Source organism: Carassius gibelio, chromosome A5 (genome assembly GCF_023724105.1).
Source record: "Carassius gibelio isolate Cgi1373 ecotype wild population from Czech Republic chromosome A5, carGib1.2-hapl.c, whole genome shotgun sequence".
NCBI lineage: Eukaryota > Metazoa > Chordata > Actinopteri > Cypriniformes > Cyprinidae > Carassius > Carassius gibelio.
In genome coordinates, this window is record NC_068375.1 from 33322586 (window position 1) to 33441993 (window position 119408).

Consider the following 119408-nt stretch of genomic DNA (forward strand, 5'->3'; position numbering starts at 1 on the left):
TATATGTTTTAAATGTAATTTTGATTTCTGGAAAAGATAAATTTTCAGCCGTTACTAATCATTTTAAAAGCAAGTCCACATGGAAATGCATTTAGCTGTATAGAGAAAGAAAAAAGATCAAAAGCTCTGGATTCATGTGGATGTGGCCTTATATATTTATTTGTTGCACAATAAACATTTCTTGTTATTATCACAGTTGGAAATGGTTGTGCTGCTTATTATTTTTGTGGAAACAGAAATGCATTTTTTTTTCAGGACTGATTATCAGAAAGTGTAAAAGAGCAGTATATATATATATATATATATATATATATATATATATATATATATATATATATATATATATATATATATATATATATACATACAGTACAGACCAAAAGTTTGGACACACCTTCTCATTCAAAGTGTTTTCTTTATTTTCATGACTACGAAAATTGTAGAGTCACACTGAAGGCATCAAGGGCTATTTGACCAAGAAGGAGAGTGATGGGGTGCTGCGCCAGATGACCTGGCCTCCACAGTCACCGGAGAAAAGACCATTTCAGGTGACTACCTCTTGAAGCTCATCAAGAGAATGCCAAGAGTGTACAAAGCAGCAATCAAAGCAAAAGGTGGCTACATTGAAGAACCTAGAATATGACATATTTTCAGTTGTTTCACACTTTTTTGTTATGTATATAATTCCATATATAATTCCACATGTGTTAATTCATAGTTTTGATGCCTTCAGTATGAATCTACAATTTTCATAGTCATGAAAATAAAGAAAACTCTTTGAATGAGAATGTGTCCAAACTTTTGGTCTGTACTGTATATATATATATATATATATATATATATATATATATACACACACATATGTGTGTGTGTCAATATATATATGCCATTTAAAAGTCTATGCGGTCACTTTTAATCTATTTAATGCATGATTTCTGAAAAGAAAAATTCTAACTAAATTTGGTGTGTGTGTGTGTGTGTGTGTGTGTATATAGAGAGAGAGAGAGAGAGAGAGAGAGAGGGGGGGGGGGGGGGTGGAGAATTCAGATATTTTAATGGCTTGGTTATTGATCCATGTATTCTCTATTTAGATTTGAGAACCCTCTACTATGATGCTTGTTATAGATGTTTGTTTTGAGTCATGAAATACTGCTACAGCAACTGATCTTTTGATCACCAGTATGTGAAATTGATTATGAAGCCTTAGTAGCTTATCACCATAGATGTTCCTGCACTGAAATATAAAATTAGAATTTTCTCTCTACCCTCTCAAACAAGTTCCTGTTTCGTCCCACTCGACTGCCCTATCAGTCGCCATGACATAATAGATCAGAGATGTTCTGTGGGGTGGTGCAACCCAGGATATGAATAACTGTGAAATGGCCTTTGACTGTGAATTGCTTTGCATCAAGTTCTGCCTCATATGAAATATATGGTGGGACAGGTAGTATTTTGTACTTGTACCGGGGCTAGTTGTCACACAGGGCAGTGGTTACAGGGTATAGCTCATTAACTTAAGCAAGCCAAGAGTCAAATTATACCAATCCTAATATAATCATTTCAGATCAGGCTAACATCTTTTTTTATTTCATGAAATTAATTAGGTCTGTATTAAATTGATCAAATATATAGTAAACATCTATAATTAATTGTAAATTATTGATTTAAAATAATTTTCTATTTTATGTATACATTTTTATAAATGTAATTTATTCCTGTGATGCAAAGCTGAATTTCCAGCAGCCTTTACTCCAGTCTTCAGTGTCACATGATCCTTCAGAAATCATTCTAATATGCTGATTAGATTTATAGGCTTTGCAAAAAAAAATAATACCCTGACAAATATTTACTGTAGTATATAGTGTGACAACTAGCCTCAGTCTCGCATTTAATCTTAGCAAACAGGTCTGTGACATAACAGTAAAAGTACACAATGTGAGATCAGTTCTCAGTTTGAAATAGTGGTACTATTTGTCACAACTCATCATATGCTCTGAATTATCAGATCAGAGTCAGACCTCACCTGGTCTACTCTGACAGGACAGGATTGATGACAAGGAGTTAATCTAGCTATAAGAGACGCTGTGCACCTCTCTGTGTGAAGAATCTATGGGATGAGATAGATTCAGACAGTTAATACTCACACTGCCAAGTCACGGAGGGAGATTCACAATGACAGCTGCAGATAACAAGCTTTACCTAATCAGCTGGGGAAAAAAGTGATAGAGAAAGAGCGAGAAGAGTCTAGAAATTTTGTAGTCTAGCAATGTGTGTAGTTTTGTGAACACAACTTCTCTGTCCAACAGTAATCAGTGCTGATTATAATTATTAAAATGTAGAATATGAACATATGTTTGTGAATATCTAGTTTGTCTCATACCAAACACTTTAAAAGATTTAAAGCAACAAAACTTTTTCAGTTTTATCCAGCACTCATAATATTAACCCAGTGCCTTTTAGACCTTTTTTGCAGTGTTGCAGTCTGATTAGAGTTTGTGATCAGTAAACAGTGAAACTGTGGTCTTACAGGACCTATATCAAACCTTAAACAAGGGGAAAATCTTGTCGCAGAAAGAAACCTCAAGCTAAGTTCAGCCTGAAATTGGTGTGGTGTCTTCTGCTTGGCCTTGGAAACCAGTAAGTAATTAACCTTAAACTCATTAACAGTTAATTAACCAGAATGAGCACTGAGTCGGCACAGCTGGCGGTGGGCGTTGAGAGCTAATTGCTTTATTAAAGGAGGATGAGGTTCCTGTAACTTGACCCATTGCGCATGGCATCAGCAAGGCCAAGGTCATAGGTTTGTTTCATCAGGAATGCACTATATCAAATGTATGTAATACTTAGGATGTATTAAGTGCATAACTGATGGAAAATAGGAAGAATGGTGGTAGATGGTACATTCACACTGTTAGTTTGGGACTGAACGTCTTGAAATTTCCTGTTTGTACAGCAGATTAACTGTTAGATTGATTCCAAGGGCCTGACAAAGGAAAGCGGGCCCAACATGATTTCAACCGAGGGGTCCTGAAAATTTACTGGTGTGAATTTGGTTATAGAATGCAGATGCCAGTCACATAAATGACACAATTAACGTGAACATAACCATATAATCTGGTCGAAAAGCTCAATTTACATACAAACTGACCACCGGATACAACTTTCAGATTTTGGAGCTCAAATCTCATGGAATCCTACACACAGGATAGTGGGATATCATCAGGCAGCGAAGAATGCTTTCAGACACATCCTTTAAATCAGCTGTGTGTTTGATTAAGATTGGGGCTGAACTTTGCAAGACAGTAGTTCTCCAGAAACAGGACCATGATGTAGACCAGGGATCCTCAAATATGGACCTCGAGATTCACTTTCCTGCAGAGTTTAGCGCTAACCCTAATCAAACACACCTGAGCATGCTAATCAGTGTCAATCAATGTCTTGGGGATCATTCGAAAATTGCAGACAGGTGACTTTGATCAGGGTTGGAGCTAAACTCTGCAGTGCATTGGACCTCCAGGGCAAGATTTGAGGAAGGAGGATGTAGACCATGTCTAAAACCTTGGCTTAGAAACAGAGCGAAGTAGGTAAACTGCTCAGGTCAGCATGGTAGCAAATGAGTGCAACACCTGATTAGTGACTTTGTGAATTACCTATTGAGCTAAGTGCTCATTATGGAAAGCAGAAATTAAGATATCCTCAAAAAGAGACTGGCAAGAGCCTCATATATTAGGATCATTTTAAATGTACAAAGCACAATTAATTTATTTGTCTGTAGCTTTTAAACGGTTAATTTTTATGAAATTTCATATTTGAAAGTCAATCGCGATACAAAAGATGCCTGGTTGAGGAGAATGGATGAAGCATTACCTTATTAGTTTTCAAAGAACACTGTTCATTGCTTAGAAATATGCAGATCTTCATGCAAATTGCACGTAAAAACATCAAAGAATGTGTTACAGACTTGTGCTTTAAAGTGCACATTCATCACAAGCAGGGGTATTTTTGGGCAGTATACTGCAAATACTTTGTCTGCCATTTGCATATAATGTTGCTATTTATATTCCAAAATATTCTTTGAATTCACTGTGCTGTTTTTTTTTTTTTTTTGCATTCAGAAATGTAAATATTATACTAATGTGTTAGAAACTAGCGTCCACCATGCAGCAGTCATAGTTCTTACATAAAGTTGTGCAAGTTAAATGCCATAAGCTTTTAAAAAGCTTTAAAAGCAATGTAGGATTAATGCATCCCTGATGTTTTTTAAACATCCTAGAGAATAAATAGATGATCTGTGCAGGAACATTCTTGAAAACAGCTTTTTGCAGTATATATATATTTTTTCAGCTTGTGTCTTTTGAGAAAACTGCAGAGCAATGGTCTGTGGCCTCCTGATGAGAAAATGGAACAATTAGGAGAGGCCATGTTCCAAAAACATTAATCAAGTCTATTGAAATTAACTTTCAGTTGACTTTTCTTCGTGAAAGGAGCTGAAAAATTGTGAGATCCTGTATTGTAGCATTCAGATGAATTTCAGAAGAGGCTTTGTCAGTAACCACACTTTATTTTGCATTAGTGCATTAGATATTTCAGAGAGGTAATGCAAAATTTTTCTTTTTTTTTAATGATAAGAATTATTGTGATGAGTTGTGGAATTCTTGATAACCCATTAAGTCTCCATTAAGAGTAATGGAAAGTCAGATGTAAGTTGTCCCCCAGCTGTTTATTCATCTAAAAGATCATCGCACCAATCACAGTGCTTTATGCCGATTATTTATTTCTTTATACTTTTATCCCCCTACATATAGCACAACATTAAGGTTCTACTAATTTTTTCATTAGAGAAATATATATATATATATATATATATGAATATTTTGCAGTTACTTTAAGATTATCATATAAGATTATTATAAGATTTATTATTGTATTTTTAATGACTTACTAATTCATTAGATTTTAATTCAACCATAATGTTATATTCAATTACACAATTCACAGTGCTTCATGGTATTTTAGTTTATCCCCTCATAAAAGACTTTAAAAAATACAGTGATTTTCATAGATTCTTTGTTTCAAGTTTGTAATGGTAATATTCATTTTCAGAGCTGGTTGATTTGAACTCTTTGTTGAAGGTTTATTATTATTATTTTTTTTTTATGAATAACTTCTGAAGACTGCTGAAAAAGCGGGCAGTTGCCCTCAATTAGCAACCTGCAGATCTTCTCCCAGTTCATCTCCATTCTTCTTTTCTCCATGTGATCTCAACAACCTCTACGTTTTCTCCAACTTTTGTCTTTTTAAACCACAACCACACTCTGTCATTTTACTTAATTCTTTTCTCGAGAAATGCAATGCATCTACAGTATCTTTAATTACAATTACATATGAAGACGGGGTGGGGGAGGATAAGGCAGAGGAAGTGACAGAGGAGCTAAAGACTACTTTGATCTTTCTTGTCTTCTACATTGCCTCGTGTTGAAAAAAAAAAAAAAGATTAATGGTTGCTCAAAGTGGTGCTTCTGTATACTATATACACACACACACAAAAAATGCCATGTTACTCGAACTGGGTCCATGATAGTACTTCTCTGTAGTAATTTTGATGTTGATTATACAGAACTATTGTGGAAAGATGTGATATGTGGGAATTGCTATGCAATGTTCTGATTGTGTGATAATTAAAATGTTGTTTCTAGGTGTTGCCTGGCATATGAATTATTTTAATTATTATTATTATTAATAATTGTTTTGATGTTGTGATTTTGGGTATAATATTTGTCTTATGCAGTGTTATGATTTTCTGGTGCTGGGATGTCAAAGCTGTATCTGCTTTGATTTGTGTGTGATGTTTGAATGCAATGATATCATGTTGTGATTGTGGGATGCTGTAATGCTCGGGTTAGTGATTTTGTGTGCTGTGGTAAGTGTGGTGATTAAATGTCTGATTGTGTGATTTCAGAATGCCGTGTTTGCGTTTTTATCATTGTGTGATTGCTGCATTTATGTGATGCAGTTATAACAAGTAGCCACTGTGCAATGTTGTGATTCTGCTAAACATTCAGATTATAGAATGTTGTGTGTCTGTGTGATATTGCAGCTGTGTAATGTGATTTTTTTAAAGTAAAAAGTTATATATGGCAGTAATGGTACTATTTGTGTGATGTTGAAATATTGCTTGCGTGCAGTATGATATCACTGTGATATCCATGTTATGGAATGTTGTGATTGTCTGATTTTGGAATGTGTGTTTTTTTTTTTTCTTGTTGGAATGTCAGTTGTAAGATGCTATGATTGTGTGATGTTATAATGATGTGAATGAGCAATTTTGCACTGGGATAATAATATGTCGTTGTGACTGTGTGATGCTGGAATACTGGGGGTTTTCTGAGATGTTCTGTTTGTGATGTTATTATGCTGTGTTTGTATGATGTGATGGAAGCTATATGCAATGCATTGTTTGTGAATGATGTCATTACGTGATGTCATTACATAATGTCATACGATGATATAATTGTGTAGTTGTGGGATGTATTGTGGGATGCTGTGATTGTCTGAATAATTGTAAGATGTAATGTAAGAATGATGTGAATGAACAATACTGCAATGTGATGTTATGATGCCAGAAAGCGGGGTGGGTGAGGGGGTTGTGAATGTGTGATGTTGGTGTGTGATTATCTTGAAATTGTGTGGTGTAAGCATTTCTGTATTGCTGTGATTGTGTTATGTGGTATTTGTGTGATGATGACAGTTGATCGGATAGGTGTGGTTGCTGGCTTGTTGCACTGTTTTTCTTTAATATCCTGCCTTTCAGTCTCACTGTTTGCTTTCTAGCTCCCAACTGTTCTCTCGGCTGAGGGTGTGTGGAGGGATTTGTGTTAGTGTGTGCATGTGTGTGCGCATAACTGTCTGCTAAAGGAATGATGAAGGGGATTTGACCATATGTGCATGTTTGATTGTATGGGTGTTAGGTGTCTGTTCTGCTATCTGTAGTGATATGATGTGTATGTAAAACATCATAAACATCAAGACAATAACAGCTGGTCTGTAGATGCCCACAGATGGACAGAGAGCATGCACATCCCCCCCAAACACACACATACACTCCCTTTTTCCCAAACACATACACACACATACATATTGGCCTGTTTCCCTGGTGACTAGCAGGCAGGTGCAGCTTCTGCCAGTTTTTAACTTTTGCAGTGAAATTGGAGCACAATTCCTTGTGTTTTTTTTTTTGCCAAATTCATAGCCAGACGCTGCTCGTCCTTCTCAGTTAGTGAGATCTTAAGCCTCTAATTAAGAAATAACCATACTAATCACCCTCATAATCTTCATTATCTCCCAGTCTCTAATTAAAGGACTTGTGCCCAATGTATGACCTGCATGTGTATCCAAAAGTTGTAAGTGAAATATATATATACCTTAAGTAGATCACATATTTAGCTTGACATGAACTAAACTATGATATGTATATATTTATTAGGGCTGGGCAAGTTAACGCATTATTATCACGTTGACGTTTTAACTGACTATTAAAACGCAGACAATTATTTTATCGTGTTGAAACCATTTTTTTATTATTATGAAAGTCCGTTGCTCACTGGTTCTGAATACACATACAGACAAATCATGGCTCACAGAAGGGGATGCTTCCAAACAAATTATTTAGACTAAGCATCAACATTCACAAACCACTGTCCACTGTTATTTTTTAACATAAAGAAAGCAACGTGCTGGTAATCATGACTTTATAACTTTCCGATAGCACCTGAAGGCAGTAGAGAAGCACTCTTGCTCAATTCAGTGGAGTGAATCATTTTGTTAATTTTGTGAGAGAATGAGAGAATCTTGCCATTACACAACAGGAGATAATATAGACAGCAATACACTTATGTCAAAAGCATAATTAGATTTTTTGGTCAAGGATTCAGATCTATAATGCAATGCAACAGCTCGCATGTACTGTATATCTGAAGTCACTAATGTTAATTATTCCATTCTAGCCAACAGACTCCAGCAAAAAGGGACAGTTGCTTGAGCATAATTTGCATAGAGTTAAGCTCTGCCCTATGCTCCACAGTTGAGTCAGGCCTTCAAATTGTAAATATTTTAAAATTGAGATTTAATGGAGCTGTCTTGAGAGGAAGATGAGTGTGAAGGTGTGATCATTTGTCAATCTGGTAATGCCCTAAATCAGTATGCTACTACCAGATTATCTGATTAAGTCCATAAACAAAATCTTGTTTTTAGTGCAGTATGTAATGCTTGCATGTTTAATAAGCACAGTAATGTAAGCTGGCAGGGGTTGGGGTTGAATTGGTAGCTGCAGGCTAGCTAGAAGTGATAATGTACAACTCTGGCAGACTTCTAGACACTCCGGTGAATTAGTGTCATTATATATTAGACAAAAAAGTTCAAAATACAGGGGATTTCTTAGGCTGCTAATAGAGAGTAATATGGGTAGACTTGCATTGTGGTGAATCCATCCATCCATCCATCCATCCATCCATTTTATTTTAAATATCCAAGAAATTATAATAATATTATTCCAGTAAATGTTCAAAAATCCATAACCACTGTGAAGGAATAAGCTTTTCTTAATCAAAACCTTGTGTTTTTAAATTGCAAATTGAATACAGCATGTTTCTTTTAGTCACATAATTTCACTACAGTTCATTTGAAAGGTATCCTCTGACAGAGAAGTAGAAACAAACCAATAAATAAATGAATAACTTGGCTTGCTGATTAAGCACCTGAGTAACTGATAAGTAGCAGTTACTCAATTTCCTTATTAATGATGTGCTTTTCAATTGGTAACAGCTGTGAATCGGAGAGGCCTTTGGTCTGAATTACAGAGAAGCTGCTGGGTAAAGACACATTACTTCAGCTCTCCCTTAAGTACTCTTACTCCTTCTCACTCACTCACTCACTCTCACTCTCTTCTTTTCAGATCTGTTGAGATTGGTGTCTAACAACTAGTTGCACAGGGAAAGACTGGCTACCCCTTGAGCTAATACTGCTAAAAGCCCTGAAAGGCAAGTGACATTGGCTCTTAGCTTCTGTAAGAAATAAAAGCACAAAAAAGCATGTCAGTGAGGATCAGCTTGGTTCAGGTATATTTCATTTTTTATCTCGGTGGTGTTGAAGTTCAGCAAAATTCTGTTACAAAATCCAATTTACCATTACACAAGTATTTTAATCCTCAACTCTTTACATTAGGCTCTGCGTCCAATCAACAAACAGAGGGCAGGTGGGGGCTGTGACTTAGCTGCTAAGCGCAGAATTTAAGATTGTAGTTTAGGTTAGGGAAATCAAAAACGACAGCGGATATGGAGACACGGGATGCTATTTGCTCTGTTGTGGAGAATATTCCCGGCATTTGCTTAAATGAGGTAAAAATAAATATATTTGGCTTTCTGTTCATGATAAAGACAAAATTCGACTGAAAAGCTACATTTGTCCCATGGACTACTTAAAGCTACGCTACTTAATTGAATATTTAATTGTTAAACAAAATGATGGAAATTTAATAATGAATAAAAAGTAAAAAATAAAAATGTCAGCCTACTATGCATGGGAGAAGCTTGAAGCCACAACTACTAAATCTCAACCAAAAAAAAAAAAAAGAGTTTGCAAGCAAAAATGGAAAGTAACAGTGCCTGTAATATAACATGAATCAAGATAGTTTGCATAGCATCACGTTTGGTGTTCATGGACTAAATTCGAAAAACAAAGTTTATGTTGTTAACTATATGCCAATTTCTAAACCAGTTACTACTTTTGTCTATTTTGCTTATAAATAATCTTCCAAAGTTACAGTTAATAAAACAACATATATGCTATACTGACCCACTCATAAGACGTTTAAAAAAAATATATATATATCCATCTTTTGTTAATGACATTTGCACTTATAAGGTGCTCATCTTTAACCAGTAGCACAGCGGTGCACCTCAAGCCATCAGATTTATCTGCACATAGTAATGGAGCCAAAACCCATCTCACATAATTACCAAAATCTCTGCAAGTAACTTTTAATTTTATGCTCACACTAACTGCTAAAGAGACAAAAGTTACATAGTGTAGCTTTAATAAAGATTTGGGGTGTAAATTTTGGGTGAAACCACAGGAGTGTGGTAAGCACCAGTTTATATACCCTTGCACTGCATTGTGATTGACAGGATTAGATGAACAAATTCCTCCCTTTCATGTCAAACTACAGGTACTGGACTGTGATAGCTTCAAAGCAGGTGAAATGGAAATAAAAATGAAACAATGCGGGGAAAACAGGTGAATCTACAGGGTTTTTTTAAAGCATCTTGGGAACCATTGTTTCAAGGCCAAGTCTCTCTAACAGCATGAGCATGCATTAGGATGCTATTGTGTGAATTCTCCAGTGTTTTCCCTAGCTTTATTCTTTAAATCATTTATTATTTTATTTTGAAGTAACCGAGGCTACATGGGTTGCTTTGAGAGGATTAAACTACAACACCTTTAGGCAGGGTTAGTTCATTGCGCAATTTGTTTGAGCATTCGCAGCTTCCGTTTCATATGTTACTGGCTGAACAAATATGAGTTTAAGAAAAACAGGGTGCAATGTTTTCCTCAACAGTATCTTATTAATGATTTTTAGGATTTATATGGTGGGATACCTCTTAACTGCTCTTGATCTATGACTTGTTTAATTAGTCTAGCAATACAAATATTGCCTATGGGCACTATATGTATTGAACAGCAATGTGAAGTGTGAAAAAACTTACAAGACAGTAATACATGTTTCTGTCTGTTCCCACCCTAGCTGGTCTATAAATAAAAGAGGGTACGTTTCTCTGCATGCATTGAATACAATTATCCAGGATGAATTCTAATATAATACATCTGTGGAAATGAAAATGAATTAGGTCGCCCACTTTACGCAGCCTAATCAGGTAAATGCATTCTCCCTCACACACAATGTTTAGAATCAAATATTAGCATAATGTGTCCTGCAATGTTATATTAATATCATTGAGATACTATAGTTTTTCATAAATATTTTGATTCAGTTTTATTTTAATAGTTTACAATTATATTTTTTATTTTAGTTAAAGTATTATTAATTTTGTTATGTGGTTTTAGTAGTTTTAGTTTTTATTGCTTTTATAGAATTTTCTGTTTTAGTTTAAGTTATTCAGTTACATTACAATGAAAATGTTTGGGTTGGAAACTAGCTGACAGAGTTTTTTTATATTTTATTTTATTTCAATTAGTAGACTTTGGTCACATAACAGAGTACAGACTTCATAATCATGGGAAGAAGGAGGCGAGAACAGGCAGACATTTAAATCAAAGTGTGACGAGTGGGGCAGGGCCGAGAGCCGTGGGAATGGAGCGAGGCCGGTGGAGTGACTTGGAAATAAGCAACACCTGCGCCACTCACCGGTCTCGAGTCCCACGGAGGAGATCGAAAGGATACAAAAGAGGAGCTATGAAAGTGAAGGATGAGAGAGGACCAGGCCTGGGCTTTATTTTGTGTCTTGTGTTTATTTTGTAATTAAACTTCGCAATCACGGGAAAAAGAGGCGGGAACCGGCGAACATTCAAATGAAAAGTTTAATTGTGTAAACTGCATAACAATATATGGTCCCAGTTTACAGTATGTGTCTCTAATACCTGTGTACTTACATAGTAACTACATGTTTGCGAAGTATGTATCCACAGTGACACTTAATATAAAATGGGACCAATATATTGTATTCTGTATGTGCTTTCATTTAATACTGTACATTATTGCAAATGTAATAAGACATCTATTTGTCTGTGAATACAGGTGTGCAGTATGTCTGCATGCTATAGCTGACATTGCCATTCTCTTCTCCTGTCTCTTTTCCCCTGTTTGTCTCTGTTCAGCTGCAATTTACTGGATTAATTCTTTAGATTGAATCATTGGTCAGGCAGTTCCCATGGCAAGCATTCAAGTTAGCATGGTGCTAGAATTGCCCGTTGCCATCTACACGTGTCCAGTATGCTCATCTGTGAATGAAATTGCTCACTGTTTTCCAAAGGTAAAAATTCTTTCATTATTTACTCAAAACACAAATGTAGAAATTTTGAATAATGTGTTTTACATGCAGTGCTGTTTTTTTTTTTTTTACATGAATGGGGATTGAAGATGTCTGCTGTTTTTCTGGAGGGCAGTAGTTTAATTATTAATCCACACGATAGGAAATTTTGCTTCAGGGTTTTTCCCTTCTCATACTTTTTAACAGGTTCAGGTTTGTCATGCTAATTCACTGTTGATCAACAGAAAGCTACTTGGTTGGTATGATTCATATACTTTTAAAATATTGACTATAGACAATGGACTTTTTTCTGTCAGTGAAATTTCACTATTGTGATTATACAATAAAAGTATCGTAAAGGTGATCTGACTTAGGCCCTGCATTCTAGGTCTTCTGTGGTCATATATAAGCTTTGTATTTTTTTTTTTTTTTTTTTTTTTTTAAGATGAAGTCTAGTTGCTTTGAAAGAGATGAGTTTTCAGATGTGGCTAGAAAATTGTCTGGTATTCAGCATTCTGGAACCCAGAAAGGGAGTGGAAGATCATTCCACCAGTCAGGAATGGTGAACGAGAATGTTCTGGAAAGCGATTTTGTGCTTCTCTGTGACGGTACCACGAAGCATAGCTCACTAGCAGATCTCAGACTTCTGGAGAGGATGTAGATTCGTAATAGTGAGTGGAAGTAGGCGGGTGCTGAGCCTGTGGCTGTTCTATATACAAGCATCATTGTCAATGCTTGCATAGTAAAAAAAAAACAACACAAAAACGAAAAAAAAAAAACCAAATCTGCTTAAATAACATCGAGCTGGCAAAAAAGAACTCAAGATGGAGGAGGAAGACAAGTAACTTGGCTTGAAGAATAATGAACTTTAGAAAGGTTTAAAGGTCTATTTTTATCTAAAGTGCTAATTTCACAAGAATAAGTCATTTCAATTCAGAATAATAGCTCATGTATTTGCCTTATTTACACTTGAGGGTAATTTAAAAACATTATTCTCCTACAAACTCTCTGAGTTGTAATTCAATTGACCAATCCCCGCGAAAACATTAGAATGTAGTAAAGCAGCTATCCTCATCATCGATCATATTCCAGTCTTTCATCCCCTCACACAGTCTTTTTGAATATTTATGAGTTTGCAGACGTCACCAGAGCGCTGAGCAGTGCGTGAAAAAGCGGGATGTGAGTGAGGGAGGGAGGGAGCATGCGGGGAGCGCGAGAGAAGAACGCTGCCATGCAAAGCGTCGCTTGACAGCGTCTTTTTTTACTTCCACCTGCGTTCGTCGTATAAGGATTGTGGATTTCATCCCCCCGGCCACTGAAATCGCGTTTTACTTCGATGCTCAAACGCGATGCATCTTTGCTTTAACGTAGTTGCGTGAATGATGCTGCACACGGAGGATCATTGTCTGAAACGCACTGACATTTAAAATGAGCAATTTGAACCGTGCACATCTCATGCGTTTCGACTCCTGAATGCACAGCGTGATTAAACTCGTGCTTTTAATCGGAGCGTAATCTCCGTAGGCTCCTCTGACACATTTCTAAACGTTTGTTATGGGGGTCAAGACAACAACCCGAGGCGGTGGGATTTGATTGCGACTCATATTACGTGTTTTTACTTATATATCATTATCATATATACTTTCATGATCATAATTCGCGCTCTTTGATCAGCTGTTAAAATTGTGAAACTGCTTAACGCGGGTTGTTGTGTATGGTGCTGAATGGACAGCTCCCACCACAGCGGATCATATGGATCAATATTAGGGGTCTGACAGTGTCGCTCTCGGGCTTTAATGGCTGTGGCACGCAAGATCAAAACTCTGCTGACGGTCAACATTCTGGTGTTCGTCGGGATCATCCTGTTCTCCGTCTACTGCAGGATCCAGGACCGATCCGAAGAGCTCGTGCAGATCGGGAGGTTGTCTGATCAGAGACTGCGAGGCAGGAATGCCAAAGTTACGAACTCCATGGACAGACAGTCCATTCTCAAAAGGCTCGAGCGACTAGAAGATGTGGTCTATAACCAGTTAAATGGTATGTGGGCTTTAAGCATCTTTGACTTTCATTAATAAGTAATTTATAGGCATTATATAATGCATGATAGATCAGTCTTTACAGGACATTTACTGTAGATATGATTTAATCTAGATTTACACTTTGGATTTTAATGGAATTGTCGTCCTAATAACTTTAAAGTGCTATCAAATAAATTAGAGAAATTACAGTATAATATCAAGGATGCAGTGCCTGATCTTTACAGAAAAACATTTTGTCCTGTGTCTCTAAGCAGAGGGTTTTCAGAGGTGTTGTTCTAGAAGTTTTGTTACATTATGAAAACAAAGTATGCATTTTTAAGAGTCTGTTATGTCTTTCCATATGTGTATTAATTATTTGAGATCAGTTGAATTAATATAAAATAAACATGCAATCTTACATGCTTGTCTAAATCTGGGACAAAAAAAAAACTGACCTCTCCTTATGAACGTACATAAGTAAGCAGAGGAGGATATTATTATTATTTTTATCAGGATGGTTACTTATTTTTTAAAAGCAAAATATAATGCAAGAAACAGCAGTGAATTAAATATTACAATGATTTTACGTCCTGCCATTAAACAAATTATCTTTCCCCACTGTGTTCACATAATTTTGGCTAACTTGATTATGCTTTTGGCCATCAATGCGAGATTTAGAAGATTTGTTTAGTTTATTTTTGTATTTTTAAATCCATTTTTCATAATCCCATAGATTTTACACCAAAATCATTGTAGAAAATAATCAGCAGCTTCTATCTGGGCCTGTAAAAAGGAATTGTCCTACTGCGATCTTACTTCTCATGCACTCGTCCTTGCCTTAGCCACACTTGTGCTCTCTCTTAGTTATTTTCTTCGAAAATTAGTGCCCATTACCTTAATCAGTATGTTCCTAGACTATAGAGACTATTTTCTCCTGGAGAACATGTGAAGGTCATAGTTCATGTGATGTGCTATCTTTCCTTTAAACGTCTGTTAAAGACCTCTCACTCCCTGTTTGCTTTTCTTAGTGCATCTATTTGATCTTATTGTTATTCTGTAAGACCAGCACCATTTGTGTATGAAGGGTAGTCACTCTGTCAGTTTGAATTATCCTTCTTGCATTTGGAAGAATGCCAAGAGGCACTGCTTCACAAAAAAGCCCTCTAATGTGCCCTACTGATTGAGAGGGCTTTCGTTCTGCACAAGTGCCACCACATATTTCCCCCGGAGGCTTTTCCACTCTGTAGAATTCATCAGTCTGTCACAAATCTTCCTGATGTTGGGGCCGTTATACATTTCATTTCGACACATTTTTATCTGATGCACATAAAACTTGTGCAATAGGCACTCGTCGATTGTATGTGATATTGAGATTGAAATTGTTTTTCCCTTCAGGTTTTCACATTTCTGTTGCCGTATTTGCTTCCAGTGGTGATTTGACATAATTGTTTGTTTTTCAGTTGTTTATCGTCCTGACAATGACCCAGAGGATTATTCAGGGTCCAATTGCATTTCTAGGACACAGCGAGTTTTACAAGAAAGCAGTATTTGTTTGGTTGTAGGCACACTCATCCCTTGAAACATCTTAACAAATATGCTGTAAATGTTGGTATTACCATTAGCTGAATGAGTAATTTTCCAGAGAAAATATAAAACATTATCACAGACAACGTTCCTGGTTTGAGATGGAAAGATGTGTCATCATTTCTCACCCCTTCATATAACATAGCATGATCAAGCACCTGGGGCACCAGTGGTGTGCTTGGCAAAATTGCAATTTACCTTGTTAAACATACACTGTGTTGCATGCAGAATATGGTGTGACCTGACCGAATGGGTTGCATTTAGACATGAATGGATTATTTTTACCACAGTTTTTTTTTTCTTTTTCTTTTTTTTTGAAAAAAAAAAATAAACAAACAAACAAAAAATCAATTCCACCTTAGTTTTAATGGGCATAATGTTGTATAAAAGCTATTAAGAATTTTTTTGAATTTTTATTATTATTTTTTATGTAATTGTTTTTCTCTTTGTTGAGTCTCTCATTTACTGTGGATTTATAGACAAGTTCGTGGCCAGTTGTATATGTGATGAGCTTGTGTAGTTGAAAATGTTCTGAAAATGTACTCCCTCTCAGACCATCCAAGATATAGATAGATGTTCCTTTATTGGAACATTCATTCAGAAATCTTCATTTAAGAAATGTAGCATTATGTCAGTTCTGCAGCAATGGATCCTCTTTAGTAAACAGGTGCTATCAGAATGATCATTCAAATAGGAGAAATTTCTTCACTGGAGAAAGCTATAGAAGACTTCTATTTTAGCCAGAAGCAACAATTTGAATCTAATGTCTTGATGAATTTGTTCATTATAAACACACAGCTTTCCACTTAAGATGATAGACTGTTGTGTGGATTACGTATCGATTATCATTATGTTTTTATCAGCTGTTTGGACTCTCATTCTGATGGCACCCATTAATTGCTGAGGATCCACTGCTGAGCACAAATGATGTAATGCTAAATTTCTCCTAATCTGTTTCAATGTAGAATCAAACTCATCTACATCTTGGATGGCCTGAGGGTGAGTATATTTTCAGCAAATTTTAATTTTTGGGTGAAGTTGTATTGTGACCCTTTGTCATTGTATACTGTAAAGTGCTTGCTGATTCTTCTGTAGGATAGCATCACCCTAATAAATCTGACTTTGTGGAATAGCTGTGAAGCTAAAGTGTGTGAGCGAAGTGGAAATGTCACTGTAAAACCTGAATAATTGGGCTCTTAAATAATACATGGAAATCAGTTGCATTGAGCCTGGAGAGTGAAATTAATTTACATTGTACAAAGCTATACAGTACAATAAACTATGACTGCATAGATTAAGGTAATCAGTGCAGAAAGTGAAATGCCATTTACTATTTGGACAAAATGAAAAAGTGCATTTAACAGCAAAAACTGCAAAGAACAGTTCAGGGATAGGTAGTGTGTGAATTCTGACACAGTTGTTTAGAAATGCTGGATTATTGTGAAAAGACCTTTTGTCTGACTGCTATTACAAATGCAGAGCTATGACAATGTGCAATTAGCCCCCTGATTAGGCAGCAGATCTACCGTGAGCATTACCGCTAAAGTGTGCTTAATTTCTACAGCTGTAGTTTGGTTTATCTCCGCAAACAAAGATGTGGAAGACTAAACCGATATCTACCTGGGAAGTGATATGAACAGAGAAGACTACATTACCAAACAGTTTGGGCTTTTAGAATTTTTATTTTTAAAATGTTTTTAAAAGAAGTCTCTTCTGCTCACCAAGGCTGCATTTATTTGATTAAAAATAAAGCAAAAACAGCAATAATGTGAAATATTATTAACATTAAAACAATTAACACAGTTTTGTGTTTTCTTTTGATGGCAAATTTAGAATTTTCAACAGCCATTACTCCAGTCATTAGTGATATATTATCATTCTGACTTCTTAAAAAAATTAATAAATTAAATAAAAATCATTCTAATATGCTGATTTGGTGCCCAAGAAACATTTATTATTATTATTAATGTAAAAACAAAAATGATTGCATTACATCTATATGCCTCATAGCAAACACATTTGGCACTTATGTGGCTTCTATGTTTAGTGTTCAAAAGGTAAATTTGGGAAGTATATATTTGGCTTACCGCACTATGCAGGAACCCCCTGTAGGGTTGAGGTTGTGAAGATGCCCCATATGCCATATATCTATAAAGAGTACAATGTTGTTCTGATACAGTGTGCTAGCACTACAGATAATGCAATTTTCTCTGTAATTTAGAGTCAGACTGAAATTCAATGGAAGAAATGAAAATAACAATAATTGCTCCCAGTGTATAACATAATTGTTTCTATATTGAAATATTTTTGTTAAATATTTTTCATAATTCATATAACCTGATTTAAATGTTTTACATGTTCCAACTCAGATATTTTGATTGTCTTTTCTTACTTTTTGCATTATAATCAGGCTAGTACATACAGTATTACAATACCATTGATGCTTTATGGCCCAGCACATTTTAGTGTCTAATGCATTAACAGTGGACTCCAAGGGGATTGTCCATTCCTGCCATTTATTCCCCCTTAACCACATTTTCCTCATAAATATTTATGCTGCACTAGCATCAATTTTGACATGCGTTTATATATTCATTCAGCCCCTAAATCACATCAAAAAGGAGTATCTCTTATCCTGAAATCCATAGATGGTCATAGAGATATTTATCTTTTCTTTTCAAACCTGTTACATAATTTAAAGCAATTCAGAGTAAAGTGCAGTGAGCCTGAATGTTGTCAGAGCACTTTAGTAGAAAGTAGAGATAAACTTGACTCGTAGTATCACAAATAGATCATGAACGGATGGCTAAAAGACCTCCACAAACAGAGAGCGGATTAAACCACATGGGTCAAGCCAGTGGCTGAAAGGGTCATGACCTGTATCGGTTGTTGTTGTTGTTTATATTACATAGTTGTGTGATCACAAACAACATGACTAGTAAAAGGTGTGTTTATTGCATTTTGTTCCGACGGGTCCAGAAATTGTATTATAATTAATTTGCATACGTTCTTTTCATAATATTTATTTTATATTATATTATATTTTACAGTGCAGCGATTAGTTATTATAATATAACATTACATAACATAAAAACATTATTGTGATATATTGTTTTATTTGTTTATACACTGTAAAACATGCTGGGTTCATTTTTACCCAAAAATTTAATTTATTATTATTATTTTTTTAACCAATGTGCTGGGTTGTTTTTCTGTTACTCAGGGTCATTATAATTCAATGTTGGGTAGTTTGTGCCAAACCTGTTTAAACTGGTTTTATTTGTTAACAGTCATTTCGTGTGGTTGTTTTGAGAAAAAAAAAAAGACTGATGGGAAACTTCCTGAAAGAAATTAAGGTTTGAAGGGAGTGAACACAGTAGTACATGAGCTTAATGGAACAAACAGAGTCTCAGGAGACATAGGAGGGTGGACAGAGCCAGTGGGATGGCAGGCTCAGTCGTGTCCTCTTGCGTTGGCTCTTCTGTCACGGCACGCTCTGGTTCTCTGCCTGCAGTGGGCTCAGGCAATTGCTCTGTGCAGTGGGGTGATAGCTGGCTGGGCTCTGGGTCTGGATTAGGTGTGAGACAATAAATCGATGTGCTGATTTAACACAATATCCATATATATATAATTACTTTTAGTAATAGCATCAGCTAATTTGAATTGCAGATATTTTTGAAGCAATTATACATTTTGATAGTGTTTTATTAAACTGTAAACCCAAGAGGACACTATCAGGTTTGTGATTATGTGCAATTCTGTAACATGATGCTTCTAGTTTGTTGCTTTTTTTGTGACCTGCATTTAGTAAATTGATGTATTTTCAGTGCCGCTGCTACCCATTTTGGTGCCCTAAGCATAATTCCTTTATGATGCCCCCCACCCCGACCCCGAGAAAGAAAAAAAAAAAACGTTTGTTTTTGCCAGTTTAACTTTTTATTACCAAACATAACTCAATACCAATAACACACAATAGCAGCATCACAGTATAAAACTTAAGAACACTAAAAAGAGAAAGAAAATCTTCACAGCTTTGCTGACTTTGTAAACAGTCAACAGAATAGCAAAATACAATAAAAAATCAAAATAATCCAAATATTATTTTTTTTTTTTTTGCAAATTCAATGTCACTTTGAATTAAATTAAATAATCATCAATAAGTACTAGGGCTGTCACTTTTGTGAAAAAATCATTTTCGATTTTTAAGACATAAGTGTTCATTGAATCGATTGTAAAATCGATTTTCCATGTCTAACAAAAAGACGTTTCCTTTTTCAACGTCAATAAACGGACGAATGTAAAGAGAGAGCTGGAAACACTCAAGTCAGCAATATTTCTTATTTATTAATTTTCGGGGTCCAGAGAAGAGCATTTTTTATTCACTATATGTCCAGCTGTTGAGAAGACGCGCTCCGACCGCACTGATGTCCAAGGGACACTCAGGTACAACTGTGCAAGGTGGGGGTATTACTGCCAATTTTCCACCACAAAAGCCGGTCTCTATCAGCTTGGAATGGTCCTTTTCATAACTCATAATATCTTGTAACTAGATGCGCGAATGAGGAGAATTCGCGTCTACCATGCCGCGAGACCTACAGACGCGTGGAAACACGTCTTTACATTGTAAGTTATAATAACATAGTTTGCTGATGCTAACATTAACGTCAGCAAGTACGAGGCGCATTACGATTAGCAGCAGCACGCACATCACATGCAGCATATTTCCTGTACTTTCTAGACTAGACCGGACTAGACTAGAGCAATTATTAAATATCTTTCTTGTTCCCTCTTTTTTGTTACATATACATGGCTAAAATGTGCCTAATATTTCTATAGGCGAATGAAATAATACCGGCATTTAATGCCGGCTATTTAATGCCCCCTCAGCACTTGGTGCCCTACGCACAGTGCGTGGTGCGCGTGTTGGGAGCGGCGGCGCTGTGTATTTATGTAACTTTTTATGTAGAGCGGAAAATACCGAACAGTGCTAATGGTTTAGAAGCAACTGGCGATTAGTTTCAGTACTTCACGTTTATCGTATTACCAAAGATTTGTAAACTAGAAGCTTCCAAATCACCAGTCTTTATCAAGCTCTTTTCATTTGGAGGTTAAAATAATGGCAAGAGAGCTGTAGATTTATTTTTTTAAACTTACAAAAACAGAATAATTTGGTTTTTGTAACCTAATTTCTTCAGCTCACTGAAATTACTGCTGTCTCTTTACAGCATTCAGAGCATATTATTATCTGAGCACACATGCAAGCACATGAACATTTACGTAAACAGAGATTAAGGAGCTGAACTCTGAGATGAACAACAGGAACAGCAAAATCTCCATTGCAAAATGTATTAGCAGTCACTAAAATAATCTGAAATTAGTCAGCTAGTTCGTTTGGAGTTTGAAAAAACCTAAATCTACTCTCATAAACTCTAAAAATAAAATTTCCAGAAGGGGGTTTTCATAGTGATGCCATACAAGATTTTTTTTTTTGGGGGGGGGGGGGGGCAGATCTTAAAATAAACATTTTTGAACAACATTTAAATAAAGAACCTTTTTCTACTAACTAAATAACTTTTTGTTATGTTAAAGGTTGTCCATGGAACCATTATTTCCAATAAAGAACCTTTATTTTTAAGAGTGCATGGATGTTATAGGTTCTTCATGGAACCATCTATGCCAACAAGGAACCTTTATTTTTTAAGATTGTATAGGCCATTCCTGCCTAAACCAACTTAAGAGTTTTTCTTTTCTTTTTTTCTTAATTAGTTTAAAATGGTTTAGCTGGTCTCCCATGCTGGGTAAAGTGGTGTTCAGATGGTCTGGATCGGGAGTGTCCAAACCAGTCCCTAATATGCCACTGTGCTGCAGAGTTTAAGCTCCATTCACGCCATGTCATAATTGCAATAATTTTGAGATGACAGCACATGATACTCGGAGCTGTCCAAGTCCTCAGATTCTTAATTATGCATTTCTATGGCAACACCATCAATGCCAAAGTGTTCACGTGCCCATAGACTTTGTAATTACAACTTGTAAACTGTGAATGTTCTGAGAGAGATGACTTGGACCACATGACTGCTGTGCTATTTGACCAGCACAGATTCATTTAGGTGCTACTTGAGTGTTAATGGTGTCATAGAAACACATAATTCCAAGGCTGAGGACTTGGACAGGTCTTACTAGATTGTCATGTGTTGTTATCACAAAAGTATGGTAATTACAACATGGCATGAATGCAGCTTTAGCTCCAACCTGAATTAAACACACCTGAACCAGAGTTTAGCTCTAACCAATTCGAACAGACTTGCCAGGACATTCATAGTTGTGGTCTCATTTTGAATACTGCACCCTCTGGACTTCACATTTGTAGGCCGTGTATGTCATAGAGGATGTCTCGTTTCAGAAAGGTAATCATTATAAGATATACTGTTTCCTTTTTCTTTTGAGGCATACATAACTGTTTTTTTTCTTACTTTGGAGTGTAATGTTACTTTTCTGAAATAAAGCTGCCTCAATGAATTATGCAGCCAATAAGTGTGACCTCCAAAGGACACAGCCTTTGAAATGAGACACAATAACCACAAACATCCAGGCAAGTGTATTCAAGCTGGTTGGAGCTAAACTCTGCAGGACATTAGCCTATCAGGAGCATGATTGGACATCCTTGGTATAGAAACCCTGGCCAAGTTTGTATTCAGCTGGCCAAAACCCTCTAAACCAGCTTAGAATGTTTTGTTTTTTGTTTTGTTTTGTTTTTACATCAGACATTGTTGGCAAAAAGGTGTTTTTCTGTTTGTTTGTTTTTTTTGATAACTTTTCGAGCTGAATGTTATATTCATGGAAATGATATTGTTTTTCCTCAACATTTTGTGTATTAGCAGAACGTTGGATTAAGTCAGTGTGATATGCAGTTTCTGTCTGCCATAGACAGCTGGCTCTCAGGGATTAGTGTCAAAATGCCAGGCCACTATGTAATAGAATTCTTTCAAAACAGCCAAAAGAGGTAGCCTTCGAGACAATGGCAATAACAATGGCAGTGAAAGAGACCCAATACCTCAGACGTTTACAGAGAGGCAATAGCATTTCAGATCCAGCTTGCGAGAAAACCTCAGGATTCAAGAACTCAGCCTCCAAGACAAGTCAGCACTCTGGGAGGTCATGAATGCCAGGAAGAGAGGTGTAGCCCTGGGATGCTTTATGTAGATCAGCTGGGACAGAGCCATTTGTGGTGCAAGCCTGGTTTATAGGGTTGAGAGTGGTATTAGGGTTTAATGCTGCACCAACTGGTGTTTTTGGAAGCGACTTGTTTGGATTCCAAGACACAATTTCTATGTTCGGTTGCCAAGCACGGTTACCTCCCAGAGCAAAACCATTGGAGCAGACCTTCTCAAAAACAATTCTGTAATGAATTCATATTAAATCTAATGATGTCTGTGAAAGGATATGGTTAGTGATCAAAGAAGCTCTTTGCCTGCTGGAATGGGTATCAACTGTGTGGTGTTAAGAAACATGGACATTCAAAGTTATGAGCACGGTAAAATAAAGCAGTAAGCTTTAATAATAATTAAAAAAACAATTTTAGTTCTTCAACTTAAACTGGTTTCAGTTAGTTGCCAGTTTTATTTGTCATATAACATAATTTTCTTGATAATAGCGACAATCATTTTTTAAAAATGGTTTTGACTCTTCTACTACACTGAATAATTCATACTTTGTGTATGTGTGTGTTTGTATATTTCATGCATTATTTTAGGTAGCTTAAAACTGTATTATTTTATTATACATGTATTCTCTAAGAATACATTTATTGCCTCTGACTTTTACAATACCACAAAAAAGCTAAATAATAAGACAAAGATGCTTAAAGAAAAATATGAATGCCTAATAATGATAATGATTGGTAAAAAAAAAAAAAAAAAAAATCTGCAAAGTACAGTAGTTCAAGTGCCCCTAGATGCATGCAAATTAAAAAAAAAACATTCAAAAACATACTTTTCTTAGTTTTTTTTTTTTACCTATTGCGACTCCCAAATGATTCGCTGAACGATTCATTCTTCCAAACCCCTCCTTTGCATGATGCTAAACTGATGCTAAACTGCTCCTATTGGTCTCATTTGAATTTCATCATGCCTGTTATGCCAGATAAAGCAGTGTTTGTGAGTGCAGTGCTGCTTTGTGTACAGCATTACCAGGTAAACCGCTATTTTACCTCCAAAAGCGGCACCTAGTGGAAAAGAATGAATCTTCATTTATACCAACATGAAAAGACAAGACAAGAACAAGTTGGTGGGCAATGTGTTAATGTTTCATGTTGACAATATAAAAAAAAAACCTTGGGATTCGTTTCAGTGTTTCAGAGTCGACTCATTCTTTTGTGATACAATAACTTTATACATGGTGCACTTTCAGATGTAAAACTTTTCAGGATGTTTTCATTCACTTAGAGCTGTGTTACACACTGCATGAAAGGTAATTTTCAAAAATCCATAATAGGGGCACTTTAACAGTAGATAACAATAGGCTGGTTGCCAAGCTACTTAGCAAAGTTAATATAGAATGTGAAGTCATTTACATACTTTTTTATCTTTGGTATTGTAAAGCAGCTTTAAATATGGGACTTACGAACTATTATTAAAAATTTTTTTTAATACAGGTTGATATTCTGAAGTGCAGCTGCACAGTACATAGAAAAAGAAAGTTAAATATAATCACCTAGAATATATTTCTACATAACCATTTTAGAAGCATGGGATAAACGCTTCTGTAATTCAAGGCTTTAAAATGAACATCCTCGGATCAAACACTTATTTTTGAAAAATGAACGAATTTTTTATGTAGCTGTTAATAATTCAGTGAAACATATTTTTGCTCTTTTAAATGTCAAAATCAAACGGCATCTTTAACAGGTCTGTTACACTTGTTTTATCCCTTAAAGAAGTCTTACTCCACACTGACAACCCTTTAAACACAGTTCATTTGCTTTCCAACTTTCCCACCGGGAGGTCTGTATGAAAGAGGTGACAAAAGGTGAATGTGATATCTTGGTGTCCAACATCCAATTATCACACTTCCACAATAATAAGCCCGTACTTATGGGATATCCTGACCTTTGTCATGTTAACCACGTCAAACCTCTTTTTCCCCACATTGCTTTGCAGGTCTAGCCAAGCCCATGGGTCTGGTAGAGGGTCCTGGAGGTCTAGGACAGGGCGGTGCAGCTGCCACGCTGGGGGAAGACAGTCGAGAGAGTGAAGGGAGATATGAGGAGTACGGCTACAATGCCCAACTGAGCGACCGCATCTCCTTGGACAGGAACATTCCAGACTACAGGCCGAAAAAGTGAGCATTCTACAGTGACTTTAAACACAGAACATGCCCTTGGCTATGATGGACAGACATGTTCACTTGTGCTTTCGGGTCAATTTTTTAAGATATAAGTCATAAAATTAAGGTTATGTAGTATAAATAACAAAGTGCATCCTATATGAGATACTGTAAATCTGATGAGTTAAATCCCTTTGATTAAAAACCCACTATCACAGTGCTTCATTGTACTGAACTGGTGATTTTTCATGTGCACAGCTCAAAACAGAAATGCAGAACATTAATAACTATGACTTGGACGGTCATAAACACAATATTATAATGAGAGCAATAGAAGGAGTGACACATTCTGACTATATAGCTTAGTTCAATTCACTTGTGCTTGATTTTGTGCAATATAACCAGGGCCTAAATTTCACTGCGGACATTGTGCAAAATTCTACACATTCCTGCAGATTTCTCAATTATAAAGGAGAAAATTCCCGCAAACAATTATGCACTATAGCATGTAGATTGAGTTTAAACAGATTATCTGAGCAGAACTTTCATTTTAAAACTTTCTGTGAGATGGAATTTCACAAACAGTGTGAGTGATTGGGATTGAGTCATACCGCTTGGTTCAAAACTGTGATATAAACCAAACTGTGGCATTGGTGTATTGTTACACCCCTAATTAAAATAGACGCTGAGCCCAGGGGTGTTTAAGTGGGTGGGCCTTCATAAAACTGGGTGGGCAAAGTGTATGAAAACTGCATGTCAGACTGCCAACAGAAAATACAGCACAAAGGGTTAATATACAATACTTCTAAAGCATTTATAAACATTCATTTTAATTACAACATTTACTAATACATCACAACACTGTACCTATGCTAATATGATGCTTAAAACATGCTTGACTCAGAAGTTTCTGATCTTTAAGTCCATCACCCGCAGGTGGTCTGGCTTAATTTGTAAGTAAGACGGTTCGGATTCAGTACTAAGACATAGTTTCAGTTGGGATATATATACTTTTTAAAGAATTGATCTAATTGATATTTGTTTTGCTATTTTCAAAAACAACTTCCCAAAGGTGTGTATTTTACTATTCTGTCTTTACATTGTAAACATAACATTGTGGGTGGGACCAACAGAAAGATCAATCATAATTTTAACAAGCGTATGGTATGGCACCTTTAGCAAGAGTGAAAATGAAGAAACTGTAATTGCCATGAAAACTTGTGTTTAATATTTTTTTTAATAAATATATAAAGGTATAGTGAAATAAGATGTTAATTAGTATTATTATTCTTTAATAAATTACATCCATTTGGAAAATTAACAACTTCTCAATGGGTGGGCCACAGGGTGGGCCCATGTCAACTAGGCCCAACTTCCCACTGGCTGAGCCGCAGTGTGCAGAGGCATTTGTTCTAGTCTGTCACAAACTCCTATATTTAAAAAAAAAATAAAAATAAACAAACCTTTACGTTTTAAGTTCTGATTTTAAGTTCTGACTGATGCATATGGTTTTTGCCAGTCTTATATTTTCCAATATTATATTATATTATATTATATTATATTATATTATATTATATTATATTATATTATATTATATTATATTATATTATATTATATATACTTTTTTTATTTCAAGTAAACAAATTTGGACAATGGACCCCATTGAAAATTATATTATATTATATTATATTATACTATATTATATATATTTTTTTGTTTTTATATTTTATATTTTTTATTTCAAGTAACATTTTCTAGACTACTGACCCCATTGAACATTTTTTTTAAATGTTCTTCAGAAGATATCTGGAACCCACCGAAAATAATAATAATAATAATAATAATAATAATAATAATAATAATTAAAATTGTTATTCATGTAAACATTTTGAACAAAATAAGGGTAAGTAAATCATTTCAGAATTTTCATTTTCAGGTGACCAATCACTTTAATTATTTACAGAGATGTTCACAAGAACCTTTACTCCGTTTTGTGATACTGTATGTTCTGGTGTTCTGGAGGGAAAGGAAAAATTGGAGTGGTATGCAACAAAATGCACCTTTATTTGCTGCTTTGAATTGTCCTGCCATATATGCCAAGGCTCTTTAAAACCAACTACTCTGCAGGGTTGATTTTCAGACAACGTTATACAAAGAAAAGGGGTTTATAAATAGCTCAGTGGCTATATCACTTCCCACATTTTAGCATTGCAACGCCCTTCAGGGGAGAATCACATTAATAGAGTCAATAGCTAGCAGTGAGAAAGCATTGTGTTAGACAAAGGAAATATTACTGTGTGGAATAGTATCCCTGCCCACTAGGATAGTGTTAATGGTAGGAATGTTAATAATGCAGCAACAGTCCAGGCGTATTTTATACGGGGGAAAAACGACCTTAGAAACAGCACTGGAAAATTAATGGTCATTCATAAGATGTTATATATTTAGAACACGACCCGAAGCACAGATCCAGTGATTGAGACGAGATATCCGTATCCAGCTTTTCTATTACTTAGCTTGGTTTGTTGTGGTTAGTGGAGGTGAACTGTAAAAACTAAAGCTAAAATGAGAAAATGTGCACAGTTCGCCGGTTTTCTCTTCTTCTTTTTCTCCACACTGATGGGTCTGTGTCTCGTTGTAGGTGATGGAGGTTGCCTTGCAAATTGCTGTTCGGAAGCTTCTTGTTTTGAAGTTGTTGAGATTCAAGCTGTGTAAATCACGATTCAATGTGTGCTTTCATCTTGGCAATAATGCTTCCTGCTTGCATCCCTGATAAACACAATCATTCATGCTTCTGTACACAAACATGTGTTACCTTAAGATATCTCTGGGTGACTTGCACAATCAAAGGCATCACAAATCTGACCCTCACACTGCATGACAGGAAGGTCCTGTTATATGTCTCTTGACGTTCTAGTTATGAGAATGGAAACATAATTTTAATGATTTATTTAACATTTTGGCAGAACAGAGTAGATTTGTGATAAATAATACATAGAGAGGCTTATTGTTTGGTAAGAAACATAAAATATGTAAATGAATATGTCTGCTTGCAGTCCTCACTTGTATAATTTTGCATTCAACACAGTGAAATGTGTTTGTATCATTCCTTTGTGCAGTGCTACAATACATACAGTATTTTATTATTATTTAACGTATTTCTTTGATAGCAAAACTTAGTTTTAAGATGTCATTACTCCAGTCTTCAGTGTCATGTGATCCTTCAGAAATAAATCAAATATTCTGAATTGGTACTTATGAAACATTTCTTACTTTTAGCAATGTTGAAGTTTAAAATAACTGTTTTCTTTTTTTTTGTTTTTAAATAATTTATTTATGTACTGTTGTAAACCTGAACTTTTAGCAGTGCTGCTAAACATTTTTGTGAAAACCTTAATCTTTTTTTTTTCTGGATTTGTTGATGAATAGAAAGTTCACTGCATTTTTTAAATTGAAATATTTTGTAACATTATAAATGGCTTTATTGTCACTTGTGATCATTTTAATGCTTCCTTGCTGATAGTATTAATTTATAAAAATAAAAATAAAATAAAAACATAAATACAAATTTACTGGGCCCAAAAAGATTAGAGAAAGGGACATTTATTTTTCATCAGTGCCTGAACAAGAAATCATTCTAGTTGAGGCAGTAAAGTCTAAAATCAAGTTATAAATTGCTTACAAAATAAGCATTTATTCTTGTAAATATATTGTTATTCTACTGTACCATAACCATTGGCTGCCACACTATGCTCTTTAGGAAGCGTGAGTACACTAAACAGGCTTTAATCCATGGACCACAGGGAATATCAATACAGGCGACAGCAGGAAAATACATCAACTTCACGAGTAGACCCGACAAACAAGAACTGAATAGACTAGTCCTTTTAAAGGCAGGATAATTGGGGAAGAACGAGATATACCTGAGATCAAATTAACACAATCAATTGGAGATAAAACTGGGTCACAGGAAGCAAAACACACATAGACAGGTCCATAATCTTACATTGGTATTAGTTATTTTGAATTGTTAATATTATATATAAATGATCTGCACTAGATACAAATGTTTTTTGTATGTTTGTTTCTGAAAGTGAACATTTATTCTCATTAAATGTGTGACCAGATCCTTCCTTAAAATCATAAAAAAATAAATAAATAAAAAAACATTGTTCTTAAATTCCTGCCACTAATCTTTCAGCAACTGTTCAGCAGCTATAGTGTGCAGACATAATTTCTTGAGGTTTATGGGTGGGTTATTGGGTGTTTGTATAGGTCGTCTTTGTGTCATTTGTGCCCAGAGCCTAGTGGTCTTTTGATCCGGTCCTGTAGGACAAAATCAGTTATATTCAGCCAACAGCAGTGAGCCTCAGAGTGGTTTGTGTTTCTGACACTGATGCCCTGCAAACAGCTGTTGATGTGTTGGCTAATTGAGGAGTCATTCTCCAGAGGTCTTTGATGTCCAGAAATGGCAGTGCACTGATGGCCGTTTCTCTTTAATGCATGTTTAATTGCAGATCTCCAGGATAGCTTGTTCTTCAGTATCTTTGGTCGAAGGTCTAATTTGTATGCTTTGTAAAAAATAAAAATCCTTTTTTTATGCAGCCAAAAGACAAGTAGTCTCTTAAAAAGGTCAGGCTGACCTTAGCTCAAAGTACTTGACGCAAATTAATTTACCACCAACAGAAGAAAACAAATCGATATAACTACATCAAGGAACCCTTTTATTATTGACTCAGAAAAGGATGAAGGAGGAAACTGTATGTAAGGAGACTGAACATTCACAAATTAATTAAATGAACTGTGTGTACATTCCGTGTTAGGGCAATAAGAAAGTGTTTATTTTATAAAACGTAACATATAAAAGAGTGGATGGATTGTTCTTTTTCTGAGCCTTTATCAAGGGGGGATGAGATCAAAAGGGTTTTGAGATCTATCAACACTCTTTCTTATACCGATGAGATGTTTTCAATGAAAACATGGTGCAGTGACAAGGCAAGTTATGATTTTTTTAGTGGAGGTATATGATCACAATCAGCAAGTTGATTCTAGTCTGGAATCAGAGCGCAGAGGAAGTGTTAAAGGTTAATGTGAAGTCTTATAGAGAGAAATGGTTCAGAGAGAGGCAGAGAGAAAAGAGTGAGAGAGAGATAGGAATACATCTTCATTTAGGTGTCTGTTTCTGTCATGCTTTGTTCCTGGTCAAATTATGATAACTGGACAGCCAGCTTTGGCTCTATTTCACACAGATGAGTCCATCTCTCATCCTGTTACAGCCTGTAGCCGCCTGCCCCTGTCCAGCCATACAAATTCAGACTTGAGCAATGGCCTAGATCGCATGTATAACTAGAGCAGCGAATGTGTAAAATTACCAATGGTCATTTAGCTAAATTAATAACTGACACAGTATAACACACTATAAGTGCAGGCCACATTGTGTGGGAAAAGCATCTCATTTGAAATGCACATAAAGACTCTTTTGTCAATTGTAAATTATATATATATATATATATATATATATATATATATATATATATATATATATATATATATATATATATATATATATATATTGCATTAATTATTAAATTAATTCTCTTTTAATTAGAGCATTATTAATGTAAGAGAATTAAGTACCTCTTAAGTATCTCTCACTCTTTTCTCTCTGCCTCTCTCTGAACCATTTCTGACTAGAATCAACTTGCTGATTGTGATCATATACCTCCACTAAAAAAATCATAACTTGCCTTGTCACTGCACCATGTTTTCAATAAAAAATATCTCATCAGTAGAAGAAGGAGTGTTGATAGATCTCAACACCCTTTTGATCTCATTCCCCCTTAATACATGATGTACGGTTTATGCAAAAAATCCTTACATTTCATTAATTTCTAATTATATATGCAGCTGTATATTATATACACTACTGAATAATTAGAAGTCTCTAATGCTCTAGACTGGATGTATTAAATCAAAAACACGGTAAAATAAGTTTGAATGAATGAATTTGAATGAAATTATCTCTATGTATGTTAAATATTATTCAAACAAGTCAACGATTAAAACAATGATAAAACATTGTTGTGACGTTGCATTGTTGTTTTGGCTGTTACATCTGATATCTGTGGTGCTTTTCACTCCTGTGATAAAATGTAGAAGGATTTCCATGGATTTATTTTATGTATTCATGCACATTTTGTGGAAAAATACTGCTGGTGACATCAGTTTTCTACTCAAAATGCTTTGCAAAATTGAGGAAGGAAAGAAATAAGGGATTGGAAAAACGGCAACCTGCTGTGAAGCAGAAAAAATGCTTTAATGGCCTGATCAATCAAACCTTCCTTATGCTGCTATGGCTGCAGAACTACATGGTATTAGAGGACTGTTATAAATAGCTTTGAATGACATTTGCACAGCTGTCACTGTTGAAACTATCATAATATTTTGTTTTTATGCACTAAATGTTAGCCATAGCTGAATGCCTGCTTTAGCACAGTCTAGCTGATATAAGCAATATTCCATCAGTAGGCTTGCTTTCATTTCTTACTTTTATCATGGCTTATTGCCAACAATTTAGTCAAATAATTAACCAATTGGACATATTTTGACTTTTCTTGAGCCTCTAGTTTGGATAAAAGCAAAACTGCTAAATTAATAAATGTAAGTTAAAGGTGAAGTATAATCATCAATTCTTATATCATTGTTATTTTAATATAATTATATGAATTGTTGAATTATATGAATTGAGATACTATAGTGGTCGACTGATATTGTTTTTTTGACAGCCGATGCCGATATCTTGGAAAGCAGGGTAGCCAATATAAAGCTGATATATTTGCATTTATTTTAATTCATATTTATTAATTTTGAAATCGTTTGAAAATGCATTAAAAAATAAATTTGTAAAATAAACATGATTATACTTTAGATGACAAAGTATTTTCCACAAATAAATACATATTTAATAAATATAATTAAAAAGGAAGTAAACTGTAACCAACAGAGCCATATTGAGTATTTGCAAGTGACATGTCTTGGGTATTCTATAGTCTTTGACGGACAAAGCGACCGTTGAAAATCATTAGAAATTTGTGTCGGCATGTCATAAATAGAATGGATTTGTCATATCGCGTCGCGCTGCATCCAGTGTAAACAGCATCATTGATTGTAATGAGTTCTATATGATTTTAGCGCCGCACCGCACCGCTCATGTCCAGTGTAGACACGATAGTTGGCAAATGCCAAATATTGGCCGATATATCGGTCGACCATTGATAATTGAGATAATATTATAGTTTGAATTAATTTTTACCTTTTTTTATATTTAAGTTTTAATTTAAGTTTAAGAGGTTTTGTTGTATATTTTTGTTGCTTTTATATTTGTTTTGGGGATTTTTTAGATATTACCTAACTATAGAGGACAGTTTAAAGCTTTAAGCAATGTAAGCATAATAGACATCTTGCTAATATCTCTATTTTAGACTCTGCCATTGAATTAGACAACCTCCAGTCTCTCGCATACCTCCTCTCCAAATTTCTATCCTTCGAAGACAATGCAGCAAACCCCAGTGCGTAGTATGACTAACAGGCAGAGGCGTGACTCCAGGTTTTCTGATTGGCTATAACACAACACAGTCAGATCCATTTTTTTTTTTTTTTTGCTTTTTACAGATTTTAATTTAGTGGTATCTGTCAAATAGTGATTTTATGCTTTTTATTCAATAAATAAATAAATAAATAAAAATGATTTAGCATATTCAGCATTCAGTATAAACAAATAGTATTTGAGTTAGCTTGATAGTATGATTGTGTTAGACTATGCACAATTACCTGCTCTCCTCGAATCTTACAAGAAACTAATTACTGAAGGTTATAATGAAGGAAATGCCTATGCATAAATTGCCACACTCATTATTATAGTGAGCCATTAGTCATCTTTGATCTGTAATTGGTGTTTTTCACTATGAATGAAAAAAAAGGTCTTCATTATTGGGTAAGACTGAATGCTATCAGTGTACTGAATGCTTATATCATTCAGTATATATCATTCAGTATACATAGATAGATGGATAGATTGATAGATTAGTATTTTTGTTTTTGTTTTTTTGTGTGTGTGTGTGAGCGTAGCACATTCTTTATATGAAGACACTTCTACATTTAAAATCAGCAAATCTTTTAGGAATTTAACTGTAATTTGCTCCTACTAAAGATTTTTAGTTTTTACATAAATCATTGCTTTTGTACTCAAAATGGGATTAGTCTGTGATTCTATTTTTGGATATTGATTGAAGAAACTATGCAGGGTTTAAAATCAATGAAAACCTGGGGGATTATCACGCAAGCAAGATTGCTGTTTTCCCCGAATATAAGCACCTTTAATGAAATATCAATCATGCACATATCTTTTTTTTCTTAGTTGTACATAATTTGATAACTTATTTTTTCAGTATACCTTTCTGTGAGTAAACTACTTTGGTGTTCCTCAGTTATGTGATTGCCCAGAGAATCTGAATCTGCTAAATACCAAACCAAGTCTCTGTAATCGTATTTGATTAAATATAACCTATGCCTGAGCCCTGTAATCCACAACCATATTTAAAGAGCTGAAAGTAAGTCCATACAGGCAGCAGCCTCATGCTGTTTTCCCAGAGCTCAGGACAGCTGGAAGGAGGAATTTCACAGTGAGATGTTGATCAAGAACTTATGGTTGCCATAGTAACCAGTCAGCATTTACAATGTGCAATAAAGGCTAAGTCTGTGTGCCTCAATTTTTCCCACAAAAAGGTTAAATGTGGGATTGAATTTAAGCTTTTTAGTGGCTTGTCAGGGTGTCAACAACTAAAATGCAGAAAGTGTTAGCAACACAGTAAATGTGCTTATATTTAGTAGTGGCAAGACAACTTCAAGTTTTCAAGACAAGTGTTCCTGTAGCTCAACTGGTAGAGCATTGTGTTAGCAAGCATGCAAGTGCAAGGTTGGGGGTTTGATTCCCCGGGAACACATGATAGGTAAAAATTGATAGCTTGAATGCACTGTAAGTCGCTTTGGATAAAAGCGTCTGCTAAATGCATAAAAAAAAAAAAATAATCTTTAAGTTCAAGATGTCAGGTTGTATTTCAGTTCTTCAGCGTCTCTGTACCTTGTACTAATATGAGAACTCCTCTAGGGCACCTAAATGTAATGAAGTGCTTTATGTTTCTTATATAATTTGCACCAGCATTTTCATCTTATCCAAAGCAAAATCTTCTATATTCCAGCTATAAATAGATATTCGTGCAACACACGCCATTTAGAGTAATCCAGGTTGGTACTTCAACAAAATATGACTACAGTTTCTCAGTAAGACTACAAAGGCCCTTACAAATAGACATTCACAAGGACTATTGGTTTTATAACAATAACACGATATAATAAAAAAAAAAAAAACATTATTAAAAAAAATGCAGTGTCCACAACTATAAAGATAACACAAAGAAACAAAATTGTTGAAATCACTTTAATTTATTTTTCTGATAAATGATAAAAGCATTGACAGCTGATCAGAATCCATCCTGCTTTATAGAGCTGTAGAATTAGTGCATCATGTGCCTTTATTAAACAGAATGTCTCTGTTATCTTTTTTGTTGGTGTGAATGGGCCATATCATGCAATTCTAATGGTTACAACTGGAACTGTAATGACAAATTAGAAAACATTATATATACATTTATCTTTAATCATTTAGCAGACACTTTTATCCAAAGACACTTACAAAAGAGGATAATAGAAGCAATCGAAACTAACAAAAGAGCAACAAAATGTAAGTACAAATGGCAAGTCTTGGTAAGCCTGAAGCAGTACACGTAGCAAGCTACACACACACACACACACACACACAGTAGATAGAATAGCAAAAAATAGAAAACTAGTGTTTTTTTATATATATATAAAGAAGAAGATAAACAGATCAAACAGAATTAAAATAGAATACAAACCAGATTCCAAAACAGCTGGGACACTGTAGAAATTGTAAGTAAAAATAGAATGCAATCATGTGGAATTTTCAAATTGCAATATTTTATTCAGAATACAACATAGATGACATATCAAATGTTTAAACTGAGAAAATGTATAAATGTATAATATCGATTTTAAATTTCATGGCATCAATACATCTCAAAGTTGGGACAAGGCCATGTTTACCACTGTGTGGCATCCCCCCTTCTTTTTTTTATTTCTGCAAACGTCTTGCGAATGAGGAGACAAGTTGCTCAAGTTTAGAAATAGGAATGTTGTCCCATTCTTGTCTAATACAGTATCATTCCTGTATGTGATGCAGTGCCGTCTAAGGGCTCGAAGATCACAGGCATCCAGTATGGTGTTCCGGCCTTGAGCCTTAAGCACAGAGATTGTTCCAGATTCTCTAAATCTTTGGATGATATTATGCACTGTAGATTATGATAACTTCAAACTCTTAGCAATTTTCTCTGAGAAGCTCCTTTTTGATATTGCTCTAGTATTTTTCACCACAGCATTGGAGGAATTGGTGATCCTCTGCCCATCTTGACTTCTGAGAGACACTGCCACTCTGAGAAGCTCTTTTTATACCCAATCATGTTGCCAATGGACCTAATATGTTGCAAATTGGTCCTCCAGCTGTTCCTTATATGTACATTGAACTTTTCCAGCCTCTTATTGCTACCTGTCCCAACTTTTTTGGAATGTGTAGCTCTCATGAAATCCAAAATGAGGCAATATCTGGCATGACATTTCAAAATGTCTCACTTTCAACATTTGATATGTTATCTATATTCTATTGTGAATAAAATATAAGTTTCTGAGATTTGTCAATTATTCCATTCCTTTTTTACTCACAATGTGTACAGTGTAAGGAGACCAACTCCAGTCAGACAGAATGTGGGACAAGTAGCATGGTAAAGAGGGACAATGTGGGACAGACGTAATAACTTTAAACTTAAGATTTATTGTCTATCTAATTTACCACTAAATATTTTTAAACCCACCAACTAAAAGATTAAGACACTACCTGACCCAAAATATCAACCAAAGTTTCTACAGCTTTTTTGATGACTGGTGCTAACTTGTTACTGCAGTCGGTAGATCGATATGAATGTGTGTGATGTACGGCATAAATGCTCGTCACTTCTGCTACCGAAACTTTGTCAGCCTGTGGGTCATTTGGTTTATTGAAAAACAATTGCACTAATTTGCAAGTTACTTGATTTTGTGCTTTTTTTCTGTGGTACTCACATGCACCATGTCACTTCACGTCGTATTCTCCACCATGTCCCACAGAAAAACTGCTTTTGCATAAAATGCAAAAAGCTCTCTCTGCTTTGCCATCTACAGGTCTTAACCAAGAGTATGTTGCGGTCCATTCGCTATTTAAAGTGCATCTTCTCTTTTTCGTGGCCACACTGGCCATGGCTGCTTAACCTGACCAAACAGCACGCGCTCTCCAATTTGAGATTGTTGACAATGTTGAGGAGGCGTTCGTGCGCCAGTCAACAGTTGATGTACGACTCAGCCTATCAACTAACGCTTTTATTGCTCTCTTCTGAACTATTAGACATAAGTTAACAGTACGCCTATGGATGTATCCATGTATTTATTAAGCAGGGTCGAATTAAAAAGCGAGACAGATGCTCAGTTTGCATGAGGCGGGACAAAGGGTAAAATTGCTGTACAGTACAACGTAAAGCAGGACAGGTGGTCACTGTATTACAGTGTCCCAACTTTTTTGGAATCGGGATTGTAGAAAGTGTTAGAGTTAGAGGGTCAAATAAAGATGGAACAGATGTGGTTTTAGCAATGTGGTCTGATAAATTCAGCTTATCATCGATCATGAGGTGTCTAGCTGTTTTTGAAGGAAGTTAGGATTGATGAGCCTAACTGAATTGTGACATTTTGATAAAATGATGGGTTTGTTGAAACCCCACAAGCAGTTCTGTCTAAGCCAGGTTGAGTTGAAGGTGATGTAGAGAGAGAAGAGAAGTGGTTCAAGAACTGAGCCCTGAGGCACCCCAGTAGCTAGATGTTACTACTGTTACAAGTATTCATGTTCAAGTCCTGCTCACAGTGGAGAAAGATGCACACTTTATATGTGATATTTTTCATTTTCTTTTAAAGCTAGCATGAATTGGCATTTGCAGTGCTTTAATTGTTAATTCTTTCCCTGCAATTGTCAGATTTCTCTAGCTTTCCTTTTCACTGTTATATGGTAGTGGGCACTATTACACATCTTCTGAAAGAGTACAGAATCCCTGAATATAAGCACTCTGAAGAAACAGAAACAAGTGATCGGATATGTAAGCAAATGCTTATGTAAACATGGTCATCAAACATTAAACAGCATATACTGTATTTTTCGGACTATAAGTCGCATCAGTCCAAAAACACGTCATGACGAGGAACAAAAACATATACAAGTCACACTGGACTATAAGTAGAATTTATTTAGGACCAAGAACCAAGAGAAAACATTACCATCTACACCCGGGAGAGGGCGCTCTATGTTTTCAGGGGTAGACTACAGGAGCACTGAGCAGCATAGAGTGCCCACTCGTGGCTGTAGACGGTAATGTTTTCTCTTGATTCATTTCTCTTGGTTCATGTCAAATAAATTTAGATAAATAAGTCGCACCTGACAATAAGTCTCAGGACCAGCCAAACTATGAAAAGAAGTGTGATTTATAGTCTGGAAAATATGGTAAATGAAAACTGCCTAATGTTTCTGAATGGAATGTCCACCCAGGAAGTGGTATAGGACTGTTCAAGGTGTTGATGGACGTGATCTACTCCATCTATGTATTATTGATCTTCGCTCTGAATCCGATCTGGGTGTAGTCTTTAAAAAAAGATGCTTTCTCAGGTTTTTATTCAAAATGTTACAGTTTATTAAACTTGCCCATATTAAAGTTTTTTTAAAACAACAACAACAACAAAGCATTTCGCTAGAATAAAACCTGAAGCAAGTTTTTTTAAAAGTTAAGGGAAACAATATTTAGTAGAAAATACTTCAGTTGAGACTTGATTTTAATTTAAACAATGAATTATTATTATTATTATTATTATTTTATTAATTTTTTTTTTTTTACAAATAATAATGAAACAAATTAAAAAGTTGAATCATGCACAATAAAACTTGCATAGCATACATACAACTGATTATGGTCAGTTGTGATTTACCTATAATGTAAAATTATTAAAAGTTCTGACTATAAAGCTGCAAACTGTGTGTTTTCTCTCCAGGTGTAAGCAGTTGACCTACTCTGATGACCTTCCCCAGATCTCTGTTGTCTTCATCTTTGTGAACGAAGCTCTCTCTGTCATCCTGCGGTCTGTACACAGCGTGGTCAACCACACGCCGGCACACCTGCTCAAAGAAATCATACTGGTGGACGACAACAGTGACAGCGGTATGGACACATCCATTTGTGTTTCCTTTAATGATTTTGTTTGTTTATTGCTCTTTTATTTTTTTTTTATTTTTTTTTTTACTAACACAGCTCCTAAATGTATACCAGTTTATCCTTTTGCTTCAGACTTAAAAGCTTTAATAAAGGAAGTATACATAAAATACTGTATGAATAAACAACATAACATCGCCAGATAAAATATGACTAACTTGTTTTGGTATGCTGTAACAGTCTGTGTTTTGTCTGAGCAAACAAACATTTTTGTTGCTTAGTTGAGACTGCTTTTAAAGTTTATCAAAAAGAGGAAAAATAAATAGCAAGAGACAAACACTGGAAGAATAATCTTTTAGGTATGTACTCTTGCATACAGCTCAAGATTTATAAATAACCTTGTAAGGCTTTTTTTTTTTTTTTTTGGAGACATTAGTTACAGTTTCCACTGATGCTGTATGTTTTGCAGTTGTTTTATCTGGTCAAACTGCATTGAAGTATCGGACTAACTAAAAGTAGTGATGCTTCAAAACGGATGTCTTAATATTTTTCATTAGTGTCACAGCAGCTCAGCGGTTCTCAAAGTATTGTAGCTTCTTAATTAACTATTAACTATTTTTCAGTGTAACATGAAAATATGTATTTTTCCGTGTATAGCCGTAAAACCAAGCTAGTGGAGCAGTAATCAGCCACTCTCTTTAGAATCCTCTTCATCACTGTTGGATTGTAGTTTATATGAGCGCAGGTTTGTTTTGGGATTGAGGGTACATAGAGGCTGCAAAGCACCCTTGAGCACACCCTCATGAGCACCCTTCTGAATCCTAAAATGATAAATGGGATACCTTATAGTCTCGTGGACCTCATGGACACATATGAGAGAAGGCCATGAGACTGCAAGTCCACATCAAGTGTGCCATTTGACACAGAAGCACTCTCTGAAGTTAAATATAGTTCCCAGAAGTCGCTTGCCTGAATTTTTAGTCTTTACGAAAAACAAATGCATTATTTGACCAAAAATAAAAAGTGGAATAAATACAATAATATTATATATACATATATACATAAATATAATAAAAAATAAAAGTAAAAACGTTAATATAATAGAAGTATTACAATTGAAAAGAAACGTTTTTGTCTTTTTCTTTCTTTCTTTCTTTCTTTCTTTCTTTCTTTCTTTCTTTCTTTCTTTCTTTCTTTCTTTCTTTGTCTTTCTTTCATTCTTTCTTTTATACTGTATTTTAGATCAAATAAATGCAGCCATTTCATGTGAGCATTTCAGAGTCGTAAAAAAAATCTTAAAGGGGACATATCACACACACAGTTTCACCCAATCTTGTGTTGATCTTGAGTTCCGACAGAGCAGTATAGTATCATTTTTGTTTTATCATATTTATAAAAGAAAATACAGCTTTCCGATCCTCTCCGAAAACAGCCGAGCTCCTGGAGTCGCGCCATGGGCGGAGCTAAAGAGTGAAGGCACTTGCCCGATTGACAACAAAACGCAGACATTTAATGCTGTTTCAAAAAACACACTTGCAAAACACCATTGCTGCCCCAGAAAAACTAACTGCATCCACTTTTCATGGAACGCTGGGTTCTTTGGTAAGCTGAACAAGGTAATCTTTCCCTTACAGCCCAAAACACAATTTTCTTTGGATACATCCTTCTCAAGGGAGTCCTGTTCAGTGTTGCCAAATGAAGCATGTTGATGGGCGCAGTCTTTCTCTTTCTCTGGTCGATGTGTATGCACGGGTGTGCTCTTATCAGGAGAAATGCCCATACAAGGAGTTCCACCCTTCATTACATCACGAAGAGCCAAGCTCTAAAAAAATGTCAGAAACTTGTACAAAACCAGAAGCAGTATATTTGACACAGAAATACTCAGTTTCTTCATTCATATAGTTTTTTGAAACTTTGGCCATGTTTAGCATGGGAATCCAAGAAATAGCTATAGACCTCGCCGTTAAAGATTCCAAACTGTTGATCAGTAGTATATGTATATATTTGTTATTTAATTTTTTTACTAGGCGTCTATATTCTAGCATAATTCTGGAAGTTGTCAAAAATTCTTTTTTTTTCAGATGTACATTAAATATATATATATATATATATATATATATATATATATATATATATATATATATATATATATATATATATATATATATATATATATATATATATATATATATTTATCTCACACAGTCAGCTTCTTTGGATGGGGTGTTGACCATTTCTAATTTCATATGCTAATTTCCTGCTGATGCTTCAGCTTCTTCCAGCTGACATTAAACTGTTAACATGCAAAGGTTGCCTACTTGACCTTTTCTCAGAGCTGTAGTTTGTTGTCTCCAGTTTAGAGCTTGAGCCCAAAAAAACAGCTGGAGGTACCGGCAGTTTTAGCACTATGAATAATGAATTGACCTTAACAAGCATGTCTCTTGCTCTCTAAGTTTTCTGTCCATTATGAAGACATTTAATAGAGTGCCATTCTCGTGTTACACCATTCACTGAAGCCAATAAGGTTTTTGTCCTCCTTTTCTGTCCCTCCATCATCCCTGTCTGTTTGGATTAATCTCAGCTGAATCCTGTTATGCAGGGTAACATTCATTCTCACCTTGTGAATAATATTAAGGGACATTATGTCTATTTTTCTCATCTCGTCAGACACGGAGTGGTATCGTGCCCTTGAAATTCAATTCATTTAGACATCGCTTGTAAACAGATAATAATGGGTTTCAATCCAAATTAAAATGATTTTAGGCCCTTTAGATAAAGAGTTTGTTTAATACTTTTCAAGGACATTCTTTCATTTGAGGATCCAGCTAGTAAATTACATCTGGCTTTATCCTCAAAAGCAAACTACACAATTAAAATCCTAATTCATCAGGAATTTAATTGTATAGTTGGCCAAATTCTGTGGATAAAATTAGTTTTCACCACAAAACAATAATTTTATTCACCATTTACTCACCTTCATGTCGTTCCAAACCCATTGATCACTTTTTTTTAATACAGTCGAACAAAAAGGAGAACTTTTGAATTGTATTTTTTTGTGTATGATCCCTGTTTTACAGAATCCTATTGGTACACACATACACGTGTGCATCCATGAGGAAAATGTCTCTTTAATTGCATTAATTGCTATTCCAGTGCCATATGCAGCCTTCACTAGTTATTGTGAATGGTTGTATATCAAGCCAGAGTTCTTGATATATGCAGATGAAAAATGATAAAGCCTCTATGTTGATTAAATAAAGCAAAACAATCCCTTTGACATAGCTCATCTATCAGGATCAGCATGCATTTCAAATATTTTCATAATGCTCAATTATGATCTGCTGTGTTCCAGAACTTATTTTTCTGTTCACAGTATGATGGATGGATATTTGTTCTTTATTGATTGGTGAATGTTTATAAAATATTTCACCCTCATGATTCTTAATTTCAATCTCGTTCAGAACGCACCAGAGGGAATCCTATAACTTTCCACAACACATTTATGTATGTGTGTGTGTGTGCTGTTCGACGCACGCTGAATTGCATTTTGTACCCGCCCTAATATGGCCATGTTATGATAACTGGAGCAGAGCTGACATTAAAAGCAGTGAGCATGAATATAATTTATTAACATATTTATGTACTGTACTTTTATAAATACATTTATTAATTTAATGGACACTTTAATCAGACACACATTTCATTAATTTCCAGGAGTGACAACTGCAATCTACAACCAAATTACTCACAAGTTGTGGCCTAATGGTTAGAGAATCAAACTTGTAACAGTAAGCTCATGGGTTTGAGTCTCAGTACCGGCAGGGATTGTACAGTAGGTGGTGGGAGTGAATAACCAGTGGTACCACAACTGAGGTGAGACCCTTGGGCAATGCACCGAACCCCCAACTTCTCCCTAGGCAATGCAGCAAAAATGGCTGTGCACTGCTTTGGGTGTGTGTTCCCTACTCACTACTGTGTGTGTGCACCTGAATGGGTTAAATGCAGAGCACAAATTCAGAGTATAGGACACCATACTTGGCTCAGGTAGTGACAACAGCCCTTTACTTTATTAACTCCATAAACTGGAGCCCGAAAAACAAGCCACAAAGTCGCTAAATAAGTGTCTCTAGTATTAAGTGGACATGGAACCCCTTCAAGAGTGCACTCTGTGAGATAGCTTTCCAATCATTAACAAAACATGATTGCTCTGTTGATGGTGGTTTAGTTAAAATCGACAAACAGAATGAGTCTTTGGTCATTTGGCAGTCAATTATAACTAATTGTCCTTTAATAGTGGATACCAAACACGTGAGACAGCAGAATGTTGCTGTCTACCATGGTTTAGTTTCTAGTGAGTTCTGTTTCGTAACCAAACAAAACTAATCTAGGGGATTTCAATGCTATCTCACGGCCAATTCGTACGTATTTTACGAGGTGGCTTATTCGTACGAATTTGTACGACCTCATGTGTACGATTTTATACGATTTGTCTAAACCCCAGTGACGGTTAGGTTTAGGGGCGGGGCTAGGTGTAGGTCATTCGTACAAATTCATATAAATTGTGCAACTCGTAAAATACGTACGATTTGGCAACAATCGTATGAATTTGTACGAGTGTGGTCGTACGAATTCGTACGAATAAGCCACCTTGTGAAAAATGTATGAATTGCCATGAGATCGGGTTGGGGATTTACTTTGGTATTTAAATGTGGTTGTCACTCCCAAAACATTACAGTGTGTGTGTGTGACCTATACGTCTTTATGGGCAAGCTTAAAACATCTCACTTTTTAAGTAAAATAATTTCCAACATATTCTTGAGTGATTAAGTCCAGTGCCAGGGTTTCCCATTGCACTGAAACATTGAATTGTCAATCGTTCTTCTGAGCTGATTAATGAGAGGGGAGGTAGTTGTGTGCATCAGTGCCTTAAAGAGTGCTCTGTTCCTCTATATTCCTCTCCCCTTAGAAACTAGAGCACTCAGCAACCTGCAGGAAAGAGCCCAAGCACTCATCTATCTTCCTTGAGTGTGTGTATGTGTGTGTTTGTCTCAGTGAGTGTGTGCGTGCTCTCCTTGAACTCCATTTGTTTACCTCTCAGAGTTCTTATTGAATGAGGACAGATAGCTAACTCTGAGAGACTAAAGGAGTGGGGAAATTCAGGCAGATTTATTTATGGTGTCATCTGTAGTGCCACTAAAACCTTTTTCTCTGATGCTGTAAGTTTATATATTACAGAAATCAACACAAGCCTCTTCTTTAAACCTGAACGCTTTTACAGTGTTTGTTTTTGTTCAGAATCATGAACGAAAGTGATACACTTTTTAAAATAAAGGTTCTGAAAGAGGCTTTTGCAGTGATGCCATAGAAGAGCTGTTTTTGGTTCCACAAAGAACCTTTGAGTGAACAGTTTTTAAAATAACATTGTGTGTGTGTGTGAAAAACATTTAAAGAACATTTGTGCAATGGAAAGGTTCCATGGGAATGTAGATTGTAATAAAGAACCTTCAAGAAATTAGGGTTGTTTCTTCAGATTTTAGCCATAAAACACACTTTTCAGACTCTAACTAATATACACATTTATTTATTTTTCCTGACATATAACTGTGCTTATAACTATATCACAAGATGATTTTGTCTTGTTTGGGGGAATATTTCCATCACATCTCAAATATGTCTTGTTAAGAGACAAGAGACTTGTTAAGATTTCATAGCTAGCATTTTATGTATCCAATAAATACATAATGAATGAAGTACGCTTGAGATGAGCTACATCCTTGGTGTCCTTGGTAACCAAGTACACTAACATTAGAAAAATTATTTGTAACAAAAAATTACAATACAGCTAAGTGACATTGTTAACATTTTGGTTTATTTCTCTTTTTTTTAGCATTAATATGAATTTATAAGATCAAAAACCATTAATAATCAATGCCTTCACAATACAATCTGTGCATAAAAGTTACAAAAATAAAAATGCACATGTGGCATGAAAGAAAAGGGTTTTTCCAAGACTATGTGACCTTCATATAATAAAAAGACAAATGTCGAAAGTCTCTATTATTGAATTAGGAGGTTTGGACTTCCTTCCTTAACATGCTCTTTTTTTTTTCTCTCGTAGTGGAGTTGAAGTTCAATCTGGATCATTACGTGAATAAGCGATATCCCGGCCTGGTGAAGATCGTAAGGAACAGTAAAAGAGAGGGACTTATACGGGCCAGGATTCATGGCTGGAACGCAGCCACTGCTCCTGTTGTGGGCTTCTTTGATGCCCACGTGGAGTTCAACACAGGCTGGTAAGTGGTATTGATTCTTTTATAATTTTATAAGGCATTGTCTCATCATTAAGAACATAACTGACATGCTTCACATGACAAAGGGTTGATTTATCAGAGAATATTCATCATGACATCAATGGTAGCTTAGACTTTAGTAAGGAAAGCAGCCTGATTGATTTTTATCTAAAGCATCTGTCAAAAATGAACTGATAGATTAATGATCTCAAAAATGGATCAATGAGATGTGCCCCAAATTAAATAACCATTTGTAACGGGCTGTCCTGCTGAAAAATCTTTTCAAACTTGAACATACCGTTTAGGACTCCGATGTGCTGAGACTTGCTGAACCCACTGCACTTACAATCCTTAAATGAACTCAAGCATCCTTCATCTGTCACCTCCTTCAACTCGACAACAAAGAGTTCTCATTAAGACCTCACATTAGATTAGTATGACCTCCATTTGGGAATTATGGATTAACCATTAATGAGTTTTCCTGTTTGTTCCAAAACATAAACATTTCATGGATAGATGATCACTAAATGGGGCCACCGTCTCAGGCACATGATGCCAAACCTATGGTTGGAAAGACAGGAGATACATACCTAATTTTGGAGCTAAAATTAAATTAAAGTTTCATTATCACTTCCCTCATGCAAAACTTCCGCTCCAAATTTCAAGGTGTGAAATGAAAAAGTCAGAAATTAAATGCATTTTAGTTTTGTATTTAAAGGAGGTCATATCATAATTTGTTATATTCCCCCTCAAGCATTACCCTAACATTAAAAGGCTTTTTTAATGTCAAAAACAGTCATTATTTAGTTTTTCATACCGATTTTCCAACCTCTGTCTGGCTCTTAGAAATAAACAGATTTTTTTTTTCTTCTGCTTAGCCTTTAAGAAACACCCCCTTTCACATGTAAAATAAGCAGTTTCGAAATTAGCATATGTTTTCATAGCACACCACGGTCTTATATATTATGTCAAAAAGATCAAGGAAAATGTGATTCCTCATGAAGCCTTTAACATACAGTTATCGCAATAATAAAATCCCTTGATAACAATGATGAACACCTCTCCTCATGTGAGCACTGCCCTATTCCTTCAGTTGTTATCTTAATGTTATCCAATTGATCCACCTGACTCTGGACTTTAAATTCATGTAGTCTGCATGTTGTTACCCCATGTTTAATTATTTCTTTTTAAAAACACATTTGATGCATAGATAATAACTTTTTTTCTATTTATAGAAACATCACGTTAAAGTAACTTGATGTAACCACACTTACAAGCAAAGCTTCAAATGAAAGTTGATTTCAAATTGTCAGTATGCTGTGCTGGAAGTTTGACAATTAGCACTTAGATATATTTGTTTCAAAGCAACCTGGAGGCAACTAACAGAATTCCAAAGAGGCCAGTGGGAAGTCATGAGAACAATGATGAACTTCCCATGGGTAAGTTGTTGCTTAGTGGTTAGGGAGTTGGACTCCTAACCCTAAGGTTGTGGGTTTGAGTCTCGGGCCGGCAATACCGTGACTTAGGTGCCCTTGAAAAAGGCACCGAACTCCCAACTGCTCCCTGGGTGCTTCAACATAAATGGCAGCCCACTGCAGTGTGTGTGCGCTTTGGATGGGTTAAATGCAGAGCACAAATTCTGAGTATGGGTTACCATACTTTGCTGTATGTCACATCACTTGTTCATGTTTTAAGGACAACAGGTTTTAAAATATAGCAGTAAATTCACTAAAACTAAAGCTTATGTAATTTTCTTAGGCCGTACATTACTCACCCTCAAGTTATTGAGCACAAAAGAAAATATTTTGCTGTTTCATTTTTTTTTTTTTTTGCCATACTATGAATGTAAGAGGGTCTATTGTTGGGGTAAACCATTTTGACTCTATGACAAAAGTAGTTTAAATATTTAAAATAACTTATTTTGTGTTCAGCAAAAGATATTATGTCATATAGGTTTGGTGTGACATAAGGATGAATGGTAAATGGTGATGAAATTATTTACTCTTTCACGAAGCACTCATATAGTACTGTACCTTAAATATTTACCGTAAATGCCACACAGATTGTGCTGACCTCAGATTTTGTGACTGTGTTTTTGCTGTTACTTAGTAATTTCTTTATGAATTAAAATGGTAACTGAAACAACCCATACAGAGTGTGCAAATAGACAGAGTCAGTAAGCACAGTTCATTTATTGCTCAAGTTTTTGCCTTTCCCAGAAGGAGTAGAATGGATGCTTCACAGGATATTTGCTAAGTGGTACAAAAGTAGCTCCTCAAATGTGACCACAGACCTGAATCCTCTTCACTAGGGAAAAAAACCAACAACCTGTATGTCATGAGCTTCACAAAGCTTAGATTTATGGCAGGGCTGCTGTTCCGAATCCTCTTGTTTTCAAGGCCAACACACAAAGACATAACCTGGTGTATTGAGCATAAAACCTGGACCCCTGGGCAATGGAAAAGGTATTATGGTCTTTTTTCAGTTATCTGTCAGCCTCCTGTCTACCTGCTGACAGGTTCAGCAAATCTTTTCAACTCAAATCACTGCTGCCGATGCAAACCACTGCTACTCAAATCAATGCTTTTATGCACAGAGGGGATCAGTAATACAGTGGTGGAAAGAGTACTGATAATTTTTACTTAAGTACAACAAAGTACAAATTACTCTTCTAAAAAACTACTCTAGTTACTAGTTACTTTTTAGCTGTCGATATTTAATTAATTACCAATAAATATTGATACATATCAAAGATGTATGTGGATAATAGCTACCAACAAAAACCACTTTTATCTTATTGACGAATGATGTGAAATTGGTGGTCACGATACAGGAATTTCTAACTTCAGTACCTTGCAAAATGGACAGTACCTGTGAACCGGAAGTTGCAACTGACTTCAATGAGGGCGGGGTTTTATTGTGGTGCACCTCCACTCCACCTCTTGCTCATAGCAGATTCAAAGTTGGATAGAAGTGGTTAAGAATATCTGTTTGTTACGTTTGACCTCACGCTTCACTGCTTCTGGGTCCTAACGCTCTGCTAAATGGCACAAAATGCACCAAACTGTGCTAATATACACCCACAATGTCATACTGAAAAATTATAACCCTAACCTTTGTCTCCATACTGAAATCCCAGATGAAATTCCACATACTGTATACAGTATTTGAATATCTCATTTTTTTAGTCTGTCCCTTTTTTCAAGGCAATCATTATTTCAAGCTTTGAGTGGTCTTCTAAAAAGACACGTTGACTTTATATGATGAACAATTTTATTTAGATAAAAATAAATTGATTAGTTACATTAGAAAATCTCAATCTTTAACATTTGCTCATTCTGCGTATTTGTGTCTTTAAAATAGGGCAACTTTGTTACAAAACCTTACAGCAAAAGCAAGCTTGATTTTAACTTTGATTTCACAAGTACACAGCAATAAAATTCTAAAACAAATGACCTCAATTCAGTAGAGATATTTGAAATATGACAACACTGCATTTTTATAAGCAGTGATTTTAGAGCCATTGATGTTATTCATTTAGATAAATGGAACCACAGATGTAAAATGTAGTGATGCAGTTAGGCAGACTAGGATGTTTATATGTATGAATCATGCAAGTATCCCATTCTGAAACATTTCTAGCATAAACTTACATTGTAAAGAAATTAAAGTTCCATCTTTGATTGTTGAAAGACTTTCTGGTGCATTTCACTTACAGCCAATAACATTTCTAGTAGCATTTTCATCGGTCAGGTGTGGATCTATTCTAAATGGCTGATAACTTGTAACAAAGTTTAACCTAGGAGCAAAGATTCATTATTTCTACTTTAAAAGCATGGAGAGATCGGGGTTGCACACAGTCTGAGTGTGCACAAGCAATATCGGAGTAAGAGGACAGGAAGTTAATTTGTATAAATTAGGCCTATTTGAGAGAAGCTGCTTGCATCAGTGTATATTTGGTAGATACTGTGGAAAAGAATGAGTAATGTAATAATAAAAACTTCCTAATCATCGGCAAGAAGGAGGCGGGAACCGGCGGACAATCAACTGAAACTTTAATCCTCAAAATAAACACAAAACAGCGCATCAGCCCCTCACGGATGATTGATGCACACAACTAAAATCCAAAACATAAAATAAAGCTTAGGCCTTGTCCTCTCTCCACCTTCACTGTCGTCGCTCCAGTTTTATATCCTTCCATCTCCTCTGTGGGACTCGAGACCGGCGATGGGTCGCAGGTGTCATTCATTTCCCAATCACTCCACCGGCCTCGCTCGTTCCCACATCCCTCGGCCCCGCCCCACTCGTCACAGTCATGTTGTGCATTGTACTACAAATGCCAAGGGATGTGAGACCCTGCAGCCTGTCTTAAGTGTCAAATGATCGTTCAGAAATGATTGTAATATGCTAATTTGCTACTCAAGTAAGCACTTTCTCATTATTATCAATGTTATGATAATAAAAATATTAAAAGCAGCACTATTTCCAATATTTATTATAATAAGAATAATGGTAATTCATCAGCAAATCAGCATAGTAGAATGATTTTCTGAAAAATTATGTGACACTTTATTCATCACAGTATTAATGTTTTTACTGTATTTTTTTCTTTTTCTTTTTGTATCGAATAAATGCAGTTTTTCTTTCAAAAATATTCAAACTTCTTACCGGCTGCAAAATTTTGAAAGCATGTACAGTACTTATAATTCGATATATTCTGCGTTATATTAAAGGGACAAGTAAAATAAGTTTTGATTATAGTAGATGTTGGCATGGGTGAATTTTGCAGTCACTCTACTCCACATACAGTTGCATACGTGTAATTTAGTTTGTTGTCTGCAGAGCGCTAGCTTGTGAATTATGTAATTTTCTAAAGGTGTTTCAGTCTTCAGTGTGAGTGACACTTGTGGACAGCATATAACAAATTATACCCCAGCCTGTAATTCTACCCTAATTTGAGCTTGACGGCCTGTCAGCTTCAAGATGTATTGGGTCTGTGTATGTGGCATGAAGTTACAGTATGTAGCCAGTCCAGTGGGTCATAAATTGCTTCTACTGTGCCTCACACAAAACCTTTCCTCCAGCAAAGTGTTCTAAACTCATTCATTAATCATGACTTATTGAGGCAAAGTTGAATTGGAATGACAGGAATAAAATTGTCTAAAACCTTTTAAACAAGACATTGTCTAGTCAACATTCAAGTTTGCCTCGACAAAAATAACAGTTTCAGCATTATGTTTTTAAAATTAATTTTAATTGTATCTCCTTAGAGTTCAAATTGCATTACATTCTGAATGTCCAAGCATCTTGTTTTATGCACATTTTGTGATTTGTATTTGCATCTTGGTGTTTTTATTCAGAATTTTCAGCTGCCTAAACTGAACAAGATCTACCTTCGCATCTCACAATCAGTGTGTATTTCAGTATGCATTGTACATACATCCGCGTATTAAAGTATCAGGCTCCTGAGAGAGTTTCATTATTTATCAAACTTAACCTTTATAGATGGCCCTGCGCAGTGTTTGGTAGACTGGCAGAATTAGCTGTGATTGTATGAATACTGGAGGCCTCTGGTGAGCATTATTGATTATTCATGACTTAAGTCGTTTATCATTCTGAAACGCATTGTGTGTATGCGTGTGCGTCATTAGACGGTTGACTGATAATTGTAAAGCCCTCATCTGTAGGCCAGCTTTTTTCTTTTTTTTAATTATGTCCACCCTCCCACCTCATTTTGGCCTGTGTCCTTTTCTTCCAGCCGGCATTGTTCACTCTTGTGTTGGACATGCTGATTCTCTGATCTCTCATCTCTCATCTCTACTTCTCTCTGTCTCTCACACCTTTTCTCTCTCCTTCAGTTTCTTCCTGCATCTCTGCTTTATGTTTCTGAGGAGCTCTATTCGATTTAAAGGGAGAAACACAGTAATATATTAGAGCAACTGAAATGTATTATATATATGTGGCTTTAGATAGATTTAATAGCAACAACAGAAACATCATAAAGTCCTGTAGGTATATGTCCCACAACAATATAAACAAGTGTACAGTAGTTGTTTATCAGCTTTTTCTGTGAGTGTTATTCTTTTGTAAATCTTTTGAAATGTTTTTAAAGCTGAAGAGTGTAATTGTTTTAATTGTAAAAACACTTTATCTTGTCCCAGTTTATTGTGTAGATTTTAGAGTTTGAAGCGGGAACAAATAATGGAAAATAGGGAATGGGGTGGAAGAGTGTTTAACTGTGATTTAGGATTTGAATTTCATCTTTCGAATTTGTTATACACTATTCTACTTTCCTTTTATGTATAAGAGCACAAATCGCTCCAAGAGATTATTGCTGAATTGTATGTAAATTGTGTACAATTGGCCATTTGTATGCTTTCACCTTTGCTTCAGTGTATATGAAAACTGTAGCTCTAAGTGTATTCATAAACAAAGGTGCCAAAACATCCCATTGTTCATACTATGGCAATAAAGGATGGCAGAGACTGATAACTGAGATGGATTGTGGGCCAGAATGTGGCCTTGTTGATGTTACAGGACTTGGCTGCACTTATAGCAGGTGAAAATAAGTGTGTGTGTGTGTGTGTTTTACAGAGCCAGAAAACTATAAAGTGCTTGTGTGTTTTAGCTGACTGTTAAATGTGTGTGTGCTGCAGAGCTACAATGTAAAAGTGAAGTCCACTTAACAGCCGCTCCAGGATTTCCCAAATTGTTTTTGTGATTTTTTGCAATCAAAACGACTGATTTTGTGGTGGTAATTTCCAGATATTTGCGAAAAATGTGATGTGATATTTTAGGATAGCATAAATTCTTTGGTTTTCCAGCATCTTTTGCGTATTTGTATCTTTCATCAATTTTTTTCACACTGATGGTAACTGAGGAACTCATACACAACTATTTTAAAAAGTACAAACACTCACTGATGCTCCAAAAGGGAAAACGAGGAATTAAGAGCCTGGAGGTTAAAACTTTTTAAATTTGAAGATCAGGGTAAATTGAAATTATTTTCTCTTCTGGTAAATATATAAGTATCTTCTGAAGGGCAGTACTAAATTAAAAAAAAACAACAGTGGACAGTTTAACTGTTCAGGACAAACAAGGGACTCATGAACAACTATCACAAACAAGTGAGTTTGACTTCCATATTGTTTCACACAGATCACTCACTGCACAACATGAGGTGCACAGCATTTATCCTTGTGAAAATAATACATTCTAACTATAATAAAATTAAGGATGATTCAGTTTGATAATTATATATATATATATATATATATATATATATATATATATATATATAATTTTTTTTTTTTTTGTGAGACCTTAATTTTTAGGATTATTTTGCAGTGATATTACGCAGAATCGAGGGTGGGGGGGGGGTGCAGTTTGTTGATTTTGCGTTGAGTTCAGTGATCGCAACATTGATAAAAATCAGAGGGACTGATTTAAACTGTATCGATCAATAGATAGATAGATAGATAGATAGATAGATAGATAGATAGATATCCTTCTGTTGCTGACTATGGAAGAGGAGAGGGATATTAGTGCTCTTTCAACAGAGCAGGTTTGTATAGTAATTAGATTACTGAGTGGGTCATCACTTGAAGGCCGACTTCTATTCACTCTGACCTCAGTGTCTCAATGAAAACATTTATCAATACATAGTTTTCACTACATACACAGATCCCTCCAGGAGCCTTCATGAACATTTCAAGCAAACCTTCAAGGGTTCAAGGCCTCGTTCCTCCCAATTAAAGTCTTTCTGTGTACCTTTCAGTTACACTATAGAGATCACCTTTCGATTGCTTATTCAGTAGATTTTCAGATGTTTACATTAGCTCAGCAAGTGAATCTCAGTATAAAAATTATTACATATTTGTCATTCAGCCGACAATTTTATCCAAAACAAGTGTCTTGCTCAAGGGCACATGATGATGGTTTATAGATTTCCCTTTGTGCAGGGTCAGATCAGATTGAATCTTTAACCACAAGGCTACATCAGGCTACTAACAGTTTTAAAATGAATTAAAAACTGTGGTGCACTAAATGGTTTAATTATTTGTATATTGAGCCAAATGTCTGGTACTGTAGGTCATTACTATTTGTGTAGGCGCACTCTAATTTGTGTTAAAGAACTAAGGTAAGAAATCAAGTGTAACATTTCTAATAAGGTAATGGAAACATGGAAACAGAGTTTGAATTAAAAGTGTTCTGTATTTATTGGAACAGGTGTTGACATGTACAGCAAATTAAGAATTGTGAGGTTGTGATATTGGTAAAATAAGGTATTATGATTTCGTTTTGTGCCTTTTTAGAGCCTTTAATGTGATATTGTCAGAACTAAAGATCTGTGCAGTTTTATATTAGAGAATACATTATTGAAGACTTTTTTGTGTGTGGAACTGTTTTACATAATTGTTGATTCACCTTTTAACACACTAATCTTCTGGAACCTGATGAAGAACTCCAGATGAAAAAAATTAAAGTGATTAGAGCTAATGAAGTACGAGGAATGAGCATTTCTGAAGTCAGTCAATTGTAAGTACAAACACAGTAGGTTACTTCCAAAATGGAGCTAAAAGCACACAGTGAGAGGTTGACCGCCAGTGATATCTGAGGGCCATTTCATAAAGGAGGATTAGTGAAAATTCTGAGCATGTTAACCCTTAAATGAGGGAAATTTTTTTTTTGTATTTTTTATTCTTTTATTATGTGTTTTATGTTCTGTCGCTGTCATTCTGTCATAACTTGGTCGGAAACAGGTTTTCTTAGATTAACCCAGTTTCTTACGGTCTCCTCCCCCTTTTTAAAGTGTAAGTTATGTTTAAATACCTGATTCATTCACACTGCAAAAATGCTTTTCTTTCCGAGTAATTCTGTCTTATTCCAAGTACAAATATCTACAAATTCTTAAATCACAATGCATTTTCTATATTAGTAAAAACAATAGCCTAAGATGTTTGTTCTTTGTTCCATAGGGGAAAACAAGTGCATTTAAGTGCATTTTACTTAAAACAGGTAAAATTATCTGACATGGGGTAAGAAAAATCATCTTAATGTAAATGTAAACAAGATGATTTTTTTAAATAAAAAAATATTTTTTTATTATATAAAAAACATCAGACACCATTAAATAACAAAAATGGCATGTCCTTTAATACTGTAGATAAGGAGACTGTATTCATTTTTAGGGAGTACATTTTTGGTGCCATATCCACATGCATATTTATTTGGTAGTTTTCTATATCGGGAATGCAGAGCACATTAGTAAGGCTGCTCTATGCAGAGCATTAATGAAGGTGTGCCTCGCTGACATTCACTTGATAACATCTTGCACCAACCTCTGAAAGTAACCCAATAATTAGAAGTATGGTTCCAGTGTGGTTGTGTGCATTGATGATGCGCATATTCCCATCATTGTACCTTCCAAAAATGAAACAGATATGGAATGGAAGGATGCCGTATGGAAGTGTAGTCTGAAAATATATGCTGTAACCACCACCACAGCTGTTACATAAACACAAATTATGCACAATTTATTGTGTCATCTTTATTTCCTACAAATACAAAAGCAAGAGTTATTATTTTTTTACTGTTTGATTTTAGTATTCTTACAACACTTGGTATTATGGCCATCTCCTCTTCATCTGTTCTTCATTATTTTCCGAGCCTTCTTGCTGTTGACTGATTAGAAGTCAAATGTTAATTTCATTAGTTTAAGAAATGCAACAGGTCGTATTTGAGAATCTTTAATTATGTGAAAAAAATTTGACTACGTGAAATGATTATAGAGTATGTGGGGGAATAAAAGCTGCTGCACATTGAAATAGACACTGAATGAAATGTATTTAATATCTCAAATGTCTGTAAAGTCATGTAGACTACACCCATGAACACTTTATGCTTAAGAATAAAATGTATGCGTTTACTCAAAGTATGCGGATGTCTTTTTGTCTGTGCTGTTGCCTTGGTGAATCATGATTTTGGAGCTCCACTGATCATGACCTCTCATAGTCATGTAAATGCTTTGTTTGGCCTTTCAAGAGAAGAAACAGATAGAAATCAGTGGTTAAGCTGTATTTACAACACTGTTCCTGAACAGTTCAAACCAAATATCCAGATGTATGCAGCACATATTATGGAGGACGGTTTCCTAATCCTGGGATAGTAGACTGCAATGCCGGCTGTTCTGACTCACAGTCTGTAAGTACATTTTATATTTAAAGGATTTGCCACTGATGATTCAAACGTGAGTTTTGAACAGTGTAGAGTAGCATTTGTTGTTTGTAATTTCTCCAATCACAAATGCAGACATGGTTTTATGTTTACACGGCACAATGCAACGCAACGCGTAAAAAGACAGAATAAGTCATTATAATCTGTAATTATGTCCTCACTGGATGCAACAAATACCTCATTTATAATGGGCTTTATTGTTTTTGTCTCGTCGCTCCAGGCCGTGACATGGCATTACAGCATGATGAGGGGCGAATAATTTACATCACTCGCTTGTGGTATTCGGCCAATCACAATTCACTGGATAGCTGGCCAATCAGAGTGCACCTTGCTTTTCAAAATGATGAGCTTTGTAAAAATTTACTCATTTCAGAAAGGCAGGGCATAGAGGAGCAACATTAATGTAGAGTATGTGGAAAATAATATGTTTTTTTTTAACCTTAAACCTATATATTTCCATTTCCATTTAGTTTGTTGAAGTATTAAACTCAAATGAAGTAAAACTAAAACTTAATAAAAAGACCTACTGTATACAGACATAATACATTGAGACATAATTTAACTTACACATAGTAAAAAATTGAAACAAAAGAAAAGAAAACAGAATTGAAACAAGTAATAGGAAAGAGGAGAAATAAAAAGTGATACTTATCCTTTGCCGCTGTCCCTGCCCGGTGAAGTCGAACGTTAGAGCCTTCACGTACTTGCTGGTGCGGTAATTTTTTTTTTTTTTACACCCATAGACCAAAATAATAATTGAATTCAGCAGGACACACTTTCAATATTTTCTCAACAACTAATGACCATACAAGAGCAGACACTGACAAGATACGCAGTGCAGAATGAGACCAAACGTGATCTCAGCACGTCTCCACACAGTAAACAAAACATTCTCATTGTGTTTATAGTTGAATTAATATGAGTGGCACTGCAAGTGGGCAGGCTTCAACCAAATGGAATGAGTTCCCTATCTAATTTGCGCTTATTCATTTTTAGAGTATAATATTGCAAAATGGTAAATATTTAAGAGAGAAAAAAGTAAAATATTTAACAGGATGAGGCCAGCGCATCTTCACTGTGACAGGCTGCAACATGTCCAAAGGCGATAAATCTATCCCAGCTTTTAAGCTGGCCAACAGATCCATAATGTGCTTAAAAACAGCACATAAATTATTAAATCCTCAATCCTACAGGAAAAAAATAAAAATAAAAAACAGCAACAACAAAAAAATCTTCGGGGAACATTTTGCCCTAGCCTAACCTTTTAACCAGGCACTATTCCCGGCACACTGAGCAAACACAAACAATTCATGGGATCTTCAGTGAAGAGGCAAGATTTCATTTTCTGATAGAGGTACATGAGAGAAAGTTTGATCACACAGGAGTCACACAGGAGTTTCATCAGTTGTGAAGAATGGGGGTTAATCTCAAAGGACTGTGTTTCTTGGCTATCTGTAAAAGGGGGAAGACAGTGAAGATAGCAGGACTTACCTCCAAATGATGACATGCCAAGTCAAGCACAGTGGGTGATAGAACTCCATTTACTCAGCAAATTGTCCGAGACTGTACACGAGGTGCAGTGGTTTATTGTTTCTACGAAGAGTATAAGTGATTTATGATGCACCCTGTGGACTTTAGTCAAGGTAAATGCCATGTTTAATTTGACATGAATGAAAACATACAGGGATAGTAAGGGATGTAAGGGATAGACATATGGTTGTGGGACTGTACTGTCTTATGGTCCCAGGTTGCATTTAAATGTGTGGTTTCAATGTTTCATCATTGAACAGATTGTACATTATTATCACTGTCTTGAGTTTAAGATTTTTGTTATATAAATGCATGTTTTAGTCTGCCATCATTTAACTACTTCAACCTCAACTTATTTCAATTTGTTTGCAGGGCAACATTTCTAAAATGTATTTATTTATATATTTTACTTTTTAAGAGTTTTTAATTTAATATATATATTTTTTATTTCAGCTTTGTTTTAATTACAGAAAAAGATTTTTAGTAAACAATAACAACACAGAGTAGAACATATACTGTGGATTCGAAATGTCTGAGACTGAAAATGCTTCTGTTTTACATTTTTCATATTTAATACAGAACTTTTCCTGACAAATTAGAATATCACCAATTTGAGTGACAATTATTCTGAAAAAATAATAATTAGTACATATTTATTAAAAATGATGATGATGATGATTAGTTTTATTGTGATTTCTTTGTTTAAAAATTTGAAACATCCTTAATTTAACTTAATTTTGTATTCTTTTATTTTTATCTATCTATTTATTTTTTTATTTTTTTTTTGCCATGTTTAAATTACATTCCAAATCCTATGTTCCTGGATACTTTTGGACTCCACTATGGGTGCATTCAGATTTTGGTATTATCTCTGATGTAATATACATAGTTAATGGGTAATGAAAGAACTGATCACCATTGCCCTACTGTCCACCCTGTTTCATATACCAAAGAGAGTCCCTTTTGTAATTAATCCTAGCAATTACTGAAATTACTGAAAGCGGTGTTAGCAATGGTACAGGGTTTTAAAAATTGGAAATTTGGCTTTGACGAGGCAATGCAGCACATTTGCGTCATGCAGAACAACACATCTCCTTTACACAGAGTTGATCAGGTTGTTGATTGTGGCCTGTGGAATGTTGGTCCACTCCTCTTCAGTGGCTGTGTGAAGTTGCTGGATATTGGCAGGAACTGGAACACACTGTCGTATACGCCGATCCAGAGCATCCCAAACATGCTCAAGGGTTACATGTCCGGCGAGTATGGTGGCCATGCAAGAACTGGGATGTTTTCAGCTTCCAGGAATTGTGTACAGGTCCTTAAAACATGGGGCCGAGCATTATCATGCTGCATATATTAAAGTAATGGCTGCTGAAAATTCAACTTTGCCGTTACAGGATTAATTCATATTTTAAAGTGCATTACAATAGAAAACAGTTACTTATATATAATTCTGTTCTACAATATTATTTTTTACATTATTTCTGATCAAAGTAATGCAGTCTTGGTGAGCATGAGAAACATTACAAAATCTTACCAACCTCAAACTTTTGTACAGTATTGTATTACCTTAAAGATGCTCCACAGTCTCTATGGAAATCTTGCCCCATCCCTTATAAAAATTCCTCTGTCCTAGATGACACCAATATACAGCCCCTTTAAAACACTTTTTTCTTGTTAATTGGACACTTACATTAAGAAACCTCTCAGCAGGCTATTTTATTTTTTTATTTTTTTATGAAAGCCCACTCACAGCCCTATTAAAACTCATGTCTCCCTGTTGATCATTACCTTAATGTGATTAAGCTTTTTAAGTATGACCTCAAAAAAAAAAAAAAAAAAAAAAAAAAAAAAAAAAAAGATGAAGGATACCACAGGAAAAGACATAGGAGGATGTAAAAAGAAGAACTAGTACATTTAAAAGTCAAAGAACAAAGCTAGACAAAAATGTTTTGTGAGGTGATGAAGAAGGCACAAAAAAGGACATTGATGGGAGGGACTGATGAAAAGTTTCTGTAGGTTTTTTTTGTTTGTCTTGTATTTGCTTCTGCTGCAAATGTCAATATGTGATGATTACACTGTCAGGCTTGATGGTTCTCCTTTTAAACCAACACCGGTTTTGATAATGAAATACAAGCTCATTTCCAAAAATGACAGAATCAATTTTCTACCCAAGAGTATTCTTGGAAACAGCCACATGGATTTTAAAGTAAACACTGAAGCTTTAAAGTAAACACTGAAGCTGTATACTATGATTGAATTGAATGCGAAAGTAGCATTTATTTTGTTTTGGTTATTTACAATGTCAGTTTGCTTGAGACATTTGTGCATTACAATTAAATATCTGGACTGTGTGATGTACAAATTATATTGCATTTTACAAATTCAAAAAGGCACAGTGTATGTAACACCTTGTCAACAACTTTAATTATTCATCAATACCGAAAATAAATATATTGTAATTGATATTTGGTTTAGTTTGGTATTACGGATTAAATCTGAGAAGATTCATTGTACAGTGTTATTGTACAAAAATGTTTCCCGGTTGTAAAATTACAGCATGTTGTTCTCCCATCAGTCCTGCTTTCAGGCTCTGGTATAGGTGTTTTGGAGAATGTTTTAATAAAATAGTGTAAGAGCACTGCACATTGACATCCTAACACTTGTTTTACCTCTGTTGCTCTTTGTAGAACGAATATAACCACTATTTATATTGAAAGTAAGAAAGGCTCAATATGTCTCAACTCCCAATCTCTCTCTCTTCTTCTTCTTTTTTCCTCCTGATCTCTATCATTTATTCAGGGCTGAGCCTATCCTCACAAGAGTGAAAGAAGATCACACTAGGGTAATCCTCCCTGCGATAGATAATATCAAGTACAACACCTTTGAGGTGCAGCAATACGCTAATGCAGCCCATGGCTACAACTGGGGCCTCTGGTGCATGTACATCATCCCACCACAGGATTGGCTGGACAAAGGAGACGAGACTGCCCCCATCAGGTAAGGGCATCCAGTGCTCCACTGCATAATGCATGAGGACATCCTCTGAAAAATACAAATGACCAGGAATATGAGAAATGAATATTTTAGAAGTGATAAGGTGGTTTCCTGATGTTTTTGCTTCCTTAAAGGATTTGTTGGTGTTATTTCATACGGTGCAGAAAACCTTTCAATCCACATTTTAGGGTAGCATTGCCAGTGCTTAAAAACTACCATGGATTACCAGTTTTATATCATTATGTTGGACAGTGTGCTGCTACTCTTCAAACTGTTTTAACAACAAATCATGGGTGAGGTGTGATTCCCAAGGAATGGGTGAACTAATAAAATGTATACAGGAAAAAAAAAAAATCAGAATTTTCGAAACTCGAAGGAATCATAACACCTCCACGGTAAACTATGCGTTAGCATCTGTTTGGGGTGAATTATGTCTTATTCCTCTCATCGCGAAGCAAACAGTAAAATAAAAAACTTGAACAGTCTCGCTGCTTTTTCTTCTGTGTGGGTGTATTCAAGCCGCGCGCTTCAGTTTGAATCTGAATAGCGTGTTCAGCGCGGGGGCGTGGTCACATTAGATATAATAAAGGGAGACATGAAAAACAGACATCGCGTTGTTTTCATATGGATTACTTTATCAAAGAATATCTGTTTTCGGCAGCACTTGTTTAGTTTTAAAGTAGACATGTCAAGCTTTCTATAGATATCTCTCTCATGTCTCTTCGTTGAGTATTCACGAAGTTACACTTCATTTTAATGACGTGTTTGTACATGACGATCAGCGCAGACAGGCTGCAGACAGCACACATACTGATAAGACGCTCGGGAGAAAACAGACACATAACTTCATAATCATACTTCGCGTTGTGATTCGGAGATTGCTCGTTGTTCTAAATAAAGTTGGTAATGAACCATCTTTTATGGCCAAACGCTTTGAACATCCCGCTGTACTCACCGAGATTAGAAAAGCAGTCATCAGTGAAATGTTGTGAACACAGCAAAAGGGATTTGTTGTACTGCTCTGGTATTGTGGTGAAAATGAATTTTAGCCATTGGTTCTTCTGATCTTCATTCTTTGGCAGTGAAAATAAAACAAACGGTCTCCTCGACATGATGCTCTCACACCAACCAGAGCGTCTGTGTGGGGGGGTGGGGCAGGTCAGAGTTCCGTTTCGACGGTAGGTGGAGATTATTATGCAAAGTGCTCCTAGTGACGTACATAGAGATGGTCAAAAGATTTGAAATCTATAACGACTCGTTTCAGCGATTCAGAGTCGACTCCTTACTTTAGAACCCAATAACTTTATAAATAGTGTACTTTTTGGTTTAATTATTTGCACATTGTTTACACAGATGGACAGCTACATCATACACTGTAATACAGGTCATTTTTGATTTCCCATCTGTGTGGCTCTTTAAGTGAAACAGTAGTAATATATTGCTTATTAGCACTTCTATTTGCCTGTGTCTCAGTTTCACTTAGTTTCACTCTCGTAGTTTAATCTACATCAGAGGTCTACTAGTATGAAATATCATATTTTTGTTCAAATATTACTTGCATAGCAAAAAGTATTTGGACATGTAAACTACAATTCAAAATGTATAGATGTCATTGCAATATACAGAAACCAAAAAAATATAAGTGGCACATTTAAATAAAATCAGATAAGTGACATTTAGGTTGCACAGTTTTCAGTTTAAACAAGATGAATTTTGTTAGGTTTCAAAATATCGAACAGTATATATATATATATATTGTTCAAAAATAAGACAAGCAATTTCGACAATTTCTAGTTGTCAAACATTGTGTAAAAGCACTTCCTAATGATATTCCTTTTTTAAACTCCCAGTGTCACTTTCATTTACATTGAAAAATAAGCATGTTTAGGATCTAAAGTTTATGTACAGTACGCATTCAGCTATCACGATGGAGCATCATGTCATTTAAAAGACCGCAATATTCAGACACTTTGCAGAATAGTTCAGATGAGAACAATAGCACAAGTCGACAGTCTCAGTCTGAAGTTCAGGTTTGAGAGGAGTCTGTCGTCACACAGAGTAGTAACTCTTAAAAAATAGCTCATGTTGACATAGTTTTATGAATTGTCAGCACTTTATCTGTTGTAAAAAAAATATATAATTTACAATGATTTCCTTCCAGTTGGCATTGAGAGTGACCGACGCTTGATGGTCAAAAAAGAAAAATTGTAAATAGATATGTATAAAATAAATAAATAAAAGAAAATAATAACAAAAGAAAGAAATCCCTGCATTCTCTCTTTTCTATGTGTGTTCATAAATTGCATTAATTTGTAAGTGTCATATTTGACAGTTGGCATTAGAAGTTATATTACTAATAACAGTGGCATATAAGAAGTTCAACATCACAGAAAAAAAAAAAAAGGTGAAGCTGCTGTATATAAAAAACACAAGGCGGCTAAATTTGCATGCTTAGCTGAAGCTTAGGAATTCATTATTTTCTCTCAATTTAATTAGTTTTTTAGCACCCCTCTGAACTGTTAAGCCTCGCCTGAACACCCCCAACAACAACAACAAAGAACCTAGAGCTGCCACTGATTGATAGCAAGGTGATGTTGTCCAGCTCTACCACACTGCAATTCTCAATCATGAACCTCTACAGTGTAATACTCATTTTATGCCTAAAACCAACTTGGTGAAATGAGCTTTGTCCTAGACCAGTGGATATATCCTGAGGAGAGTATGAAATCTGGTCAAGGTCACCATTGTGTTAGAGTATCAGGACATCAGAAATCCCATTCATTATTCATGTCTCTCACTGATAGCTATTTGGAGTGAGAAACTAGGCCTGTAGCCCAATATTACTGGAGCTGATCCCTGTGATGCCTCATAGTGGTTACTGAAAAGTTTTTTTTTTTAATTATTATTATTATTTTCATTAATGTCTAATTTCCTAAGAACTTTTTGATATTGCGATTTAATTTGATTTGATTGCTGTTCATATCTAAAGTGTATACTTACATTTTTGTATGTAGCACTTTGCATCTAAAACAAACTCATTTCTTGTGGACAGTATTTTAAACTTTTAAAACACAAATGTTTACAAAACGGATGTTTGCAAGAATACCATCACAGTTTAAATATATTTGTAAATGTACTTTGTATAGCTGAATTGTCATTAAAGCAAAAAAAAACAAACAAACATGAAAACAAAAGTGATATTGGATGCCACAGTAATTTTGTAATTTAGATTTTTAGAAATTAGGCTAATGCACATATTGCAAATATATTTGCTCTCATTTATTATAAATACAATTAACTTATGTTTAATGTACTAAAACATCTTTAAACACCTTTTTTGTCTTAACCTTTGAGAGATTATTCAAAGAGCATTTAAGGCATAAATGTTTTATCAGCAAGTGTGTTCCTTGGTAATTATTCTCAGGACCTCTGTGGATCTAGCTTTACCAGATGAGATACAACGTTAGGATCTTAATTAGGGAATCTTTCCAAACTAATTCTGTCCTCACGCCGTGCTTAAAATCCTTTACCTAATTTGACTTTTTAAAAATTGCTTGTAAATCAGTAAATTTTGGCAAAGAAAATACTCTCCAGGTTGAAAAGACTAGAACACAACATGAGGGTTAGACTGACATAACGATATAAGTTAAATGTTTGAACAAAATCCCATTACAGAAAAGACAGCAGTCATTGTCCATGCAACCCTTTTCTCAAGTGCTGATATTGACAGGTTAAAATGGCCGCCCGCAGGCCTGCAGTGAGTCAATGAGGTGGGCTATTGGAAATCTTTCCAGCTCCACTTCTCTCAAGCTCTCGATGTATCCACTGCAGCTCAGCTAGCCTGTGGCTATTTGGCACTGAGGATCCCAATACTCATAGCACACTGCAGCAGGGTTTATTTGAATCATTGAGTCATGTTTACGGTTAAATGAAGGACAGTTAAGTTCAAATGTCAGTAAATAAGCAATTAGTTGCTCTAAGGGGAGAAACGCAGTGATTTCGTAAGCTATTCCATATAAACACTTTTCAGAATAACACCCATTGTTTTTTTTGTACTTTAAAAGAAATTAAAATGATAACTATTATATTTTTCACATTTTATGCTGAATAAAGCATGTTATTTATCTATTCATAAATAAGAAATTAAAGACCTGCTGTTCTATGTATTTTTATTATTTTAAACAGGACAAACACATAAAAAATAAAATAAAAATAGACAAGCAATTTTCTAAAGTGTTTGACTGACAAAAGAATCATTTTCTGTTGATTGTTACAGAAGGGCCATATTAATTCCTTTGTGGTTCAGTGAGGGTGGGAAAATTTTAGTCAATGTATTTGAATGCAAGAACAAAATAAATAAATAAATAAAAATAATTATTAAAGTGTATATCAATATTTCCAAAAGGAATACCACATATGACACAGGGTATTCTTCAAGTGAAAATATTCTTTTTAAAGTGTCTGCTCTTTGCAAAAGTATTTGTGATGTTGTCATGTTAAACTCATGAGGAAGTGAGGAGAATTCTTCATTAACATCTTCTTAATATCAGACAAAGAAAACTCTGGGAAACAGAGTTTAAATGGACAGAAACTAATAAAACACATCTGGATTACAAACTATTTAATCAAACACAACCGGAGATTAATTCACATGACGAGGACAGGAAAAACCAAATAAGGAAAACATACTCATGACAGATGTACTACTAAATCACCACTAAATCAGTATTGGAATAAATGAAATATTTTCCTTAAGACAGCACTGTTTAAACAAAGCCGCCGACTCTTCATATTTTTTTCCTCCATTCTTTGTGATCTAAATAATGCATCACAGTAGAAATGTTTGTACATCTAGCATTCATTAGCCTCTCAAAGAGGCCCACCTGTGGTTAGCCAACAAACAATTTACTTTCAACCCACCAGCAAATCACTGATAAAAAAAAAATATGACATTCAATGAAAAACTCATCTTGAGTTTCTGAAACACAACAGATCTTTTGTCTGTGGAGATTTGACAGCTCAAATCGTCTTGCCCCTTGCTGTGCTCACAACAAACCTCAGACTGACCCAAATGTTTTTTTTGTATCAAAGACAGGAGTTTTAAACACAAGTGAAAAGTAAACTTGGTAAGAAAACTTTAACAAATATATATATATATATATATATATATATATGTGTGTGTGTGTGTGTGTGTGTGTGTGTGTGTGTGTGTGTGTGTGTGTGTATGTATATATATATATATATATATATATATATATATATATATATATATATATATATAAATGCATACATTTATTATATATATATATATATATATATATATATATATATATATATATATATATATATATAGTACAGACCAAAAGTTTGGACAAACCTTCTCATTCAAAGAGTTTTCTTTATTTTCATGACTATGAAAATTGTAGATTCATACTGAAGGCATCAAAACTATGAATTAACATATGTGGAATTATATATGGAATTATATACATAACATAAAAGTGTGAAACAACTGAAAATATGTCATATTCTGGGTTCTTCAAAGTAGCCACCTTTTGCTTTGACTACTGCTTTGCACACTCTTGGCATTCTCTTGATGAGCTTCAAGAGCTAGTCACCTGAAATGGTCTTCCAACAGTCTTGAAGGAGTTCCCCGAGAGATGCTTAGCACTTGTTGGCCCTTTTGCCTTCTGTCTGCGGTCCAGCTCACCCCTAAACCATCTGGATTGGGTTCAGGTCCGGTGACTGTGGAGGCCAGGTCATCTGGCGCAGCACCCCATCACTCTCCTTCTTGGTCAAATAGACCTTGATGCCTTCAGTGTGACTCTACAATTTTCATAGTCATGAAAATAAAGAAAACTCTTTGAATGAGAAGATGTGTCCAAACGTTTGGTCTATTAATGATTTGTATATAGGTATCATATATCTAATTTGAAACTACTCTTATTTCTATTTTAATGATTCTGTGGTTGTCACAGAGCGACATTGACTTATTTACTTTGAACAACTTAGTTGGAAGGGATTTTGAGTTCAGTGTATCTCTGACTTGATAAAATAGGGATAACTGCCATCTCAGCAGACTGCCATATGCGGAGTTGTTTTAATATTACACACTGAAGAGAAAGAAACCTAGTGGGAATACAGGGAGAGTGGGAAGGAAGAGAGTAGCACTCACAAAAAAAATAAACACTTTTCTCTACTGTGTGCATGATTACTCTCACCGCACAGTCTCTCATTGGTGTGCATTTCTATTTAAGTTTCTACTTTACATTTGACTTCTGGCTCATCTCACTCCCACTCAACAGAAATTCTTCATGCTCTGTGAGAGGGCAGATTCTGAAACCTTTGATTCGTAAATGATTTCCAATCAGCTTCTCTATCTGACAGTGTTTTAATTCATCACCACTTCTTTCCCCAACCCTATTCAGAGCCAGGCATCCATCTATCTATCCACTCATCTGTACATACATCTATCCATCTATCTATTTATCTGTCTATCTGTCTGTCTGTCATTCCATCCATTAATCCATCCATCCATTTTGTCTGAATATGAATGCAATGCTCATGTATATTTATTTGCCTTGTACACAGGACACCTGCAATGATTGGCTGCTCCTTTGTAGTGGATCGTGAGTATTTTGGAGAAATCGGACTGCTGGACCCAGGCATGGAGGTCTATGGAGGAGAGAACATTGAACTGGGAATGAGGGTAAGATCGATCCTTCATAAACTTGTGTCATTATTTCCCTTAGATGAGTGAAGTATGGTGATGTAAACATTTGCACATAAAAACATTTTAAGTTGTAGTAGAGACAAATAAGTGTCTGCCTCGTTAATTTTGTTTAATTGAGACATGCAAAGTCCAGTGTATGAGACCCTCCAGAAATTGCAATTCATAATTGTTCACAGGTGACATTATAATTAACTCTATTTACAAAGCTTCAGCATTTGACATACATTTAATTACATTTCTTCAAGGCATCATACTAGAAACTGTTGGGGGGTAAACATGCAGATTTCCCTTCCATCAAGGAGCAAATGCGTTGCCCAAAGGAAATGAAAGTACTCTGTGCCAAATTACACAAGGCAGTAGGGTACAAAGAAAGTAGATTCCTGCAGCTGCAGCCCTGAGAGAAATTTCATGGCCCACATGGTCTGTGAGCCCATGGAAAAATGGAACTTGTTAAAATTCAGAAGCTGTTCTTTCTGTGGGGTGTCGAATATCCTCGGAAGATTAGCATAATTTGGATAAAAATCCTTTAATTCATTTGAAAGATTCAGAAATGTCTTTTCAGCCTGATTATAGATTGAATTATGGAGACGAATAGTACTGATTGAAAATTCTAATTGGAGGCAGTTTCAGTTGTCAGTTTGTCAAAAGTCTCAGTGACAGTTGTTACAAAAGCAGACTGAGTCACTAGTAGTTTTCATTGAAATGAGACTTTTTATTTGAGATATAAATTGTTCATATATTTACCAATATTCACAGACCACTTTTGAGAAGATTCTTACTGTTTTATATTTTAACACGTTTTTGGAACCCAGTTTGAAATCACCTGTTCTTAAAAGTGGATGAACAGGTGGACTTAAGTGTGGAATAGTTCATGTACTCAACCTCAGGCCATCTAAGATGTGGATGAGTTTGTTTCTTCATTGAAACAGATTTGGAGTAATTTAGGTTTACATCACTTGCTCACCAATGGATCTTTATGCCGTCAGAATAAGACCTGATACCTGAGACCTGATAAAAACATCACAATAATCCACACCACTCCAGTTCATGAATTAATACCATGTGAAGTAAAAAGCTCCTTGTTTGTAAAAAAAAAAATGTGTTGTGGACCACTTTTTAATTATGGGGTGAACTAGATTTATTTAAAAATGAAATAAATTATATCATAATTTGTTCATACTCATGTTAGTTTATATTCATTTTTGGGTAAACTATATACCTTTAAGCAAACAGTGGCACAGGCTTACCCCACTCTATCCTGTATTAGTGTAAGCATGTGATCTGCATGTGTCCTCATCTTTTGCAATGTGAATTCCAAATGTTCCTTCATTACATGCTGCAGAAGGTTTCTTGTACCAGAAAAACATAAAAAATAAAACACAGAATTACCATTTTAGCAAATACGTAAAGTTTCAAGCTTTGAAATAAACCAAATGCTTATTAATGCTGAACACCGTGATGGCACACATGATCCATCTCAGCCTCTGGTTAATCCTCCAAAGCTGATGCAGCTCATTCAGGAGGGATATCTTTGACTGACAGATACATGTTTAATAATTAACCTTATGTCACACCAAATAGACAACCTTAGTTCACTCTGTAAAGAGATCCAGAAGCGGCTAGTCAAGAGAGGACATTGTAGAGCAATCGGCTCTGATTAAATAGGTTATATGAAGACTTAAAAACATTAGAAGAAATGTAATTTGTGTTAAGTTCTACCAAATGCCCATGAGGGAAATTAAACCTGCTGTAAAGTGACTCAGAAAGAGCTGAATTAACACTTACAGCCCAAAGAAATTGCATTTAGTGCATATCAGTTAAATTTTATCCTGAAGTGACATTTTGCTGTTTTACCAATGTGAGTAGGAGTTTATAGGCTGGGCAAGAGGGATTCACAGGGGTCATTTTTTGTGAGCGGTCTTTTATAGCATGAGGATTATCAACAGATTTTTTTACTTTCTTTTCCAACTGCAGATTCTTGGACCTCTAGAGTTTCATTCATGTTTATGAATTTAGCAGATGCTGTTATCTTAACAGTGTTGAACTTGCAGTGTATGAAGATGCAATGCTGCATAAAAAGCTGTAGTAAGCTAGTGTATGTTGTACTTTTAATTAATAAACATCTGACTTTCGATATTAATATGTTACTGGAATCCATTAAATATTTTTAACACTGTTAAATTTTTTAACACTATTTAATAAAAATTTTATTTTAATGCTGAAAAATATAGACTCTTTGTTTGCTTCAAGTTTTTACTTAAGATATATGCATATATACAGTTTATATACATTTTATATATAGTTTATATACTGTATATGTGTGTGTGTGTGTGTGTATATATATATATATATATAAGCAGTAAAAATCAACATTTATTCAGACACCTTCAATCATTTTACAGAAAGAGAAACCGTTTATCCACTATACAGTAGTTTAGAAAATGGTTATGAAATATGACAAGACCTCAGAGTTAAACTGTTTCAGAAAAAAATTATCTTGATAATGTCATATAATTTTTGGTCCCAAATTTTTGGAAAATCTTTGGGTACAATATGTAACTTTTTTTATTATTTGTACATTCTCACTTACATAAATGAACTATAGTGTACTAATGAAAAAATATAAAAAATTATGTCTGGTATCGGAATTAGTTTTGGTTTAACTTTACATTTGTGTGTGTGTGTGTGTGTGTGTGTATATATATATTTTTTTTTTTTTTGCCTATTTAGTCTACTTACAGCCAGGCCTAATAAACATTGGCAAATTATATCATATATTATATCATATCTATCTCAAGTGTAAGGCAAATGGTGTTCTGTATGCTTTTTACGCAGAAATGGATTTAATTATGAAAACGAGGGATTTGAGATGTTTTTCTGTGTGTTGTACATGGGTTCCACAATTCTTTTTTTCAAACGCTTTTAAAAAGTGGTGGGGACAACCTTTCAGTTTGGCAAAAAGTTGTGGGAACATGCCCACCTGTCCCACATGCAATATTCTCTACCAACATTTATTTTATACTAATATATATATATATATATATATATATATATATATATATATATATATATATATATATATATATATATATATATATATATATATATTAGTACTATTTAGTACTAATTAAATGTTTTTTTATCAAATATACATGTATTTTAATATATATTTACAGAAATATTTTATTAAAAAGGAGTACTGTAATTTCATAAAATAAGCTTTTCATAGTCGTTTTATTATTATTATTATGATTCAGGTCTAATGAAACTAATGACTATGAACACACTGAGCAAGACTCTAGAACATTTTCTAATGATTCAAAGTACTTAATAAGATGGATTTCATGTAGAAACCTGAACAGAGGCTAAAGCAGCATGTCAGATCTCCTGTGACTTTTGTCTTTGTTTCAAACCTTCCAAAAAGGAGCAATTTTTTCATTATGAACAGAGGTGAGCGGGTCTTTTCCATCTGCGATTGCTTCACTTCACACCCACATGCACACATATATATCCTGAAAGGCGAATACAAAACATACCTGTAAAGGGATAGAATGAAGATGACCTTTGGATCATGATGGCGAATTGTAAAGCCTTTAAATCTTTCTGAGCAGCATCTTTGCTTGAAGTTGTATTTACTATACATTCACAGTTGGTTTGCCCTTTGGTCATTCGAAGGCAGCTTTAATGGAACCAAAGTCATATATTTGTCCTGTTGATATGTACTATGGGAAGCTGCTCGATTACTGAGCATCTATCTCTCTTTGCTTTATGTAGACGGATGGAATTAATTTGTATGACTAACTAGCGACTAACCACATGGATCAGTGCAGCTTTTCTCTTTAATTGGGTTATTGGGGGAACTTGTTTATTAGTTGCTAGAAAATTGGCTGAGACACTAAGACAGAAAAATTTATTTCGGGAGGTCATTCCCTGTCTGTGTTGATCCTATTCAAGAAGATCGGCAGACTCTGAAATGTTTACAAGCCTAGGTCTCTGTAAGGAACACAGACATTTCAAGGTAGTAGCACAACCATATAACCATCTGGAGGACAAAGAAACTCATCATAACTGGAACGTAGTCTTTTGAACACAAACCTCCCAAAAACATCGGAAACTTAGCTGCATAAAGGGCTCAGGTCATTTTGAAAAATTTATTTGTATATATTTTAGGATATTTTTAACAAGATTCCTCAGCACATCATGGATTTTAACTATTTTTGCAAGACATCTTAGACACAATTTCTCATAACAGTAGTTTTGCAAAGAGATTGTTAATGAAGAATGGGGCACTGCAAACTATATTGGACCAGACTCAGAAACCAAGAGCAGATACTCATTTCAAATGGAAGAAAATTGTTTATATAGAACTCTAATTTTTTTTTTTCCTCATTAAAAAAGTTTTGCTCCATAGAAATTTCAAGATGATTGCATATTATTGATGATTACAGCAGCAAAAATGTTCAGTTTAATATAAAACATAATTTTATTACCATTTTATGTTCATATTCTCTTCCTTGTTTCATTTAATTTTCTTATCTTATTTTTATAAAATTTTAAGTTTCTAATTTTTTTTACTTTTGTGTTTGTTTTTCTTCTGTGAATGCTTTTGTATATTTTCTTCAGTTAATCACTTTGTATGCATTATTTTAAAAGTTTTTAAATTAATTAAGTTTAGGTGTGCCCTAGGGAAATAAAAAATAAAGATATCGCTTGACAGCTGACAAAATTAATAATACACCAATGAAAGCTCATAAAAACCTGAGCCAAGGAGATGTTTGTTCCAATGTTTCCCTCACTGTACTATCTGAATTGTCTCCTTTGAGCTAAAATTGAGTTTTCTAATTTCCATAGGCTTAGCTCACCCTGCAGATCTGGAACGAACTGATTTTACCTCTCCTCTTCTGTGTTTTGTGAAGAGAGAGGAGCTGAGAGATGGATGCGCTCTGGGGGGCCGGAGCTCGGCTCTGTTATGGCTCATATTAGGTTTTTGATACATCCCACAGATCATTCTGTTTCAGTGGACTGGTTCTCCAGGGGATGTGATGTGTCTATGTATGTGTGTGTGCTTGCTGGTACATCTTCCTTCCTTACCGTATCTACTCATCGGTTTACACGTATACTGAGAGAGCTTTTAATTGTTTGCTTCAGTTGAGGCACCTAGTTTTGACAACTTGTTAAAATGGAAGGATTTGGATGGCTGGTCTTCTTTCCTTCTTGGCTTGGCGTTGTCTAGTCTTCTTAGAAACTAAGATTACAGCTTATCAAACACATGTAGCTATTAAATATCATACTATATTAATCAGACACTATGAATGCACATATACAGTAGTTTAGATATAGAAAAATTCATAGACATAGGATATATATATTTTTTGGCAAGATGCTTTTCTACTGTAAAGGAACCTTCAAATGTACTCTATCGTTACAAATTTTGGTGTCAGTAAGATTTTTTTTTTTTGAAAGTCTTTTATTCTCACCAAGGCTGCATTTATTTAGTCAAATATACAGTAAAATGTAATTTTAACCGTTTTTTAATGTGATGACCATACAAAAAAAAAGAAAAAAAAGTGTTGCCCATGTCTAACAAGATTTGAAATGTAACTTCTTTTGTATTCATGTATTAACATGATGTGAGGTCTCGTTACCCATGCGATACTACTTTTTACTTAAGTACACGTCAGAGCCCATACGTCTCTGCTTTAACTTGAGTAAAAAGTGTAGCCAGCACTTCAACTTTTACCATATATTAGTATTTTTAAACATGATGATTTGTACTTCTGTATATATTTGAAAACAGCTGAAGTGGGTATAAAAAAAGATGTCAACTTAGTACAAAGTAGTTTCAAGATAATATTTTATTCATTTGAATTCAGTACATTGCAATTTTTACACTGTTATTTTATTTTGCAAGCATTTTTGTCTTTGTGATTTCACCTTTTCCTCTCCCTCACGGTACAAATGACCATTAAAACTGAAAACTGTACAGCTGTCTTTATATTTTATACATAAGATCCTCACAAGCGGATCATCATACTGGGTGGTCCTTGACTTTAGAAAGTTAGCAATCCTTTAAATAGAGAATTGGACCTTAGCGTGCTTGCATTTGTCTGACAGTTTAAAGCCAAGTCATGATTTATGAGATCTAACGTCCCTGAGCTTAAACTTTACATTAACCTTCAAACACTACTGCATTATATATCATCACATGCTTTGCGTGACAAGATTATTTTTTCTTGCTACGCTCCGAGAACTCCACAGCATGCCACCTTCCTACCAGTGGCTCAGAATTACATGTAGACATGTAATGTGAATAGGAGCAAACATATACTGTGTATTTTGAACACGTAAATGGGAAATATAAATCTTCATTTACCTCAAATAATTCCTAATTAAGTCATATTTGAATGTCGACTTGTGTATACTTCTTTAATATGCAACATTGTTATAAATATGTTGCATTATCTGATTCCATTTCTTTATATCATTGTTATCTTCTTCATGTCTTTGCAAAAACTACTGTATTACCATGCAACTCAATCCAAACAGTTTAAAGATTCCCGGCAAACACAGTTAGCGATGGCTGAGGGGGAAATTCATTTAGTAAAGCTCACTGGTAGAAATGTTGCTCATGCATCTCATCCTGATTGTGAGTCCTAGAAGGGAAAATGAATATGTAATTGGAAATCTTAAAACGCTTTTTTTTAGACTGTCCCCGAAGGGCACAATGGAAAAGTAGATTATCCTATTCGAGTAGCCCACATTGGAAAGATGCTTTCAGGCTCAAGGTTTCGTTTTCATAGTCCGGTAGAAAAAGCTAGGCACATCTTGCCAGATTTATTCTTCTTGTCCTATTAAAATTAAAAAAATTAAATTAAATTTATGCATTTAGCAGACGCTTTTATCCAAAGCGACTTACAGTGCATTCAGGCTATCAATTTTTTACATATCATGAGTTCCCGGGGAAGTTTAACCAAGTACTAGCATGTCGCAATGTCAATCAATTAGCCTAAACCAAAAAGCATGCCTGCTAACAAACATGTACTGAACAATTATATAAGTCTTAAACAACAAGCAATACTGCCCAATACCCTGATAGCTTTAAAGCAATGAAAATAAAAGAAGCCTCGTGAAGACAATCGGAAATGAAAATAGTGTGAAAGGTGGCCAGCTGTGACGTGGATGCTTGATACCCTTTTTGTTATTCTACTCCTTCATGTGGGGAAGGCAGATCTTTTCTAATCTGTTCTTAAAAAGTTATTGCTGATACCAAAGTTTTAATGAAATGATTGCATTTATTTAGGTAAAAGTGACCCATGATGTCAAAATCGTTTTTAGGAGCCTTCTTTAAATCTCAGTATGAATAACCATGGCACTTTTATCTATCCACCAGTTTGACAGCATTAAGTCATGGCCTTTTAACTGCTATTTTTATCATTGTAATGATTATCAATAGTGACTAATCATTGAAATATGACTCAAGCACAGACCGGAAAGAGGGTCCAATTAAACTAGCCAGTGCTTGATCTAAACCGTACATCACATAAAAACGTCTGGTATAATTAATGTGATTAAAATAATAGATGGCAAAGCTTTGTCTGTTCCCTGTCATAGGAAAAACTGGAGAGAGTGAGACAGAATATAATGCTCAGGGAGCAAGAGAGGAGGAGTGAAATTTTTCTCAGAGGGTTGGGATGTGTCTCAAAGGATGAGATGATGTAACTTTTTAAAAACAACAGAAAATATGTCAGTCTAACACTGGCTAAACATAGTTAAGAGTAAGAGGGAGGAGTGAATGAATTGCACTCACTGATAGCAGCATTAATTTGCATGCACTATTTGCATTGTTTTAGCACAAAGTTCATTAAAGGAATTATACAAATCGTGTAACTGCAAACTAACCCACAAAATCTGTGATGAGCAAATTATGCACAATTTTGCACAATTGCTAGTCTTGGAAGTAGGATCCAATAGCTACTGCAGGTTGTGGAGATGCCTGATTAAACTAGATTGCAGACAAAGTAATCTAGCAAGCAAAACATAAAGTACATTATATTACATAACAAAAAAAAAATTATATATATATAAAAAAATATATAAATATATATATATTACTGTTATTCAGCAGTGATGAAAACGGATGAAAAAACGTTCTATTCATCAAAGAATCCTGAAAAGGTTAATCACAGTTTCTAAAAAATATTAAGCTGAATGCTGATTTTCAACATTTTACTGTATTTTTGATCAAACAAATGCAGCTTTTATTTTATGAAACAGCTTTTCATTATTTATGAAACAATAAACATTCTTATAAATAAATAACCACTAGGGCCAAGATATGACAATAGCAACCAGGTTGCAGAATAACAGAGGTGTCAAGTAACGAAGTACAAATACTTCGTTACTGTACTTAAGTAGAAATTTGGGGTATCTATACTTTACTTGAGTAATTATTTTTCAGCCGACTTTTTACTTCTACTCCTTACATTTTCACGCAAGTATCTGTACTTTCTACTCCTTACATTTTAAAAATAGCTTCGTTACTGGTATTTCATTTCGCCTTGTTTTCATTCCGGCTTGTCATCACTCAAAAAAAAAAAAAAAAAAAAAAAAAAAAAACCTATCCAGATAAATCGCGCCATCCGGATGGAGTGAATTTGATTGTGGTTGGATGAGAAGTATAAACAGATACCATTCCGACACCCTATTGGTTTGTATGCGATCCATCGCACCTGCACATGACACAAATTACATCACCCTCCAGCAAGGGCATAGACAGTTTTTGGTTCGTTTATCATAAAATGTATTTCTTAAAAGTAGGGTTGGGTATGGAACCGGTATCCGATCGCCTCAGAGTCAGTCGGCTTAAATTTCATATGAAACCGGCGTCAGACCGGTCTCCTCCCCGTCTTTCAGCGCGCTCTTCAATCTGCAGACCGCGGCGGAGCAGCACGAGCTCAAACAGAGACAGAGGACACAAGGTGTGTGTTTATCAATAGATTGTTAGAATCTGTATCAGTGAAGTTATTTGTCATAAATACAGTTTACAAAAGGTCGCGAAGAAGCTGTCGCTTTCTCATCTACTGTAAAGTTTTCGCTTGTCACAGCCGTTTCCTCCAGTGAAAATCTAGCCCTTAACACATATGACCGAACAAATAGCCTACTTTAATTACACTTATTTAAATATACTTATACTAAATATTAATTTAATCATACGTACTTTATACATACACTAACTACTGTACAAAAGTCTTAGGCACGTTAGTATTTTCACTTAAAAGAATGGTGTTCGGCTATTTATATATTTTGCTGTAGTGTGTCGGTAGAAAATATCAGTTTACATTTCCAAACATTCATTTTGCCGTTGTCAAACTGCTTGTGCATTCAAAATCGCACTAGATTATTATTAAAATTAATGGCAAACTGATATTTACTATGGACACACTAAAGCAAAAGATTTAAATAACTGGCTTAAAACCCTTTTTTGGGGTGAAAATACTAATGTGCCTAAGACTTTTGCACATTACTGTACTTTACAAACGACATTGTTGCTACTTTATAAAGAATGAGCATACAGTCATTCACAGAACTGATTTAAGACAGTGACAGACAGCACTCATCTTAACTAAATATCAGAGTGAGTGACAGATATACAGTAGAATTATGTGTGGTTTTATATTAAATAATGACCCAGATTTTGTGAAATATATTTATTAGCCTTAGATTAAGGGAAGCACAACTTGGGAAGTGAGGCAACTAGTAATCATATCTCTAGTCCTTTAATGTATTTGCATTGTACTAAAATGCGTTCATTTTCAATGGGCATATATGTTGCTGAAACATGTAGCCTAGTGCATCCCAAATTTTTCAACATGAACATTTAATATAACATTATATTCATTATGGCCTTTAGAAAAATGTTTTTTGAGGCGGTGGGGTAGTGCACAATAGGCCCCTGTGGTGTGGCCTAAGCTTTTGTTCTTAATGGCATTTGTTCCCTTACATTACTTTTACTTTTATACTTGAAGTAGTTTTTTAAACCAGTACTTTTACACTTTTACTTGAGTAAAAAGCGTGAGTTGATACTTCAACTTCTACAAAAGTCTTTTTAAGACCTAGTATCTATACTTCTACTTGAGTAATGAAAGCCAATACTTTTGACACCACTGCAGAATAAACTCACTGGCTACGTTTACATGCACACTTTTTGGTTCAATCGGACTGAATTCATTATGATCGATGAATCTGTAGTGTTGTAGTGTTTAAATGAACGCTAAATAAAGTGATCCTGTTGATGTGTGCGTTTAAATGTCACAAGCTTCAAATCAGAATAGATTTTTTTAGACATGCGCACACTGCTCAAATAGTGAAAGTGGAAAGTGAAAGTGACATATAGATAATATTAAGTTTCTCACTGATAGCACATAATAACCACTCTCCTACATGGTTTCTTTATTTGTTTTCAACAGCAGAATTATTATATACACCTTTATGGATAAATAAACATATAAATCACTTTGCTGTGCTGCTCATATTTATCACACAAAAAAAAAGTATCCAAAACAAGGCTGTCCTGCTCCACTTCACAGTGAAATTAGAGTTTTATAATGACAGAACACACATTTATACAACACTTTATTCAAAAGGAAGAGCCGCTCGTTCCATGCGTCATACATCATTATTTTATTTCTGCGTCATACGTCATTACATTATTTCTGCATCATTGCACATGCGCAGTCCTTTCAGTTTCATGGTTCAGTCTGATCGAGTGTTTAAATGCATGCTCAATCGTATTAGAAGAAGAATAAACCACCCCCTTCAATTCAATTGAAATTTAATTTGGATCGAGCTCAATCGGATCGATTAAAGTGTTTATATAAATGTTTTTGAGTCTGATTGAGCTGTCAATCCGATTACAAACAGATTATTTGGGTGTATGTAAACGTAGCCAGTGAGGTTATGTCTAACCTGGCTTGCACAGCCACAGCACCAAGGGGGTCGAGAGTACACAAGCAGAGTTTCCAATGCCTTAGGCAAAGATTGGCCAAAGTGCACTGAAACTCTAAGTATCAGAAATGTGACCTCATACAGAAAGCACCCTTGCATGCAATGCAGGGACATCTAAATGTAAATATAAAATCTATTGAATGTGGATGGCAAAGCCCAGCCAGCTGACACACAAATTTTTGTAATGGTCACGCTGCTAGACCATTTCTAGGACAAGGAGACCCCTCTAGTCGACTGGTCTTTTACTCCAATGGGATATTGCAGACCCATGGAAGAGTAGGCTAGCTGAATAGCATCCACAATCTACTTAGAAAGCCTTTGCTTTGAGATCAAAAGCCCTTTCGCATGGCCACCAAAGCAGACAATGAGCTGCTCCGATTGCCTAAATGGTGCGGAGTGTTCAGTGTAGGCTCTCAGTGCCCTAACGGGTCATAACAGATACACCTTAGACCTTAGAGTCATTAAGCCCTGATTCCAGGCAACTAGGGCTTACGGAGAGTGCCTGTAAGTCACCCATGTGCTTTACTGATGCTAGTGCTTGAAGCAGAGCAGACTTTAGCGACAGGGCCTTTAAGCTGACAGGTTGTAGCAGCTCAGAAGGGTAACCCTTTAAGGCTCTTAATACAGTAGGAAGGTCCCATGAAGGGACAGTGAAGGGGCGTGGTGGATTAAACCTTCTGGTCCCTCTCATAAAACGCACAACAAGGTAATTTTTCCCTACTAACTGGCCTGCTATAGTGACGTGTGACGTGAGACCATGAGCGTGAAGGGGGATCGACCCTTATCCAACAGCTCTTGCAGGAATGACAATATCACTTATACTTCACAGACTGAGGGGACTTCACCATGGTTCAAACACCAAGTGGAGAACATCGACCATTTGGAGGCACAGATGTATCTTGTTGATGGGGCTGTAGCCTGAGAAATAGTATTTAGCACGCACTCCATAAGGCCTGCAGGCTCTCGTCGAGTGGACAAAGATAGATAGATAAGGGCCCACAGCTCTGGATGTGGATGCCATATCGTTCTGCCCACCTGAAAAAGTAGGTTCCATCTCAAGGGGATGGGCCATGTGGCCGCTGTCAGCATTTGTGACCGTTCGGTCAACCAATGCTAGTTCTTCCAAAGCAGGGCTACTGGTCCCTGATCCGCCTGATTACCTGGGGAATCAGAGCGATCAGGGGAAAAGCATAAAGGAGGAGGTCGGGCCAGTCGAGGGCTATGCATCCAGGAATGGCACCTTGTCGGCATCCTTGATTTCAGTCAAGTTAAGCCATAGGTGGTGCTCCAGCACGACCAGGTTGGCCATCGAGAATCCTATGGCTTTGGCATTGCATTGTGTAGTGCACAGGGGCAGGTCCATTGCACTCCTCATCTCCCTGAGTGTTGCAGCGTCCGGGCCCGACGCATCAACAGCAGCGAGGAGTATGACCTGGAAGACCTGGAACAATGCCATGGAATTCAGTGTGGCGGCAGCCTGCCCAGCCGACGAGTAGGCATGACACGCAAGCATTGAAGTGGTCCGGCATGGCTTGGACGGATCGGTGGCCTTAGCCTTCCATCCAATTGCTTTGGGCGGGAAGAGATGCGCAGCCACAGACATATCCAGCGGCAACCGACACTCATATCCTTTTTCCTTGGCATCATCGAGCGAGGTAAGAACTGAAGAGAAAGAAGTGCTGAGGCGCTCTGAGTAGGGAGCACACCATGACTTGGTCAGCTCGTCATGGAACTCTGTGAAGAAGGTGAAGGATCTCTGATGAGAGGCCTTATGGCGGACGGCTCTGGGCAGACGGCTCTGGGATGGTTTCTCGAGCTGGGCTCAGATGGCGTAGAGGGTGTCGGGTCCGGTGAGCCCAAAAACTCCTCTGCTCTGAAGCTTCTGGAGACATGATATCATCTAGCAGCTCTTTGTCACTCCCAGCAAACAAGATCAGGTTGCTTGCGGCAGCAGAGGGACACTGATCAGGCCACGTAAAGTGGAAGGAGGAAACCTCTCTGGGCGGAGAGAGTGAGGTAGGCAGGGCTCAGCCGTCGTAAGCTCAGTCTCATCCTGGTGCTGCACTCTTTTGCCCCGCTGTTTTTCATCACAGGCTCGTGGGAGGGAGGGAACGGGAGGGCTCGAGAAGTGAGCACAGAGAAGACAGATTCAGATTCAGGGAAAGCGATGTTCTGCAGCGGGAAATCAGCAGTCACGTTCCGCTTGCGAGGTATGTCAATGGAGATCAGCGAAGTCGTCGTCGCTGAAGGAGAAGAAATCAGAATCCAATGGCGAAGCACCCGCTTGTATAGTCAGAGGCCCCGCCCATTCTGTGCTTCGTAGCCATAGGTTCTGTGCAGATTCACTCCGTGATTGAATAAGGCTTTAGTTCAAGATAAAAAAAAATTCCCATAACGTCTTTAAGCAGATGCAGTACGAGTGAAGTATCGAAAGGGAACCATGATTAGCTGTTGCTATTCAGAGCCAGGTGGTCTTTATTTAAAGGTATTGCAGAATTCTTATACTAAAGAGCATTTTATTTGAATAAAATAAATAAATGTGCTACCAGTTCATTAAGTCAACATTTAGTAGTACATTAGCATATAGATAGCTTCAATGCTTACTCTCATTCTGATGCCATGGGTTTTTTATCTCAGCTTTGTTCCTTATAATCATGTAAAGTGATGTGTGCAATAAGTTACAGCGTTTTAATTACCTTTGGTTACACTAGCATTGTGGTGTTTAATGCAGGATTTTTAACTTCCTTCTCAGAGAGTGGGCAGTCTCTTTACTCAACTTTAATCCAAACACTGAGGGCAAACAAGTTAATTTGTTGTCTTTTGTCTGCTCCGTGACTGAAAGTAGGCTTTTATTGAGCTTGAACAAAGCACACAATGGAGTATTCACAGTAGAGTGAGAGAGCAAGAAAAACGGTAGATCTACAGCATGTCGTCTGGCACTGAGACCATAACAGAACTCTACTACTCTGAGATTGATATTTTACACCAAGGTTGCACTATGGATCAGTGGAGCTGTAGCTGAAAGTATTTTCACAGCTAATGAAAGTCAGTGAATGCATAGCTAGTTCCATTAATGTCATGGTTAGAGGAAGACAGAGGACCACTAACTCTCAAAGTGAAGGTGTGCAAAAGAGAGGCAGTACACTTCTGCTAGTAGCACTCAAGCCTAAATCTACCACAGATGAACAATGCGGTTCAAGTCCATCTTTATAATTTTATGTATTTTGAATTGATTATTGAATTGATCCTAATTCCCCTCCTGATTAATTATAAGTGTTCCATGTTTTTCATTATTTTCTTTTCAGCATTTGTCTAGCTTCTTTTGATGTAAAATATTAATTTGGCCTTCAGTTAGTTCTAGTGTCTAGTGTCCATCATTTGGTTGCAGAATTCAGCATGCAGAAGTAGCACTGTATTCTGTATGAATAGTTTTTTTTTTTTTAAGCTAAATATAATTGTATATATATATATATATATATATATATATTTTTTTTTTTTTTTTTTTTGGTGTGTGTGTTTTCTATTCATATTATAGTATATTATAGTATACTGTTAAAAGCGTGAAGTGGGCTTGGTAACTGCCATTATATAGTTTTGGGTCAGTATTTTTTTTTTTATGTTTATGAAAGAAGCTACATTTATTTGAACAAATATGCATTAAAAAAGTAGTACTGTACAATATTAATACAATTGTATTATAGTATTTACAATTCCTGTGCATAACAGCTGTTCTGAAATTTCTTTTTTTAAACCTTGAACTTTTTCCAGTTTAAAGAATTCCATTTAACTAGAATTTTTTTGTAAAAATGTGTCTTTACTGTCACTTTGGATTAATTTAATTTGCCCTTGCTGAATAAAAGCATTCATTCTTTCAAAATAATTATAATTAATTCATTAAAAAAACAAAATAAATTTTACTGACCCTGAAGGTTTGAACAACGTAGGACATTTACATGTAGAACTCATAAAAACAGCATGGAACAGCGAGGAACAGCATGTTTAATTCTAAGGGCCATAGTGAGGGTAGAACATTCTTATGTTAAACTGAATCATCACTGTTTGTGGTGCAAGAATCTTTGGCTGAAAAATTTAGAATGTCGTCCTTTAAAGTCTAGCATCTCTGCTATTGTTGTTCTCCTACATATTTCTATTTCAAAACACAAGCATAATACACAGTTTTTTCCAAGCTATCCACCTGTAATGTTAATAGCTAATTATTATTTTACATTATGTTAATTTGAAAGACTCCAGCTTTTCAGGTCAGTAGACCTTCTGTATCAGTGCTCCTACAGCAAAGCAGTTTCAGTAATGTTTCCTTGAACTTTCTCAAGCCCCTGTCATCACTCCAGCAGCAGGCTGGCTCTAATTTATAATGGCATACATTTACTGCCTTTTTTATATATTTCTATGATGTGGAGGCAGACACGTAGAGTCAGCATAATAGTGTGACTGGTGGGTCTCAGGGGAAGAACATATTTGCACTTGTTCTTCCACACATTCATCATGCCCTGTTTCTCTCATCTCAGCACAAACTAATGGCCTTTAACACTTAATTGCTGTATCAAGCAAGCTCATACACTTTCTATTATGAAGGAGGCAAACCTCAGCGGGCAAGTTGAGGCGCCCTAAATAAAAAGCAGTTAATTTTTTGCTCAATCTGATGTTTGGAGGAGAATTTTAGATGACTGTTCTTTTTTCAAATTTGGACATCATTTGTCGTTATGCTTGCTCTCAGTCAGGACAGTCAGCATTGCATGAAATAAGCAAACATATGCATAAAAATAGAGGTCAAATCACATTTAACTACTTTATTATTCAATGATGGGCACCAGGATCAGTTTTGCTCTTTTTGCTCTTGCACTTGTTTTTGCAACAGAAAAAAAAAAAAAAATGCTGCGAAAAACAAAATACCGGAAGGAACATAGCAGTTCATTATCACAATTTATCGTCTTGCCAGACTTTGGCCTTGCCAATTTCTCACTGACGATTGGTAACAGTTGATAAATTAAACTTTTCCCAAAACCTATCGGGGCTTGGGAGTAGGGCCACAACATCACCTCCATTCAAAATTTGAAACAAACACTCTTCGGCGCTTAGCGTCTACGTCACGGCTCTCAACTTACCCTCTGTTCCTTGGTTGGACGGTTGTTTTGGAGCCAGAGGAAATCTGGGAGATAGTTTGCTATCTCAGACTGAGTACAGAAGCGAACTGAAATTGAACAGAAGTACGAAGTTTGACATAGTCAGGTTAGCTGATCACAGCGTGAGTATAATAAGGCAGCAGGTGCAATGCATACCAGGTTTTTGCTGAGGAGCTGTGCCGGTGACCAAGGGGCTCAGTGGTGCTAAAGCAACCATGGCGACAGTATGTGAGGTCTCTGTTCCCTCCTTCAGGGAACTAGGGTCGCCATATGTAACCGAGACATTCCCTTTCAGTCGGTCACTCTCAACGTCACGTGAGTGACAGTCTGCCTTGGAAACATGAGCTCTAAGGCTTTACCAAGGACTATACACACATGATTCTCTGATTTCTCTGAAATCAGCTCTGATATGACTCCAAATCAGCTGGACCATCTGGGATGGAGTCACCAGCTAGAACTGACCGCGCACTTTCCTCTGTGAGGCATGCTGTCTGTTCGACCGAGTCCAACTCCATACCGAGAGGAGAGATCCTCTTCTTTGGTGAGAGGTTAGCTCTTTTCCCAGTTGTCCCGAAGGCCCAACAGGCTGAGGTGTTGGAGCACCAGGTCCCTGTGCTCGCACAACTGATCCCGAGAATGTACTAGTATAAGCCAAACGTCTAGATAGTTGAGGATGCGAACACCTTGCTCTCTGAGGGGAGCAAGAGCCACCTCCGTGGGAGACAGGGACAGCCCGAAGGGCAAGACCTTGTATTGATATGCCCGTCCTTTGAACGCAAACCACAGAAATTGTCTGTGGTGAGGCAGGATCAACACATGAAAGTACGCATCCTTCAGGTTAATCGATGCAAACCAGTCTCGGGACTGACGCACCCGAAGATGCTGGTTAAGGGCCTGGTTCAAAATCTAACAGATCCAAGATTGGCAATAACTCACCGCCTTTCTTGGGTACAAGGAAGTAAGGGCTGTAAAACCCCATCCTCATATTGTCTGGAGGGACCAGCTCTATCGCATCCTTCACCAGTAGGACTGCGATCTCTGCCCGCAGAACAGGAGCATCGGACACCTTCACTGTAGTGAAGTGGATGCTGTTGAACTTGGGAGAACACCCAGTCGAACTGAAAGCATAGCATAGGCTGATGGTCCCCAGAAGCTAGTGAGACAGGCTGGGTAGCAATAACCATGTGCCTAGAAACCGTACAAGCGGAACCACAGCCGTACCTGCAGTGGAGCAGCGAGGAGGAACACAGGGATCCAACTTGGGCGGCTTGTGAGTGAGCCGGAGAGGGGTGTGAGTGTGGGGTGCAAGGCTAACCTGGTTCCACAGGTTGGCAGAGGGTGCATGATTGGGGCCTTTGTTGACACTCTCGAACCGCCCGCTGCTGCAATCTGGCAAAGGAGCAGGATGAGTGGGGTCCGGTATTGGGCCGTCCATGAGAATTTTGTGTTTACGTCTAAAAAAAAATTGTGAAAAAAAAACGGAATTCTAGAATATTAATTATTATAATAATGTAATATATATATATATATATATATATATATATATATATATATATATATATATATATATATATATATATATATATATATATATATATATATAATATTATTATAATTAAAAAAAAAATGATTTTAATTGTTTACTTTTTCTGTCTGCAGGTGTGGCAGTGTGGCGGCAGTATGGAGGTTCTTCCGTGTGCCAGAGTAGCTCACATTGAACGCACAAAGAAACCGTACAACAATGACATTGACTACTACGCCAAGCGGAACGCGTTGCGGGCAGCAGAAGTTTGGATGGATGAGTTTAAGTCCCATGTCTACATGGCCTGGAATATCCCCATGAATGTGAGTGAAAATTTTAGCAATCACGCTCACCAAAAGCACACAGAATGAGGTTGTAGATTAAGTTTGCCAACTTGTCCGTTTTAATGTCATCCTCAGCACACAATAAATGCAAGTCATTGTCTTTGCAGTAAGTGATGCTGAGTTTCACACAGATATGCTGTAAATACATTATGCTGTATGTTAGTTTGAGTTGATTAATGAAGGGCACTCTTGTATCTTGCATTATGTAGTATTATAATTAATGAAATATGCATTTAATTTTAAGAATTTTGATATGTAAATATAAGAGTTTCTTCCTGAAAGGAACAGCAGAGTATTGAAAGGATAATTCAACCAGAGCCAGCACTTAAGTTATTAAAAGGTTTAATTGCACTGAAGTGTTTCAGGAATGGCCTTGGTCAATACATGGAATGAGATATTTCCCCACTGAAAAAGTATATCTCCTAACAATTTTAAAAAAGATAACAAGTTCATAAAGCAGTAGTGTTCAGTTACACACATTCTATTACAAACATACCCTCTCTGTGCCTGTAACTGGTGTTCAGTACTCAGTAAATATAGTGATGTTTACTTATAAAAGAAAGCAGTTACATAACTGCAAAAGTAGTCTTTCACGCTGTCAGTGGTACTGTTGCATTTTCAAACTGCAGATTTATACAGAAAATAAAGTGATTTCTTCTCTACTACAAATTTCCTTAAATACTGGCAAGAAATTAATAGAGTAGTTATCTCAGACATGTTTTTCGAACAATGTGTGTTTATTGATAGATTATGTTATGATCAGAAAAAGATGTTATTCACGAGCTGGTATTATTAAGAAATATTATGTTAATAGGTTTAAAATTAAGTTAATATACATACAATACAATACAGACCAAAAGTTTGGACACACCTTCAATTTTAAAGAGTTTTCTTTATTTTCATGACTATGAAAATTGTAGATTCACAATGAAGGCATCAAAACTATGAATTAACACGTGTGGAATTATATATGGAATTATATACATAACAAAAAAAGTGTGAAATAACTGAAAATATGTCATATTGTAGGTTCTTCAAAGTATCCACCTTTTGCTTTGATTATTGCTTTGCACACTCTTGGCACTCTCTTGATGAGCTTCAAGAGGTAGTCACCTGAAATGGTCTTCCAACAGTCTTGAAGGAGTTCCCCGAGAGATGCTTAGCACTTGTTGGCCCTTTTGCCTTCTGTCTGCGGTTCAGCTTACCCCTAAACCATCTCGATTGGGTTCAGCTTTGATGTCACAGTTCTGTACATTTTCAGTACAGCAGGAGAAAAACTAAATAGTTTATAATTTTTTTTTATTAACTTTCTTTAAATAAACACTAACAGGTAAAGTAAAATATATTGAGTATATAAAATATGAATTTTACTAAATGCTCTTCTCTCAACTTTCATTTACTTCACTAACGAGCCGTGGACACTGATGACTTTCCTGAGGTAAATTAAATTCTACTGATTGAGCGATTACGGGAGGCATGAAATGTAAAAAGATAAAAGGGATGATCATGCTGTTGTTTGAACAGAGGCATTTGTACAGTGATTTGTCGCGCCATATCAAAGAGCACCAAAGTTGCATTTATTGTTTGAACTTCCTGAAAATAAGGACATCATTTGAAATATGAGACATTGTTTCTTATCAAAAGTAACTGTCAGGATCATGGACCTGTTTTGTTGTGATTTGCCCGTCTTTGTTCCTGGTTTTCATTATATGGTCTTTTTCCTGTCCTCGTTTAGTTTAACTTATGCCCCCTGCCTGCTTCCTAGATACTTCCTAGATACTATTCCTAGCATACTGTGAGAGAGGAGCCGATCTAAACCGTTTTTCTTTTTTGTATAGTGTTTTTTGTTTCTGAAGTTTCTCTTATGGATCCCCCCGCCCGCTCTAAATACAGGAGAAGGGGGAAAAGATCTCTCGAGGGTCATTCCTGGAGGTAGCACATTACACCAGTTACCTGGACGACATGCTCTGCGTGTTCTACAACGCAAGCCTAAAACTTGCATGCAGTTCACCGTTGTCCGAAGATGGCCCTCTGGATAATTTTGCCGCCTTTGTGGAGTGGATACTGGTGAGAAACGGATCTCCTTTCACCGTTGGTCTCGAGGATGATCTTGCCGGATCCACTCCAGACCCAGTCCCCAGGCCACTATCTCCCCATGGTGCAGAGCATCAGCCCTAGCCCACTGATGATGGAGAGCCAATTCCCACCGCGATAAATGAGCCATTGCAAAGCCGAGCGGCTGAGCGGAGGATCACCCTGGAAGTGGAGCTCATCCCATTAGACCAGGTGCGAGAGCCTGCGACCACACCCACCATGAGGGAGCAAGCTGCGGACAGTTGGAGCACGTAGTGAAACTCCGCCCACTGCACCACGACTGAGGGTGAGTTGATTATACATTTGGGACTGCTGGACTTAAAAGGGGACTTAAGGGACTGGGAAACTGAGCTGGAAGTCGACTTGTCCCCTATCTTCTGTCCTTAGTCCCTTCTGGTCCGTCCAGCCCTGAGGGGGCTCATGTTCCCCAGTCCAGCCAGGAGTGGGCTCTGATCAGCCACTATGCTCTCCCTCAGCCAACCATCAATACCGTGCAAGCGCTGCAGGTCTGCCATCCTCCATCATCGCCATGGCTGGAGCATCTCTCTCTTGCATCCAGCCTCTTAGGCCCGTACTCTGCTTCGGCCCGTAGACCCAGCGGCTCCACCTAGGCTACTAGTTCCATCGCCTCTACCGTCACCTGTTTTGCCCCTGTCTTTGTTCCTGGTTTTCCCTATATGGTCTTTTTCCTGTCCTTGTTTAGTTTAATTATGATCAGTGATGGGAATAACGGCGTTATAAATAACGGCGTTACTAACGGCATTACTTTTTCCAGTAACGAGTAATCTAATTGATTACTCTTCTCATCTTAATAACGCCGTTACCGTTACTGCCAAAAAATGCGGCGCGTTACTATAACTGATGATTTTTTTTTTTTTATCAGACCAACTAGATCTCTGAGCGAGAGGCAAATACTTTTTTTCACTGTTCTTCCTTGGTTAGTGGGCAGAGCACGAGACAAGCGCATAAATGCTGACGATTGGCTGAGGTAGAGTAAAATTTCATTGTAAGCCAATCAGAGGTAGAGTTGGGCGGGTGTTCGAAAGCACGCATAGTAGTGATGGGAATTCGGCTCTTTTGACTCAGCTCTCTGAAAAGAGCCGGCTCTTTGGCTCACAAACGGCTCTTTAAATGACTTTGACTATAATATTTCAATTTTTATTACATAATTATTTAATTTCTATAGGCTAAATTTGAAAAAATAGAGTTGGCTCTTCAGATATGCGAGCCAGCTCCCGAAGTTCAACTAAAAGAGCCGGCTCTTAGAGTCGGCTCATTCGCGAATCGCGAACGACTCATCAAAAGCTCATTCGCGAACGAGTCGATCCATCATCACTAACGCTCATTCGCGAACGACCCATCATCACTAACGCTCATGAATTGCGATAAACCCATCATAACGCATAGTCGGACAGGACGGAACACACAGCGAACAACACAAGCCAGTCAGTCAACCAGAGACAGGTATGGCGACGAGCCCAAATAATCCAAAAGTAGCCTTCTCTAAATGGAAGTATATACATTACTTTTTCCTTCAAGAAATTAAAGAAACAATAAAAGTAAATATCAAAAGTTCCCAAAAATCTATTGTGTTATTTGCATTGATCCACTATATAAACATAATATCTACATACATGCCATTTGATTGGAGGCTAGTCTCACTTTGTCCCACAGCAACTTTTTTTTTTTAGATGTGTGTACAATGTTTCATGTTTCTGTTAATAATGTATTGTATTAAGTGTCCATTTCATTATAATATTCAGATTTATCATAAATAATTGAACATGCACATGTATTTTAAGTTCCTTTAAAGTGGAGTAGAGGTGGGGTCACATTTGAGCATTTAAAATTTAATTTTACTTGAAAGTAACGCAATAGTTACTTTCTTAAGTAACTAGTTACTTTTAAAATTTGTAACTGAGTTACTAATTTAGTTACTTTTTGGAAGAAGTAACTAGTAACTGTAACTAATTACTTTTTAAAAGTAACTTGCCCAACACTGATTATGATTCCTGGCACCTGTATTTTTTTATTGTCCCAAGTAATTAAAGTCTTTGCTTTTTTTGCGTTCTGTGTTTGTTGGTTGTGCTTGTTAAGTTGGTCTGTTTCCTGCCATCCCCAGTGTTGATATACCCTGTGTTCCATGGATTAAAGAGGATTGTTTTCACTTACTCATGCCTCCTGCGTGCTTCCTAGATAACGTACTGTGACAGTAACCATATATAAAACTGGAAATTTACAATGAAGTTCTGCTCATGCAGTGGCTAAAACAATGCTGCATTTGTTCGCTGTGTGTGTATATATATATATAATTAACTGGAATGCGCTGCACTGTAAAAAAATAAAAAATAAAAATTATAATATTAATAAAACCTTTATTTTTCTCAGTATAAACACTACTAGTTTGGTTGTAGCTATAAAAATTTTATTGTTTGACTGAATTAAGTGCTAAAATGCTTTCGAAAATCAATCACTTTGATTTTGCTTCCTGACATATGACTTCATTGCGTCTGTTGTAAAAAATAAATTAATTTTAATGTAATAAATTGTTACACATCACTGAACACATAACAATTAAGGTTCTACATAGACACATTATAACATTAGAGAATTTTGACTGTATATTAATATTTCAAGTTGAACAGGCTTCCATTGTAAGTGATTTGCATTGTAGACATTTTAGTTAACAGAGAAACAAAACCAGTGAAAAATGTGAATAAATACTGAAGCATTCTGTTTGGGTGTAAGCCTCCAAAATAAGGAACAAACTGTATTCTGTATGGATTGAACATAGTTCTGTTTCCTAAAATACTTTTACAGAATGGTTGGCAATCATACTCCTTAGTACTACCACTGAGCATCAGAGACTTAGTTTTAGATTCTGAGCATGTTTTTCCGAATACCATTAGAAGTTCTTTGCTTCAATCCACTGAGCACTTCTCCATGCTTACGTGAGCCCACTCGCTAGTGCTGGTAATTAAACAGATGATTATCATGTTAGTGACTCCTAATGAAAGAACAATTGCAGTCTCCCATGACTGACATAACTGCAAACACGCACTCCTCCTGTTCTCCCTGACAATTTTCAGACAGATTAGAGCTCTTTTGTTTATGAGCTATAAACAACTTGAACGGTGATCCCATTAAATTAATAAAATAATAATTAATACAATTAATAAAAACTTATATAATTATTGGGCTGATAACACCATTTATTTTTTAGCATGGAAACATTTTGGGTAGTTGATTAAACTTTTTAGAATTTTTGCTATAACTGTTATATATTTATAAAAAAAAAGAAAAAAAAAAAAAGTTAGTAGAAAAATGTATATACTCGATAGAAGTGACTTGTGATTTTTTTTTTTTTTCACTCAGAATCCCAGAGGAGCTGCTCCTGTAATTAGTGTATTTAAATGTTTTGCATAAAACCGCGCCTGCCAAATGAAAACTCACAGTCTCTTTCTGTTGTTCAAGAACCCAGGAGTAGATTTTGGAGACGTGTCAGAGCGTGTAGCGCTGAGGAAGAAAATGAACTGCAGGAACTTTCGCTGGTACCTCGAGCATGTCTATCCCGAGATGAGAATTTACAATAACACCATCACTTACGGAGAGGTAATAAAGACAAAGCAACCCCTTATGCACCTTTTAAACCAACAAAACCTTACATAGAAAGGCATGTACTTTCACACACTGTTAGTTTAATGTCTCTATAATTATGTGAAGAATCTATTATTCTGTTACACTTAGTTTTTTTTGCAGATTTTGAAGTAATAATTCACTTTACAAGGAGAGTGACCATTGTTAGGTTTCTCTAAATAATGCATTCAGAATTTAAAGGAAACATTTTCTTTGCCTAAGAGGGCCAAACGTCCACGTATACAAAATATTTATATTTCAAATCAAGTGTTCAGTTGAACTTTCTATATTGCAAAGTATACTGAAAACAAATGTCACAGATTCCACAAAAATATTAAGCAGCACAACTGTTTTCAACATTGATAAAAAATATTGATCATCAAATCAGCATATTAGAATGATTTCTGAAGAATATTACAATGATTTCAGAAGAAAAATTACTTTTAAAAATATATTTCAATAAAAATCTAAAAAGGTTAATGCTTAATAATAAAAAGTATTTATTTTTTTACTGTATTTGTATCCCTGGTATAAAGTACTTTCCATATAAGTACATTATTTAAGCACTAATTTGTATCTATGTACTGTTTGGTAAAAACAGCAGTAATAGAGTAGAAATGTAAAGATAATTGATTTCCATAGCAACAGTGTAGCAAGCATTGGGATTAGCTCCAATTTCCTCATAATGAGATTTAATGAGGCTCTTATTAACATTGGAGTGTGTGTGGGTAGGAGGAGGTATGAGTGTGTGTGTGTGTATGTTAGAATTCAGTTGGCCTAAATCTCAATAGAAGAGAAATCTTACAGTATTTTCAATTTGTTGCAGAAAAATGAGACCTGCATTTTTACATTGACCTCTGGAACTGCAGAGGCTGAAAATCTATTGCTATATTGGAATAGTTTGTCTCTGAAAATATCCTTGCTTGACCACAGATTCCACATATCTCATCCTCTGTCCGGTATTAGGTTTTATGGATGGTCAGTGTTGTCATCTCCCAAATGGATTTGACAAAGCATCTGTGCATCCATTTATGTTTAACATTCAGAGCAGCACTATGCTATGAACTAAATCAGGCAGCTTAATAATAGTCCACAGTGTGCTCATGCTTCTTGCACCATGGTTTAGCAATCTGTGTTTATTATTGTTTATTTATTTCTCAGGTGCGAAACAGTAAAGCCAGCGGATACTGCCTTGATCAGGGGTCAGAGGAGGATGACAGGGCCATACTCTACCCATGTCACGGCATGTCATCACAGGTTAGTGTGTTTTCTTTTTCTTTCTTTTTTTTCTTTTTTTTTTTGTATAATTTCATCACTGGTTTGGAGGTTAGTGTTAGTGTTAGTTCCATCATTGCAATTACATTACATTTATATCCTTAGCAGACAGCAAAAATCTTGTTGCTGAGAGTCAAAAATATGCCACGTTCACAAAGAAAAATTACTATATCAAGACTGACATATGCAGTGGTCTGGAGATAAGAAAGCATCATTTTCACGAGCACATATAGATGTGTATTGCAAGAATGAAATTAGATTTGTAATTGAAACACATCTTGTCAACCTCAGTGTACACTTATTTCACATTGTTGGTGCACTACACCATTGCCTGGAAATAGAGAGCAGTTTAGGTTGAAATTACCTATAGATTGTATCTCAGTTATTGTGTACTGTCATTTCATAACTACTTCTCTTCCATAATAGTTGTTAGAAGTGTTACGTATATTTGTGTGACACTTATATTCTAAGCCCATAGGTGGCGTTGTGGGGATATTCCCATTTTGTGAGAGTGGCATGACGTCGTCATGGATGCCAAATAAATAGGCGGTGAGGCGACAATGGTGGTCTCTCTCTATTGCTCTGCTTCTCATTGTTCTCGCATGCTTCTCTCTCATCGCCTGTTGTTTGTTTTTGTTTTTTACTTGTAAATTTGTGTTTTGATATGTGATATACCTTTTTACTTATCAGCAGTGGGTTGTGTGTTTATTGATTAGTTCATGTTTATTTAGTAAGAACTGAGTGAGAGAAGCAGTGGTCCGGAAGACTCACCCGTTCTTATTTTTTATTTCTGAAGTCAGATAAGAACTTTATTCCGAGAACAGGTGTAGTTAGGAATCTGTTTTCTTAGCTTTCCTACCTTGATTTTTTTTTTTTATTATCCATGAGATTATGTTCATAAATGTTCAGATTAAATGGATGTGGAATAATCAAACAGTTCTCCTATCGGGCTATGATCTTTGACAGCGTGATTTGAACTTTTCACTGTCATTCATACAAGCTAGAGACATGTTCCTTTGAACACATTAAAATACAATCTCTCTCTCTCTCTCTCTCTCTCTCTCTCTCTCTGCCTAGTTATATCTTCCTCCCTCCTAAATCTTGTAAAGGAACGACAGTCTTAGTCCATAATCCACCCCAAAGGGAAATAAAGCAATTGAAGTATATTCCTATTGTATCATCAAATTACAATAAAAGCTGGTTTTACATGATACAGCTAAGCTTCATTTTTTACCCATGTTTTATCATGTCCTTGGCCAATGACTAATTAAAAACAGAAATGATTCATGGTTGCTGGCACTGAAGCCCCAGTAACAATTAACCATTTGAAATTATTCATTTTCATTTATTTATTTATTTAAATTAATATAAAAAATATTGGTTGTATCCTTGCAAATCAATCAGAAATCTAAAACATATTCAGGTGGGGGTTTTAACTCTTAGAATTTTTTCTATGAATTCAACAATAATAATAATATTTGAAATATAAGATCATTTATGAAGAAATAATTGTTTAATGTTTTGATCGTCAAGCCTGTTCAAAAAGTTATCCTACTTGTCATTGTTTTCATGAAAAATACTTTGTCCTCTGTGAGCTTGTCTGTGTGTGGTACATCAGCTAAGTGAATGAGAGCTGGAATCACTTTACAGTATGCATGAAGATTAGCTCACTCTATTGTCCTCCTGCTGTTTTCACCTTGATCACTGGACAATTATCCTTGGTTCTATAGATTAACTTTACTCAATAGAGCGAGCTTGATTTTCATCGAATGTCAGCTTGTACTTCATTATGATGTGCTGACCTTGGGATCTGATATCTAAGAGATTGACTTTCAGCTGAATTATTGACCTGTGTTATTCAGTGCCATGTACTTACCATAATAGATAGCGGTTATCTAGACTTCCATCTCTCTAGACAGTTTGTGTACACTTCAGTGCGATGGTGCTCTTAATCATACAACTAAGTACTGCCTATATCAGTTGGAGTGTTCTTAAAGGAATAGCCCACCCAACAATTTTTTCAAAATATATTCAATGGAAGAATAGAAAGTCATACGGATAGAACAATATGAGGGTGAGAAAATTATAATGGTATTTTCATTTATGGGTGGACAATGTAATGATGAGCCAGAGACGTTCGGATCCAAATGCAGCGCTTTCCTAAAGAATGGTCAAACAGGCAGCAATCAAGAATGGCGTCAGGTGTGTCAGGGATAACCAGAGTCAAAACCAGAAACAAGCAGAGATCGGGGCAGGCAGCAGAGAATCAAAGGCTGAGTAATCAGTCCAAAGATCAAACACAGGAATGATAAACACAGGAATGACAAACACAGGAATGACAAACACAGGGAGAAGCGCTCAGAAATGTTACACAGACTAAACAAGACTTTGAAGTGAGTTAGAGTGAGTGTGCTGCTTTTATGTGTGTGTAAATGAGGTGCAGGTGTGGCAAGGAAATTGGCTGATGAATGAGGTGCAGGTGTGGCAGGGTGATTGTGATGCAGTGACTCATGGGGAATGTAGTTCCGGTGTGGTGCAACAGATGAGAGGTGCTAGTGTCCAGGTGACATCTGGTGGTTGATGGGTGAAATCGTCCTGAGTGGAGTGCCCTCTACTGAAGTTCATGGGCACTCCATCTAATGATCGTGACAGACGATACCTTTAAGCTGTATTTCTAAGACTTTCCATTTCATTTTACATACTACATAGTTCCTTTTCTCACATTGTAACTTGATGGGGTTTTTTTTCAGCTGGCGAGGTACACCACTGAGGGCTTACTGCAGTTAGGAGCCTTGGGGTCGACTACGTTTCTGCCTGACACAAAATGCCTGGTGGATGATGGAAGAGGAAGGACTCCGAGCTTGAAAAAATGCGATGCTCTCACAAGGTCCTCCCAGAAGCTTTGGGATTTTACTCAGGTAAGTGAACGCACTCATACAAAACAATTTATTTACTATCTTGCTAAATGCTTCTTATTAATATTTTATTCTCCACTTGAGACTTTGATGGATTTTATGTAACTAAATGGAGAGGGTCGTTTTGCAAAGAAAATTATAACTTTTAAAATAACTATCAGATATTTTAAACTTGGTTCTAAAAATAAAAATACTATTTTCTTTTTTTTTAAAGCACCCTTAATACATATTTTAATGTACACCAATGTTTAAAAGTTTGGGTCTGTAAGATTTTTATTTTTTATGTTTTTGAAAGAGGTTTCTTATGATCACAAGGCTACAATTATTTGATCATAAAATACTTTGCTGCATATCTTTTTGATGATTCTTTATTCTTTTCTGAATATAAAGTTTCAAAGAAAGTCATTTATTTGAAATAGAAATATTTTGTAACATTATGAATGTCTTACTATCACTTTTTTATTACATCTTTGCTGAATATAATTGTTAGTTTAAATAAATCTTGCTGTATGTAGTGTGTGATGCCAAGAATAATTACATTTGTTCTTAAATATTTATTTCATAGAATGGACCCATCATAAGTCGAGACACAGGACGTTGTTTGGAGGTTGAAATGTCAAAAGATGCAAACTTTGGCCTGCGACTGGTCGTCCAGCGCTGCTCAGGACAGAAATGGGTGATTCGGAACTGGATAAAACACCCCAGACATTGAGGAACATCCAACCTGAAAAATAACCTCCCTGAGCAGGAGAGCAGCCATAGACACAAACCCCTGACAGTGGGATTGAGACAGACGAGGAGAACACTCTTTTGGGGTAAAATGCTTTCAGTATAGATGCCTAAAAATGAAAAATTGTCTTTGGACGTATTTACAGTTGAGCGAGTGATAAAGCAGAATGCCGTCATCACAAGGAGAAAGACTTGCTCATTGCAAGTCCTCTGTACAGACTCCCAGTTTACTGAAGGATAATTGTGTTCCCGAGAGGAAATCTGATGAGCTGTCTTGGTGAAATTCCGAGAGAAATATTCAAAAGAGTTGCGGAAAAAAAAAGAGCGAGGAAGCGAAAGTTGCAAACCCCTCTGAGCAAAGTCTTGAGTTTTACTTCTTATCAATTGCCATATCAACACTTATTTCTTCAGGCTGTGAGTTGCTTTGGATAATTTAATATCCACACTGAAACTTTAAATGGGTATCCCAAGTGCTACAGAACAAAAAAGAAAGTAGTATAGACTTTAATAGTTTCAGCTATTTTAGCTATCAAGTATTTTCTTTCCTTGATTTACAGACTTAATTGCTAATGCACAACAAAACCATGTGTTCACTCAAGAACTCATGTGCCTTTCTTTATCTTTATGCCATCAGACCAGGGAATGTTCCTCCCTAAGCATGTACAAAATATTTGACTTTAAATTAATTAAAATATGAATATAATGTTAAGAGGTCTTATTATAGAAACGCGTTGTAAAATACTAAAACAATATAATCCAGGAAAATCCAATAAAAACAAGTGTTCTTTTATTTTGTACAATGTTGTGTGATTTAATTTATATGAAAATCAGTGAAGAAAAATGATCAATGTTGATAGAATCAATGACATCACATTTGGAAGCAGGGAGTATGAAAGGTTACTTTTACATGTGAAAAAATATTTGAAACCCATTGTATTTCAATGTGATTTTGTAAACAGGACTTGAAGTTATGCATTGGAAATTGAAAAAGTGCCCTCCTTTTGTGCAATGGGAAATGTTTAATAGATGTGAAATATTTAACCAAAAATGAACAATTGGCTGAAAGTTTATTCACTCTCAGGACATCAAATATGTAAGTAAGATTTGGAGAAATTTAGCATTGCATCACTTGCTCAGCAATGGATCCTCTGAAGTGAACGGGTGCCATCAGAATGAGAGTAAATGAATAATCAGTGCCAAAAAATAACCTTTATTTTTAAGAGTGTAAGAGGGATTGGTATGTAAGAGGTACTAAACTAAATGTAGAAGATGAATTCAAGTTTTTATGAATTCATGAAAGATTTGACTTTGTACTGAAAAACTATTCAAAGTAATGTTTTTAACAAGGTAGACAGAATGAAGTTTGATTTCCAGTTAACATTTTTGCATCCACAGTTTATTGTCTGAAGCTCTATGTCTGAACTAGTCGAGAAAAAGAAAGGACAACCAGAGTTAAGCTTTGCATTTACACACACTTTTACTGCGGGATGTACAATCTAATCATTACAAACCACACAACTCATCACTAGAGCACTGAACGCTTCTCAAAGCGATCAAACTCAGCATGCAGCTTCTCTTTTTTTCTTTCCTCTCTCATCTGCAGTGAAAGCCACTCCATTTCTTTCCACTCAAGTGTTTATTGCTCATGTAGTCCTGAGAGAGAGAGCACAATGCCTGACAATGGCAGAAACGCTTGGAAGAAGCCATCCAACTGTAAGCACTTCTTATATGACTACCTGTGTTCTCAAGGCATTTTTCTAATTTGTTTTCAAGCACGACTAAGAGAGATTGCAGAAACCTGCTCAGCCAGGCTTCAGCTGTTCAGCTCGGATGGTTTCGTAAACAAGCATCTTCTCCCTCCACTCATCCACAAGGGGAAGGTCTTATTTAAAACCACACTGGAGACCCAACATATGCTGTCGCTGCAAATTCACCCATAGCAGGCATGTGGTGCAATGAAACAAATATGAGAAATGTATTAGCAGACTGGGGTGCCTGTGTTTTTGCTTAGGCTTTTTACACTTGATGTGGTTTAACGATGAAGTCATAGGAAACGCACAGTGAGCATGCATCTATGAATCATTCCACAATCTGCTTTGTCCAAGACGACAAACTAATGCAGTAGACCTGCAGAGCCCAGCACTCTGAGCCAGTAGTGGAAGGGCTGGTGATGCTAGTCTACACTTAAACATGATTTTGTGGTAAAAAAAAAAAAAAAAATATATATATATATATATATATATATATATATATATACATATATACATATATATATATATAGAGAGAGAGAGAGAGAGAGAGAGAGAGAGAGAGATTTCATGAAGAATTGATCCAAATCTTGTACCACCTTTAGCTTTCATTACAGCTTTTAATCTGTCGGGATCTTTAGTTTGTCTCTACTAACTTCGCACATCTAGACTTCTAGTCTTCTTTGCACTTTGGCTCAAGTTCAGTTAAATTTGATGGTGAGCGTTTGTGAACTGCTGTCTTCAAGTCATTCCACAGTCATTCCACCTTTCCACTTGCCCCATATTCTGCAATAATGTGAAAGCGACAGTTCAGCCCTAAACTCATGCCATTGGCTGATTCATAAGCTGACAAGTGGGAAAGCTCAAATAAGCATAGCGTGTTTTGAAAGCTCCATAGTCTCAGTGTTTACAGTCTTTGGGGAAATCAGCCTACCAAAGACTAACTTAGACATGTCTCTACACATTAAACTGTGATAGGAGAAGCTATTTAATAGGTGTTTTTTAATAGCATGCATAAAATGTTCCTGCTTCCTGACAGATCTCACTAAAATAGGTATCCTGAGAATTCCCACCAGTGTCTGTGACAACCACAGACTCTGTAAACAACAAAGTGTTGGGTAGCCAGCAAAACCTTTTTTTCTTTTTCTTTTTTCATCAAGCCAATTAAAAACTGAGCCAAACAGAAGACTCTGTCTTCCTTTTCTGCCTTCAGGATTGTATAAGTGTTTAGTTGGTGAGGGTATTGAAATAATTTGGTTTCAAAAAGCATATTTCTCCATACTGAAGATGCTTATTCAGAAATATGCGTGTATTCTGTCTAGAACACTTTTTAGATATAAATCACAAATATTTTATTATTGAATTATACATTATATAAATGTGTGCACAACAAAATGTTATTATATTATATACAGAATTGCCAATAATTATTTAGTCACTTATTTATTTTAAAAAAAATTGCATTATAGTAGATATACATTTTTAACAATTATCAATCATTTATTTGTTTTTGTTTGTTTGTTTAAAAATATTTTTCTCCACTGATGCTAATTAGAAATGTGGGTAACACTTTAGTATAGGGTCCAATTCACACTAATAACTAGTTGCTTATTAGCATGTCTATTATTATCATATTGGCTGTTTATTAGTGCTTATAAAGTACATATAATGCATGACATCCATAATCCTACCCAATACCCTAAACTTAACAACTACCTTATAAACCATTAATAAGCAGCAAATAAGGAGTTAATTGAGGCAAAAGGCATAGTTAATGGTTAGTTAATAGTGAGAATTGGACCCTAAAATAAAGTGTGACCAAAATGGGTTTTCTGTCTACACTATTTATTTTTAGATATAAATACAAATATTTTATTAGATTATAGTTGGTATAATAGATATTTTAACAATAATAATGTATTTATTGTTTGTAAATATAATTAATGTTATACCAGTAATCCATCATAAATGTATTTATTCATGATGAGTTAATAAATTATTCAAATTTAATTTATTTGTTCAAAATGATTTAATACAAAGAGTAAATATTCATTTAATGCCAAATTAAAACCAAAGCTGCTCTGAAAGCCCATCCTGGTAATAGGCTCACAAGGGACCAACATGTCTGCTAAATTTCAACAACAATGATTCATTAAACAAATTCTAATAAATGTCACACTAATTCTTGTTGTGTCTGAAACAAAGCAAAATAAATGGCTCTGATTTTATCTTCACTCTGTCAGACGAGATAGAAAAAAAACAACTAAAAACAAAAACAAATGTGTTGTGTAGTCTGGCCTTGCAGGATAAAAGCAGAAGTTGTAAAATGTTAATGTTTTCATTCCCAGAGTTGTTAAACAGCCAGAGGACACAAACGGAGAGAGCCAGCTTTCAATTTACCCAAAGAGGATAGTTACAGGTTCACGCCTTTGACAAGGGCAGCCCCCCTCACAAAACGGGAGAGTGGAAACTGATGTACGACTCACATTATCCGTTCCATTCTTTCCTCTGACACTCAGGATGGATGGGGGACAGCTTAATAGGGAGCTTTGAAGAGAAGAAGGCAGGATGGGAATGAGAAGAAGTAGAGAAACAGGGCACCTTCTCAAGAAGACTTTCACTGAGGTACTGACTGGAAAAAGTCTGATCAAGACTAAAAGGACTTTGCTGAAATGACCTTTTTTTCTCTATTCTAGGTATAATGGGTTATTGCTAGGGCAGTCACATGTAGTATATGTAGTCAAGAATAGTAATCACATCACATGATACTTCAGGGATATTCCAACATGGAGATTTGGTGCTCAAATATTATTCATGCTAAATTATTAATCATGGTTCTGATATTTTTAATTTAAATTCAGTATTTTTAAATTCAATATTTGTGTTACTTTTGGTTAATTTTAATGCATACTTGCTAAATAAAATGTTTAATATCATAAATGTACAGTAAATTGTAATAATTATATAAGTATTCAAGAAATATTAAATATATTTAAAAAATATATTTAAAAATCTCAATTATTCCAAGCACTTGACTGATAGTTTATGTGCAGTATATACATAAAGTATATTTTATCTCTAATGATGGAGAGTTGATGTAGTAAAGGTAGTGTTGTTGGGAATGAAATTACAGTCAGAAGCAATTGAGGGAGAACTGTGATTTTATATTTGATTTTTTTTTTTTTTTTTTGTTTAATTTCTTTGTGTCTCAGTGATTAGGCACTGATTATTTTATTGTATTCCTTTTATTTCCTTGTAATGTTATTATTATGGTATTCCTTAAAGTACATGTCAATGTGCACATGGTAAAAATAAAGAACCGCTGTATATATAGCAAAGCTATATTTGTGGTATTATCTTTTGAAACCATCACATTACCATAGTACTTTTTTGTAAGTGTTTGCTTTAGAGGCCTTAAGAACCAGTGGGAATAAAATAGAAGTGAGAAGATGCTATTGTCTGCAAAATAGGAAGTGATCCAAGGGGTCTCTCATAGCCTGCACTGGCTGTAGATACATAGTTGTCACTCATTTGATGTGAATATAATATGAATAAATCTAAGCATTATAAAGTAGGTGAGGATTGCCTCTATACACTGATCTTGACTGAGCCCTTTCAACGTAATTTTAGACACTGTAGGTGGTCCACCACAACCGTTCCCCGATCAGTGAGCAAAGCCATGCTATAATGATGAGCATGTGCGACAACTGCTGAGGCCGAACAGATTGCAGAAACCGTAATGAGATCTCAAGAGGAAAAGATAGAAAGATGCCGCCCCAAGACACAATTAAAACCAGGCCCTGTGTGACTGTATGTGTATGCAAATACACCTGAAAAAACGTGGACAATTATTATAAAGTGGCGACAAGCAAACGTTTATTTTAAAGCTGTTTACTGCATGGATATATTATCTCTCATATGAGAGATTCATGAAGTAAACACTGTATATTACTGGTCAAATGTTTGTAATAATTCTGAATTTTAAAAATGTCTTATGCTCACCTAGGCTGCATTTATTTGATGAAAATATAGTAACATGGTAAAATATTATTACAAATCCCAGGCTAAAGTTTACATATGACCTTCCCCAAGCTTTTGAATGGTAGGGTATAACGGTTTCCGCAAAAAATATTGAGCAGCATAACTGTTGGTATAATAATATGATACAAAATGTTTCTTGAGCACCAAAATCAGTATATTAGAATGGTTTCTGACATCATGTGACACTGAAGATTGGAGTAAAGGCTGCTGAAAATTCAGCTTTGTCATTACAGGAATGAAATACATTTTAAAATATATTATAATAGAAAACAGTAATACAAAATTTAGTCTGGTACTGTCTATACATACATTGTCAGTTTTGTTCAGGTTCTTCTATCAATGGCTCAATCAATGTTGTGTATCTGGGGCATGGCTATTGGTCAGTAAGACAACCAACTGATTTACACTGGACACATTTCACTACCAACTCTCACAATGTAAATACAAGGTTTCTATAGTGTATCGAGTGTAGTGTATTGAAACTTATTCCTTTTTTATTCAATCAACATTGAGAATAAAACTGCTTGACTTGCACTGAACATTGATGCATTTTCACACATTATGGCTTTGCTCAGGTCTCTGCAATTAACTATTTCAAAAGAAATTTTTGTTACATTTTATTACAATTATAAATATTAACATGTGTAAGGCATCCTGAACTAAAAGCAATTTCTACAGTATTCATATAAATATTTGATAACAATAATAATAAAAAAACAGTAGTGTTTTTAAATAGCATATTCATGTAATTAAATATAAATGTAAAAACAGCAACAACAACTATTATTATTTAAGTAAAGTATACATTTCTTTATAAATACAGAAGTATTCATTGTTTAAGTTAAAGCTGCAGTAGGTAACTTTTATAAAAATGTTTTTTTTTTTTTTTGCATATTTGTTAAACCTGTCATTATGTCCAGACAGTAGAATATGAGACAGATAATCTGTGAAAAAATAAAGCTCCTCTGGCTCCTCCCAGTGGACCTGTTGCCATTTGCAGAAATGCACCGCTCCCGGTTAAGAAACAACCAATCAGAGCTGCGGTCCATAACTTTTTTTTGTGTTCAAGGTTTACAAAATGTATATAATAAGTGAGTACACCATGAATCCATTTTCCAAAACGTGTTTTCAGCCTGTCCTGAATCACTAGAGTACACCTATAATAAGTGTTTATATTCGGACTATTTCAGATTGCTTCAGCGGAGTAACCCAGTACCTATGTGATTCTCCATAGACATAAACAGAGAGAAGTAGTTCCGGCTACAATGTTCTTCCACAAGACGCAAGCAGTTCTGTTTATTAACCGCTAGAGCGTCAATAGTTACCGACTGCAGCATTAATGTTACTGATGTTAACATATAAAACTTTTAATATAGTACAAAATGTACAAATTAAAATTAACCCAGATTATGAAAAGATAGTGTTGCTGCTAATTTAATTTAAAGTATATAACTCTACTGTAAAGTGATTTCCAATATTTAAGTTATATAAGTTAAATTGAAAAAAAAAACATTAAGATTGCAAAATTATATATATATATATATATATATATATATATATATATATATATATATATATATATATATATATATCACAGGGAAAGCTTTTAAATTGCAGAATGAATTTGCTGCAGTTGCTCTGTTTTGCTGGGTATTATATCAAGAATGAAGGATCATGTTAAATGATTGACTTCTAAATGCCTAAAAAAATTAAGAAATAGTGTCAGTTGATTAATTGAATTTCTATGATGTTACAGTTAATTCTCAGGAGTCCACTATAACTGACCTCTCTTATTGCAGCTCTTGATTTCGACATGTGCAGAATACTCATTAGCACAACCACTTGTGTGTCCATATCAGTATGTCCTTACATCTGATTGGCTGATGCTGCCTCGTGCCTGATGGTCACAGCAGGCCACTGGTCTCACATCTGTTTTTATATCAGAGACTGGCTGAGACATCAAGGTCATTGACTGAGAGATTCTGGCTGAATTGCAGCATGGCTGTGTCATCTCTAAATGGCGTGGGGTGTATTTAAGAGCCCTCGCATATGATGTTGAGTCTCTGCACTCCTAATTTTTCCAATAATTATGTAGCACTCCTCTTGTAAAGTTATCTTTGCAAGGTCTTGTATTTTTGTTTCAGGCTTTCATATATTTGTTGTTGATTTTCTATTGATCCACACAGCACTGCCTTAAGTGCATGTCATTGGAACAATTTAAAAATAATATGAAATTGGTCTTGGTTTTACTGTAATTCAGAAGCTTGTAGGCCTATATTGCTTTAAACCGTTACTGCTGGTCTTATCCGGTTTCCCAGTCCAAATTAGCGAAGGGTTTAGCAGGCTTTAAAGAGTTTTGTGTACTTATGTACATCACAAATGTAATCCTTCTTTTATTTAAAGGAATTAAAGAAATAATTTAAAGGGAATAAAGAGATAAAAATAGTAGCAAAAGAACTAGAAGCTGAAGTAGTGCATTTTAACTAACAATTACTAAAAAAAATGTAAATCTATATTGTAGAAAGGTAAGGATGTAATTGGACCAAGATTGAAAACATAATTAAAAGCCAATGTAATTAGTCTAAAGAATCACACTTATATTGACAAAAAAATTTAAAATAAATGTAGCGATTCTCTTTAATTGTGAGATTTATGTGAAAGCTGAGAATGCAACCGATATGAAATATCAGTTTTTATCAGCTGATGCTTGAAATATAAATATCTCATAATATCTGAAGATCTCCAGCAAATAAAAAGGTCTTATTTATTTATTTTTTTAAATGAAAGCTGTATTTTCTGAGAATGGGACACTGCAGGGGTGGTGGGGTGCTGGGGGTTATGCAAATTAGTTCTGCCAAGGTCATCCAATCGGCTCAGAGTCTTTTATGCATCATGAGAAGTGACAGTTATAATGGTTGCCTCTTAGAAGGTTGAAAAAAAAAATACTGTAGAGCTCTCTGATGTTAGCCTGGAGATTGCCCTATTTTATTTGAAAGTGCATTTGAGGTGCCTATCTAAAAGATATACCTTTTTTTGCAGAAAGTCTGGTCTAAAAGTCTGAAATAAACTCTGTCCCTGACATCTAAGACCTGCTACTGCACCATCTCGTGCGGTTGAATGGTACTTGTCCCTCTAAAATCTTTTAAAATATAAGATGTTAACTTATCTACTGTTATATGTAATTAAAACATTACTAAATACAACACACTCATTAAAAATGGGGAAATGGTACGGTTCAATATGAAACAGAAAAATAAAAGTCCCACCCCATTTTAAAATAACTAATTTACAATAGCTTTCACGTTACGTCAACATAACTTCCAGTGCAATGAAATGTATGAAAATTTGTTAGAAAATTCCCCATAACAAAATGAACTCTTGAGGAGCTATTACACAGGACAAAGCAATATTAATACTACAGGTATTTAAAACTACAGGGGTTTAATATAGTAAAATTTATGCTTTAGCAGTATTATTATTAGTATTATTTTGAATATGACAGTAGGAGTTTGCTGCTACCAGTTTGCAATTAGAGAATACTGTAGGCCTACCGGGAGCTAGCTGAGATTTTATCATAAATTAGCAGTAGCAAATTTTGAATTAAGTTTTGAAAAACTTTTATTTTGCATTATTTAATAATAATGATAATAATCACACTTAGGTGAAAAGCGCATGTACCAAACACACATAAAATAGCTATCTAATACTTGGTCTGAAATTTGTTTGTTCTGCCAAACAAATGTTGGAAGAAAAACAAATGATGTTTACAATGGTGAGAAGTGCACCTGGGCACAGTTGCAGACCAAAAAATCACAGAGGCATCGTAATTCTGCCTCCAGCATCAGTAGAACAATTTGCTAATGAAGTCAGAAATACACCAGTAATTTAGCACTTGAGGCAGTCCCTCTCTGCCTAGGACAATTAGCAGAAAAGTACCTCATTTCACAATTAAGCTGTACTGCACACGCTCCAGTGGCACACACAAAAAAAAAAAAAAAAACGCTTCCAAAAAGAACAGTCCATTCTTTCTAGTAAAATGAAATGAGTACATCTCACAATGCATCTTATTTCATTGTACATATGGATTTCTTCTCAGCTCACTGCCTTCTATTAGTACTATTCTAGTTAGTCTGATGAATAAGTGCTCAAGCTGCCTAAATGGATTTGAACTCTCTAACACTCAGGCAAATGACACCATCATTTTGTTGCAGCCTCAGTGAGGACAAGCGGGTCAACTGGGCACGTTATGGCCACTGGATGATTTAATTGAATTGTCAGTGATGGCGTCCTCTCATTTGGGCATCGTCCAAGCCCTGTAATGATACACTGCACAGTGCTCCATCTTCCCTGACATCAGTGGTGGAATGAAATGCGTTTTGTGACAAACTCTGAAATTTATCCAGCATTCGCTCAATGGTAGGCTCGTAAACAAAAGTATGAAATTGGAGAGGACAGTTTAGCTTTAATAAAGACCTGATAAATGTACTGGATTATTGACAGAGAGGAAGTCAAACAATATAAATGACTGTAAAGTAGCCTACAGGTAGAGGTACATCAAGAGGGAATGAATAGTTTTCAAGCGTTGTCTTTGTGAATGTCCTGTGACCCCACTAAAATACAATAAGAGTAACTCAGCTGTTTTCAGAACTGCAGCTAGAAAAAAAATATATGACGGGTAGGGGCAGGGTTAGGTGTAGGTCATTCTTTCTACTTCATACAAATTGTGCAACTCGTAAAATACTTCAGCTTAGCACAAATCATATGAATATGTATGAATGAGGTCATACAAAATTCACTCGCATTAACCACATACAAACTGCAGTGAGATCAGGCTGGAACTGCAAAAGTAGTAGTCACATTTAACTCCCAGTGTTTTCATTTTTGAATGAAATGTATATAAATGTGTTTTATAAGAGAGTAAAGGCTTCAACACATCACTCGCAATGCTTCATGGGAGAGTGATGTTGCTCCCTCAATCACAAAATCTGATAAAAGAGGACATTTTTTCAACATTATTGTTGCATTCAAGTGCACTTGAAAGTTTTGTTACCAAGCTGAGTGTTCTTGTTCAAGTTCATCCTGATAAGTTCTTCTTGTTGAGTTAGGAAGTGGTTATTACTATGTCAGGTGTGTTCAGATTGCTTTGTTTGGAGCAAGATATGGCAATGTACCATTTTTCAAAACATTCAGTAGCACTCTATTTTACAGTCCTGTTCCTCATGTACATACTATGTACTTATTATAGTAATTACAATAACTATGTAATAACTACTAACCCTGAACCTGCCCCTAAACCTAACCCTACCCCATGTAGTTACCCTGTATTACCAGAACCTTCTTAGATAAATAAACTGCAAGTACACTATAAGTACATGTTAGTACACGTACTGTAAAATAAAGTGCAACCAAACATTCAGCAGGATTTTTAATTATGTACTTCTACAAAATTATTAATAAAGATGTAAAAGTGCTGTAAAGGTAATAATACATGTTATATTGTAATTGTACAATACTATCTTATTTTATACAGGCAAGTAGCATTATTGTATGCAGAACATTTTTTTTTTTTTTTATTCGATCTACTAATGGTGGGTATTTTGTGAAATTTATGATAAATGATACCTGTAAACTCACAAAGCAAAGTTTGGGCAGCATTTTCTTTTCATATTACCTCCTATAATGCTTGTAATACTGTAGTGCTTACTTTATGTAAAGGCTATAATTCTGCTGCTTCACAAGCGCCACTGGCTAGCAAAGAGTTAATATGCAAATTCACTCTTTGCCAGAAGGTGTTAAATTACTATTGTAGGCAGAACAGTATTGTAAATGTTAACTGGTATGTGAACAAAAATGCAACATATATCACTGTCAGAAAGATACAAATTTAAACATTTTAATTAAATTTAAAAAATGTCAAAGAGGGGGCACCATAATGCCCTTGATAGGCACAAAGGAGTACCAGGAATTATCCACCAGGAACTGAAGAACTGCACTACCCATAAACCTAAAGAGGTAGTAGAGCGCTTCATTACAAAGATATGGCTTGAAGCAAAATTCCATATTCCTCTTTTGTCATCTAGTTAAAAAGCTATAAGATCATTTATTACATAGAATGCAGACCCTATCATCCCGAAACATAGAGGATATTGCTTTCAGGTGGCTCGTTTTATCTGTTCTCGGCTGATTTCAGGGATGTAGGGATGTAAAATCTCATCTGCCAATCGAATGGTGGGAAATCAACATTTAATCACCATTTCCAAGCTTCTTGGAAAAGATTATGATCAATATAAAAAGTGGTTAAACACAAGAAGGGCTTCAGGCTAATGTGTGCAAATTCATTTTTTGCTAAAATGGTAAGAATAGTCAAGCACTCACAGAGAATATGCAATAAAATCAGTCATGGTCTACTGGATTACCAAAAATAGCTTTAGTCAAATATGAGCAAATGAGTTAGCCCAATCTCATTGGGTTACATTTCCAGAAAGAACTGAAGTACTGAAAAAGGGGAAGTGCAATGCTGATGTTCACAAGAAAGAAAGAAAGAAAGAAAGAAAGAAAGAAAGAAAGAAAGAAAGAAAGAAAGAAAGAAAGAAAGAAATGACTATTCACTGTTTGGGGGCAACAAACTAAAATTATCCATATTCTCTAACAAGGCCAACAGTGTAGAGAAAGCCCTCTGTCTTCAATAGAGACGGTTTTCCTTCATAAAAACCTTTGATGGTAAGGCTTTATTGCCAAGGAAAGCACCACACAATTCATTCTTTTCGTTTCGTTCCATAAATCCCTCTTGTTTCTAAAGATCAAGGCACATTTGTCCTCAGAATACATCAATAGGGAAGGTCAATTACACAGAAATTACTTTTAAACAAAAACCTGGAATATCTTCTAAAAACCATTTGTCAAACAAGTTAGTGTCCTACACTCATTTGTAACTGAAAATTGAAATGCCATGTTGAATCTCATAAGAAAATGTATTGTAAACCACTGTTTCAGGACTTGGAGACTTTGCATGATTAAAAGCAATGCATTTTCATGTTTTCAATGCTGTTCTATATGGCATGCCAGGTTATTTTGAATCGGGTTATCATGTTACTGAATATGACTCCAAAAGGAAAAATCTCTATTTTGCACTGTAAATACTTTTTTTTTTTTTTTTTTTTTGACGCTATAATTGTGTTATTTTCACAGTATGTTACTGTAGATTTTCAATGCATTCTGGGAAAATATTAGCATACTAAATCTAAATACAGTAGTAGGCCTAACATTACCAAATGACCATGAAAAACATCCACACATCTCCTAGAGCAACAGCTCTCTGACAGACTTGTCGTGAATATGAAAGCCCACAAGAAGGTAGACTATGGTAGGTAAACTTTAATGTTCCACTTTTAAATCACGTTATATACATTTTATTCTGGTGCTATTTGCAAGAGTATCTAAAAAAAAAAAAAAAAACACTCAGTTTCCGAACTGCATTAACTGGCCTTTTATTCCTGCAGTGTCGCTGGCAGATCAGAGGGGAGACTTCTACTGAAGATGAAAATCTGTTAATTTGGTAGTTATATATTAAAACATATGTTTATACTATTCTTCATCATAGTATTTCAAACTTTTATTCATTTATTGTTGTATACTATTGTTGAATTTGACGGGAAGATAATTTAATTTAGAAATATTTATTTTAGATTAATGAATGTGTTATCTGGGACTTGTGGGACTCAATTTTAACAGAACATTACATGTATTTGGATGACGAGGGGAAAAAATCTCAGTTTTGAGTTTTGTTCCTCTGTCTTGTAAAGGTTATTTGGAGAAAGCCTCAGTCATCTGCTTGACTAGTCATGTCTTCTGGAGGCATCTGTGCTGAACGCCATACAACATTTTCTATTGACAGGCATTAAATTGTTTTCTGAGTTTGATTGATGGCAAAGATAAATTGTCCCTCCCTCCAGCTTTATAAGGTCATATTTCCTCTGTTAAAATAACAGATTTGAGTGAACATCAGAATCTCTGAACTGTCTTCAGGGTTTGCTTCACAGTTATTGTTTTTCCTCTGAAGTTAAAAGTGAGGCTCTAAACTTCAATCTATTCTTTCAGTTTAAAAAAAAATAATTATCCTCATATTTGTTGTCTCTTTGTTCTATACAAAGGTTCTGGTGATCTGCTGCCCTAGCATGGGTAGGCCTTATGTAAAGGGAAACTGGTTTGTTTAGAAATGATAGTCATCAGGGGCGGATCTACCGGGGCATAGGGTGTCAAATGCCACCCTAAAAGAAAGCCTTGCCACCCCTGCTGCCAGCCCAGTTGGCAGCAATTTGAAAATTTACGAGCGCGAACCTTTCATGATTCGTGATCCCGCTCCGAACTCCCGGACTGATTCAAATGTTTTGCGATCCCCATACTGACTCAAATGATTCGCGAACCCGCTCCGAACTCCCGAACTGACTCAAATGATTCGCGATCCCTCTCCGAACTCTCCAACTGACTCAAATATTTGGCAATCCTGCTCTGAACTCCCGAACTGATTCAACTGATTTGCGATCCCCAAACTGACTCAAATGATTCGCGAACCCGCTTTGAACTTCCCGAACTGACTCAAATGATTTGCGGACCCGGTACGAACTCCCGAACTGATTCAAATGATTTGCGAACCCGCTCCGAACTCTCGAATTGATTCATATGATCCGCGAAGCCGCTCCGAACCCCCGAACTGATTTATATGATTTGCGATTCCCAAACTGACTCAAATGATTTGCGAACCCGCTCCGAACTCCCAAACTGACTCAAATGATTCGCGAACCCGCTCCGAACTCTCGAATTGATTCATATGATCCGCGAAGCCGCTCCGAACCCCCGAACTGATTTATATGATTTGCGATCAGGGGGCAAGGACCTCGACCGGAAGTTGAAGTCGGGTGGGGGCTGCCATTTTTTAGCAGAACTTCACTTGCGTTAGCATTCCCATTGACTCCCATTCATTTTGGCGTCACTTTGACAGCGAATAACTTTACATCTGAGGCGTTTAAAGACTCCGTTTGTCCATTATTTATTTCTAAAGATACACGACAATGTATAAAGGGCTCCATTACCTTCTATGTTACATTATGGCCCCGTATAAACCGTTTTTGTAAAAAATAGGCTAACGATTGCGTCATAACCACTCGTCTCTCTGTCCCATTACCGTACAGACAGGAGGAGAAGCTCGCAGGTAATTAACTTAATATGGCGTACTGGCGTTACATTTTAAAATACTATACAAAATAATTAATCAGAATACTTACTCCTGCTCACTCACGACAAAGAACTCCCCGGTCAAGCTCGCCGTCTCTGCAAGATTAACGATGGCAGTTTGCACGCACAGCTACTAGAAGATTTACATCTGGCAGACAGGTTGCTGATGTCGTCAAGCTTCGTTTGAGTCTGCGCGTCAGAAACGGAAGTGCTAAAAAACACTAAAAATGGGCTTCACTTCTCTCAATTGAGTTCCAATGGGGTCGCTGTGTCCATTTCTTTTACTGTCTATGTTTGCGATCCCCAAACTGACTCAAATGATTTGCGAACCCGCTCCGAACTCCCGAAATGACTCAAATGATTCGCGATCCTGCTCCGAACTGACGAACTGACTCAAATGATTCGCGATCCTGCTACGAACTCCTGAAACTGATTCAAATGATTCGCGATCCCCAAACTGACTCAAATGATTTGCGATCCCGCTCCGAACTACCGAACTGACTCAATTTGCCTAGCACCAACTCCCAGAGGGGGCACCATTCCAGTTGCTCCAAAAAAAAAAAAAACTTCCATTCTTCCATCCATGCTCGCGACCACTCGTACCTCATATTTGCGTCTGAATGTTCATAATTGATGGACGAATCCAATCCAGCGAAGAGAAAATAAAACTAAAAGTAAAAAAAATGAAAAAACAGACAAAGTTGGCTTGAGGTTGGACGAGTCTCAAATTTAGGGACCGTCTCTAAAGTTACATGCGATATTGTTATACACTTTTCTAATGTCAGTAGCATTTGAGGAGAATGACTTATAGTCATAAAAACAACTGTAATTGTTCATGTAGTTGTCAGCTATAAAGCACAATTGAATTGAATATTTGATATTTATTAAAATAATCTGTAAATCATATAAATTATGCTACTCTTTCACATGGGCTCAAACGCAAATGTAAAGCTCAATAGCATTTGAGGAGAAAGACTTGCAGTCATAAAACAATTGTAATGTGTTCATTTAGGTGTAAACTACAATGCACACCTTATACATTTTTAATATATATTAAAATAAAGTATAAATCTTTTTTTTTTTTTTCAGGTTCCCTTACGAAAATTACCCATGGTTTTAACAATAACACCACAAATCATTGTTTTTGTAGCCATGGTAACTGCAAATTAACCATGGTTTTGTTACTTCAAATAATAATTTACAGAGTATTAATATACTGTAATATTTTTTGTTGTTGTTGCTATAAAAATAGACCTAAGCCATCAATAGCCTTTAAAATGACTTAAAATGCATTACATAAAAAAATGATGCAATAATGATTGGTTAATAATAGCACTGTTAAAATACATAATGTTGGCTAATACAAAATAAACACTTTATGTACATGTTATTACAAATGCATGTGATTGCTGCTGTTACACTTACAGGACAATCAAATCCTTGTTTAGGCTACTGACCAAACATTTAATTCAAATATTCACTAAATATTTCATTTTTGGACACCTTATTGCTATAGATGACACAGTCTTTATAATTTCTTCAACAAAAAACGTGCATATCACAACCCTTACAAAAATAAACCATGGTTTTATCATAGTAAAACTGCTTAATTTCCTTTTGCATGATTTCTGAATGCTTGAGACTACACAATAAATTAGAGTCATAATAAAGTTATAGCCACAGGTAAATGTCGAGAGCTACAGTTGTGATTTGTAAATAATACAATTTATTCATTTAGTTTTTTATTTGATTAAAGTTCTTTTTTCACCCCTATAGTAGGTGGTTTTTTCATCATCATATTTGAAGAAGGGGGGCACAACAATACAATCCTGCTTATGGGCACCCATTTGGCCAGCAGCGGCCCTGAAGGTGTTGATATATGCGTCTCTGGGAATGTGTGCTCTACTACACACACACACACACACACACACACACACACACACAAACACACACTGAAGCACGTGTGGTGTTTTCAGCTCTTCACTATATTGACACATGATGTAGGCTATACACATATGCACGCTAGTGGGCTATGAGAGGATTTCACCATTTCATTTGATAAAACTATCGTCATTCACTCATATCATATACACAGACTGACAGAAATGGCAATGTTTTCATGACAACCTGTCAAAACAAAATCTCAGTATAACTTGAAGACATTCAAACAGAACCATAGTACTATTGCACAATAGAGTATGGTATAGGCCTAATAGCTAATAATAATAGTTAATTAAAAAACACATAAACTCTGTCTACAACTCACCAAAATAAAAGTTTTGTCTAACTCGAAGAAATGACGTAAGAAATTGCTCAGTAAAATATAGCCTACTTTTAAAAAGATATACTAAAAGATTATTTTAAAGGAATATCACACAAGTTTTCATAGATGTTTTAATTTAAACTTTCCAAAACAATAACACCATATTTTTCAAAACAATTTCTAAAAGCACATTTGTATTTGTGCCTATAATGTTTATTTGTTTATTATTATTGTCAGCTAATAAGACCTATGCTTCAGGGACCATATTCATATAACCTCTAAGGCTAAATGTAGCTCTTGACTGGTTGAGTTAGATGGTTATTAACACTAAACAGTAGAAAATCAGTCGAGTCTCCCCATCTGTAAATGTCATTTGCTGTTAAAGTCTTGTGTTTCTTATAATAAAATGACATATTGATAACACTGAACCTTTTATAATGGTCTTAATTACATGTCGATGCATACTGTATGCAGTAGTGAGTGTGGTGGTGCTTATGGGGTATAGTCACTTATTCCTTATATGAACTGTTTCAAATGCAAGACATTGATTGCATGAGATTAAGTTTGTAAATGGCAGCCTGTGTCCTTTTGTAGTGTGCACATATATGTATCATCAAACTGTGATAACTGTGACTAAATTCAGTATATATACGTCTGCCATATGTTGCCACCCCTCAAAAATCCTGCCCCCTTCTCGCCACCCCATCAATATTTTTCTAGATCTGCCCCTGGTCCTTCTCAACTTAATTCTAATCTCATGAAATATCCTTTCATTATGACTTTTCTCCATATTGAAAATGGATTTCACTTATAAATTCAGCTTTTAAACCTTTCCGGTCATGCTGATGGCATTTTCATTAAATCGGCCTTTGCTGAAACCTGCTGTTGAAAAGCAGAATTTAATGCCATGGCAGTGACAGCCTCACTGATTTCTGAATGACACAAGGGCAACTTTTTGTTTTCCTGCCGCTCTTTATCCAAATGCAGCATCAACTTGCTTTTCCCCAGATGCAGAATAAGCAAAAGTTAAAACTCCTGAGGCAAGGGCCCATTAATCATAATCACATAGTTTGCATTCAGAGATAAAAGTAACATTATGTACCTGATTCCACACTCTTGTAATCAATTACCGCTTGTCAAATGATTTTGTACTACAACAAGTTTTAAAGTGAATATGCCGATGTAGACTCATTAATCTCTCCTGCAACATTTTGCATCCCTTCAACTCATTAACATCATTTTACTGTACTACAATACTGAATTTTAGGCCCCACATTATATTAAGTGGACTTAACTACTATGTACTTACATCAGAAAATAAATACAATGTACTTTATCGTATTGCAAAATACTTTTGCTGCTATTGAGGTGAGAAACGGGTAAGGTTGGGGACAGGTTTGGTGGTATGGGTAAGTTTGGTGTGTTAAGGTAAGGGATGGGTCAACTGTGTAATTATAAATGTAATTACAGAAATTAATTACAGATGTAATTACATGCAGATATTATTCAAATATAAGTACAATGTAAAGACATATATGTACACAGTAAATGTATTGTACCAAATAATTAATTTAAATGTAAGTAAAAAGTAATTAAGGCCATTTAATATAAAGTGGGATCGAATTTTGGTAAGCCAGCATGACTTGGCATTTTAAGGCACTAGATTTGCTTAACTGATGGCCTTTCACTCCAAACATGAGGAATGATATTTATATTTTTTGTTTGTTTCTTTTTTTCTTATTGGTGAGAACTGAGGTTAAAAACGCAAGCCTCCATCTGAGGAACAAGCTAAAAGAGGCCTCCCACTGTTTAAGAACAATTTTCCATCTTAAATCCTCACAGGAAGTGAACTGAACCTCTAGTTATTTTCAAATAAACAAAACCTTGACTTCCCATATGGGATGCCTTCTTTCAGTTTCTGTGCAAACTGGCCTTGATATTCTAGAGAGAGACTAAACTGTTTCTTTATTTATTCACTGCGTTACATATATTATACTGCTCAAAAACAGTCCAAATCTTAAGTCAATTCTTTAGTCTTTAGTCAATTTCTATCATAATTGGAACTTATTATTAGTATTGTGTCTCTGTAATCAGTGTGCTCCTGGTTATATGTAGATAATTGTCATTTTCATTTTGACATTGCAATTTTAAGATATTGCATTATATTTAATGATTAGTTGTTTTGGTTGTACTTTTTTGTACCATAAAATTAGACCTTGCAAGCATGTTTTAGACATTCTCAAGAAACAATGTACTCAATCATAATGGCTTCTATAGAATCATAGACCGTGATAGCCAAGGTACCAGGACAATTTATGTTTATTGCGGTGAGCAACTTGCTTACACTCACCATGAACCCTGTGTTTGTAGTGCATCGTAGCCCATAAATGTGACAGCAATCAGGATATATTATTCATCAGTCTGATACTGATATCCTCCCACTGAGCGTTGAGTGAGGACGTTATGTGCTTGCATAACCTGGTGTGAAAGAACATCATAAGGGTAACTAAACCTCATTCTTTCCTGACAAAACAAAGGATATCAGAGCTGTGAAAAAAAGAAACCGCGAGTAGAGGAGATGATGTAAATGGGGAGTGCAGTTTTGCTATAGCCACATAATCATAGTAAATCACAGTTCATTTTGTTTTGCGTGCAGTGAGCCAGTTTGTCTGAAATGAATTAAAATACGATAACAGATTTGTTTGAAAATAATTGTATAGTCTATAATTAAGCAATACCACAAGCAAGAGGTTTGTTCTTAATGTCAGTGCAGGTAATCACAGCAGTGCAAATTAAACAATCTAGTATTAATGCCATTGATTTTATACAGCAGTTCAAAAAGAAGTTAAAATTAAGTTCCTATTTTTGACCCACATTCACCAGAACATTTTCGTTTTTTTTTCTGCCAACAAAAACAACTTCAAACAAAGCCACAGAAGAATTAACTGTTACAAATAAGCAACACACTTGCTTTAATCAGTTTTTAATTTAATATGGCATCTAAACTGACTAAGGTAAATGTTAAGCTCCTAAATGAATCAGTGTCACTGAATGAATTGGATGAATGAATGAGTCAATGACTGACAAAAATACTGGTGTATCTGTGTGACAGATTATATTAATTATTTATGCATATTCTTTATTTGGCAGAAATAGTAAGAATGATGCTATATTATTAATTCAGCCAATCGCTATTTCGTGGGCCATCTGTTTCTGAAGGCACTATGAAGAACAAGGGCAGGTGGGATTGAAATGTATTCAGCAACAGGAGAAGAATGAGGATGAGAAAGAGGAAGAGGGGTCACAGCTTGAAGGATGAGGCTTTTGATGAGAGAGAGAAGTGGGAAAATAGTGCAGTGTGAAAGTCCTAGAGATGAAAAAGTAAAGAAAAGACCTGCTGCTGCAAGGTGTGCATGCAGTCCCTCATTCATATCAGCAAGCGTTTTCACAATATCTCTCTGAGCTGCAATGCAGAAATCATTTCCGTTGTATGCGCAAGTCTTGCATCAGAGCAGAAAGTTGCCATAGGCCTAAAGGTCTTTTAGCACATTCATTGTGAGACAGAGATGGTGCCAGGCATTGATTCAAAGAAGTATATTAGCAGACCATTAAATATTTGAATACATCTGACCTCTTTATTTGTTTTGAAAGTGCAAATAGGGGAGACCGGGGCTAGTTGTCACAAAGACAAGTGCTTTATCTCAGTAACTACAAGGTTCAAAACTCCAAATGCACAAATGCATTCTTTTATATATATTATATTGGTTATATTTTACATTCTATGAATCAGTTCATTTTGCAGTTTAGGCTATATACTGGCTGCCATTAACCTAAAACATGCACAACACACTATTGCCACATCTATGTTTAATATTCTTGCTTTAATGTTTTGAATCAGCATTTAAAACATTTTATTGTCATTTTATGCAGAATAACTAGTGTGTACGCATCAAAAGAAAATAAGTGGCAGTTCAAACTTGTTAGTGCAATGATTATAATAAGCCAGGGTGTCATAGTATGTAATCCATTTTGTTCTTGTGAGGTCAGTAATAAATTTGTATAATGAATTCAGACTCTATATCTGTCATACTGTGGCAGAATTGTGTCACTAAATTCCATTGCATGATTTAGAGCAACATAACTCACAGCCACAACGCTGGCTCTTACTGTATGTCTCACAAGCAATGTAAAAAGTCACACTTCATAAAGTGTATTGTTTTAACTTTTCATTGTGCTCCATTATGTGGATCTGGTTTGTGGTTTTTACATCTGTGGCACAAGACATCTGTATTGGTTTATCAAAAAAAAGCCAGCTTTTGTAAAGCTTTGCTAAAATTGGTCACTTCAGGCCACCTTTCAGTGAAAAGACTGGCTTTTTATCCAAACATCCATTACATGCTGTAAAGCTGTTCAACAGACCGGGCCTGATGAGAGAATCATTCCTTGACAGCTCCGTTTGACTCAAGCTGACAAGCACAGTGTTTCATAATGGATCGAAAATTTATATATTTTTTGTACATACTGCAAAAAAAAAAAAAAAGAAAGAAAGAAAAAACTTTATGAAAGATTTTTTTAGAGCAGAAAAGATAGACCATGGAACTGTGTTTGTTGATTGGGCCTTAACATATTGTCATTTGCTTTTTTTTTTTTGTTTGTTTGTTTTTTGTTTTTGTTTTTGCTTTCTTGACAGCTAGCAAAAAAACAAACACAATATGTTATTAACAGCATGACACCAGAAAACTGATCATTACACATTTAACATATCTGTATGCCTAATGCATATGGATCCATTCAATGCTAATAACATGCCAAGAATGAGAAATTACATTTTCACTTTGAATATCACCTACACCAATTCATGTGCAATAAATCTTTGTGATTTCATCTTCTGAGTGACTTTTAATGGCTTGAATTAGCCCAAATTATAAAACTGTGAAAATTCAATTAAAATGGTTAGTATAGAGTTCAAAGTCAAGGAGCCATCTGAATAAGATAATCTAGAGGTGAGCTGTACAGACAGTTCTCATCATTGCATTCAGCAAATGGTTCAGTGCACACTCCGAAGAGCTGGACTTCAAATCTGAATCAGCCTCGCTGGGAAATGAACAATGCATTTGGGTGTAATACAGAGGACCTGCAGCAATGGTCTGGTGTCAATAGAAAGTCAATATTAATTTTCTCTGGGCCAAAAACCCATTTAAGAGCTTTGGAGAGGGACCAGCCATTGGAGATAAGAAAAGTAATAGAAACTCAACCCTGTTTCACAGTTCAGAGCCAATATGGGGACTCTAACAAGCACCCGTACCAAGTTACCCAGATACAAAGATCATTACTAGAGTAAAGCTATCTAAAACACTTTTTTTTCCAGTATGTAGTAGTGACTGGGCTAAATATGTTTCTTAAATTTCTTACAAAAATTTTTAAAGGGGTCATATGATGTTGACGTTGCTAAAAATAACATTATTTGATGTATTTGGTGTGATGCAATGTGTTTATGCGGTTTCAGGTTCAAAAACCATAGTATTTTCCACATATTGTACATTATTGTTGCTCCTCTATGCCCCCACCTTTCTAAAATGCACTGATTCTTACAAAGCTCATCGTTCTAAAAAGCGAAGTGTGCTCTGATTGGCCAGCTATCCAGTGCATTGTGATTGGCCGAATACCTCAAGCGTGTGACTTAAATGTTACGCCTCTTACTGTGATGCAATGTCCCGGCATGATGAGAGAAAAACAATAAAAGCAAGGCATTTGTTGCATCCAGTAGTGACATAATTATGGATTATAATAGTTTACGCTGTCTTTTTACACTTTGTGTATCGCACTGTGTAAACATAAAACCATTTGTCTATATTTGTTATCGGAAAAACAACAAACAACAAGCTTTACTCTACACTGCTCAAAACTGGCATTAGATGATGGAATATCCTGTGAATTCCACTTTACATTCACTTGAAACATTTAAGAAACATTTAAAATGTGTCATATTAGCAAAATTTCAAGGGCCAAAAATTTATATTTTCCATTGTCAGTAATGTAAATATGTATGAAGCACTGATCATACAGAAGATAGTTTCAAACCATGCAGCTTGCTATTGGATAGAACGGCGAATTTGCTCTTTCTCACCCTCACGTGAAACTCTCATAGCGCAGATTCCTATTGTAGTTTCCAGATTTAACCATGAAATTGATACTATCATCTGTTGACAAGTGGAAAGATTTGTAAATTTTCTTCAGTAAGCCTAGCTGCCTCGTAAAAATGACACCTAAATGCACATATAGGTTACCACTAATAGAAAATAGGCTATTGAGAGTTTCTACAAGTAGAAGTTTTCTAAGGAATGAAATGGTGACTGTTGCCGAAGGCATCTGAGTTATTTTGACATCTTTTAAATCCATTAAAGATATTGTTGTCTTTCCGGACCTGAGAGACCTGGAGGTATGACAGTGATGTGTTGGGTTGCATTAGCAGTGGTGCCTTGAGGGGGAACTAGGGACCTTTACTTTGATGGAATCTCCTTGTTTGAGACCCTTCCCCTTTCTCAAAGCCTCAGAAACATCAGTCTCCTGTTGAAGAGATATTTGATGTGGAAAATGGCCATTGGGTGATGGAGATTGATTCAGAAGAAACATAAGCAGAGATCAATATGGCAGCTTGTTCGCGGGAGAGATACACTTATTGCTGTTAGTTCAGGCACCTGGTGGATTCTGGGTGGAAAGCGGTCAACAGGGAATGCCAGGCATGTAATTTATGATGGAAGTGTCAGTCCAAGATTGATGCAATTCAGATAAAGGATCCAGTGAAATAATGAAAATAACTTTTTACTGGACCAAAAAGAGGACAGTCAGAAATGAAATAAATGTAGCATGACATGAAATTTAATTCAGGTGAGGAATTTTGAGGAATCGATTTACAGATATATTTCACCTAGAAAACCTGTTCTCATCTGTTCGTCAAGCACATTTAATACTTTCAATCTTATACATAAAAATGTTAAATTTCAGAAGTCACAGACTTGCCCTCAGTAGTCTCACTAAATCAGACCATGGGCTAGTATGGACCAATACTCAGCAGATTCATTTTTCATCAGTATGTACAATGTCGAAGTTGACCAATCCCCTATTTGCCATAAATAAGTCATTTCTATGGGTTGCTATGGTAACAGAATTCTGGGTGGCACAGGGGGGGTGTAATGGTCAATAAAATGATGGATGGAGGTCAGAGCTCAAGAGGCAAGCCAGCACAGTGTGAAAAGGTATTTTTGAAAATGGCAGAAACTCAAAAGAATAATTCTTACAGTTT

The 119408-nt window shown here is 35.7% G+C and overlaps 1 protein-coding gene across 2 annotated transcripts; it reads left to right on the plus strand.

The window, feature by feature from the left end:
- Window positions 1-3488: 3488 nt before the first annotated feature.
- On the plus strand, window positions 3489-95622 carry galnt9 (polypeptide N-acetylgalactosaminyltransferase 9). Of its 2 annotated transcripts, none has more exons than XM_052596494.1 (11): window positions 3489-3580; window positions 24802-24982; window positions 38219-38385; window positions 44495-44669; window positions 59235-59432; window positions 66021-66138; window positions 83967-84152; window positions 89742-89879; window positions 91065-91160; window positions 93929-94096; window positions 94659-95622. In XM_052596494.1, exons 2-11 carry the CDS (start codon window positions 24816-24818, stop codon window positions 94803-94805), a joined length of 1560 nt encoding a protein of 519 aa, XP_052452454.1. In that variant the 5' UTR covers window positions 3489-3580; window positions 24802-24815; the 3' UTR covers window positions 94806-95622. The 2 variants fall into 2 exon arrangements, with proteins under 2 accessions (XP_052452454.1, XP_052452443.1); XM_052596483.1 differs by lacking the exon at window positions 3489-3580 and adding an exon at window positions 13244-14078.
- Window positions 95623-119408: the final 23786 nt, after the last annotated feature.

Coding starts and splice junctions, on each gene's coding strand:
- galnt9 (XM_052596483.1), top strand. CDS start 13,838: ATGGCTGTGGCACGCAAGATCAAAACTCTGCTGACGGTCAACATTCTG. Junction 24,983..38,218: donor CCAGACTACAGGCCGAAAAA/GTGAGCATTCTA, acceptor TTTTCTCTCCAG/GTGTAAGCAGTTGACCTACT. Junction 66,139..83,966: donor ACATTGAACTGGGAATGAGG/GTAAGATCGATC, acceptor TTCTGTCTGCAG/GTGTGGCAGTGTGGCGGCAG.